The following is a 144,179-nucleotide window of genomic DNA, read 5'->3' as shown; positions in this document are numbered from 1 at the left end:
CCAGAATTTTTTGAGGCAGTCAAGATTCTTAGTCTAGGGAAGACTTACTCGGCTCTGCCTCAACCTCCCAAGTTTTAGGACTACAGGTATCCACCACCATGCCCCCTCTGTGTTTTGTTGTTGTTTTTGGTCAGTTGTAGGTCTTGAACTCTGGGCCTGGGTGCTACCCATCAGCTCTTCAGCTTAAGGCTAATGCCCTACCACTTGAGCCACAGCGCCATGTCTGATTTCTGGTGGTTTATTGGAGATAAGAGTTTCACGGACTTTCCTGCCTAGGCTGGTTTTGAACCACAATCCTCAGATATCAGCCTCCTGAGTAGCCACAATTACAAGCATGAGCCACCAGTGCCCAGCTTCTGTGTGGTTTTGTAAAACTCCTGAATATCTGTGACCAGTATATAAAAAGTGCCAAAACTAGCCAAGTACTAGTGGCTCAAGCCTATAATTCTCACTACTGAGAAGTCACACACGAGGAATTGGGGTTCAAAGCCAACCTGGGCAGCAAAAAATGTCCGTAAAACTCCATTTCCAATTAATCAGCAAAAAGCAAGAATGGAGGTGCCAACTGTGAGTGAGCAAGCTGAGCAAACATGAGGCCATGAGTTCAAGCCCCCTTGTACTGGCAAAGAAAAGTTTGAAAAATGTATTTAGGTGTTGTGATTCCTGGCTTAGATCCTTGAGTTTACTTACATTTTTTTTTTTTTTTAAATATGGAACGCTTCACGAATTTGCGTGTCATCCTTGCGCAGGGGCCATGCTAATCTTCTCTGTATCGTTCCAATTTTAGTATATGTGCTGCCGAAGCAAACACTTTACTTACATTTTTAAAGTTGATTTATCCTTTATTAGTTAGGTAATTGATGTACTAATTGTAACAGATCAATTGCTTACAGTGACAGCAGCTTACCACGATAGTTTCTATCACTTCATGGCACAACCCACTGCAAATATTGTTGCTTGCACTCACTTTCAGGGGCTCAGACTTTTTCTCTAGTAAGGGAAAAGAACAGAGGCTTACTAAGGAAAATGGTTGTAACTTCTGCCAAGAGGTAGCTTAGTGTAGATTTCTCTCCTTAGTAAGGACAGAATGTGTTCTTACAGAATCCTTTGAATCCTCCTGTGGAGCCATAGCCCCAAATCTGATGGGATTTGGAGATTGCCTGTGAGAGCTATTTTGATGTAAATGATGTCTGCCATGGCAGAGGTCTCTTGACGAACTTAGTGCCCTTATGAGAAGAAACTGCTAGAGAGCTTGCTGGCACTGTCCTGGTGTGTGTTCAAGAGGTTGTAAAAGCACACAGCAAGGAGGCTCCACCTTGAGGTTAAAAAAACTGAAATGGACCTTGACCTTGGATTTGCCAGCCTCCAGAATTGTAAGAAATAAGTCTGCTTAATCTACCCAGTCTATTGTATTTTGTTATGATAGACTAATATGTTCCTCTTTTGCTTTATTCAATATGACATGTAAGATTAATCCAAATCAACTGTTTCTCCTCTAGACTTCTCTCAGCTGGAGCCACCAGAGTTTATGCAATCTTGACTCATGGAATCTTTTCTGGCCCAGCCATTTCTCGCATCAACAATGCCTGCTTTGAAGCAGTTGTAGTCACCAACACTATACCTCAGGAGGACAAGATGAAGCATTGCTCCAAAATACAGGTGAGGATATGAATAGCAAGGCCAAGAATTTAGTAGGTTATTACATAACATTGAATTAGATAGCTGAATTCTGAAGATCCCCTTGAGAAGGGGAATCACCATTTTGATGTGCCTGAATCAAGATTTTTTCCTCCATCATTGGTAATTTGACCACTTTCCTAAGTGGTTATAGTAAAACATATTAGAAAATGTAGAGCTGGGCACCGGTGGCTCATGCCTGTAATCCTAGCTACTCGGGAGGCTGAGATCTGAGAATCATGGTTCAAAGTTAGCCTGGGCAAGGAAAGTCTGTGATACTCTTATCTCCAATTAACCACCAGAAAACCTAAGTGGTGCTGTGGCTGTGGCTCAGGTGGTAGTGCTCGCTTTGAGCTGAAGAGCTGAGGGACAGTGCCCACGCCCAGAGTTCAAGCCACCCACCCCCCAAAAAAAATTAAAAAAAAAATATAGCTGAGTGTAGGCTTTTGAGGGAGAGCACTTACTTGCCTGTTCACCAGCCCAGGCTACAGATGGGCTATTTAGCTCTGCCCCTAAGTACTACCTTTCTTATTTTTATAGGTGATCGACATCTCTATGATCCTTGCAGAAGCCATCAGGAGAACTCACAATGGAGAATCTGTTTCTTACCTGTTCAGCCATGTCCCTTTATAATAGAATAACTTCTGAGGCTTTTTAAAACTGAAGTTAACCCCACCCCTTGTTCTCCCTTGGTTTCTCTTAGTATTTGAAAAATTTAGCAGAAGACCTAGCTTGCTCCAGTGTAGCTTTCTACATCCCACATGGTATATTAGAGTTAGTGGATTCTAATTTGGGGAAAGGCAAATTGAGATGAACTGCTGAGATTTTTCTACCTGAATTATCTTATCCTGGCTTCCTTGGTCATAATTTATAACCCCTGCAGCATTACCTAGCTGCTGTAACATTTGCAGACTTTTGACCTTGTTCTGCAAAGTGGTTTAAATGTGACTGACAAAGTTTGGACCCCTTTGCATGTGAATACTATTGGTTTTTTTTCTTTGTTCCAAGTAACTAGCAACAAAGCCAGCCTATGTGAGATAGATTCTCCAAGGCCTAATACCTTAAAGCAGGTCTGAGCAACCTCAAACCTAGTCCTGGTAGTTGAGTCCCCTGTAAGACAGAAGCAAGCAGTTCAGCTTAAGCATTTGTTAGGCAAGATCTTGAAGTAAGGATGGAGGGTAGCTCAGTCTAGTAAATATGTCTTGGGAGGAAGAAGCCTGATCCATCATCATCATCTGCTTGACTGTGTATAGCTTGGATACTCCTTTGTACCTATTCCTTTCTATTTGGATTTACATTCAGCTATCTTGACCTTTTCCTGGCCAAATATCATCTTGGGCCCAACTAGTCATTGTACTGTAGTCTTTTGCCATACAATCTTGCTTCCTGCTGTGTAATTGTTAATGTTCACACTAGATAATGTAGTTTAATCTTTCAGCCTGCTACCACTGTGGTTGTAGGTTTTAGTTGATATCTTATATAGTGCCTTTTAACTAATTTAAATATTTAATTTTCATTTGTTTTCCTTGGATCCATTTGGCCTCAAGTGAACTGAGAATCTGTTATTAAAAGACTGATGTTATTGTCTGTTGTAGAGAAAACTAATAAAAGTGTTTGTGTGTGATTTGGGTCTGTATTATATCTACACGGATTTCTCTCCCAAAGGTTTGGCTTAGAAGTAATTCTTGCTTCCCAGTGGTTTTTTTTGTTTCCAAATTCTTAACTATCTTAAGACAACAGAAAATAATGCAGTGATTTTATTCACCTGCAAGACAAAGATTCTGGGGTTGCTGAGGATTAGATAAAATTAATTCTCTGCCCCATACCGGAATCATAGGAAATATAATGTCTGTTGGCTCTCTACTGCTTATTTCTGGGGACCAAATTAGATATTTACGTATACAAGGAGAATAGTTTCTGTGTTTTATTAATTTTGAACCATATTCTTTCCAAATGTGGTAGTTTATATCCACTCCTCAGTGTTTGGCATTTAATTTCAGTTATGAAAATTACCTGTAATTGGACAAAAGCCATCACCAGATTCTCCTCACGCCTAGAACCATAGATTGCCTGGACCTAGGCTGTCAGTCCCCACAGCCCTCAGCTGGGGGCTGCTACTCAGTTTTCTTTCCAGGTTGAATTTCAAATGTTTTCTACTAGAAATGTTGACTTGTTTGTGCATTGATGGCGAAGAGCCCTTAATAACCTGAGGGTTATTAGAATTAGCCTGGAATTCTAAAGAAAAAGATCATTCTTTGCTATTGGCTTACCCTCCTGTCATCTCTTACTAGCTCCTTGTAACACAAGAGGAAAGAAACCTAGACGGTAATTTGGTAATGGATGGCTCCTCACTAACCCCAGAATTACAATGCTGAGGGAAGATATCTTTGTACTATTGGCCTAGAGCCCACTATCCAGATTAGAGACTATTTATTCATGCTAAATGTTCCATGTGTAAAAAATAACCCGCCATTATCCTAGGTTGGGAAGTAAAATCCGCTCCTTTCCCTTGTAGCTCTGGTCATTAGACACATCGTTCACCTGATTAGCTTCTAGAAGCCCAGAGCCTGGTTTTATGCTCTATCATTACAGAAGATCACAATTCTTAAATCTCAGCCTCCTGAGTAGTAGTATGTGAGTGGCACCTGGCTTATTTCATTTTTTTTCACATTATTTTTGGACTAGGGATGGGACTCAAGTGGTCAAGCACTTGTGGAACAACCTTGTGCCCTTGAGCTTAGTCTCTAGTACAAATTAAAGTTTTATTTTTTTAACCTGGTGGCTCACACTGTAATCCTAGCTACTCAGGAGGCCAAGATCTTAGACGTTTGAAGCCAGCCTGGGCAGGAAAGTCCATGAAACTTACCTCCAATTAAAGCAACATAAAGCCAGAAGTAGAGCTGTGGTTCAAGTGCTAAAGCACTAGCCTTGAGCACAAAAGCTTAGGGACAGTGCCCAGGCCCTAGTTGAAACCCTAGAACTGACACATGTGTGCACACATGGACACACAACCCAGCCAAGTCTGACTAGTCCATTTCACCTGGACGTACATTAAGCAGAGGTTTTCTGCCTCTCATATATACAACCCAAAGCTTGCCAAGTTTTAGTCTCAACTTCTGTGGATCTTGAGTCTGGAAGAATACAAAAGATGAGGACATTTGTGCAGCAGCAGAGCAGAGCTGGGTAGGGCTATCCTGTAAGGGAAGCCTCCCTTGCTTTCCCCATCTCCACTGTACTCAAGTCCCTGCAGCCCCCCTCCTGGGAAGAGGCATGCAATGCTATTAGCTACCACCAGGTGGAGCTAAGCAGGGGCCAAAAGAAGGAAGGGACACCTGGGGAACAATGCCTGGGCAGCCACCTCCTGGCTCATGTGGCCTGCAGTTATGACAAGCTGCCACCAGGGGGAGATGAGCAGGACCCAAAAGAAGGAAGGGGCACCTAGAGAAAAATGGCTGGAGGCTCTACCTGTAAGTAACATGAGCGCCTGTCAACCTTCCAGGCCCCCTCTGTGTGTCCCCAGTAGCCAGGGTGACAACATTATCCAGTTCACATTCAGCAGACAGGCAAGTGCACACACCTTCAGTGTACCCCTCAGTACATTTTCACAAACCAAATTGTGTGCTGGATACTGGGAAGATAAGAGTATGACAAAGTCCTGTACCATTGGGATGGATGACTAAGATTTGGTATGGTAAGTATCTTTTTTTGGGGGGGGGGGGGTTTGGTCGTGGGGTCTGAACTCTGGGCCTGGGCACTGTCCCTCAGCTCTTCACCTCAAGGCTAGCGCTCTACCACTTGAGCCACAGCACCACTTCAGGCTTTTTCTGTTTATGTGGTGCCGAGGAATCGAACCCAGGGCCTCATGCATGCAAGGCAAGCGCTCTACCACTGAGCCACCTTCCCAGCCCTGGTAAGTATCTTGATAAGGAAGAACCAGGTGCTACTAGAGCACTGGAGAGTGCACCAAACCCAGAATTGGTCAGGAAAGAGTCCCTGGAGATAATTACTTTAACTCTTGAAGTCGAAGTTGGTCATCAGGCTCTAGTGGCTCATACCTATAATCCTAGTTACTCTGGAGATTTGAGGATTGCAGTTCAAAGCCAGCCTGGGCAGGAAAGTTAATGAGACTTATCTCCCAATTAATGAATAAGAAACTGGAATTAGAGCTGTAGCTCAGTTGGTAAAGTGCTAGCTTGGGTAAAAAAAAAAAAAAAAAAAAGCTAAGGGACAGCACCCAGGCAAATCTCAGGACCAGCACAAAAAAAGACAGAACAAAGTAACTAAAGGTATTAGAATGGTCATCATCAGGAATACAAACTACAGATACTGGCATGGATGTGGGGGAAAAGGAACTGTAATACACTGTTGGTGGGAATATAAAGTAGTTCAACCACTCTGGTAAGCAGTTTGGAGACTCCAGAAAAAAAATTCTAAGGCATTTATCCTAAAGATTACAAACCAGAATACACTAAAGCCACTTACACAACCCTGTTGTTCATTGCTGTACTATTCACCATAGCCAAGGTAAGGAAACAGGCCAGATGCTCCTCAATAGACAATTAGATCAAGAAAATGTATATAAACACAATGGAATTTTACTTATCCATTAGGAAGAATATTACATTATTTTGCAAAGAAATGGATAGAGATAGAGTTAGGAAAAATATGTTAAGTGAAATGAGTCAGGCCCAGAGAGAAAAGATGCATGTTTTCTCTCAGATTTGTAAGAATAAATTTATAGATGTACAAGTAAATGCAGGGTCATATGCAAGTGTAGACAAGTGTATTAACCAAAGTATAGTGTTTGAAGGGGAGAATTCAAACTACATAAAACGAATACCAAGAAACTAGTATTTGAAAAGTGTCAGACAAGGTGAGGGGGGTAGGTGAATAAAGAGAGGAAGAGGGGAGAATGCAGTCATAATATTCAATGCATATTCTATGGAAGTAGGATTGAGGGGAAGGGTTGGAAGGGATGCATTAAGATGCATGATGCATTAAGATGCATTGTATTCACAATGTATTGAATGGTACCTCCTTTGTACAACTACTTAAAGATAATAAAATATGCTTAAGAAAAATAAAAAGAAACTGGAGGAGGTTATGGCACCAAATAAGAAACCTTCCTCATAATCTCTCATCTCATAAGACAATCATGATGATTTTAGTGTGCTTGGGAGCCACGCTCAATTGAAACCAGAGCAGCAGCAGGTTAACTAATAATAATCTAGTCAAGGCCCAGACTTAGAAGGCACCATCAGAGACCTGAACAGGAAATAGCAAACAGGAACTCACCAAAAAACAAGGCAAAGACAAGAGAACGTCTATGTGATCTGAAAAGTTAGGCTTATAATCCTTTATATGTGTATTTATTTATTTATTTATTTTTGTCAGTCGTGGGGCCTGAATTTTGGGCCTGGGCGTTGTCCCTCAGCTCTTCAGCTCAAGGCTAGTGCTCTACCACTTGAGCCACAGCACCACTTCTGACTTTTTCTGTTTATGTGATGCTGAGGAATCAAACCCAGGGCCTCATGCATACAAGACAAGCACTTTGCCACTGAACCACCTTCCCAGCCCTAAATGTGTTTTTTAATTTGCAGTGTATAAGACTGATCCCTCAGCCTTACATGTGCTATGCTAAACACCCACCACTTTAGGAGCTTCTGAAGTACCTCTCCTACAGGTCAATATCAGACATTTCTTTCCTTGTAAACGATTGCTATTTAACATCTATTTGTGTGTGTGTGTGTGTGTGTGTGTGTGTGTGTACCATTAAGGGTAGATATTATTATAATTGTCATATTGGAGATTGAACCCAGGATCTCCTATTTACTAGATGAACCCTTTTATCACTTGACAAATGCCAACAGCCCCTTTTGCCATTGTTTTTTTGGAGGGGAGGAGAGTGCCAGTTCTGGGGCTTGAACTCAGGGCCTGGGTGCTATCCCTGAGCTTTTTTTTTTCCCTCTCAAAGCTAGTGCTCTATGGCTTGAACCACAAGTCCATTTCTAGCTTTTTTGGTGGTTAGTTGGTGATAATCTCACAGAGTTACCTGGTTGGGCTGGATTCAAACTACAACTCTCAGATCTTAGCCTCCTGAGTAGCTAGAATTACAGGTGTGAGTCACTGGCGCTTGGCTTGGTGATTTATTTTTTATTTTTTTGGTGGCCATGGGGCTTGAACTTAGGGCCTGGGTGTTGTGTCTTGAGCTCTTTTGCTCAAGGCTAGCCCTCTACCACTTGCGCCACAGCCTAGTGATTCATTGGAGTTAAGAGTCTCAAACAGCTAACACTAAGCAAAAGGAAAGAAATGTACATATCACCTGATGTGGAAGAAATAGTTGTACTGTCAAAGCTTGTAGAATTCACAAACTTTATAGACAAATGTGTTTGTAACTTTACGTATCACTATCCTATGATATTGTGAAATTTGTAAAATTTATGTAATCACTTAATAAAAATTATTAAAAAAGAATTTCACAGACTTTCCTGGCCAGGCTGACTTGAAACTTTGATCCTCAGATCTCAGCCTTCTGTATCACTACGGTTACAGGCATGAGCCACCAGTGCCTGGCTGGTTATTTTTTTTAATTTTTAATTGTTATTATAAAGGTGTTACACAGAGGGGTTACAATTGCATATGTCAGCTAAAGAATACATTTCTTTTTGGACAATGTCACCCCTTCCTTGGTTTGGTTATTGTTGAGGTAGGGTCTCTTACTTTAAGCCTAGGCTAGCCTGGACTCTGATCCTCCTACTTATGCTTCCCCATACTACTGGGGCTGACAGGGGTGTCCCCCTTGCCCTCAGCCATTGGTAGAGGTGGAGTTGTATGAAGTTTTATGCCTAGGCTGGCCTCAGACTGCAATCTCCCTTCTCTGTTTCCCAAAAAATTAGGATTATGGGGGCTGGGAAGGTGGCTCAGTGGTAGAGTGCTTGCCTTGCATACATGAGGCCCTGGGTTCAATTCCCTAGCACCACATAAACAAAAAAAGCCGGAAGTGGTGCTGTGGCTCAAGTGGTAGAGCGCTAGCGTTGAGCTGAAGAGCTGAGGGACAGTGCCCAGGCCCAGAGTTCAGGCCCCACGACCGGACCCTCCTCCCCCCCCCAAAAAAAATTAGGATTATGGACTTGAGTCACAGTACTATCTATCAAGGCTGCTGTGACTACTGACTGATATAAATTTTATAGACTACCTGATAGGGTTCTGGTATACCATCAGTGCCAGGAAATGTTAGTTCCCCTCTGACCCCCAGGGAAGAATAAAGAATCAGTACTAGTTGTGGCTTTGTTCTGTGGGTGGCGGAGGAGGAAGAGGCTTTGATGGAAGAGTGGCTATTTGGCGGTGTTCTTTTCAACGCCTCCAGGTAGCCTGCAGCTTATCCATGAACAGAGTCCACTGTCTTCCTCTCCACTCCTACTCAGAACTCAGTGAAAGCTTGGATAGAACAGAGAGAAATGCAAATTGGAAAACCAGCACCCCTCTGTAGGTTGAGTTCTGAATGGCCTCATTAGCTACAACTCTACTTCCTCCTTGGTAATGTGGAATAAAGGTCCAAAGGCTAGCCCAACTCCATGTTCCAACTCCATAGCTTGGCCTCTGTGAGTTCCTTCTTCTCTTTAACAAGTGGTATTGGCTACTTTGTTTAGAGCTGTCTCGGTGAGGCTCTAGGTGGCAACCCATACCCCAATTTGATGGTTTAGTGAGGATTTTTGTCACGAAATGTCCAAAATATAATTTGAGATAACCTTTACTGTTGAGCTATGTCACTGCACATTTCTGTGAGAGATAAGGAAAAAGTATTTTAAAATTTAACAGGGCTAAGACATTATAGATCTACGGAGTTTGGGGATGAGCTCTCTAATTATTGGATATAATTTATAAATTCCTGATCTGCATTGTTTTACTGCAGAGAAATCTGTTCCAGCTTTTAGATTTATGGACTTGCCCTTCTCTCTGCCGTCAGCAGAGGGCCTCATTAGCCCAAACTCAAAATCATTGGCAACTATATAGCAAGGGAAGTTAGCCAAGGTTCTAGAAACACAGTAAAACTTTAACAGAAATGGGCAAGAAAACTGGCTGCTCAGCTAAATTCCTTCCAAAAACATTGGATTTTATAACATATTAAGGGTTGACTACAACCTTATTGTTCTTATTTTTGTAGATGAAAATTCATCTAAAATCCACAAGTCATCTTCACTGCCTAAGCTGGTACTGTGGATTCTGGTCAGAGTTGCTAGATGTGAAAAATAAACATACAGAAAGTCAAGTTGGCATGGTGTTTCAGGCCTGAATCACAGCTATTCAGGAGGCAAGGATAAGATTATGAGTTTGAGGACAACCCAGGCAAAGGTAGCAAGTGAGACCCTAACTAGGAAACAAAATACCAGCAAAAGGGCTGGGAGGCAAGGCTCAAGTGGTAGAGTCAAGTATGAGGTCCTAGGATCACTCTCCAATACCCACACCAATAAACAAACAAAACCAAATAAGCAAATAACAACCAGAGCGTCAGATAACAACCTTTGATATAGGTCTAAGAAATAACATGGTGTTGGGATCCCAAGATTTTTTTGTTGTCTCAAATATCTTAGATTAGGTATTAGAGAAGCTGCCAGTGGACACAGACCAAAGAATTACTACCAAAGCTAGGTGCTGGAATCCTAGTTACTCAGGAGGCTAAGATCTAAAGATTGTGGTTTGAAGCCAGCCCAGACAGGAAAGTCCATGAGGCTCTTAGCTCCAATGAACTAGCAAAAAGCCAGAAGTGGAGCTATGGCTTAGTTGGTAACAGCACTATCCTTGAGCGAGGATGCTCATGGACAGCACCCAAGCTGTGACTGGCACAGTGGAAACACATGTTTGGAGGTATGCAAAGGACGGGGGGGGGGGGGAAATTGAGGGAGAAAGGGTAAACAAATGTAGTCATTATATACAATTGTACATTATGTAAAAAATGAACTATGTAACTTCAGAGTAAGAATGGGAGAGAGAAATGGAGGAGAATGAAGGGATGACATTGACTCAGAAGCATTTTGCTCATCACCTGACCATGGAATTGTACCCCTTTGGACAACTATTTACTATTATAAATAAATAAATAATAAAAATGATGCTCATAATTTGGAGAGACACTAACGTTTGAGTGTATTTGTGGCCACATAGAAGAACTTAGCTATTTGTCATCCATGTCTGAAAGTAAGGGAACAAAATGCATCTTTCCTGTTGCCAACTGGATGACACATTGGGAGCATTTTCTGATGCCTGGTGACATTGTCCTGAGACATGGTTGTGTCTGCAAAGGCTGAGTAGACCCTTGATGAAAATAATTTACATCAGGGGTTCCTAGAAACACATTTGTGGACTGAGTCAGTGAAAGTAAGTTCTCACTACTGGTTCCCAGAGGATTTAACTCTAGGGAACACCATTTTGTTTGCTTCCATGTGAGTAAGAAGCATGGGTACATTGTATGTATAGAAATGACGCAATGAACTGCCATCCTTGCTTTGTACAACTAATATATGTTAATAAAAAAGAAAATATCCACGCCAGGTGCTGGTGGCTCATGCCTGTAATCCCAGCTACTCAGGAGGCTGATATTTGAGGATCATGGTTCAAAGCCAGCCCAGGCAGGAAAGTCTGTGAGACTCTTATCTCCAATTAACCACCAGAAAACAGGAAGTGGCGCTGTGGCTCAAGTGGTAGAATGCGTGCCTTGAGCTAAAGAGCTCAGGGACAGCTCCCAGGCCCAGAGTTCAAGACCCATGACCAACAAAAAAAAAAAAGAAGAAGAAAAGAGAAGAGAAAAATAAAGAAAATAGCCACCAGGGGCTGGGAAGGTGGCTCAGTGGTAGAGTGTTTGCCTTGCATGCATGAGGCCCTGGGTTCGATTCCTCAGCACCACATAAGCAGAAAAAGCTGGAAGTGGCGCTGTGGCTCAAATGGTAAAGTGCTAGCCTTCAGCTGAAGAGCTGAGGGGCTGTGCCCAGGCCCAGAGTTCAGGCCCACGACCAACAACAACAACAAAAAAATAGCCACCAGTGGCTCATGCCTGTAATCCTAGCTGCTCAGGAAGCTGAGATTTGAGGATCATGGTGTGAAGCCAGCCCAGGCAGGAAAGTCCATGAGATTCTTCTCACCTATTAACCACCAAAAAATAAAACCTGGAAGTGGAGCTATGGCTCAAGTGATAGAGCGCTGGCCTTGAGCAAAAAGAAGCTCAGGAGGTGGGGCCACGCCCTGAGTTTCAAACCCGAAGACTGGCACCAATATTGCTGCTGCTGATGAAAATGATAATAATAATAAATGTCAAGATAAGATGATATTTTTGAAGTATAAAAAATGTGCTACCTAAGCTGGGCGCCGGTGGCTCTCGCCTGTAATCCTAGCTACTCAGGAGGCTGAGATCTGAGGATCACTGTTCAAAGCCAGCCCGGGCAGGAAAGACCCTGAGACTCCTATCTCCAATAAACCACTAGAAAACCGGAAGTGGTGCTGTGGCTCAAGTGGTAGAGCGCTCACCTTGAGCTGAAGAGCTGAGGGACAGCGCCCAGGCCCAGACAGAGTTCAAGCCCCGCGACCGACCAAAAAAAAAAAATGTGCTACCAACCCAACTCAGTGTAGATGAAGAAATAGGAAGCGGGGGTAGCTAGAAAACTTTGAGACAGCACTGTCCTACTACAGCCAAATAGCCTGAAGAAAACTGTCTCCCCACTCTTTTTAAGAAAGGACCCAGCGAGAAAGATTTCATCTGTAGCCAGGCTGGAAGGAGATGTCTTCACATTGTGCCTTACCCCAGGCTTCACAAAATCTCACTATGAAGGTGAGATTTTCCTTGTCACCAGGTAATGATGAAGTCAAGTAACCTTTGTTTACTAAAATATTCTTTGTTGTTTTCCTGACATTCAAATTTAACTGTGCAACCAGGTGCCAGTGATTCATGCCTGTAATCTGAACTATTTAGGAGGCTGAGGTTTGAGAATAGTGATTGAAAGTCTGGCCAAGCAAACAACTAGAGAAACTAGAAACTCTTATTTCCAATTAACCAACAAGAAGTAGAAAGTAGAGGAATCAAAAAACTAAACAAGAGCATGAGGCCTTGATTGAGTTTGAGCCTCAATACTACTCCAGTACATACACACACTCTTCTCTCTGTCTCTCACATATAGACACATAAACATACACACACATGTGCATGCTTGTGCAACACACACACGTACACACACACAAATTTAACCAGGCCTCCTGGTGTTTATTGGACTGAAATCTGGCAAGCTATCAAGGCTGTCTGGCTGAACACCAGTGGCCACCACTCAAAGTCCAGGCAAGGAGATCGGAGGAAATTCTAGAAGCTGAGCTGAGTGGGTAGGCTCCACCTTCTTAACTGCTTTCTTAAATTCCCCATGGTTGCCAGTGGCTCACACCTGTAATCCTAGCTACTCAGAAAGCTGAGATCTGAGGATGGTGGTTCGAAGCCAGCCCAGGAAAGAAAAGTCCCTGTGAGACTCTTATCTCCAACTAACCACTAAAAAACCAGAAGTGGAGCTGTGGCTCAAAGTGGTAGAGCTCAAAGACAAAGTGATAGAGCTCAGGAACTGCACCCAGGCCGAGTCCAAGCCCCACACCGACCTCCCCCCCACAAAAAGAAGTCCCCATAGCTGCTTGTTTTCATCTTAAATTCCACATAGCTGTTTGTTTCTCCTTTTAAAAATCAATTACGGCCAGGAGCAGATGGCTCACGCCTGTAATCCTAGCTACTCAGGAGGCTGAGATCTGAGGATCTCGGTTCAAAGCCAGCCCGGGCAGGAAAGTCCATGAGACTCTTATCTCCAATAAACCACCAGGAAACCGGAAGTGGCAAGGTGGCTTAAGTGGTAGAGCGCTAGCCTTGAGCTGAAGAGCTGAGGGACAGTGCCCAAGCCCAGAGTTCAAGCCCCACGGCAAAAAAATAAATTACAATGTATAGGAAGAAAATAAGCAGTTTAATTCATAAAACTTCTCTAAGAAAGCTGAGCTGCTTGTCTATGAGGTAGATTTATCTGGCAGTATTGTTACATGGATTAAATGCAAATGAAGCCCCTTAGCATCTAGGAATCACTGGACAAATGTTAATTTTCTCTTTTTCTTTGAGAGATCTCCCAGTCTAGCACATGGTAACCTTTAGGTTGTGATCTTCCTAATTCTGCCTCGCAAGTACTGTACTGGGATTATAGACACATGCCACCCTGCTCATCTTACTTCCTTCCTTTTTTCAATGTTGAGGATAACCTTTGGACATCTTCCGCTAACCCACTGAACACTGAAAGATAATATTGTCTCAGTAACCAATGCTTTTGTTGAAAAAAATGCCAGATTTAACAAAAACCCAGGCAATATAAAATAGTATTCGGTGTAAAGGAAGCCTCTCCTAACCTAAGCCACAATCCCCCTTCCTTTCCATAGACCACTGTTACATATTTCTTCTTCCAGAGGACTTATATACACATGCCTATACATACCCTTCCATGCGACTATTCTAGATTTGCTATTCTATACCTTCACATGCTAATTTTAGCTTCGAATTGCCTTGCTGAAGGCAGTTAATCCTGAAGGTCTGCAGGAAAAACAGCGCTGCTTTGAAACCTGTTGCTACTGGTATGGAGAGGATGTTGTGAAGGATGTTATTCATTGTATCCCACAGCATCCTCTCTGAGGACCCTGGGAGGACTTCCTGTCTGATTTTAAGTGCTGAAAACAGTTGTTCTTCTGAGTAAAGAATTTGTTTTTATCTCCTGGACATTGTGAGTTGTGTAACAGCCAAGTTTCTCCTTTCCTGTTGGCCATTAGAAAGCTGAAGGGCCAACTCTTGGCCCCACCCATGGTAGCCACCAAGGATTTCATGTCATGTATCCGCAGCCTTGTGCTTGGCTGAGCTTTGCATTCCCCTCCTGCATTTTGATTGCTCATTGTTACTTTCTCAACATATTTTGCACACAGTGATACTGTACTTAAACTCTTCTGAGAGAAGGTGAAATAATGAAGTAATAGCTTGATGGTTTACTCTTTTTTTTTTTTTTTTTGTCGGTTGTGGGGCTTGAACTCTGGGCCTGGGCGCTGTCCCTCAGCTCTTCAGCTCAAGGCGAGTGCTCTACCACTTGAGCTACAGCGCCACTTCCGGTTTTCTGGTGGTTTATTGGAGATAGGAGTCTCACGGTCTCCCCTGGTCTCCCCTGCCCGGGCTGGCCTTGAACCGCGATCCTCAGATCTCAGCCTCCTGAGTAGCTAGGATTACAGGCGTGAGCCACCAGCGCCCGGCTGATGGTTTACTCTTTATAAAATATTTTTTATTGGGATTAAGTGATTACACAAATTTCACAGTACTGTGGGCTAGTGATACTTAAAGTCACAAACACATTTTAACCTTCCCAAGGCAAATTGTCATTATCATGTTCTATAAACTTTGTGAATTCTATCAGCTTTGCTAATACAACTATTTCTTCCACATCAGGTGAGATGTACATTTCTTTCCTTTTGTTTAGTGTAAGCTGCTCCCTCTTTCCCTCCCTTGAGTTGCTTAGTTTGTTTTCATCAATGTCCAGTGCAGCTGATGGGCCCCTCTGTTGTATGTTTTCCCCTGTTTCCCTCTGATTCTGTGTCCTCCTCCTAGCTTCCCTCAGATGTGCATATATATACCATATATGTGATCAAGAACATGGAGTTATTTAGAAATGATATGACAAATTAAGTAGAGGTCCTTTGTTTCTTGAGTCCTGTTAAATTTGTCATATCTCCTTGCATTTTGAATTTAACATCCACATATCAGAGAGACCGTGTGCTATTTGTCTCTCTGCTCTTGGCTCACCTTGTTCAAAATGATTTGTTCTAGTTCTATCCATTTCCCTGTAAAATGTAATTATTTTGTCCTTTCTAATGGCTGCATAATGTCCCATACCACAATTTTTTGATCCATTCATCTGTAGTGAGGCATCTGGGTTGTTTCCACATCTTAGCTCTTGTGAACAATGCAGCAATGAACATGGAGATGCATGTATCCTTGTATCCTCATTCCTGTTGCTCAGGGTAGATGCCTAGGAGTGGTATGGCTGGATCATAGGGGAGGTCTATATTTAGCTTTCTGGGTACCTCCAGGCTGCTTTCCAAAGTGGTTGTATTAGTGTATGTTCCCACCAGCAATGCAGTAGGTTTCCTCTTTCTCCTCATCTCCACCAGCATTTGTCGTTGGCTGAATTTAGAATTTGGGCCATTCCGACTAGGGTAAGGTGGTATCTCAGGATTGTTTTTATTTGCATTTCCTTTACAGCCAGGGATGAACATTTCCTCTTGTATTTCTTTGCCATTTTTATCTCTTCTTCTGAAAAGTCTCTCTTTAGTTCCCTCGCTGATGGTTTACTCTTGACCTTCAGTCTCCCTGCACCCCTCCCAGAACTGCCATCATATCCTTCCAGCAACTTCCCCATGCTTCTCTTTGGCCTGCTTGGCAATTACTGCCCCCACAAACCTTTCATCTCAGCCAGATAGCATTGCTTTTGGACTTAGGGGAATGTTGTGCTTGTCACTGTCCCTGACCTGTCCTCACCTCCGCATGCATTGTGTACACCATTTGCATGCTTGCTTTGATCATTGTAGATGATCATTTACAATGATCAAAGTTGGGGGACTCAGGAGCTTGGCTACACATTAAGACCATTTTCAACCACTCAAGCTTGCTGACATGCCCACACTGGCTTGTGTTGGCAGCATATGCTACTGAGTATGAGCTGTTTATTTGACAAGCTGGCCAAAGCCTCAAGGGAAGACAGATGAGACAAGGACATATTCAAGAAAGGAGATGAAATTATTTGAAGGAGCTACATCTCAGAATATCCATCTCTTTTTTCCAGGTGAAGGAATTGGAAGGACTACACAGGCAGAGTAGTGTCTGAAAAAGACCATGAAGACCCCATCGAAAAATTCACTTCTAAATTCTATTCCTAGACCCTGCCACTGAGTCACTAAGCAATGTCAGACAAGTCTTGCTCATTCTTGGGCCTTGGCTTTTTAATTCAGAAAGACAGAATGGTAGGTAATCAACTGGGAGCTGGTGGCTCATGCCTGTAATCCTAGCTACTCAAGAGGCTGAGATCTGAGGATTGCAGTTTAAAGTCAGCCTGGGCAGAAAAGTCCCCAATTAGCTCCTCAAAAGCCTGAAATGGTGCTGTGGATGAAGTGGTAGAGCACAAGTCATGAGCACCAAGAGGCTCAGGGACAGCACCCAGGCCCTGAGTTCAAGCCCTTAACTGACTAAAATGGTAGATGATCTCTAAGGGTCATCCTAGCTTTGACAGCTCATGCTTAGTGCTCCCTACTATTCTTTCATGGCCTCTAGCCATCCATGGGAAGAGGTGGAGAGCCATATTTCCAGCCTCCTCCACCAGCAAGCTCAGGCTCCTGCAGTGGGGATGGGCCACTTCTCCCAAGGATACACTCTACAAGTTGGCTGCTAGTCCTTTACCCTCATAGTGTGGATCCTGCAACCCTCAATCCAACCAGCAAAGCTGCTCCTTGACCGAAATTCAAGTTTAACATTGCAAGAAGTTCCAACAGGCCCACTGCTTAGCTGATTGTAGCACTTTAGGTTTCCATTGTTATCAGTGTAGATCAGACAGAATGACTCTAAATGGGGTCACTTTACTCTTGTGCTGATAACAGTCATCAGTCCCACTGAAGCTGATAGTCCTCAGAAGTTAATAGTGGCCTTTTTTTTAAAGGGTAATTTTTTTTAAAAAAAAAGACTTTTTATTAGCACTTATTAGTTATACAAAGGGGAGTTGTTATGGTATTTATACATATGTGTTTATATATGTTTCAGTCTATCCCAATCAAATTCATCTCCTCCATCTCTTTCTCTCATCTCCATTATAATTTTGTGTATGAAGGGCTTGAACTCAAGGCCTGGGCACTGTCCCTAAGCTATTTGGTCAAGCCTATTGAGCCACAATTTCATTTCTGTTTTTCAGTGATTATTTGGACATAAAAGTCTCATGGAACTTCCTGCTTGGGCTCCCTTTGAATCATAATCCTCAAATCTCAGCCTTCTGAGTAGCTAGGATTACAGGCGTGAGCCATTGGAGCCTGGCTTCTCACATTATTTTTCCAAAGGGACTTAAACTCAGGGTCTCAGGGTCTTGCACTCTCACTTAGCTATTTCATTTGAGGGTGGCACTCTACCACTTTACCCACAGCTCCACTTCTTGCCATGTTTACTTTAGATTCTTTCTTGTTAGAAATGAAAGAGTCATTTGCCGCTATGTGGGGAGTCCTTCCTACTTATATAGTAATACCTTTACCACACAGTGTGTATCCATAAATATTATATAGTCTTTATTTCTGATTTTATCTTTTTTCTTTCTTTTTCTTTTTTCTCCTTCCTTTTTTCTTTTCTTTTCTTTCCTTCCTTCCTTTTTTTCATCAGACTTGACATCCTCCTGCCTAAGCTTCTTGAATGCTGGGATTGCAGGCATGAGAAACCACACTTAGCAGCATTTCTGGGTTTTATTTTATTTTTACATGAATGGTCTCATAATGTATCTTTTAATTTCAAATGTGAGCAATTATTTTTGTGGCTTCATTCACACAGTGAGCTTCCAGATCATAAGATACCAATAGTTAGGTCTATACACATTCACCTTTACTGTAGAGATGCCAAGGAGGCCTTACCACTTGTCTTTCATAGGCCAGCCTTATGTACTTGGGAATAGAACCAAACTAACTAGCTTCTTTTACACCATCAGCCAGGAATTTTCTCAACTTCAAATCACACTCAACACACAGCAAATTCTTTCCTTTTAAAAAATTAACATACATTAATTGTAAAAGGGGTTTTGCTTATAACCTTTCCATATATACATATGGTATATCCTGATCAAACTTACCCCCTTCCTCATGCTCCCTTACACTGTTACCTCTTTTAAAACAATTTCAAAAGTTTTTATTGTTATATTGTCATATATGCAAATAAAGTATATGGACCATATTTTTCCTCAGTAATCTTTGTTAGCCTTCCCCTTCCCACTGGTATCTACCTCTACCCCATGTGATTTACGTTCCTATTACTATTAATTTTCTATCTTTTTGCTTTTTTTCTCAAACAATCTAGGGATGTAGCCCAGGTTGGTCTTGAAACCACTATATAAGCTAAGCTAGCTTCAAACTCATGATCCTCCTGTATTGGGAATACAAGTGTGAACTACCACACCTAGACAATATTGGTATCTTCATTTATCACCTCAACCATCTTACTGCCAAGTCATGAACATCTAAAGCTTCAGTGTTTATTTATTGAAAGAATGCCTTACAAATGTAAGGCAACCAGGAGACTGATCTGTAAACACTGGAGAACAATTCTCTGCATTTAGTCCTGGACCATGATCCCAATCTCTCATGGTGCTGAATCCACACCACAACTCTGGCCTCAACTGCAGATTCAGATAGCCGACTGCTTACATGGCTTTTCCCCTTAGATGTCTCACCACATGTGGACAAAACTGAATTCAAAATTTTCTTCAAGTCAGACCTCCCCTCTCAAGAAATGACACTTAACAAATGTCCCTTAGCAGAAATCCAGACGTCATCCTTGACATCTTCAAACCCACCCCATATACCCAATTCATTCTAAGGTCCTGCCAATTCTGCTTCATAAAAAAAGCATTATTCCACTGCTTCTCAACTGCAACAGCTCTCCCTCTGCCCTGAACCCGAGTCTACACTATATTCTCCATCCTGGATCCTGATCAGCTTCTTTGCCTCCACTCTTGCCCTCCTGTAATCCATGTAGTAGTCGTGTTTGTAAACTGTGTCAATGGTAGGAAGGGGAAAGTTGGGGGAGAATGAAGAAAGGAATGATGTATCGAGATGTATTGTAGTTATAAGCTGATTCATTGAATTGAAACCCCTCTGTACAATTACATAAAAATAATAATAAATAAATTAGCCAGAAGCCAGTGGCTCATCCCTTGCTCCTCAGGAGGCTGACATTAGTGAACCACTGTTCAAAGACAGCCTAAGCAAGAAAGTCTATGAGATGCATATTCCCAATTAACCATGAAAACATCAGAAGTGTATCTGTGACTTAAGTAGTAGAGCACTATCCTTGAACAAATAAGTTCAGAGACAGTGTGAGTCCTGGGGCTTAGTTCTATTCCCAAAGACATAAAGCTGGCCTATCAATGGCAAGTAAGAAAGCCTCCTGAGACTGTGAAGGAATTGGTTCTCTGTGGTGAAGGCAAATGTGGATAGGCCTAACTGTTAACATCTTATGATTTGGAAGCTCATTGTGTGAATGAAGCCATAAAATAATTAACTAATTAATTAAAAATATGTCAGAGCTCTTATTCTTAACCTTTTATATATACACCCATTATATTATTGAGCAGGTCTGAAACTTGTATGTGGGAGAGTAGTGTACATTTGTTGAACAATAAAAGTGTAAACAATTAAAACAATAATAAACAACTTTTGATCAAAAGTAAAAATGAGGCTATTCTGTTTGGGAAGGGAAGCAGGTCCTTCAGTCCCATCTTCTGCTTAGTGTCTCCCTTGCTCCTTCTTTAACTATCCTGGCCAGCAGCTACTGCAACAGCTACACAGAGTCAGCTCTGAGAATCATTAGTGTTCTGGAAAACTCAGTTGGAAACGCTACAAAACAAACTGCAAAGTCTTACAAAACAAAGAAAACAGAAAGAAGAAAAAGGTGCTTCCATGGCTGCCCCATACCTCAGCTTCAGCTGCAGATGCCCACGTGTATCTCCCTCAGTGCTCTAAATAGTTTCAACCTTCAGCACACAAACTTCCTGTTCCCTGGGCAACTGCTCTGTCCTCTCTTCTGTCCTCTCTTAATTCTACTAATTGCCCTTTCAAGACACAACAGAAAACCAGCCTAACTCTAGGGAGTCTTTATTGACTCCTTCATCTAGAGGGATTTAGGTATGAAGGTGGGAATAGGAGTTTCAAACTCTCAGAGCCTGCAGAACTTTGCACTATGCTGGGCTTGGATACCTCCAGAGCAGCCATCTTCCTTTGCTTATCTGTAGATAGCACAGGGCCTGGTTTGTAACAGGTGTCCAATCAATGCTTGGAGAATAGCCCAGTTAACAGAAGTGATGGTCTTGACCCTATTAATAGACTGTATTAATACAATGCTTTAACCAACAGGACATACTAGATAGGGCTATCTTTACTGATAAGCATAAAATACCCTGAGCTTGGCTTCTTCTTTCCCAGTCTGGAAGACATCAACCTGCCTGGCAGGTTCCTGGGAGAAAAAGAAGTTTCTCAAAGCTAGCTGCTGTTGTCAGATTACCTGGACCATATTTGGCCTGAGTGGGAGCCCAATGCTCTACCTGGCTATGAAGCACACAATGGCTTGTAATGTTGAGGGCTACAGGAGAGAAGAGACTAAATGCTATATATTTTTGTGCCAGTCCTGTGGCTTGAACTCATGGCCAGTACCATGACCATAAGCATTTTTGCTCAAGGCTAGTACTCTATTACTTGAGTCACAGCTCCATTTCCAGCTTTTTTTGGTGGTTAGTTGGAGATAAGATTGTCACAGACTTTCCTGCCCAGGTTAGTTTGAACATCAATTCTCAGATGTCAGCCTTCTGAGTAGCTAGGAGTACAAGTGTGAATCACTGATGCCCTTTTTTGTTTGTTTTAAAAGAAAAAAAAAAGGGGTTGGGAAGGTGGCTCAATGGTAGAGCGCTTGCCTTGCATGCATGAGGCCCTGGGTTTGATTCCTCAGCACCACATAAGCAAAAAGAAAAAAGCCGGAAGTGGAGCTGTGGCTCAAGTGGTAGAGCACTAGGCTTGAGCTGAAGAGCTGAGGGACAGCGCCCAGGCCCAGAGTTCAGGCCCCACGACTGGACCCCCCCCCCCAAAAAAATTAAAAAAATAAAAGAAAAAAAATTATTGTTTCCATTTCCTGGAGTCTTGCATATATTCTTGGTATTGTTTCTTCCAGCTTAATAAAAGCATTTTACCAAAGTGTAGGGCTATTTGTTAGGCTGAAAAGACCCTCAACACAAGAAGGAGGGACAGTGGAAGTGTATGTCCATACATACTCCCTGGAAAACATACTGAGATGGTTCACATAGCCCCCTTATGTGGTTTTTGACCACATAAAAAAGAGGAGGTAGGATAATCACAAACAGCATCTCCCATTTCTTTAGAATTTACCATGCATCAGGCATTGTGCTGATGGATTTGTGGAGATCTTTAGTTCTTCATAGCCACTTGACATAGATATTACTATTATTCCCATTTTACAGATGAAGAAATGGAGGCATGATAAGGTCAAGTAGCTTGCCTAGGGTTACGCAAGGAGCCAGTTAAGATTCAAACCCAAGCCCATCTTCAATGACTATACTACCCTGCCTCTCATTTGTACAAAGGCTGTAGACCTGGACCTTGGAGAATGACTAAGAAGACCTGTCATATTCTTCAAGGGAAGAAAATATGGCTAGAAGCATACCGGCAGAAATATGTATAAAGAATGCCAGAGAAGCTCACCAGTCAGCTGATGTTAGGGAATTGGTGGAATAGGATGGGAGTAGGTTGGGGTAAAGTGACATGCATTATCTGAATGTCATGTGCATGGAGACAAAGCACAGTGTGAGCAGAAAAAGGCCAGTTTGTTCTGAGGAGAGCTAAGTCATCAGGAACCATGTACATTCCTAGGGATAGACCCCCCCCAAAAAAAGAATTGAGACCATGTGCTCAGACATAAACGTATACATTGGCATTCTTCAGAGTAGCCCAAAGGTGGAAAAAAAAACCAAATGTCCATCTGTAGATGGAAGGACAGACAAAATGGAGTATGTCTACACACTGGAATACTACTCAGTTTTTAAAATGAGGGAACACTGACATGATCAACGAGAATGAACCACGAATACTATACCAAAGGAAGTAAGCCAGCCACAAAGAACAAATGTTGTGTGATTCCACTTATATATGATACACAGAGTAGTAAAATGCACAGACAGAAAGTGGTGTCTGAGGGAGAGGGGGTACAGGGATTATTAAACAGTATGCACAGAATGTTAGTTTTGCAAGATAAAAATAATTGCAATGAGGGCTGGGAAGGTGGCTCAGTGGTAGAGTGCTTGCCTTGCAAGCCAGAGGCCCTGGGTTCGATTCCTCAGCACCACATAAGCAGAAAGAATAAAGCCGGAAGTGGCGCTGTGGCTCAAGTGGTAGAGCGCTAGCCTTGAGCTGAAGAGCTGAGGGACAGCGCCCAGGCCCAGAGTTCAGGCCCCACGACCTGACCCCCCCCCAAAAAATGCAATGATACTGGTTGAATACACAGATGTAGAGGACTGACTGCTCCGTGCCACTGAATTATATACTTAAAATTTTTTTTTCAAAAATAAGCAAAACAGCCCAGCCACATTCTGGTTTACCATACTTGCAGTCCTTGGGAATGGTGATTTTTCAGGTCTAGGTATCTAGCCTTAGATGGCAGAAATTGCCCACTTGGTCAGACATGGCAGTAAGTGAGAGCTGCCTGAAGAGGGTGCAAGAGAGCTCTGGGACAATGAGTTTTCTCATCACCTCTTTGCTCCTCCCTCTCAAGTTCTTCTTGTGCGCATGCTTGAGCGCTTCGCTGCCAGTCTACAGGGCAGGAGAGAAACCCAAAGAAAGCAGTTGGGTGTGGCCTGGCTCTCAGGGAGTCCTGGGGAATCCCTGTGACTGAGCAAAGGTTGCTCTGCTCCTACCTTTCCTAATATCTCCAGGGAGATGTTCTCCCCTCTGAGACCTGAAGCTGTCCCTTATCCAGCAACTAGTCTGCAGCATGGTCTTGGAAGGAGAAAGAGGTGATCCAGTGTAGTGAAAAGGCCATGAACCTGAGTATAGCAGACAGGCTCAAGCTCTGCTTCTCTCATTTAATAGTGCACAACCTTTGACATGGTATTGAGCATTTTTCTGCCTCATGTACCTTGTCTATAAAATGGAGTGAATAATAATACAGGGGTTTATCTCAAACCTGTGGTAAGAGGCAGGTATGGTGGTGCTCACCTGTGATCTCAGCACTTACGAAGCAGAGACAAGAGGATCATAAGTTCAAAGCCAGCCTGTGCTATGTAGAGGGACCCTTGTCCAAAAACTAAATCATTAATTAAGACCAGCATTAAATGAGATATGTAATATGCAGCCTGCAGTGATTGTGATTATCTAGGAATGGCTCACAAAGTGACAACGTTCCTGTGATAAAGATGGACAGCAAGTGACTCTATGGGTGGGGAGAGCTACTAACAAGGGCATAAATGACCTGCCAGTTGCAGAGTAGTAGCTAGAGGAAAGTGAAGACAGCTGAAGAGAGAGAGAAAGCAAAGTCATGTTTGGGGCCTTTAGGAAAAACCACGATAGCCTACTATCTCCCTTAAGCCATGGCTTTGTGGCTGAAGACCAGGTTTTAGCCCTGCTGTGGAAAGCCATTGCCACTTTCGTCCTTCACACATGGGAGCCTTTGGGGAGGGGGAAGGGAGGTACTACTCCACCTTGGCATCTCCTGGGGCCAGCTGTACAGTAGCAGGTTGTTTCAATTCCTTCCCTCTCAGTGTCTAAGCTTGTTTTTGTGGCTGGAGAGGAAAGGCATGGGCGGGGCTCTGCTGCACAGCCCCAGGAACCACAAGCCCGCCTCCAGAGTGAGGGTACAGAATGTACCCAGACTGAAAACCACACCCTTGTGGCTTGGGGAGGCCCCGGGACAGACTGGGGAACTGTCACACTACATTGTTTGAGAGCCCTGTGCTTAGCAACCAGCCTGGGATCCCATAGTACTCAGACAGTGGGATATCCCATGGGGGCGGACCTGACTTCAAGGACCTCCTACCAAAGGGTTTTCCAAGACCAAAGATTTGAAGAGATCCACAGGCCTCCGACTCTCCTGGGAGAAGACCATCTCTGGAGCTGGTCTGGCACAGCTTCCAGGCTGGGCCATCCCGAGGGAACAGATTCTGCCTTCCCCTACTTGTGTCCTCCATCTTCCACAAGGCTTAAGTGAGCTTTCCAGGGCAGTGAAGGAAAGGGACATTTAGAGACAGTGAGGACAGTGTCCTCAAGCTTGAAGTGACTTGGAAAAGAGAGACGGTTGGGAGATGACAGGGACTTCTAGTTGGATGGGTCACAGAAAGATCCTGTGAAAGATGAAATTGAGCGAGGACAAGTGCAAAGGGTTCATTAGTGACAAAGCCTAACAACATGATTTGGCTGAACACGAATAAACAAGAAAAATACCAAATAAAGGAGGGAGCTGACCACAACTAAATGTGAATCAACCTCAAAATAGAGCACAGCTCAGTGATGTGGACCACATTTTCCAAACCAACCATCAGGACACAGACTGACAATGATGAGTGTACTTATAGGGAAACAATTCTGGGTGTTGGAAATTATGACTCTTCCCAACAATTGTAGGTCCTAGGCTCACTGAGACCATGCTCTGACAGTTTAGACCTAATCTCAAAGCTATGTCCAGAATCTGGAGAAAAACAAAGTTCAGAATGAGAAAAAAAGATAAGAGAGCATCTGGGCAAAAACTCATAAAGTAGAAGCAGTGTGGTGAGAGAAAGAACTTGCTGTGCAACATTAGGAAATTGCTCAACCTTTTTGAGCTCTACTTATCTTTGAAACTGGGATGCTAATACCATCTGTAATAAAAATGATTGTGAAGATTTAAATGATTTATATAAAAAATATACCAAGCACATAGTAGATCCTCAATGAATGTATGGCTGCCTATTTGGAAAAGGAAGGAAAAAGATGCAAGAGGACTGTCAGGAAGAAGTTGCTCAGCAGTTTCTTTGCAGACAGTAGCTGGAACAGGAGGAACGGGGGAAGGAGAGGGGCAAGAATCTGGCAGCTAACAGGCTGAATCTAGCCCCCTCAAGCAGGTTGTTGGCTCCAAAAATGTTTTCCCAAAATTTGAACTAATTGCCCATCTTTAAATAAGTATATTTCTGAGCTGGGTGTGGTGGCTCACATCTGCAATCGTAGCTATTCAGGAGGCTGACATCTGAAGATCTTGGCTCAGAGCCAGCGTGGGCAGGAAAGTCTGTGAGACTCTTACCTCCAATTAACCACCAAAAAAAACCCCACTGGAAGTGGGTGGTAGAGTTCTCATGTGGTAGAGTTCTAGGCTTGAGAAAAAATGCCCAGGTCCTGAGTTTAAGCCCAGGACTGGCACAGAAAAAAAAAAGATTTATCAGAAAAGTCCAGACTTTTGGTTTTTTTTGGTCAGAACATCTAGCAATTCTGGACCATTGTGTCTACCTGACAGTGATTGTAAGAGGGAGGAGATGGCATCTCCCATTGGCCTTGCTAAATTGTAATGCACAGATGCAAGTATATCTGAGGGGGCAAATGTTACAGTATGTGAATATGTTAATAGAGGTGTTATTTTAAAAATTCAAGTGCTGGGCTGGGAAGGTGGCTCAGTGGTAGAACACTTGCTTTGCATGCCTGAGGCCCTGGGTTCGATTCCTCAGCACCACATAAGCAGAAAAAAAAGTTGGAGTGGTGCTGTGGCTCAAGTGGTAGAGCGCTAGCCTTGAGCTGAAGAGCTGAGGGACAGCACCTAGGCCCAGAGTTCAGGCCCCACGACTGGACCCCCCCCCCAAAAAAAAATGCAAGTGCTGGTTCAGCAGATGCTTCTTCCTTCCTTTCATGCCAGGGATCGAGTCCAGAAGCTGAGGCTCCCAAGATCCTGCATTTGGGGAGAACCGGGATGCAGAGAAGAATGTGCCAATCCTAGGACTTGAACTCAGGTCCTAGGTACTGTCCCTGAGGATTTTTGCTCAAGGCTAGTGCTCTACTACTTGAGTCACAGCTCTACTTCTGGATGTTTGGTAGTTAATTGGAGATAAGAATCTCAAAGAGTTTCCTTTCCAGGCTGGCTTTGAACCAAAGGTCCTCAGATCTCAGCCTCTTTTGTAGCTGGGATTATAGGTGTGAGCCACTGAGGCCTGGCTAACATCGTACATTTTTCACAAGCTCACAAGTATGAATAAGCTCCAGCCTTGGCACGAAGTTCTTTCTGTTTTCTTTGTCTTTGGTACTTAGGTTTGAATTCAGGACCTCTAGCTTGCTAGGGAGGGGCTCTACAACTTGTGCCACACCTCCAAGATCTAAGTTTGCTGGACTGGTTTCGAACTCATAATGATCTTGACTGTATGTACCTGGAATTACAGTCATGGGCTGCCATGCTCCGTGTAGCAAGTTGTTTTTTATACAGCGGGTTTGCCGGAAGTTTGAAAAACTTCTCTTGCCTAGGTTAGGTCCCATCCCTCGGGATTGATTCTTCATCTCCAGCCATGCTGTCAGTACTGAACATTGGTGTTCGGTGAGGTCTGGGCACTGGAACTGGAGAAGCCCCCAGCATGATTTCCCCTTTCACCTTGCCTGCCTGGGAGCCCAAGGGATCTGACTTTAGCCCTGTTGTAACTGGCTCAGCTTGGCTCCCAGGCTCCGCTGGCTTCATCCCACTCTAGTTCTGGCATTCTGAGGCCAAATACTTCCTCCCCCTTCTTCTCCCCAAGTCCCTTGTTAGTGGAGTTTGTTTTGTTTTGTTGGGCAGCATTTAAGTGAGGACATGTGTACAGGCGTTTAGAAAAATCTGAAGCACTCCCATGCTCCCTGTTGCCTCTTGTTCCCACTCCAGTCACCCAGAACTGGCCAGGAGCCGCAAGCGGGGTGCAGTGCCCCGCCCTAGCCGCCCCGCCCTGTCTGGAGACCGCATGGACACCCACATGCCTTCCGCCTGCCGACTGGCCGCAACACCGCGTGGGGAGCCATGTGCTGCCGGTCCAGTCACCAGGGAGGGGGAGCCAGAGGCTAGCGATGCTGCTGCACACAGGCTTGGAAAGCTGCTGAGCACCCATCACAGGGAATTTTCCCGTGGGCTAAGGATAGAGGGGAAAGAAAGGAGGCAGGGACTGGGCAGGCCTGGGGAGGAGCAAAGAAGGGGGTGGGGAGCCCGCCCCAGGCTGCCTGGGCAATTTCTTATTGCGTGACAGTGACTTATAGCAGCAGCCCTGATAGTGGCCCAGACCTGGGCACGTCCTTCCAAAGGAAAGGTTATAAACCACAAAAGAACATTTCGTTCTAACCAAGTGGGAGGGACAAAGCCTGGGTTAGGCTCTTGGAAAGGATCCTCCAGCCAGCCATGCTTTTTTTTGTTTTGTTTTTGTTTGGCCAATCGTGGGACTTGAATTCAGGTGGTGGGTGTGGGGCTTTTTCACTTAAGGCTAGTGCTCTACCACTTGAGCCACAGTGCCACTTAACATTTTCTTGTGGTTAATTGGAGAAAAGTGGACTTCCCTGTCCAATCTAGCTTTGAATCGCGATCCTCAGATCTCAGCCTCCTGAGTAGCTAGGATTCCTTCCCAGATGTTTAAAATCTAACCTCTGTTTTTCTGCCGCCACCACATACCCGTTTTCTCTGTGAAGTGGGCTTGACGGCAATTGTGTCTCATTGCTTTTCCTAGTGATTGGAGTTAATGACATCCCACCTAGAAGGTGCAGGAAAAGCTGAAAAAAGAAGCTAGTGTGAAATGAAAGGCTTGCTGGCTAAGGCCTTGCTAATTGATTTTGCACCTGAGACTTCATCACACTTGCTCTCAGTAACTCCAGTCAAGTGCAGCTGTAAATAGGAGAGCTGCTATAAAGTCTGCAGAGCAAACCAGTGCCTCCACCCCAAAATCCCTTCTCTTCTCAAGACTCCTTTTGGCCTGGAGGTTTTCAGTATGATGTGAGTGGGGGTACATGGCAGTCTGAAAGGCAGCAGTGGATGGGTGCATGCTTTGGGCAAAACTGAGGGAGCTGCTTAGAAATCTAAGTGGGAGGTAATCTTTTGAGTTTTTTAACCTTCTTTCTTTTTCTTTTTTTTTGTGGGTTGTGGGTCTTGAACTCAGGGTCTGGGTGCTGTTGCTTAGTTCCATTTGCTCAAGGCTAGTGTTCTACTACTTGAGCTACAGCGTCACTTCTGGTTTTTTCTAAGTAGTTAACTAGAGATGAGTCTCATGGTCTTTCCTGCCTGGACTGGCTTTGAACGGTGATCCTCAGATCTCAGCCTCCTGAGTAGCTAGGATTAGAGATATGAGCCACCAGCACCTAGCTTCTTTAAGCTTCTTGTTCCTTCATTCCACCCAGAATACCAGAGGAGGGGGATACTGCACCTGGAAAAACCCATCTTTGAACAAAATGAGGTTGAATATTTTCAGAAACTTCTAGTCCCTCCTCAGAGCCTCCCTGCACAGACAAAGCACTGACAGAATAGACTGGCCATCTCTCTTGCCCCACCTACCCTTACCAGCAAGCTCCCTACCCCTGCCCTTTGTTCTCAAGTTTGGCTCCTTTAACAGCTGCACCAGACAAGGCAGAAGGCAGAGGTATAAAGGGCGCTCAGCTCAATTGGAATGAGAAGCCTCTGGCAAGTCACCATCTATGGAGCAAACACTGAGAGCTTGCGAGAATTCTTAGGTAGGGCTGAAGTTCAGTAGGATATGGCCCTGAGCTGGGACCTGGAGAAAAAGAATCCAGTAAAAGACACTCAAAAGTGGATTATTTTTTGTAAGACAGGGCCTCAGTATGTAGTCCAGACTGGTCTCAAATTCATAACCTTCCTGCTTTGGATTCCTGAGTGCTGGGATTATACTCACACACCACCACACCCAACACTAAGGAGAGATAATAGCTACCATTTATGGAATGCTCACTAAGTACCAGAGACAAGGCCAAATTTTTTGCATAGATGATCTTATTTAATCCTTTCAAAGTACCATGATTTATCATCATTTTCAACTTCGGTAGTAGAAATTCAGATTCAGAGAGATTAAGTAACACATGTAAAGTATAAACCTAGGAAAAGGAAAGCGAGGCCTAGAACTTGGATCCATCTGTGTTCAGAGCCACCGTCTTTAACCCCTGGTCAGTACAGTGTCCCCATTGACTGTGTCATGGCTTCAGAGGTTATCAAGGAAGGTGCAGACAACTTCAATCATAGGCCAAGAGCTGATGGATTCTACCTCCCACAGATCCTTTAACAAAGACAGTGGGGATCTTAGGAGGATTCTTTTCCTGACCGCTGCAGCCCAAGGAGAGAGCGCCTTTTCCTGCTGTCATCCTCTGTCCCTACTCAAATTCAGATCCATCAGTAGCCCAAGGGGTCACAGGCTGGAGTGGGTTAGAGTGAAGCTAATCAATTCCCAGAAGCAGACTCTGCCTTGACTTCCAAACAGTGCCAAGGCTTGAGCTAGGAGAATGTTCTAGATACTCCCTACCAGCATGACTGGGATGGGATGTCGCTTTCATCAGCTGGGCTAAAAGCTGCTCCAGAAAAGGCCAGCACTGTTTTGACACCTGTTGTTTTCCCCTGTTGTGAACCTTTCTGTTTGGGTTAGCACAGGAGGCCCCGTGGCAATGTTCTTTGGGATTGTCTAGTCTCTGCCTTGGTCCTTCTGGCCAGAGACAGTGATTCAGCCTGCCCAGAGTGCTCACATCTGCTCAGGAGAACACTGTGTGCTCTGGACTGGTGCCGCAGCCCGAGGGAAAAGGGAAGTGTGCAGGACTGCTAGGCCAGGGAACACAGGGCTGGGCAGGGCAGGGGAGAAGTCTGTGAGGGCTTCAGCTGTGGCAGATGGCTCCTACACTTTCACCTAAGCCTCGCCTCCTCCTCTCTGGCAGCAGAGTTGTAGGGGGAACTGTCTTTGGAGGGTCTTCCTCCCACAGGCCTCCTCCAAGCCTCTGGCCTCCAGCATGAGCTGCACAATAAGGTAGGCTCATCTGATTTGAGCTACATTACCCCCAACACCCCTCAATCCTTTACTCACTGCCTTTGTCCCAGAACTGGGTTCACAGCCTCCAGCCTTACTCTCCATAGTTCTCTATTCTCCGTGATATTACCAGAGCAATCTGTCTACAAGTGAAAAATTCAGTGGCTTATTGCCCATCCTTAGGTCCCAGGGTGGCTTTAAAACTTTCACAGTTCAGGGCTGGGAAGGTGGCTCAGTGGTAGAGCGCTTGCCTTGCATGCCTGAGGCCTTGGGTTCGATTCCTCAACACCACATAAGCAAAAAGAAAAAAGCTGGAAGTGGTGCTGTGGCTCAAGTGGTAGAGCGCTAGCCTCGAGCTGAAGAGCTGAGGGACAGCGCCCAGGCCCAGAGCTCAGGCCCACAACCGGACCCAAAAAGAAACCAAAAAACTTTCACAGTTCAGACTAAGCTTGTTCTCTACCAGGGTGGGGATGCCGGGCACGATGCAAGTCCTTGGGTACATGTGTGTTCCTGGAGTTTCACTATATCCCCTTGCACTGGGTCCTGTATGGATAGATGCTAAATGTAGAAACATTAATTGCTACACCTCCCATCATTTTCTACTGAGAACTTTATGCTCAGACCCTTAATATTTTGGTCTTGGCTGAACTCATCAACTTCCAAACTCACTTCTTGCCCTTTACATTCTGCCTTCTAAACCATCCAATTTACTGCCCTAAGATGTAGCTCAGGCCATTTTCACTCCAGTCCAGATCCTCCCTGTGCTTCCCACCCTTCTCCAGATACTTTCCCCCAGGCAGAACGCCTGGTATCTGATTGTGTAACCTTTTGCTCCGCAGACTACTGTCTGCATGTACTTGACTACAGTATAAGCTCCAAGAGGGCAGGTGTCAAGCCTTTCCCTGCTGTCCCCACCACACAACAGGTCTTCTATTTCCCCCCTCACAGGCTGTGAGCTCCTCCAGGGCACTTTTGGGATTAAGTCATATGTAGTCTGTTGGGTTTAATAGCTCCTGGGGCCAGGCACTAGTGACTTGTGCCTGTAATCCTAGCTACTCAAGATGCTGAGATTTGAGGATCTCAGTTCAAACCAAGCACAGGCAAGAAAGTCTGTGAGACTCTAATCTCCAATAAACCACCAGAAAACTGGAAGAGCACTGCGGCTCAAATTGATAGAGAACTTGGCTTGAACAAAAAGAGCTCAGGGACAATACCCAGACCGGGAGTTCAAGCACCATGTCTGACAAAAATAAATAAATTAATTAAAGAAATAAACAGCTCCTGAGCTAGGATGTGTTGCAGGGGCAGATTGTAGGAAGGGAAAGTGTTTCCTTGGGGAAGTCATGAGCTAGCTAGGAAAGCAATGCAAGCGGCAGCTTTAAACACGCTTAGGTGTGCGATAGGTAGAGCATACACAAGGGCAAGAAGCTTGCAGAGATGAAGGCGGCGAAGAGAATTTGGGATGTTGCATATAGAAGACAGCACAAAGTGATGGCTCAGTACAAGAAGGGGATAAGCAAGGTAGGAAAGGAAACCCCAGGCCAAAGCCATGGAGGCAAGGAAGAATCTCAGGGAAGTTCAAGGTTAGAATCGGTAGTGACCTTGAATAGTTATGTAAAGTGGATATGGATGGTGAATAATGGCAGCCATTCAAAGGCAGCTTAGTGGTTACCTAAGGCTGTGAGGGAATGTAGGGGGACTTCTAGTGCTGTGAGAACCTTTACAAAATGATTTTTATTTGTAGGGCTAGTGGACTGAACCAATGAAGTTCTTGTTTACATCAGTCACCTGTTACCATAGAAACCAAGTGCTCTCTTTATTTACTATTATAAGTTTTGTGGTATGGCTTGAAGTCAGGGCCTCATGCTTACTAGGCAGGCACTCCACAACTGACTCACACCCACTGTCCCTTTTTTGATTTAGTTTTCATGGAAGATAGCTCATATCTTTGCCTAGGGCCAGTCGCAAACCTCAATGCCCCTATCTATGTCTCTGATGTAGCTGGGATTAAAGTCATGATCCACAACACCTGGCTTGTTTGGTTAGGCAGGCTCTTGGTAAAACTCTCAATAAAGCCACTCTTTAGACTACTTGCCTCTAAATCATGTAGAGGAAAGATTTATTAAACACGAAGAAGGTGGATCTCATACCTGACCCTCTAAATGAGAATTCACAGTGCTGTGGAGGTGGAAGGCATGGCTACTGTCTGTTTCAAAGGTTCCCTTGATGGCACTAATACCCAGTGATGCCAGTACTCATCTGGTGGAGCATAAATATGTATTATGGGCATTGTGGTTCTCCCACCCCAGCACACAATCCCTGGTGGCCACTGTGTAGACAGGAAGCCCATCCTGAAATGCCCCCTTCCCATCACGGGTATCTCTCCCTGAAGCTCATCTTTCCACCAGGAAATGCACCCCTGCTCCACCACTAATCAGATTACCCTCTTGCACAATCTACCACCCGGCCTTCTTCCCCCATTACATTTCCACAGGACAATCAGTCCTCAATTGCTCTTTCCTCAGATGGGAATTGCTTGTTTACATGTGAGCACTTGAGATGCTCAGACTATGTCTGGGAGTCTAAAGCCTTTAGCTTGGATGACAAGGCCAGGCACACCATGGCTGTGCAGCGGCTATTTGAGGAACTGAATCACTCATGAGATGGGCATGGGGCCTGAGTGCCATAAACAAAGTGTTTTGCATGCACTTGGCTTTAGGAGTGACTGAAGCCTGAGTTTCTTCCAAGGACAGATCTGCCTGTCTAGTTTGTTTGACAGAGAGATCAGGTGGGGAACACTATTGCTTTATGGCTTCAAGGAGGTGGCAATGCAGTGGCCTCCACAACCGTAACAGAAACTGTGGGGCTGGCCCTGTGGGCTTCCTGAGCATCATTCATTCATTCCACCCATTTTAGTGAATACCTCCTCTGTGCTTCACATTACATAGAGTACCAAAGATGCACAAATAAGCAAGACCAATGAAGTTCCTGCCCTAACAGAACTTCCAGAGTCTAGCCACGGAGACTGGTGAAAGGAATGGCAGAAAGGACTGTGGTTGTGATGTGTTCCGTGAAGGGAAGGGAAAGGCCATTGTCCTTGAACCTGTGTAAAACAGAGGGATCTAGCCTAGCAGGGGGTGAGGTGGTGGTGGTGGTAGTGTGGAGCTCAAGGAAGTGACCACAGTCGTAACCTTGAAGTTGAAGAGTGAAACAGGCTAAAAAAATCCCAAAACAACAACAACAAAACATGGGCAGAGAGGATCCCAGACAGAGATGTGAGGACCCAAGACAGTTGCAAGCTTGACACATGTATGGAACATGTGAGAAGGGTGGTATAGCCAAACAAAGGAGGGAGAAACAGGGGGTGAGACAAGGCAGCCTAGGGGTCAGACCTTGGGTCAAACCTCATAGGGCCTGGTACATGGTGCCAAAGAACTTGGATTTTTCCAGATATGGGATGTGCAAGTTTTACTGTGGGTAAGGCTGTATAATCTCTCTCTTTCCCTCTCTCTCTCCATCTGTCTCTGTCTGACTCTCTCCTCTCCTCCTCTCCCTCTTGTTGGCACCAGTTGTGTGGTTTGAACTCAGAGCCTCGGTTCTGTCCCTGAGCTTTTTTGCTTATAAAAGCTTTTTTGCACTCTACCACTTGAAGCACAGCTCCACTTCTAGCTTTTGATAGTTAATTGGAGAAAAGAGTCTCATGTTCTTTGCTGCCCAGAGTTGGCTTTGAACCTCCTGAGTAGGATTACATGTGTTAACCTTGAACACTTGGCTAATATGTGTTTTAGAGAGTCTTTGGCTGCTGTGACAAGCACAGAAGTGGACATATCAGTAAAGATGTTATGACGATGACCTGGCCTAACTAAGCTGGTGGTTGTGGGGACCTCATGACAGTTTAGCCCACTTAGTTCCCAGATGAGGAAACTGAGGCCCAGAGATGAGAAATCACACTCCCCCTTAATTTTCTCCCATTAAGAGAAAAAAAAATTGCAGAGAACTGAGAAGAGAAGGCTAAGCAGATTCTGGCAGGATAAATTAATTGACCATTAGGGCAAAGTTACAGTTCTCACAACAGAAGGAAAAGTGAGTCTGGTATCTGTTATTCGAAGTACTAGGGCTTTCCACTGCCTGAGGGTACAGTAAGGCCAGTATCAGCCCTCAGTTCCACATCCTAGCTCTGTTTAGTCTGGCCATTGCTCAGACAGGAGCTAAGTACTTACAGGCGAGCCAGTTCCTTCCTGCCTGAAGAATATAACGAAGTGCTGAGCTGGGCAGAACTCCCAGTGCTCACTGGGTCTCCCAGCAAGCAAACAGAAACCTCATGAAGGGCCACGTGAGGTCAGGAGGGCGGAGCTGAAATGCCTGAGCTGGGATGAGATTGGCTACTCCTTGACACACCACTTTGATGGAGGACCAATCACAAGAGCCACAGTTGCCTTGGGCTGTCTTCCTCCTCCTCCACCTCCTCCTCCCACTTCTCCTCTCTTTACTTGTCCTTGCAAAAGCCACAGAGGTTCCCACCACAAAGTGAGCTGGGAAGAGAAGTTCCTTCCCTCTTCCAGCCACACCCGGTGCAAAAGGCCTTGCAAAGTGCCTGCTCACAGCCAAAGGAGGAAAGCGGCTCAGAGCTTGGGAGAAGCCTTTGTTCTTTGGAAAGAACTAGGTTGAGTGCAGATTAGGGAGAAAAGATTTTCAAGCAAGGCCTTGCTGAGACTGACTTGTGTGTACATAACCAGGAAAAGAATCCTAGACAGGAAAAGTACTCATCTCATAAGACCACAGCTGCTTTGTGAGTGCAGTTCTTTGCACTCTCTGTGGTAGATTGCAAAGGCTTAAGAAACCTTTCACTAATCCCCATCTAGACAATGAGGGTCAGAGTACATATTCTCCGAGCTTCTAGCAGTGAGCCTCTAGCTGTGAGTCACTGACCCAACTACTTCTCATACACTAGATACCAGGCAAAGCTGTTTACATTTTTTAAATCTCCTTCAATCCCCACAACAGCTCCTTTGAGCTACATACTATTATGTTCCTTTCACCTCGTACACTTTAAAGATGAGGAACCAGGATTCAGAGAAGTTAAGTGACTTACTCAAGGACACACAGCTTCCTAAGGGCAGAGCTTGAGTCTGTATTCTATTCAGCCTGCTACTAATCTCACACCCTAGTTTATAACTGCTTTCCTAAGCAGCAACTTTTCAGGCTGTGTGCCGTCCAAATTGTTCTTAGAGTCCCCACAGGGTGGGTCAGACTAATGACTCTGCTTCCTGTTTTACACTTTGGGTGTTAACCTGACATGTTTGTGGAAGCAGGGGGGGGGGACACTTTGGTGCTATGAGCTGAATTGTTAAAGAGGTCCCCTGGTAGTGCTTGGCAACCAGGTAGCAGGGAATGGGTTTTTGTGTAAGAAAGAAGGGGAAGAGAAGAAAAAAAAAAATATATATATATATATACATACGTACAACTACTCATTTGTGCAGAAATAAAAACAGAAGGAGAAAGTAGAAACTAAGAAAATGGTCACCAGCTGGAGTGGGCGATACCCCTAGTAGGTTCTAGAATGTCTGCTGAATTCAGGATGGGTTTTCTGTTCTCTAATGATACTAATGAGGGCAGAGGAGTCTAGTGAACATTTAATAGACAAGTATAAAAAGTTTCACAGACTCTGTCTGCCCAAGATCTTTTGAAGGTCCACACAAAGCCGCAAGGGTTGCTTGGAACTCTCTGTCCAAGGAAATCATTAACCTTCCTCATTTCTGGACAACGATGCAATCTGTTTTTTAAGGCCTAAATTAAAGGGAGAGGATACTGTACACTTTGGGGGTTTTCCACCATAATTCATCCTAGGCTCTTGGTCAGGGAAATTTGAGCCTGGGGCCGACTTGGCTTCCTGACCACTTCCTGCTCTCAGCCTTTCTCCAACCCTATGCCTCTAATAAGCCCAGGTTGTTTCAAGTTCAGCTCTATTTAACCCTTTGAAGTATGGGCAGAGAGATGGCAGCTGAAATACATGAACCATTCATGCACATCACAGATCGGCCAAGGATCAAATAAGATAATATAAATGGTGACCGTGTGGGGTGGCCCTTCTGCACAATAAATTATTTTTATTATTACTTTTGTCAATACGTCAGCTTATTTATTTATTTATTTTTTGGGGGGGTCTGGTTGTGGGGCCTGAACTCGGCCTGGGCGCTGTCCCTCAGCTCTTCAGCTCAAGGCTAGCGCTCTACCACTTGAGCCACAGCGCCACTTTCCGGCTTTTTTTCTTTTTTGCTTATATGGTGCTGAGGAATTGAACCCAGGGCCTCAGGCTTGCAAGGCAAGCGCTCTACCACTGAGCCACCTTCCCAGCCCCCAGCTTATTTATTTATAAGATGGATGACACACCAAATTGGTATTTGTTGAGCTAGAAAAAGTCTTAAACTTTTCTTGCACATTTTGTGTGTCTCAAGCTAATTGATTCAGGTTCCAGTACCTTCTGACTGCATGTATTTTGTTTGTTTCTCATAAAAGGTGTAAACAAATTTCTAGAACTGTAAGGCTTGTTTTTTTTCCATTACTCTCAAGAGCAATAAGTGTCCAAATGATGGGTTTTGTGTAAGCACCTGAGGAGCTGTGTGTGTGTGTGTGTGTGTGTGTGTGTGTGTGTGTATACACCAGTTCTGAGGCTTGTATTGGGGATTGAACACATGGCCTCATACACTTGCTTAGCTTTTCTGGTCAAGGCTGGCACTCTACCCCAGAGCCACACTCCTCCAGTTCTGACTTTCTGGTGGTTAATTGGAGATAAGGGTCTCACAGACTTTCCTGTCTGGGCTGGTGTTGAGCTGTGATCCTCCTATCTCAGCCTCTTGAGTAGCTAGGATTACAGGCATGAGCCACCAGCACCTGTCTAGATAGACCTTAGTTGTACAGAAAGAAAGAAATGAATAGAGTTGGTTATCTATGGGAGCAGGAGAAACAAGCCAGATCAGGTGTTTAGAGGCATTTCTCAGTGAGGAATTAGAAGGCATGGAGAGAACAGTTGATTCTACTTGAGAGTATGTGGTCAGCACGTCAGGTGATTTGGGGCAGAGGCAAGCTATGAGCAAATGCTTGCCCAGCATGGAGAAGAGCCTGCATATGGAGTCATGGGCAGCTATGGTAAGGAGGCTGGAGAGGTCAGGCAGGAACCAAAATGTGGGCTTACTTTTCTGCAATGGGATGGAGTTTGGATTTTATTGTACGTGAGCTCAGAAGCCACATTGACATTATGAACAGAGGAAAGATACCAGCAAGTTTATGTTTGTAGGTATTCCTCAGGGTGAAGTGTGGGGTATGGATTGGAGGGGGGAGAGAAAGGAAATTTCCTTTGAAGGCTACTGCTACCTCCCAGGTGAGACAGGATTGTAGCTTGAACCTTGAATATAAGTGCAGGTGTTTAGATTAACTGTGTATTTCAAAATAGCTAGTAAGGAGAATTTGCATGCATTGAAAAATGTGTGATCTGACGTTTACATGTTATATGCATGCAGTAAAATGCCATACTTACATAGGTAAGGAAATAAGTATATTTGTTTTTAATCATTGTTACTCCATCCCTCTTTATCTCCCATTTACCCCTCCCTTCCCCCCCAAGTTGTAATGTTCATATCCTTTTCAATATATACATACATACATACATACATACATAAACAGAACTCTACCATGGTACTTATGAAAGCCATCTACCTTAATGGTGGCTTTAAAAAAATGGTGTTACTTTATGTCCTTCTAGAGATGTGACTAAATAAATCCTTTCACAACTTCAGAACTGGCTTCTGGCTGACTTTCCCCTTCTTAAAAAATGTCATACTTGGAAGTGGCGCTGTAGCTCAAGTGGTAGAGCGCTAGCCTTGAGCTGAAGAGCTGAGGGACAGCGCCCAGGCCCAGAGTTCAAGCCCCACGACCAACAACAACAACAAAAAAAGTCATACATTATCATATATATATAATTATTTGCAATTAAATATATATTTTTTTCTTTTTTGCCAGTCCTGGGGCTTGAACTCAGGGCCTGGGCACTGTCCCTGAAGTTCTTTTGCTCAAAGCTAGCACTCTACCACTTGAACCACTTCTACCCTTTTCTGTTTATGTGGTACTGAGGAATTGAACCCAGGGCTTTATGCATGTTAGGCAAGAACTCTACCAGTAAGCCATATTCCCAGCCCCTAAATGTATTTTTTAAGTTAGGCATGATGTAATCCTGGTGCTTGGGAAGTGGAGATAGGAGGATCATGAATTTACTATAGCTTGTGTAATATAATGAAGCCATGTCTCAGAAAAACTAATATATAAGTCTGGGCATGATGATTAATACCTGTAAACCTAACACTCAGGAAGCTGAGGCAGGAGGACTGTGAGTTCAGAGTCAGCTTGAACTACATAGTAAGACTCTATCTCAAAACAAAAACAAAAACAAAACAATGCCTCCCATTCCCTCTCCTCCCACAAGTAAAACCCAAGCCGCCCGTGTGTGTGTGTGTGTGTGTGTGTGTGTGTGTGTGTGTGTGTGTGTGTGTGTGTGTGTGGCTGTCCATGTTCTGGATATGTAGATATAGTCTGAAAGTACAGTTCTTAGCATTGGGTATGGTGGAGGGTGAAGGAGAAATGAAATGTGGGATAATTCCCAGGTTTGTGCCTTAAATGATTGAATGGCTAATAGAGTGATGAGCAACAGGAAAGAGCCAAGTTTGCTTGGAGAGGTGATTAATGTATTCTAGTATATAATAAGTGTGACACTTGAGTAGCAGTGGGAGTGGCAAATAGGGAGCTCAAAGGAAGGGACTCTGGGGTCATGACTTGAACTATACATGTGGAGATGTACTAGTTAAAAAAAAACAAAACACTAGATTGGTGGTATGGCTCAAGTGGGAGTGCTAGCTTTGAGTGAAAAAGCTAAGGACAATGTCCAGGCACTTGAGTTGCAGTGCTAGGAAGGGCACAGTCAATCAATAAGAAAATATAACACTGAGTGAGGCCAAAATTGGGAGTGTGTGAACCGAGAGAGACAGAAAGTCTAATGACAGAGTCCTGAGGACCACACATTGTAAGATGAGGGAGTGGGTGATCTCTCAAGGTATTTGTGATGTTGGGAGAGAGTTAAGAAGCCCATTTAAGGCTTAGGGGTAAGAGTTTCAAGGGCACATGTTCGGTGCTGCCTCAGCCATACAGGGGGACATGTTGAGAAGTGGCAATTGGGTCTGGTGTTTACTTTGGGGGGGGGGAGAGTACTGAGTATTGAACCCAAAAAGGCTTCATGCATGCTAGACTAGTGCTCTACCACCTAGCTCTACCCCTAGCCCAGCTTCGAATTGTTTTCAATGAAAATGAAACAATGGACATCAAATTGTCAATTATGAATTGGGGCTCTTAGCCAACTTGGATTATGCAGACAGTCTGATGGCCATCTTCATGGTTTCCTTCTAATAGATTCATGGGCCTTGTCTATGGACATGTAGGTTCTTTACAACAAAGAAATAGTATCTAATGAACACATTTACAGACTGTTCTCTCCTGCTCTGGATTTGGGCCAGGAGCAAAAGAGCTGAGAACAGAATGATGAGAAATGCTTCAGGTGCTTTTTTCTGGTTTTTTACATCTAACACCTAATGAGAAGGCCTTGAGCTAAAAGACATTCTGTCCCTTTACAAATAATACAGCCTGTGAGCCACTTGATACTGAATGAAACCAAGGGGTTGACACCTGACACCTTATGTAGCAGCATAGGTGTACTGAACCCAGAAGCCAGGTGCCTGCTTTCATTGGCTGCTCTATCTGCACTTGCTTTGTGACTTCAAGCAAATGTCTTCCATTTGCTGAACTTTCACTGTTGCATGTGCCAAATGAGTGGGCTGGACAGATGATCTCTTAGGGACCCACGACCCCAACATTTTTCTACATTTAAAAAAACATATTGAACTCAGATAAGTACCAATGGCTCATGCTTGCAATCCTAGCTACTCAGGAGGCTGAGATCTGAGGATCACAGTTTGAAGCCAGCCTGGGCAGGAAAGTGTAAAGGACTCTTATTTCCAATTAACTCCCAGAAAACCAAAAATGGAGTTGCAGCTCAAGTGGTAGAGCATAGCCCTTGAACAAAAATCTCAGGGACCCTGCCCAGGCCCTGATTACAAGCCCCAGGACTGGCACAAAACAAAACAAAACAAAAAAAAACCCTCTATTTTTGTTCCCAGCCAAGATGAGCAGAAACTATAGAGTTGTCATATGCCCTCTGTCCCTACACATGTTCAGGCTCCTTCCCCATCAGTACCTTGGTCAGGAAGTATGATGGTACATGGGTGACAGCTGATGATCCTACACCATTCTAATGCAAAGTCTCCTGCTTACCTTAGGGTTCACTCAGTGTGTACATTCTGTGGTTTGGGATGAATGTAACAATATGTGTCCCCCACTGCCATATTATAGAGCATCATTTCACTGCCCTAAAAGTCCATCTGTACTTTGCCTGTTTACCCTCCCTCCTCTCTTGCTCCCCACAAGCCCTGCCTTTTTCACTGTCTCTGGTTTTTCCTTTTCCAGAATGTCATAGAGTTGGAACCATACAGTTTTGTAGCTTTTTCACATTGGCTCCTTTCACTTAGTAATTTGCATTGGCATCTCCTCCATGTCTTTTCATGGCTTGGCAACTCATTTCTTGTTAAGCACTGACTACTACTCCATTATCTGGAAGTGTCACAGTGCGCTTATCCCTTCACCTACTGAGAGACATCTTCGTCATTTCTAGGTTTTGAAATTAGGAAAAAAAGTTGCTTTAAACATCCATGAGTGGATTTTTGTGCTGACATGTTTTCAGATCATTGGGTAAATCCAAAATAGTGCAAGTGCTGGATCTGATGGTAAGGGTATGTTTTAGTTGTCTAGGAAACTGCCAAACTGTCTTCCAAAGTGGCTGCAGGGTTTTCCATTCCCGCCCGCAATGAATGAGAGTTCCTGTTGTTCCATGTCCTTGCCAGATTTGGGTGTGTTGCAAGTATTCTGAATTTAGGTCATTTAAATAGGTGTCTTGGGTTGGTTTGTTTAATTTTAATTTTGCAATTCTCTAATAACCTGATATTCAGCATTTTTCATATGATTATTTTATATGTCTTTTGAAGGTTTATTTAATTATTTGCTATACTGAGGATTGAATTCAAGGCCTTGTGCTTACTAGGCAGGTACAGTTCTTCTGAGCTATGCCTCCTGCTCAAGTTTTTTTCTGCTTTTGTTTGTTTGAAAGAGTTTCACTAGGTAGCCAAAGCCAATCTCCAATTTAAGATTCTTCAGCGGGGCTGGGAAGATGGCTCAGTGGTAGAGTGCTTGCCTTGCATGCATGAAGCCCTGGGTTAGATTCCCTAGCACCACATAAGCAAAAAGAAAAAAAGCCGGAAGTGGCATTGTGGCTCAAGTGGTAGAGCGCTAGCCTTGAGCTGAAGAGCTGAGGGACAGTGCCCAGGCCCAGAGTTCAGGCCCCACGACCGGACCCCCCCCCCCAAAAAAAAAAAGATTCTTCAGCATCAGCTTCCCAATTTCTGTGATTATAGATCTACACACCTAGAAGTTATTAACTTAAAGTTTAGTTTCTCAATTATTTATTTTGTAGATCATGCATTTGATCTATGTGAAAAGTCACCGTATCTGAGATCACCTAAATGTTCTCCTATGTTAACTTAACAGCCTTGAGCTATCAATCGGTTTTCCCTCAAGCCTAGTTCTCTACCAAGTAAGCCTCCACTCTGGTGTTTTGCAGATTTATTGGTGAAAAAGACTCATGGATTTGCCTGCCTGGGCTGGCATTGAGCCTTGATCCCCAGATCTCAGCCTCCTGAGTAGCTAGGATTACAGGCTTGAGCCACTGGTCCTTAGCTTTCTTCTTTTGATGTAAGTAGTTTTCTTCTATTTTCTTTTTCTAGTAGGAATCTTATTGAGTTTATTGATCATCTCAAAAAAACAGCTTTTTGGTTTTGTTGACTTTTGAAATTGATTTTTTGTTTGCAACTTCATTAACATGCTTTTTCATTCTTCTTTCCTGCTCAGTTTGGACATAATTTCCTCCTTCCTGTTTCCTGAGAAGGAGCATCACATTGCTGAATTTTAGATTTTTTTCTTTTCTATTAGATATGCTGGATGCTATATACTTCCCTCTAAACAATCCTTTTCTCAGGGTGCACAAATTTTGATAACCTGTATTACCATTTATACTTAGTTTGAAATCTTTTAATTACTTACAAAATTTCTTCTTTGACCATATTTAATGTATAAGTATTTAGAGGTTTCCTACTACCTTCTTCTGTTGATGTCTAGCTTAATTTCATTGTGGTCTGAGAGCAAACATTGTAGGATTGTCAGTGTGGTGTGTTTCACAGCTAGTGCTCTACTACTGGAGCCACAGCTCCACTTCCTCCCTTTTGCTGTTAATTGGAGATCAGAGTCTCCAGGCTTTCCTATTTAAGGTGGCTTTGAACCTTAGTCCTCAGATCTGAGGCTCTTGAGTAGGTAGGCTTACTGGCGTGAGCCACTGGTGCCTGGCATGATTATTATTTTGAACCAATTATTTTATCTGCTAGATAATAATTAAGAATAAGAAAAATATAATTTTTAACCTTCATGTCAATGATATACTGGATACAAGAAACTGCTGGGCCAGGGCCAGTAAGCTCTGGGGGAAGAGAAGCATTTTATGGTCTTCTGATTAGGTGTGTGACTACCTCCAGTGTTTGTTAGTCCTCCATCCCCCCTTAGGTGGGGGTAGTGTCTGGAGGGGGCTTTCCCATATTGGGGACAGGAGTCCTGTGTGTCCATCCCCTAAGTCACTTATTGCATTATAGTAAAATGATTTTTCCTGAGGCCTTTTGAATAAGAACAGAATGCTCTGGATTGTGTCAAAGTGTTTTCTTTTCCCCTTCCTATGCCAGAAACAGGAGTGGATTTTTAAATAATCACTGTGAGGACCTGCTTGAGCTCCTGGAGGTAAAACTCACAGAAGTGCCTTCCCCCCTGTCCAGTTGTCCCTGGAATTTGAAGCTCTAAGCCTTGGCCATATTGAGTCTTCAGCAACTGGTCAACTACAGTTCAGGTCTTGCTTCCCTGGCACTGGTACTTGCAGAAGTTAGTTTGGTTTTTGTTTGTTTCTGGAAAGTTATGGTGAATTTCTGCATGGCCCCTCCCTCCATTTTGGAGAAATAGTCGTTTGCCTTGCAGCCCCAGTTCTCTGATGGTCTTAGGAAAGTTATTCGCTTTTTCCCCCATTTTTTCCACTTTTGTGTTTGTCATTAAGACAGTGTGGCAACTTCTCACTTCCTTATAATCACCCCAGAAACCTGAAGTCTCTATGGCTTTTCTGTCTGTCTCCTTGACTGAGTGAGAAGCTTGGCAAGAATAGAAGGTTTCTGTATCATAGTCATCTTCTGTACTCAAGGCCTAGTGCTGAACCTGGCACATGACAGCTGGACTGAGGGGTGTTGGACATGTGTTCTCTTTCAGCCTCAGTGCCCTTGTCTCTTTTTTTTTGGGGGGGGGGGGTCCGGTCGTGGGGCCTGAACTCTGGGCCTAGGCGCTGTCCCTCAGCTCTTCAGCTCAAGGCTAGCGCTCTACCAATTGAGCCACAGCGCCACTTCTGGCTTTTTTCTTTTTTCTTATGTGGTGCTGAGGAATCGAACCCAGGACCTCAGGCATGCAAGGCAAGCACTCTACCACTGAGCCACCTTCCCAGCCCCGCCCTTGACTCTTAATATTGTTCTTATTTCTCTCTTGTCTGTCTTTCTCCCTCCCTCCACTACAATGGAAGCTGATAAGATCAGAAACCTAATCTGTTACTATCAAATATACAAAAGATTCTGTCTAACAGCCTGTCTACTCTGGAGCTTGAACTCAGGGCCTGAGTTCTGTCCCTGAGTTTATTGCTCAAGGTTGGTGTTCTACATTTGAGCCACAGCTCCACTTTTGGATTTTTGGTAGTTAACTGGAGATAAGAGTCTCATTAACTTGTGCAGGGTTGACTTTGAGCCCTGATCTAATCTCAGCCTCCTAAGGAATTAGGATTACAGGTGTAAGCCTCCAGTGCCTGACTAAAAGAGGTTCCCGAGAAGTGTTGGTGAACCAAATCTCTGAATCTACAAAAGAAGGGATTTGATCTTGGTAATTTCATGGCAGAGACTTCTGGTAAATTTCCTCTTTCCATACCACAATAAGGTGCCTGTCTAGGCTCATTTGAAGTACTCCTAGGAGAGTGTAATGCCCTTCAAGAAGAACTCAAGTGGGTCAAAGGGGTTAAATTGTTCAGAAGTGTATGGAAAAACAACTTAGCAAACTTTGGAGCTCAGCAGCTAAGCTCCAACATGTGTGTAGGACAATTTGGAAGCTTGGTGTTCAGCCCTTCAAAACCACATGGACTTATGTAACACAACCCAGTTCCTTGGTTTTGCAAAGAAGGGGTGTGTGGCTGGGAGAAGAGAATGTGGTTATTTACCAGTTTTTTCCTAAGGGCAAAAAACAGAATGTTCAGCATTCGTGGGAGGGGCGGGAGTTGTGTTCTGCCTGAGTAAGTCTTGCTCATTGCTAGGGCAGGGTCAGGTGACAAACTTCTATAACTTGGCCTGGCACCAGATCTTCCATAGCTGGCCCTTCCCAGAGACAGGAAAAATATTCTCTTCAAGTCCTTGTTCTTCCAGTGCTTTGTGACAATGCTCTGTTGTCTCATTTCCCAGGCTTGGTGAGGGCAGTTGGGGATAATGCTGTAGGATCTTCAAGGGGAACTACAGATAAAATAGTTCAATTGTGAATCTTTAAAATAAAAATTCTAAAGTGCCCTTTGTTGTGGTGTGCTCTCTCTCTCTCTCTCTCTCTCTCTCTCTCTCTCTCTCTCTCTGTAGTAGCTGGGAACTGAACCTAGAGCCCCATGCATGCTAACCAAGTAACTTTATTCCTTGGGCTTTGCCCCAAGTCCTTTTGACATTATTTTTTTGGAAACACAATACTGCTACCATTGCTCAGGCTATCCTCAAACTCATTATCTTACTGCCTCTACCCTCTGATTAGCTGAGATTTTAAGCATATGCCATTGTACCCGATTCACTTGCATTTTTCAAAGGGGAAGAAATCCCTCAAACAAGAACATGCCTTGTCTCTCTGCTGGCTAGAAGCTGGTAAGATAATGTTGACATCCTTTGGAGGGAGAAGGAAAAGAGAATTGCAAGGAGCCATTTGGCCCTTGGTGACATCAGATGTCTTTGTCATTCTTGTAAGGTTAGTGACTGCTCTTCGGCATGAATGATGACTGCTGAAACTGATCCTGTACTAGCTTTGGGGAACTGAATATTATTGGGTAATTTTACTGCCAAGAATTCCTTTAGCCTTACAAAAAGCTATATTCCTGAGGGGTGTGGTGCTGTACTGCTATGCTTCCAACATTCAGGAGGCTAGGGCAAGAGGACTGCAAGTTTAAGGTCAGCCTGGGCTACAGAGTGAGACTGTCTCATAAACAACAAACCAAAGCTATATTACCAGAAAAAATGTTCAGGAATAAATATCCCCACACAGCCCATCTTTTCTGAATAAGAAGTTGCAGAGTAATTTGAAAGTTCTATGCTGATCATCTTTTTCCCACCACTAAAATTAAAGAGGATTTGTTCTGGAACTTTCACACAGATTTTTTAACCTCTGTTTGAAGGATCAGTAGCTCTTTTGCCTCCATAAAGACATGTAAGAGTATAGTTTGAGCTTCTTGTTTCGGGAATTTCTCTCATAAGAGTCTTTTTGAATTGCCTCCCATGACCCCCTTGTTAGGGGACCCCCATTGTGCAGTAGCAGAAACACCCCTCCCCCCAAGAATCTGCTTTGCTCTCTCTGTTCCTAAGGCATCTGACCATGCCTCCAAACAGTTCTGCCCACTGGGGCAGACATATCTACTTTATGGAAGTTGGTGGTCACAGGCCTTTTTATGAAGCTCTTTTCGATAACTATCCTCATACACCCTGTCCCGTCTCTCAATATAAATAAGCCTATAATCTAATCAGTTGCTCCACTGTCTGTTCCTTTCTCTTTCACTAACAGAAACTTGAATTTGTTTGACAGTAAGAATGTACTCAGTTAAACTAAGGAAGCCTCTCTTTTCATTAGTTTTGGCCAATGAGATGTAAACAAGCATGCTGTGCACTATTTCTAGGAAGCTTTCTCAAAACCAAGGAACTCTCCTCCTTCCCCTTCCTCCTTTCTCCTGCCGAAATTCTGGATACAGTGGCTAGAGGTTAAACAGCCATTTTGAACAGTGAGACATTAGTTTAAATACGGTAGCAGCAATATGGAGGAAGATTGAATCTAATCACTTTATGTAACTCTGGGCTTCCGACCTTCTGGCTTCTTTTATGAAAGAGAATATAAACTATCTTTTAAAAGCAACTACTATTTTTTTCTGTTATTACAGCCAGAGTTAATTATAACCAATACTATATTCTTACCCTAAAATGAGACTGGCTTAATGTGTAGCATCAGAAAATGGGCTGGGGTTTTATGGGTCAAAATATGCCTATGGGGGGAAAGTTAGAGATTTAGAATATCTTTTTGTCTGGACTTTTTTTTTATTAGCATACACTAATTTACAAGAGGGGTTCATTTGACATTCTATGCATGTATATAATGTAACCTATTAACCTCACCCCCTTTTTCACTCTCCCTTTTGCCATCCTCCTCCTTAAAACAGTTTTAAAACATGGTGGCACTTGGACTATCTTAAGGGATGACAGCAGGGGCTTCCCTAGAACAAAGTCTTAGAAATACTAGTAAGCTTTAGGCGTTTCTTTCATTAAGTCCAAATTTTGTCCCTGAGATATATCACATGATCCCTAGTGTGAAGCTTAGTGTTGACATGGACATATAAACCAATCTGATTAAAAACTGTTGCCAACCAGGGATGTGACCAAAAGGGAATGCTCCTATATGTTGGTGGGAATTTAAACTTGTTCAACCGCTCTAAAAAGCAGTATGGAAGTTTCTCAAAAGATTAAACATACAGCTTCCCTATGACCCAGCAATCCCACTCCTGGGCATTTGTACAAATGACCACAAACCAGCCTACACTAAAGCCACAAGCACAACCATGTTCACTGAAGCATTATTTACCAGAGCTAAGATATGGAATCAACCCAGATGCCTCTTAGTGAGCAAGAAAATATGGGATATATACACAGTGGAATTCTATGCTTCCATCAGAAAGAATGGCTTTGCCCATTCATAAGGAAATGGAAAGACATGGAAAAAAATTATTATATTAAGCAAAGTAAGTCAGACCCAAAGAAACATAGACTGCATGGTTTCCCTCATTTGTAATAACTAGAATATGTCTATAAATCTACAAGTTAATCCAATGGGTAGTATAAGATAAATAATTACACTTGGACATGATAAACTACACTCTAAGCATTCTCACATTGAGAAGAAAGGAGAATATTCTTAGGAGCCGATCACAGTGGCTCAATAGCTATGTGTGTGTAACCATATAAAATGATTCTTATCGAAATGAGCTCCAAGAAATGGAAATAAGAGCTTTTATTGTTTTGCTTTTTTTTGGTGTTTTTTGTTTTTGTTTTTGTTTTTTTTTGCCAGTCCTGGGGCTTGAACTGAGGACCTGGGTTTTTCTGGGTAGTTTATTGGAAATAAGATTCTCATGGACTTTACTGCCCTGGCTGGCTTCAAACCATGATCCTTAGATCTCAGCTTCTTGAGTAACTAGACTTACAGGTGTGAAATACCAGCACTTGGCAACAAGAGAATTTTTATTGTACTGTTTTCAGTTATTTTCTTTCTTTCTTCCTTTTTCCTTTGGTTTATTCCCTGTTGTCACTGTTTTTTTCTGTACCCTTTGTCTTGTATATAAATTTATCTGATTTGGGGAAGGGAAGGGGAAATCACAGAAATGGTGGGACAAAGGGTGAGCCAATTCAACAATGATATTAACTAGACACTATGTTGGAAATGAAATTGAGGAGGGCGGGTCACAAGGGGAAAAGTCTGAGAAGATGAGGGAGGGGGTAACAGTTTTCAAAAAGAAATGTACTCCTTACCTAACTTATGTAACTATAACTCCTCTGTACATCACCTTTATAATAAAATTTAATTTAAAAAATGTTGCCAGTATCAGGAGGAAGGCGGGCTAATGGAGAGGACAAATGTGGTCATAATACTTTATATGCATGTACAGAAATAGAGCAATAAAACCTGTTGACATTGTTTGAAGAGAGGAAGTGAGTTTGATTCAGAGAGATGGAGGAGGTGAGTTTGATTCAGGGTACACTATATGCATGTATGGAAATGCCATAAGAAAATTCCTCCTGTAACAAATAATGTTTGCAAATGAAAATACGAAAAGGTATGTTGCTGTGTATTGTGGCACGTGTCTGTATTTCCATACTTAGGAGGCTAAAACAAGAGAAGTGCCAGTTGGAGGCCAGTCTGGTAGACATAGCAAAACCCTCTCTCACAAAACAAAAAATCATTGACAGGAAAAGCAGTACATTGCATTCGTGACTGAGATGATGACAGGTCAGTTTCCTTGCATGATTTGAAAGGCTTTGAGACTGCCCAAATCATCTCAACTCACCAACACCCGCTAAAGCATCTATGTCTCAGACATTTATTTACTAATAGGTAACTGTGTAAAGTTCTGAGAATCGGTGGTCCTGACCTGGGGAATCTTCCAGAGCAGGCAGGCAGGTAGAAACCAGACAACAAAAACCCCCCAGCAGCTGGGGGCTGGTGGCTCAGACCTGGAATCATAGCTATTTAGGAGGCTGAGAACTGAGGATCATGGTTCAAAGCCAACCCAGCCAGGAAAGTCCCTGAAACTCTTACCTCCAATTAATCACTATGAAAGCCAGAAATGGAGCTGAGGCATAGGTGGTAGAGTGTTAGCATTGAGGAAAAAGGAGTTCAGAGACAGTGTTCAGGCCTACAGTTTGAGCCCCAGGACCAGTAAAATAAAAAAACAACAGAACACACACACACACACACACCCAAGTGAATAATTATGATCGCTGATAAGTGCAACGAAAAAATTGTAAAGGAGACATTTCTTTGGAGGGAGTGGTGGACAAAGTTCACTAAGGTCAAGGGAGAGTGAGGGAGAGGAATAAACAGACTGGAAAAGAACAGGGCCGATTGTGCTGGTAGCTACTGGCCAAGGAGCACATGTGCTCTGAGGAACAAGGGTGCTGAGCAGGCTGAAGTTTGGTCAGAACTGGGGGTGGAGATGGTGACCTGCAGAAAATCTAGAGTATCGGCTGGTGCCAGATCACAGAAGCATTTGTGGGCCGTAAGAAGGAGTTTGGACTTTAGTCTAAGCACAGTGATAAGCCATTGATAAGCTTAAATCAAGGGAACGGCATGATCAGATTTTGCATTAAGGTCACTCTGACTGTGGTGCAGGATTGGACAGGGTCCAGTGGGGAAAGCAGGGAGAGACCAGTATGTGAATTGTGGTCTTCGTGGGAGACAGAATGGCTTAACAGTTCATGGAGATGACCGGGAACCCAGGCTATGAGCTCCAAGTTGAGTGAGCCAAAATGGGCAGCCTGGCTATGAGAACAGAAGGGAGAGAGGATCCCCTCTTTCTTTCTTTCTTTCTTTCTTTCTTTCTTTCTTTCTTTCTTTCTTTCTTTCTTTCTTTCTTTCTTTCTTTCTTTCTTTCTTTCTTTCTTTCTTTCTTTCTTTCTTTCTTTCTTTCTTTCTTTCTTTTCTGCCAGTTGAACTCAGGGCCTAGGCACTGTCCCTGAACTTCTTTTGCTCAAAGCTAGCACTCTACCATTTGAGCCCCAGTGCCACTTCTAGCATTTTCTGTTTATGTGGTAGTGAGGAACTGAATGCAGGTCTTCATGCATGCTAGGCAAGCACTCTACCACTAAGCCACATTCCCAGCCAAACCCTGGTTTCTGGCTTGAGCAGCTGTGTAGCTAAGGTGCCACATGAAAAGGTGGCATCCAATAGGGAGCTGGGAGTCAGGACTTTGAATTTGGTTTAATGTCTGAATATTTGTGAAGGAAGGAGACAGTTTTTTTTTTCTTTTTTTTTTGGGTCCGGTTGTGGGGCCTGAACTCTGGGCCTGGGCGCTGCCCCTCAGCTCTTCAGCTCAAGGCTAGCGCTCTACTACTTGAGACACAGCGCCACTTCCGGCTTTTTTTTTTTTTTTTTGCTTATGTGGTGCTGAGGAATCGAACCCAGGGCCCCCAGCATGCAAGGCAAGCGCTTTACCACTGAGCCACCTTCCCAGCCCGGAAGGAGAGAGTTGTGTATTTGAATTTTGAGCTCAAGAAACTGCCAAGTCCTGGAGATACACAGTTCTTTTCTTCTTTTTTTGTACCAGTCCTGGGGCTTGAAGTTGGGGCCTAGGGGCCTAGGTGCTGTCTGAGGTTTTTTGCTGAAGACTAGCGTCCTATCACAGTCACTCCACTTCTAGCTTTTTCCCTTAAAATTATTATTATTATTGTGTTGTAGAGAGGGGTTATCATTTCCTGTCCGGTAATGAATACATTTCTTCTTCTTCTTTTTTTTTTTTTTTAACAACATCACCCCTTCACTTCTGGCTTTTTGCTGGTTAGTTGGAGATAAGAGTCTCACAGACTTCCCTGAAAGGGCTGACTTAGAATCATGATGCTCAGATCTCACTTTCCTGAGTAGCTAGGATTTCTACAGGCATGAACCACCATCACCTTGCTTTTTCTTTTCTTTTCTCCCTTCTCTTTTTTCTCTTTTCTCTTCCTTGTGTCTTTTCTCATCCTTCTCATCATTCTCTTTGCAACAATCACAAGTCTCTCAGGGCAAGCCATTCATTCCCCCAGCCTATGTTGGACAGCCTCTGTAGAGTATTCTACTCTTTCATTCTGGTTTTGCAAACCAGAGCTCCAAAGGGTGTTGTCACAATACAGCTACTAGGAGTGGCACGTGAAATGAAAAGTCTGAAAAAATAAAGCCATGGCTAATTCCTTCCTCTACAAACTTATATGGAGTCTGTGGAGACTAAGCTGTGAATTGGCCTTTACAAGCACCTATTGATCCTGACTGCTCCAAAACATACCTTTTTTTTCCAGTTCATTGCAACCCAGGACCTAGTCATTAACATAACTACCATGCAGAGACATCAGCAATGAGCACAAGCCATGGCCTGATGAGTTGTCAGACAGGAGCAGAAAATCCACTGATGCACCATAAGGGCTGCTTTAGAAACCATCCTTTCTGTTTTCCCCAGCTGTTCCTTCCCAGGGCAATTTACTAAGAACAAGATATGATGATGAATAGAATTTGAGCACCAGAAAGGAAATTGAAGGTTACAACAAAGAGGTAATGTGTGCTAGTCTCACAACCAGAAAGCTCTTTGTGGCTGTGACTCTGTCTGACTTAGAAATGGTCCCATAGCTGGGAAGGTGGCTCAGTGGTAGAGCACTTGCCTTGCATGCTGGAGGCCCTGGGTTCGATTCCTCAGCACCACATAAGCAGAAAAGGCCAGAAGTGGCGCTGTGGCTCTAATGGTAGAGCGCTAGCCTTGAGCTGAAGAGCTGAAGGACAGCGCCCAGGCCCAGAATTCAGGCCCCATGACCAGACCCAAAAAAAAAAAAAAAAAAAAAAAAAAAAGAAATGGTCCCATATAGCCACTTGCTCTTGGGAAAAAATGAGGTTTTGAGATGCCAGTGACTTACCCAAGGTCATATAGTCTTCTAGCTAACAACCCAGGACTCCTCACCATCTTTTTCTATCATTCCAGCCATCCAAAATGACCTTTAGGGACCAGTTTAATGTTATAGGATTGCAGGGCGTGAGGTAAGTCCTTGGAAGAAGAAACATCTGAAAGAATAGGTCAAAAGATAAAAATCAGAAGAGGATCAGCAAACCTCAGTAATTGTTCTTTCTTCACAGCCTGACTGTCCTCCTTGGTTCTTAGTCTTCTGCTACCACATGTCTGGGGACTTAAGTCTAATGACATCATTTCAGCTCCTGTGATGTTCAGACACGTGCATATCTCCCATGCCAACCCTCTACTTCATTTCTCTTTCCACATATGTAAATATGTAGATATCTCCATATGTAAATATACTTAGCTCAGCCAGAAAATTGTGATAATTTTCTTCTGAAAAGCTCTCCTAATCTACCAAATTCAATACTCCCAATGAACCAAAACAGGTTGGTGTTTCCTGTGTATCCAGTTTGGGATAATGACAAAGTTCTTGAGATAGGCAGTGATAGTTGCATAACAAAATGAATATTGGTGAATATTGATTGTGTGTGTGTGTGTGTGTGTGTGTGTGTGTGTGTGTGTACGTGTGCTCAAGGCTAGTGCTCTACCACTTTGAGCCACAGCATCATTTCTGGCTTTTTGGTAAGTTAATTGGAGATAAGATCCTTACAGACTTTCCAGCTCAGGCTGGCTTTGAACCATAATTTCAGCCTCTTGAGTTACTAGGATTACAGGCATGAGCTACCAATGACTGGCTAAAGGTGAATATTCTTTTTGTAATTTTTAAAATTGTCAAAAGGGGCTGGGAAGGTGGCTCAGTGGTTGAGCGCTTGCCTTGCATGCATGAGGCCCTGGGTTCGATTCCTCAGCACCACATAAGCAAAAAGAAAAAAACCGGAAGTGGCACTGTGGCTCAAGTGGTAGAGTGCTAGCCTTGAGCTGAAGAGCTGAGGGACAGCGCCCAGGCCCAGAGTTCAGGCCCCATGACCGGACCCCCCCCCCAAAAAAATATATAAAATTGTCATAAAGGTGATATATAGAGGGGTTACCATTTCATAAGTCAGGTAATGAGTACATTTCTTTTTGGATACTGTCACCCTTTCCTTTGTTCTCTCCCAGTTTCCCACTCCTGTCCCTACCCACAAATTGCATAGTTCATATTCAACATAGTTTCTGTTGAGAACCACTGTTACATTTGTTTACTCTTTGTCATGTCTTTGCTTATGTTTTTGTCATGCTCTCCCTTACCACCACACCCCCAAGATGGATAAAGAAACAAGACAAAAAAAGAAAATTAAAAAACCTCTTGTTTCTATTTCCTGGAACTCATTTTGATAAATTTTATTTTATATGATGAGGTACACAGAAGCATTGTACCATTGTGTTTCTCCCCTAAGAGTGTCCTTCTTCGGTCTCTCTGTGTGCAAATACCTAGAGTTAAAGGTGAATATTCTTAATGACACTGGACTGTACAGTCAAAATTGATTAAAATGAGGTAGCACTAGTGCTGCTTACTTATAACCCCAACTACTTGGGAGACTGACATGGAAGCTTGAGCGCAGGAATTTGAGATTGGTCTGGGCAACATAGGGAGACCCTAACAGAAAAGTTTAGGCTCTGCACTAGTGGCTCACACCCATAGTTCTAGCCACTCAGGAAGCTGGAGGATCTGAGGATTTTGGTTTGAAGGCAAGAAAGATAAAAAAAAAGGTAAGAAAGTCCATGAGACTCTTTTTTTTTTTTTTTTTTTGTCGGTCGTGGGGCTTGAACTCTGGGCCTGGACGCTGTCCCTCAGCTCTTCAGCTCAAGGCGAGCGCTCTACCACTTGAGCTACAGCGCCACTTCCGTCCATGAGACTCTTATTTCCAATTAAACACCAAAAAAGGCTGGAAGTCGAGCTGTGGCTCAAGTTATAGAGTGCTAGCTTTGAGCACAAAAGCTTAGGGACAGTTCCCAAGCACTAAGTTCAAGCCCCAGAACTGACAAGAAAGAAAGAAAGAAAGAAAGAAAGAAAGAAAGAAAGAAAGAAAGAAAGAAAGAAAGAAAGAAAGAAAGAAAGAAAGAAAGAAAGAAAGAAAGAGAGAAAGAAAAGAAAGAAAGAAAGAAAGAAAGAAAGAATAGTTAAAATGCAAATCAAAACCACTGAGACTTCATCCCATTCCAGTCAGAATAGCTATCATCAAGAAATCAATAACAAGCAAGGATTCAGGGGAAAAAAATCATATACTGCAAATTAGTATAGCCATCTTCAAAATCATTGCGGAGGTTGCTCAAAGCTAAAAATATGGTTCAGCAAAACCACTCCAGGACATATGACCAAAAGTATGTACCTCATCATATAAGAGAGACACCTGCAAATCCATGTTTATAACAGCAGTATTTAAGCTAGCGAAGCTATGGAATCAGTCTAGGTATCCATCAATTGATGAGCAGATGATGAAAATATGGTATATGTAGGCTATGGAGTATTATTGTATGATAAGCAAAAATAAATTATGTCATTTTCAGGAAAATGGATGGAGGGCTGGGAAGGTGGCTCAGTGGTAGAGCGCTTGCCTTGCATGCATGAGGCCCTGGGTTCGATTCCTCAGCACCGCATAAACAAGAAGAAAAAAGCCGGAAGTGGTGCTGTGGCTCAAGTGGTAGAGTGCTAGCCTTGAGCTGAAGAGCTGAGGGACAGCGCCCAGGCCCAGAGTTCAGGCCCCACGACCGGACCAAAAAAAAAAAAAAAAAGAAAATGGATGGAACTGAAATCATTGTATTAAGCAAAATAAGCCAGACTTGCAAATATCTTGTTTTCCTTTATATACGGAATCTAGATCTAAAGAACATTATTGTAAAAGAAGGGTTCCTTGGGAGGTATAGCAAGAGGTGGAAAGTTAAAGGAGAGAGTGATGGGTTGTATATTATTGAATTACATTATCTGCATATATGAAAACAGAATGAAGCTCATTAAATTATTATATTTTTGGGGGGGGGGGTCCGGTCATGGGGCCTGAACTCTGGGTCTGGGCGCTGTCCCTCAGCTCTTCAGCTCAAGGCTAGCACTCTACCGCTTGAGCCACAGCACCACTTCTGGCTTTTTTCTTTTTGCTTATGTGGTGCTGAGGAATCGAACCCAGGGCCTCAGGCATGCAAGGCAAGCACTCTACCACTGAGCCACCTTCCCAGCCCTCATTAAATTATTTTAAGAAGAGAGAATGGAGCCAGATGCCAATGACTCATGTCTGTAATCCTGGCCACTCAGGAGGTTGAGATCTGAGGATCCCTGTTTGAAGCCAGCAAGAGCATAAAAGTACATAAGACTCTTGTCTCTACTTAACCATAAAAAAAGGCAGGCTAGAAGTGGTGGCTCAAGTGTTAAAGCCCCAGCCTTGAGTGGAAAAACTAGGGAACAGTGCCCAGGCCCTGAGATCAAGCCCAAGCCCTAGTACACACACACACACACACACACACACACACACACACACACACCCTGACAAGAGGGAGTAAGAGAGAGGAGTGGTGAATTAGATCAAAGCACATGACATGTATAGATATAGCACAAAGAAACCTCTTTTCACAAGTAATATGTGCTAATAAAAGAAATCATTAAATAAACAGTTAAAATGGTAAATTCTATTATTTATGTGAAAACCACAAACTAAAAAAGTTGTGCCATTCTTAACTTAAGGCTCGTTCATTCTTTCCTCCATGTCCGACTCATTTGCCACTGGTCTGGCTGATGTTTTGCCTAGTGGAGGCTCCTCACTTTCCCACACTCAAGCAGCACCTGTGACTTGTGAAAATTGTTGCTTCTTGAGCTCTGACATTGCTCCCCCCACAGTCTAGGGGCAGGGCTGGTATCTACATTTTAAAATTCCCAAGGAACCTGCTGTGGGTGGACTTTAGACCACCCTTGAAGAAATATTGCCTTACCGTGTCTTTGGACCGTGTCTTTTCCTTTCCTCTTTTCCATGACCCCTATTCTTATCCCGGCTGGCCCTCATCAACTCACACCTAGATTACAGCCACAGCTGGCCATTGCTAGCCTTTCCTTGGTCCAGCCTCTCCAGCTGCTGCAACCCATCCTGTAAAATCCTTTTGCATCACATAATTTCCCCACTCAGAAGCCTATCATGGCTCTCTGAGACCTATCAGATACTATTTAAAGTCATTTGGCTGGAGGCCAACCAAGCAGGCTTCCATCCTATCTTTTCTTCCTCCATTACACAGCCACCTCTCTTGCTCTTATTTGTCTACTTTTTCCCTTCTGTTAGTCTCTCAGTTGGCCTACACCACACAGGGAACACTTGTTTATACAGGAGAAATTATGTATATATATGTATATATATATATATATATATATAGCTACATATCTATATCCTGTTTGAATTCTCCATCCTGTTTCTCAATACACCCATCTTGCGTCCCCCTCATCCAGGTCCTGTGACTCACTGGTTGCTTAAACCTCTCTGTGCCTTAGTGTTTCACTTTCTCATCGTAAACTGGGAGGATTTTTTCGTCCTTCTGGTTTGCAGTACTGGGGATGAAAATCAGGGCCTTGAGCCTGCCAGACAGGTGTTCTACCACGGAGTTACACTCGCAGCTGCTATAAAGGTACACCTTACTAGGACATAGTTCATGTGTTTGTGGGGGAATTAAGACTTAATAAATGTACAAGGGATTAGAATGATGTGTGGCCTAAAGCAAGAGTCATGCAAATGATAGCTGTTTTTTTTTTTTTATTAAGTGCTGTGATTATTGGAAATTTTCTGCTTGGATTTTGCTGACTGGCAGAGTTCTCTTCTAAGCCTTGCCTGATGTAGTGGAGCAAGTTAAATATTCAGTATTTGGGTTCCAATGAGCTTCTCTACATGACACAAATGAAGGAAACTGGGCTGTTTACAAATCTGTAACTGGTCCATCAAACCCTAACCAACTAGAAGAAGTGATATTTGAAAACGAGATTTTTCTGAATAAGTAAGATGATGTTAGGATAACTTCAAAATACCATAAGGAGCAGCAGGCTGTGCATCTAAAGTTGTGTGTATTTCTTCTGTACAATATGTTTGGAAATATATATTTATATATAGTGGAATCACTGCTTCTCACAAATTAGCATATGTATTATCGTTCTAGTTTTCAAATCCACATTTATGGCTTTTGTGGCAAATATAATCAATTCTTTTTAAACCCTCACTGCATTTTACTCACCATTATTGTGTTCTCTTTTTCTCCCTCCTCCCCCCTCTCTTTCCTGAACTTTCAAATACCAAAGTGTTTGTGGGGGAGGGTCTAAGATATGTTTTTGACATTGCAAAGGTGATCACTGTCCATGGGAGCAATACTGAGCTCTCTGGCTCTCAGTTTTCTTGTCTGTCAAATGGAGGTAAGTCATCACTACCTCTTCAGGGCAGGAAACACAATGTTTTCCCTTCAGGAGAAGGCCTGTGAAATAGGGCTTTTGTGATCCTTGTGCCTATGACAGGAAAGCTGCCTGGAGGAGAGAGGAGACGCTAGATAGGAGGTCACACAGTAAGGTGGCATGCCTAGGCTGAGAAAAAAATCACTGCTACAGATCTCAGCTGAGCCCAGAACCTCAGAGGCCACAGAAGTCTAGGAACAATATGTTTCTCAGCTTTTCCCCACCCTTGTTGGTTTTCTGTGGGACAATAACAACAAAGAACTGCTCTTCTATGTGAATAACAAACCTCCCCAGTTCCTCTTATCTGGGCTAGTAACCACTGTGGCCTCAGAAGTTGCAGTGTTTGTCTCTGTTTAGGCGGGGTTGCCTAGGAAACAAAGTTGTTCTCTGTTTACCACTGTGGCTGTGGGACAAGATTTTCCCCTCCTTGTACAGAAAGGACTTGATGACCAGAGAGGTTTGGGTGTTGCTGAGCTATTCTTTGGGTCTTCTCTCATTTTTCTTATTGTGATAGTGAGAATTGAACCCTCATTTATTTTCATCTATTTGTTTTTGTTCAGCTGGCAATAGAGGGTGTGAGATGTGCAAATGAGTACTTAGTCTAAAAACCCTTGGGCTTGTTTTGGAAGGGGGGGCAGTATTGAGAGTAAGTGGGGATTGAGAGCCTGGTCCAGTGGGGGCTCAGCTGCCTGGAGACTAACAATGCGCTAACCCAATTTGTATTTGTGCCAGTGGCTGTGCAATCTTTGGGCCATGAGTACATTGGGCCATGTACTCAAGTACATGGGCAAGTAGACAATAAACATGGCGCCATGAATAACAAGGTTAGGGATGGGTGGAGATATTGAAGCTTTAGAAGTCAGCAAGCAGGAGTTTTGCAACATTCTGAAAAATGGTCTTGGTGACTGGAGGACAAGCCAGTATGTATGGCCTTCACAGAAAAGGCCATATACCATGTTTATGTTTTTGCCAGTCCTGGGGCTTGAACTCAGGGCCTGAGCACTTTCTCCGAGTTTCTTTTTGTTTAAGGCTGGCACTCTACCGCTTGAGCCACAGCATCACTTCTGGCTTTTCCTGTTATGAGGTACTGAGGAATTGAACCTAGACAATCACTCTTGCACTAAGCCCCATTCCAAGCCCATATATCATGTTTTGTTACTTGGAACGGATATTGGTACAAAGGAGGGAACCAAGAAAAGGGATCATCTTGGCCAAAGAATTCTGTTCAAATGGCCAAAGGATAGGCATATATGCTACAGGATGCAGAGCTTGATTGAAGTCACCACAATACTGGTGATTGTCTTCCTTGGGAACCAAACAGAAAGCTTAGAACATGGTTCAGGCCAGGTAGGTCCAGGTGAGGGCATAATAGACTAAATGCTGACCAATACTGTATCAGAGAAACAGTAGGAAATGGCAGAAAAACGGGGCTATAGAGGTAGGTGACAATAACCCCAAGGGAGCCAGAAGAGGGGAGCAGGAAGCCGTAGCCTATGTCTAACAGGCCTGCCCGCAGGCTGGCAGGATTGGTGATGGACAGTTAGCAACAGTGACAGTCGAGAAACCGGGCCTGAAGACATCCTTTTTTGAGCAGGGTGAGGGGAGAATAATTGAAGTAGCACTGTCACCTCATACACCCTCCCTCCTTTGCACTCTAAGCTTCTTTGCCAAGGTTAAGGGTTGCGAGCAGATTGGCACAGAAGAGAAGTCATATGATTTGATAAGACTTACTTGTGTTGATGGGGCTCCTCTCTTGCTCCACATGTATACCTTTTAGGAGGCTCTCTTGGGAGTGTCCCTAGGCATTCTCAAATCACCCCATAAGCAGAATTTTGGTGTTAACAATCTTACCTCACTGGTCACTCTGCAGCTGTTGTACAAAAGCAAGAGCAGAACAGAAAGGGAAGACCGGCAGCCTAAGAGCTCTGTGACTTCGGCTAGTGAGGGTCCAGGGCATGTTGTTTATGCAGGGATGGCATGGATGGCCCGCAGTTACACAGGGGACACATGTTTAGCACTCATAGGGCACTCAATAAATACCTAGTGGGTTGGCAAAACAGCCTCCTCCACTGGCTAAGGGGCCTCTCCCCACACCAGTCCAGTTACACTAAGTCACACACTAAGTTCATTCTTAGAAAAAAAGAACAAAGTTTATTGAAATTTCAAGCTTACATTTGAACAAAAAAAACATCAAAGTCCAAATCCTGGAGACATTCAACAGGATAAGGTGTCAGAAAGTGGAAAAGTGTTCAGTTACAGAACCCCTTAGAGACAAGCTCCTGGGCACAGTCCCCATGCCCCATGGGATCAAAGCCATTTATTCCCTAATCTATCCCTTGTCCACAGCAGGATGCTATCCTTCTATTTGCCCTCAAGTTTTCCATTAAAAAAAAGTTCTCAACTGACAATGTGAAATCCAAACCGATCTTCTCTCAACCCCATTCTATGTAGTCAGCACCAGTGAATGGTGGGTTTGGCTTTTGAAGGAGGATTTCACAGGTCTTTATAGGACAAATGGGGAAAGGGCTACAGCAGCAAGGCATCTCTGGCCGCATTCTGAGGCTGGTCCCCTTTCTCTGCCTTTCCTCTTGAATCTTATGTAACCTAAAGCACAAACTCCATCAAACTGGTAAATGAACAGTCGAAGAATTAGCTTTAAGAGGTGAGGGACCATTCAAGACTCCCAAAGCTGGTTAGGCCTTCAACATGTAGGTGTATGTGGCTATGTATACATCTCTACACTAAGATACAGATCTAGCCCTATAGGTATATATACACATTTATGGCTATATAGAAAAACTATGCCAATATGAACCAAACAGAACTTTGTAAGCGCTCATCCCAAAGCTGTAATCCCACACTGGGCTGTGCACAAAGCCATGCATTATACCATATTAACCAACAGAAGGCGGACTTGGCTCAATCTCTCCCATCTGTACCCCTTCCTTAGCAAGGCAGGGGAGAAAAGAGAGGTTGCCTCTGCTTAAAACACAAGTGGCTTCTTCATAGGAACAGTCGTTGCCAGGTGAAGCTGTTGAAGATGTCCACGGAAATGAGAAACAGACCCCTTATGCTTTCTAAAGCAAAACTGGTATCACATCACAAACTACTTTTCTCCTGTGCCAGCTGTAGCTAAGTTGCTCAGGCCCTGGGAGCCCCCAGGGCACGATGACATTAGAGGCTCACTGGTTTGGGGTTACTAAGCCCCATGCAACTCAGCTTCCAGAGACCTGCTCTTTGTCAGGGGTCTGTCACTGGAGTGGACCCAGGTGGCCATGTCCTTGGGACATCTCTTGGCACCAGCTATATTAGGTGTAAAGTTCTCCACGTGAGATGACGCTTGGGGAGCCAAAAACAAACTGGAAAGAACTAGGTAGAACAAGTTTAGTGGCTCTGCCCACCCTGAGGACAGAGCCACTTACACTGCAGAGCCACCAGAGGCTTCCGGTGCTTGTGGGGATTCAGGAGCTGGCTCCTCAGGGCTCAGACTGGATTTGAACTTCTCCAGCTGCTCAGGACTCGCCAGGGTCTTCAGGAGGGTGTTCTCACGTTCCAGCTGTGAGTTCTTTTCTACCAGCTCACGAATCTGCTCCTTCAGGATCTCCACCTCCTCTCTCACAGCATACATCAGATGGTTCTTCACCAGATCCTGTCATGGAGCAAATCAGAAAGAAGCCATTTGTTAGCCATCTGGGGGCAGCTTCACATTGCTGTCAATCTACTAAGTGTCCGAGCCTTCATGTCACTGGTCCTATAGTTCTATTCCTTGTGTTCCCCTCTAAAACACTTAAAACCCTCAGACAGCTGCAGGATTTGGGGCTATGCTAAGGTGAGGGGCTCAGCTTTGAACAACAGAGGTTCCCCTTTAAGTTGCTAATGACTTTCAAGTCTGGCTTTTAGTAACCTTTGGGTTCCTGGCTGATCTTTGGCCCTGCTGCTGGCCTAAATCCTGGTGGGAGGCAGGGAGGGAACTTGCAATGTGCCCTATCCTGTCATCTGCTTTCTAAACCTTCACCACGAATATAAAATGTATTGTTTTTGCCTTTTCTCCCATCTACATGACAATATATGAAGTTGTAGTTGTCTTGCAGCCTGGGGAGATGGGACACAGGGACACTTGCTTTGGGAGGGGGGGCAGATGCAGATATGGCTGCATACTGGCTGAAGTTGATGACTTCACAGAGGCAGGGAACTGTGACATCAGACTCCAGGGTACAGTTAAGGGACGTCTACCTGCAGGAAGCCCTGGGCTTCTTCAGCCATTTTGGCTGCTTGGTGGTGTATGACCTATACCTGATAAGGAGCAGGCAGAGGGTGGGGTGTTTTGCTCTGTGTTTCCTCCCAGCTCCTGCCCCCAGCCCAGGCTCTGCAGAGGCACTGCAGAGCAGTTGCATCCAATGAGCTCAAGCCTCTGCCAAGTGCAGGAGACGGACCATTGCAAGTCTTAGATCCCTGCTCTGTGGGTTGGGGAGGAAGCCAGAGGCTGCCGCAAAGCCCTAGGAAGCAGGAAGGGTCAGCAAGGAGGTCATCTGGCAAGGGCAGACTGGAAATGCTCTGAGGAGTGTCACTCTGAGCAGGCTGTAGGGAGAACAGGAAGCAGGGAGTTGGCCTCCTGGAGCTTTTGGCTAAGGCTTTCCCTGCCCGTTTCCTGCCCTCCTCCCCCCCCCCCCCCACTGCCCCCAGTTACATAATCAGCAGCTAAGTGTGGGGATGGAAATAATGCAGTGATGCTAATGTCACTCACTCACCATGGCCTGTTCAATCTTGTTGTCAATTGCCACCACACTGGCTCCAGAGGCACTGCAAAGACAAAAAGAAAAATGACCCGTTACTCATTCGGTTCTGTTCTGAATACAACACAGCTGCAGCCCCAGTCCTCCATGTGCCAGGCCCTTCCTTTCTCTTGTCTCCTTGGCGGTTTGTCCTCAGATCCTTCTCTGGTTCCTGAGGGGAAACTGCACATCCATACCCAGGCTAGCTCTGTCCAGCCACCGCCCAGAGTTCCAACTGAGTAAAGCCACACACAGTCCCGAGGCGCACAAGCCAACGTGGCCTGCTCTTGGGCGACTTGCAAACAATGGGGCACACAGCCCAGAGAGGCTTCCCTCCTTCCAGCCCAGAAGGTCCCCGGCAAACCTACCAGTAGCTGAACCTAGCTAAGAATGCCTTTCCCAAGTCAGGCGCTTCTGGCCTCCTTGGCAGTGTGCAGCCAGACTCCTGCCCGGCTCTGCCCAGCCAGCTACACCTCGGTCTCCGGCTGCCTCTGCGGCTGCAGCAGCTGTTCTCACGGCGCAGCAGCCGCAGGGACACTCCAACAGCCGATCCCAGCGCAGCGGTGACCCCCCCACCCCGCTCGCGTCCCTTACCCCCGCCCCTTCCCAGGATGCTGCACCGCAGGGAACCGGGACCGAGGGCACAAGGCTCGGCTCTGAGATAGCACTAGCAGCCCAGCCCCAGCCGGCATCCCCCATCACCCCGCTCAGCTATGGAGCTGGGGCCATGGTTACCTGTTATCCAGCTTAACGGAAACCACATCCCCTCCAAGCAGGGAAGAGAAGAAAGAAATGGAGAAATTGTGCAGCTGGTAGACCGCCACCTCCATGGGGGTCTGATACATTTCGGTGTTCATGGTTTAGGTGGCCGAGGGCTGTGGCTGGGCTGGGCAGGCTGGGCGGCTGCTGGCTGCTGGCGCTCTGCAACGACCGGGGGTCTGGCCTGAGCTAGGTGGGCACGAGGATTGCCGAATGGACTCAAAGCCAGGCAGGCACTCAGCAGTAGTTGAAGGGAAGTGACTCGAGGGGTGTCACTTGGTATGTCACAAAGTCCACAGCCGCCAGTCCAACCCAGACTCGGAGATATTTCAGCTTCTGCTTCTTTATATAGGAGGAGCCGGCTGCGTCACATGGCGTCAGGGGCCATGCAAATGAGTCTTGTACTGAGCTTTGTGGCCCAGTTAAACCACATCCCCTCCCTGAACCTTAGGCTGGGACTGTAAACAGTTCAGCATTTTCCTGTGCCAACTGGCATCGCCAAAGAGGGCTCTGGAGATTGGTTAAAAAAAAAAAAAAAGCAAACTGGAGCTGATTTCTAGAGAAATTGGAAGAAAGGCTCTAACGGCAGTGGAAAGCATTCAGTAGAGGGCGGTGCTGCTTTGAAAAGCTGCTCTTCAGGTGTAAGCCAGTACACTCCCAAGGTTCCTCAATGCTCTTAGACCACACTCTCTGCATTCAACTCCCCCCCCCCCAAAAAAAAATCAGGAGCCTCGCTGTCTCTTGCCTTCTCAATCTCTCCCCTGCACACATACTTTATCACCAGCATATTCAGTCTCTCAGAATGCACTTCTCCTCTGGCTCAGCTGGTAGCTCTTCAGCCTGCCCCAAACTCCAGAACCTTCCACTCCTCTCTTCCTTAGAGATGTGATCAAAGGTATGCATGTTCAGGTCTTTACTATCTGCATATGCTCATGTGAAGAGAGGGTGTTAAGCACTAGGGTGAGTGGATCCATAAATAGCAGCTAGGAGCTAGGTGGGTAAATAGAGTAGGTAGATAGACACTGTGTGAGAGTGGGCATTGGTCTCTACACCCTGCACTGCAAACAATACATTCAACATTAAACAGATCTCATGCCTCCCCCCACTTTATGAGACAGAGTGTTGCTGTGTAGCCCAAGGTACCTCCTGCTTCCTCTGCTTCCTTAGTCCTGCGTATTATAGGTGCATGCCACCACACATGGCTAGCTCTAATTTTTAAAATTTTTTTTATTATTTTCCTATAAACAGCATACAATAGGAAAACTACAAACCAAGAACACACACATACACTACCCTCAGAAAAACATCTGCTCTGTGATGAGTTCAGTAATACATATACAATTAGAAATTTGGGAAGGTGGCTCAGTAGTAGAGAGCTTGCCTTGCATACACGAGGCCCTGGGTTTAATTCCTCAGCACCACATAAGCAGAAAAAAGCTGGAAGTGACACTGTGGTTCAAGTGGTAGAGCGCTCCTTGAGCTGAAGAGCTGAGGGACAGCACCCAGGCCCAGAGTTCAGGCCCTACAACCGACAAAGAAGTTTGGGGGTTTTATGAAAAACTAAACTGCAGGATACAAGGAAAATGAGTTGGTTATTGCCTAATAGCTACATATGGGCCAGGATAGTGGTATATATTTGTAATCCCAGCACATGGGAGGTGGAGGCAGGAGACTTTTGAGTTTGAGGCCAGCATGCTTGACATGGGAAGATTCTGCCTCAAAGACAAGTTACACACGTTTTCATCAAAACATAATTTCATTCTTTTTCAGTCTCAAGATATATATATATATATATATATATAATATATATATATATATATATATATATGAAGAACCTTGAGATTTTTTTTCTTGTCCTCCTTAAGTGAGGCCACCTAGTGGACAAAAGAAAAAATGCAACTAGGAGGAGTAACCTAGGCTTAGAAAGGGACAGGTGATGATGCAACAATCAACATTATTTACACCAACCCAGAACAGAGGAACACTGGGTTCCACACATATACAATAGTTTGGAGGAAGTTAAAGCCAGCACCCATGAATCAGTGCACCATAGGATGTGGTCCAAACAAATATTCTAATGCAATGGTGCTATTGGAAAAGTACTGAGACCTCTTATCAGCAAAGAAGGTAATTATTATTTGCTTGAGGATATTTCTTTTAACAGGTACCTAGCACTGACACCCTGGAGAAGGCTGCAGCTAAGCCCAGTCTGAAGGCCTTAACTTCCTTTGGGCTTCTAGTGTAGTTTTATCATTAAAAAGCCACCATGTCAATGAGAAACACACAAATAGTGATCACTGTATTTGTCAAGGGTTGACTCAGTAAACTACCCAAACAAACCTGCTCACTAGCCCATTTTGTCCCATTTTAAGTGGGAGATAATGTCAATCTCAGAACATTATTAATTTCAGGCTCCCTAAACCCTGTATTTACACTAGGCTGTGTGTAGTAGATAGAACAAAGTGCAGATAATATTTATAGGCCATCAAGTATGTTATCTGAGAAAAACTCCCTTAAATCAAGAGCTTAAAGACTGTTGGAATTTCTTGGCTTATTAATCTTCCTTCTATGCCATCCAGAACGTTCTTAGTCCAGGAAGGATCACTGAATTGCCTTGTTAATTTTTTTCTAAACTATTGCTACCCACTCCAAAATACAAAGAAGATGAAAGAGGAGACAGCAATAATCTGGGTTGGCAGGGACAAAACATCACCAGGTAAAAAAGGTACAGGACAGAAAGTAAAACAGCTCTTTGCTGTGGACTTTCTATGTGATGACAGAGGCAGAGAAATCCCGGCAGTTTGGGAAGGGAAAAGAGATTAGGTTTGCTATGTAAGTGGCACTAGAATGGTGTGCTAATTATAATTCAATTAAAAAAACAAGCTGAGTTTGAGATTCACTGACCATAATAGCTACCATTACAGGAGTACCAGCTATGGGCAGACACTACTGGTTGTGCTGTAGACCCTGCCGTGTAGGCACTGTCACTATTGTTCACAGAGGAAAAAACTTGAAGGTCTGAGAATCTCCCTAACCCAAAGTGTTAGAGCTAAAGAAATGCAGAGCTGGGACTCCAGCCTATATCCTTCCCACCAAAAAAAAATTTGTTTCTACTTTACTTACTCAAGTGGGGAGTAGGTTTGTTAAAAGAGCTGAGTGGAGGGAGGTTCATGTGAATGAGTGGAGGCAGTTGGGAGAATGGGTTGGAGGTCACAGAAGGTCCAGGAGGCAATAAAGGTGAAGGGCACAGGAAAGTCTTCCAGCGATGCCTACAGTACTGCTGGAGAGGTCTGGAGGCCAACTTTGAGCCCTGCAAGCACAGCCAGCTTTTTTGACTTTGGGGTTTGGGAAGATTATCTGAACTATCCTGGTGAGTTTTAAATGAGTGAGTTCAAAATGCAGCCAAGAAGTCCTAAGGACAGTTTCATCTGTCAAGAAAATGGGAACTATGAATCTAGCCTAATGGCTTCCAGAATGGACTATATAAGTCCTTTGGTACACAATGTTCCAAATAAGGTATGCAGTCTCAGAATAGCAATCACAGTCCAGTCAAACCCCCAATTCCAGATGGCCCACTCATTGCCACCCTTTTAGGCAATTAGGCCCCCCTCACCCTTTTCATAGGCTTGATGTGCTTGGCTTTTTAGAATGAAGGCAATAAGAAAATATTTTTATTTTTAAAAGAAATAATTATTCAAATATGTTCCTGGTTTAGCCAACACTTAGACTAAATTGCTCATCCCCAGTATACCTCTCATTCTGGTGTGGGAGAAAGGATTGTCGTCTATTGCCAAAGCATAACCGGATCTCAGGGTCTGATAAAAGGAGACAGACAATGGACTTAATGTCTACAAAAGTTTTTCTAAGGAGGACAAGGCAGACAGGTGGGTAGAAGGGGGCAGAAGAGAAGGAGGAAGAGAAATTCAAAGGAGTTTTCTGCTTAATCATTGGTAACTAGAAAATTCCTCTCCCCAGAACAGTTGTGCCAAAACTTGCAGGTGGGAGTCTGTATTGTACATGAGACCCATTACCTGATCTAATATTTCAGAGTAATATGCTGATCTGAGGCTAACAGTGTCCTTGTGTCTAGGGGAGGTAGACCCCACACAGGCAACAGTGGAGCCAAGAGAGTCAATCACCCAATTAACTCCAATATTTAATGTCTCCAAACTCTCCCACAACTTAAAATCTAAACCACACAGTCTGATAAGCAAGAGACCTTCAGTACCTTTCATGTCTAGCCCTAGTGCCATGAGACTTTTTTAACAAAATAGATCTAGCTGACTCTACAACTTCCCACCTTCTAGTGGTAATGGCATGGGAATGGGGGCCACTGTCCCCATTTCAGGAGGACCCAGGAAACCAGTTTATTTCCTTTGAGCTGGAAGAGAGTGTCTCAACATTCCTACAGATCTATTCTACTTCAAAAAGGCAGACCCCTCCAGGAAAGGAGCCCTTGTCACTTCAGGTTCCCACAGGACAGTGGATGAGTGAGTGACAGAGGCTTCAAGCAGGATCTCTGCATGCTGCTGATGGGTGGGTAACAGGCTGGGGTGGATGCAGTGGGTTGGGGGAGGTGCTGAGGGGGAACATCTCACTTCCCTTTTTGCCACACTTGAAGCATTGTGTATGTACCACACAGCCAGAAGGAAACTATTTATAGGAAAGTCTTCCTTATTTTCTACAGGGAATGTTCCACCCAAGGATTCAGCAATGTTGCCAGAAAAACACAGGGTCCTGTGTAAGGAGAAGCGGAAAAAGACAGGATTGGAGAGGTGCGAGATCAGCCACAAAGCAAACACTGGGTTAGGAGCTGGAAAATGAAATACAAAAAGGATATTGAGGGTTACAGTGTTAGTATGGCATTAATGGGAACTTCTGAAAAACATCCCTCCCCACCTACTCCTTTATTGAAGCCCCCATCCATCTCCATCAGAGGCTCTGTCCAGTTCTAATTACTTACTTGTCCCTTTTTCTGAAGAGGCTGGGGGAATAAGGAGGCTGAAATGCCATGGCTTAATTTGTCTTTGCTCCTCTCTTATCTTCTCTCTTCCCCTCTGGTTCCACTCCAATGTGGAAGGCTAAAGACAGGAAAGCCAGTGCCACTTACATAGTTACTTTGGCTTCGTGGAAAATCCCCAAAGTCCAGAAGGAGGGAATCAAGAAGAAAGACTGTGACAGAGAAAGTGCCTTGTTCTCTGTGGATCATGTGAACTGCCCTGTATGGCCAAGGCCCAGAGAACCCTGACTTTGGGGGTGGGCAGGAAAATGGGGAGGAGGATGAAGATGCAGAAAATGATGGAAAAGGATAGGAGAGAGCCCAAGGAAAATCCTGGTGGTCAGACAGATACTGTCTTGGAGAAGCAGCCCAGCACCCCTGACACTGGATGATGGCAAAAGCAATGAATTGTGCCTTTCAGCTTCCTCCTGGACAGGGTCCCATGTGAGCTTCACAAACAATCTCTGAGTGACACTAGGGATGACAAGCAAGACCGAACCTCATTTTAATGAGGCATTCTCTCCCAACTGCCCTTATTTAGAGAATAAAACCTGCTCTTGTCGAATCACCTTCATCCCAACTTTTTTTGTGCCAGTCTTGGGGCTTGCACTCAGGGCCTGGACATTGTAGTGGAGAATTTTTTCTCAAGGCTAGAGCTCTACCTCTTGAGCTATAGCTCCCCTTCCAGCTTTTTGGTGGTTAACAGGAGATAAGTCTCACAGACTTTCCTGCCGAGGCTGGCTTTGAACCACAATCTTCAGATCTCAGCCTCCAGAGTAGCTAGAATTATAGGAGTGAGTCCACTCCAGTGGCTTATTATGGGAGGAGGCGTTGTCTTGGTATCTAAGGACTGGAAGTACTGGTGATTTATCCAGGAATACAGTTTAAACTAAGAAGATCTGAAATTGCATGAACCTTGTGTCAATATTTATGCCAGTTTCCCTTTCCCTTGTGCCTCACAGCTGGGAAAATTTACCTCCCTAATTGTTCCAATCTCTCTTCTCATTTTCTATCCCCTTCAACATCCATTTAAAAGGATAACATGGATATTTCTGAAGAAGACATTGGTAACATTAACCTTGGTAAACGGAATCACCATCTTCCTTCCACTTTCCCACACTTCTTGCCATTAACATTCAATTTAATTCAAATCAATTCAATTCAAAGTGATTAAATGCTTATTCAAAGCCTACAGTCCAAGTCATGGAAATTTAAGCATATTGGTAATAGAAGTAAAAAACTGTGCATCTATCCAAAATATCCTGGCTTATGACATGTTCAGAAGATCCCTCTACTGGTTAGACGTTAGTGAAAGCTTTGTTACAGGAAAATCCTAGGGCTTAGGGGTGCACAGATGGGTATTTTGGAGTTCAGAGGAACCATACTACTCCTATCCCTGGACATTACTTCATTCCATAGGAAAGGCTGGGCTTTTCTTCATCCCAGTATGCCATTTGACTGATGGCCACCCAAAGCTGGGGTTTCTGTAAGCCCCATGGCTCCTCTCACACCAGGGACAGGGAGGGTTCCTCAACCAATGATTCCCTGTGCTTGCTAGGCGAATACTCTGCTGCTGAAGCCACACCCCCAGTCCTAACCCTAGAAGTTTATAAAGCTTCAAGACAAGGCTAGTCCTTTACTTCTCAAAATGGGATCTTTTTAGCCAGGGACTTACCTCCCCCTGCTAACCTCTTCACTTTCCTCTGGCCAGCTATCAGCCTCACTCTTGTTCTAGCTGCCTTAGAAGCAGGTGTGAAAGTTCCTTGCCCTCCCCCTGCAGACCCACAAGCATCTTCAGGAGGTGAACAGGACCCTGCTCCGCACAACCTACACTCTGGAAATTGTGGTACCCTGAAGCTTTCCAGGTGCTGGGATAAATAACAAGAACATGGCCAGTGCCAGCCCTGTTTTTCTGCATAAGCCCTTTACCAGCCTACTGGGGGGACAAGGAGACACTGATATAGGGCATCTCCACATCTCTTGTGCTCTATAGAGCTATCCCAAGAACCAAAGATCAAGGCAGTTTTCCTGGCAGTTGCCAGTGTTACTTTGAGTGGCATGTTAAGGACTTGGAACTCCTGGCAATGCTTGGAAGATGAGAAGCAGGGCACCTTCTCAGATGCAGAGCCAGCAGACAAGGGGCTGTGAAGTGGGTAGGGGCTCTGGGATGGAGTACCTGGCTCTACTGCAGGCCCCACCATAGAATGGGGGGCCTTTAAAGTGGTACAGGTTCCCTCAGGAACAAAGGATCAGTTAATAATGTCAGCCTCTTCAAGGCCTCCGGCTCCTCAGTCATGATGGGTAAGTATTATTAACCTCCTTTAGCCCTTGCATTGTGTTTCTGAGGTCTCCTATACCTTACAGTGGAGCAATCCAACACAGGCTCATTTGAGGGGGCTCCCTGATCCTCTTTTGTGAGGCTCTATGACTTTTGAAGAGAGGCATTTCTGATTGCAAAGGGACTCAGCTCTGTAGTCACCCTACTGCCCCATCCCAGCTTCCTGGATGGAGAAGAGACAGCACAGTTGGGGTGGGGAGCAGTGGTAGGGGTACAAGGGGTACTCCTGGAAGAGAAAGAAGAAAGAAAGGAAACAAACATGGCAAGTTACTCCCTAGACAGTAAAACCTCCCCCTCCCACTGAACTATGGGAACAATGTTGGGAAACTCAAAAGAGAGCTGGGAGAGGCTAAGGAGTAGATTCTACCCATTTAAGAATTGCTAATAAGGAATACATACACCTTATCAGGAAGAAAGAAGCACAAAGCACACAAATATTCATGCCAATGTTTTCTCTGGCCTTTCACAGTTTTATTCTGTCTCTCTTCCTTCTGTATTTCTCTGTCTGTCTGTCTGTCTGTCTGTCTCTGTCGATCTCTGTCTCTGTCTCTGTCTCTCTCTCTCACACACACAGACACACACACACACACACACACACACACACACACACACACACATTCTCATGGCCCCAAAGGGATAGTAAGAATCAAGATTTAAGACACAGCAAGATGACAAGGTAGAGCACTCTAGTTCAAGCCAGTGTCAAAAGCCACAGCCTCTACCTCCTCTGACATCCAGAGCTGGTTGCAAAGAACATAGGTGACAGAGTCATAGAGGAAGCTTGGAGTAGCATTTAAGTGAGCACAGGAGGAACCAGCTTGAAGCATCACACTGCACATTTGGAATAGGAAGTCCCAACACTGCCAGGACTACAGTTTTCAAAGACATTAATCATATATGATAATAGAATCTAATGAAGAAAGAAAGATGAGCAGCATTTGGGCACAATCAATCATATGGCTGCCCAAGACATGACTCCCATAGGCTCTTCCTGAGCTATCCCGATGCAGGCAACCTCTGTGACTGGTTCTTTCAGAATGTGATCTGAAGGGCAGACATGAAAATTTCTATCTTTTCCAGACCTTGACTGTGTAACTGTAAAGATCACAGTTATATCTCTGAGTTCCAATAAACTCTTTACACTTTGAGGAATCAGATAAGTTCCTTTTTTGATGTAAAAAGCCTGGAGAAGGTGCCACATGTGTCAATTAACAGTCCAGGTGCTTCCATAAGAATAGGGTAGTCAGTGACTCGGAAGGAAAACAATGAGTCTGGACAAGATATCTAATATCAGGCTAACCAGAAAAGCTGCCCTGGCCTCCAGCCCCAACAATTATAGTGGCATGGGTCTAGAGGTATGCAAGGGTATTTTTTAGATGATTCAGGTATAGCTCTTTTATAACATTCCATGGAACTGCTGTTAAGAATTACTACCAAGGAACAAAGTAGGGGGTAACAATGCTCAATAGGAAATTTATTTATTACCTAATTTATGTAATTGTAACCCCTCTGTACAGTATCTTTACAATTAAAAAAATCTAAAAAAAAAGAATTACTGACAAGGTAGCTGGGTGCTAGGTGCTCACACCTGCAATCCTAGCTACCCAAAAGACTGAGATCCGAGGACTGCAGTTTGAAGCCAGCTTGGCAGCAAAGTCCGTGGGACTCTTATCTCAAATTATCTACCAAAAAGTCAAAACTGTAACTGTGGCTCAAGTGGTAGAGTACCAACCATGACCAAAAAGGCTTAGGGACAGCACCTGGGCCTAGAGTTCAAGCCCCAGAACTGGCATACACACACACACACACACACACACACACACACACACACACACACACACACGAACTACTGACAAAGAATACACACACATTATCAGGAAGAAAGAGAAGCACAAAGCACATACATGTTTATGCCAACACCATTTCCAGCCTTTCACACAGTCTGATTCCCAGAAACAGGCAGGCAGGAGAGGGCCTCATTCCTTTCTTCCTGCAAGATGGTAGGGCAAAATACTGTAGTTCAAGTCAGAGTGTCAAAAGCCATGGCTTAACTGTGAGAGTCAAGATAGGTTCTACCCAAGAAGCAACCATGGTACCATGGGCACTAAGACCTACTTTGTGTGACATACTCTGCTGTGGTTTTACATATTTTAGGCTGATTATCCATTCTGCCATCTCTTTTTTTTCATTCCTGGAAGCTTGGTCAGACCAGGAGCATTGTGACCTACTATTAGAGGAATAAACAGTAACCTACTCTGATTTGCATCTAGATCACTGGAAAATTTTGTTGTCCTGTTACAAGGAACAGCCTCCTTCTCAGCTGTTCACAACTATTTGTGGGAACTCTCATCCTGAGAAGTCAGCTTCATGGAGGTGGGCATTACAGTGGGGAAGAAAGATGAACTAGAGAACAGGAAAGGGCTAGCAAAACACAGTTTGATCAGTGAATCAACCCATACTCCCTTCTATAGAAGCCAGCTGTCCTTATAGCCCTATGGCTGTCACCACCCTATCAACTTGGGTTGATTCCCAGGTTAGCTGGGGAGTGTGACTCACTCCCCCTCAGGAACCTGCTGGGACTGACTACAAAGACTTGTCAGGATCACACAAACATGCCCATCCCCACCCTGATCCAAGGCTGGAACTTACCTACCTCTACCACTGTCAGCCCATCTCATGACTGTAAGTCTATCCCTGGCCACAAGGCTGCGGCCACTGTTCTCCCCCTCTTTTTTATTTTTATGTTTAATTTACACTGCCAGCTAGGTTTTAGGCTTATATATAAACAAAGGCTAGGCTTTCCCCCTCTCTCTAAGGCCTGGACTTCCTGGCTGACTGCCTGCAACAGAGTGACTCCTTTAACCTTTTCTCTTGCTCCCTGAGACAGTGTTGGGGGTGCAGTTGGAAAAGAGAGATATTTTGGGCCAAAAGCCTAGAAATTCTTAGTGCCAGCCTAAAATGCCAGTGTAATGGTTTGAATATGCAAAGTCCCCCTCCAAGTTCATGGGTTGAACTCTTGGCCCTAGCTGGCAGCAGTAGTTTGGGGAGGTTTTAGAAACTTTGAAATGGAGTCTTAGTTACAGGAACTAGGTCACTACAGATGTGACTTTGAAGGCTACACCTGGACCTTTCTTCATACTTTCTTGAAGTTTCCTGTCTACCATGAGGAGAGGAATCTTTGCCACAAACTCTCCATGGAACCAGAATTTTAGGTCCCAGGCCTCAGATTGTGGGGCTCCACATATCAGGTCTGGCCACTATACCCTGAATAGGGACTATAACGGTGAAGGGCAGAAAAAGGAAATTTATTATATGACACAGGCAGTCATGGGAAGAGTCAAAATGAGTACTTCAGTTCATCTTCAGCTACCTTTGAGGTAAAGACATGAAGTTTAGGTTTAAATAGACAAAGAACTGGGGGCAAAGGGAGAGAGCTATGCATAATTATTAAACAGTACAGGTCAAAGTATGGTTTAGTTGATCATTATGGAGGAATTCTGATTCCAGAGACATTGTCAATGTCATCACTTCAGGGGAGCAGGATAAATAAAAGTCATTGGTGGTCTGTCCTGAAGAGGAATTCTGCTGTTCCTTTCTTTGGAAGCAGTGCCTTCCATTCCTCCTTATAAAGATGTTATTGATAAAGCTGGGCACAGGAGGCTCACACCTATAATCTTAGCTACTCAGAAGGCTGAGATCTGAGGATAGCAGTTCAAAGCCAGACCAGGCACAAAGGAGACTCTTATCTCCTATAAAGCACTCAAAAAACCGGAAGTGGTGCTGTGGCTCAAGTGGTAGAGTGCTTGCATTGAGTTGAAGAGCTAAGGGACAGCTCCCAGACCCAGAGTTCAAGCCTCATGACCAACCAAAAACAAACAAACAAAAAACCCGGATGTTATTGATAATTCCTGTCCTTCCTGGATTCCAGGGAGATTGTAAATAGGCTGGAAAGAATACGTTTTAGAGCAAAGACAAATACAAATTGGAGGCAGAGATACTAAACTTTTCTCCTGCATTTAGTTAATTTGTGGTCCCAAGTAAAAAGTTAGTGCTTTACAGCAAAAGCATCTTCCCATCATGATGATGTCCTCCCTCACCGCCAGCCAGGAATCAATGAAGCTAAGAGCTAAAGAACATCAACTGAAACTTCTGAAACTGTGAACCAAAATACATCCTTTCTCCTTTTCAGTTATTCTCTGGAGCATTTTTTTATTGTGAAAATACTGTACATAGGGTTACAATTACATGGGCAAGATCTGGAGTATTTTGTTAGTGACGAAAAATCTGACACAATCAGTTCCCAGCCTTTCCTGAAAAAGTGAATGTGAAGCACTGAAGTCACAGCCACCTTTACCAAGTATAGATTTATTTGAAAGGCCATAGCAAGACTGTTAGGATAAAGCACAAAAATGGAAAATTCAAAACATCACCATTGATTAAAAATCTACTTACAGTTGTCTTTGTGCCACCAAGCAAAGACAGAAGCCTTCAGATCATTGTAGGTGGTGGCTTTATGAGTTCAAGAAGCCATTAAGACATATGGACAACACAGCATGGTAGGCATGACCAGGAAATACTTCTCACCAATACTTACACACTTTAAAAATAAAAGAAAGTCTAGCCCCTTTGTCCTGGAATAGAGCTCTAACAGCGACTAATGAATCCTGGTCAAAAGTTCTGACATCCTGTTATTTGCTAAAACTAATAATACTGTGGAGTTTGTTTACAGAGTTGCAGAAGAGCTAAGGTAAATATGGAAACTGAGGAACAGCCAAGTATAGACTGTTTCTAGCTCTGCAGTGGAAAAGAAGGGATTTCATAAAAATGTCTTGGAAGTGCTGGAGAACTACAGCCTAAGTACCATGGAGAGATAACCCAGGATGTATCTGTCATGTCTCCTGGCATTCCTTTCCAACAATAGGCTACAGGAATGATGGGTTTGGCCTGTGAATTGGTACTGTACACTCAAGATGGACAGTAATGATAAAGAGGCTAAAAAGAGACTCCTCTGATATATTCCACTGGGAAGATTCTAGAACCCATCTTAAATGGCCTTGGTCATTCTGAATAAAATGATGTCAGGAGGCCAGAGTTCTTCTTGACAACTAGCTAGGTGGAGGTCACATAGGCTTCTTGAATGCCTTATACTGCTAGATCTTCATCCCTCCCCCATATAATATATAATTCTACAATGTATACATGTTTATGGGCGTTCTAAGATCTGAAAACATAGATAATGCCATTTTATTACAGATTTAAAGATGTTCTTTTTTTGTGGGTCATGGGGCTTGAACTCAGGACCTGGGTGCTGTCCCTGAGCTCTTTTGCTCAAGGCTAGCACTCTACCACTTTGAGCCACAGCACCACTTCCGGTTTTCTGAGTGGTTTATTAGAGGTAAGAGTCTCACAGACTTTCCTGCCCAGGCTGGCTTTGAACCATGATCCTCAGATCTCAGCCTCCTTAGTGGCAAGTATTATAGGCGTGAGTCACCAGCGCCTGGCTAAAGATGTTCTTTATGACACTGTATATATTTGCTTTTCTTTTCTAGATTTTATGTATGCCCTGTAAGGGATATTCTGGAAGTCTTTGGGCAGTGAAAAAGGCCATAAAATATGTGATACTCCCTGATAAGTAAGGGCCCATGTCCCCCAAAAAACACTGTTGACAAAATTACCTCCCAGCAAAATGTGCAGTCCTTTCAATGTTGTTCCAAAATCTACCATTTCTAACCTTGCATCCAGTTTCAATTTTTATCTCATGAGTTCCTAAATTATTCAAACTGTTTATAGTGAAGGGGTAGTTTAGAGGATTGATATGAAAATGGAATTCATACTACACTTCTGAAGGTCCCAGCAATCTTTTCTTGCATGTAGGACTTCTAACTTGCAGATACTTTAGAACTTGACATCCTCTTCAATAGTGTAACAAGTCATCAGCAGGAACTCTTTTTTCAAGCAGGACAGAAGGCATGGCCAGAGAGGACTGTAACTGAAAATGTGCAATGCAAGGTCTCAAATGGGCATGAGTTGTTCTCCTAGGCTAGAATGTACATTCTTTGAGAGTAGAAGCTAGTCTTATTTGCTACTGAACACCCAGGGCCTGGACCAGTATCAGACAGACAGGGTGAGTTTAGTAAATTTGTGCAAAGAAAGGAATGGGGGAGGGAGGGAGGAAGGGGGGAAGGAAAGAAGGAAGGGAAGGAGGAAAGGAAGGAAGGAAGGAAGGAAAGAAGGAAGGAAGGAAGGACGGACTAGTTAAGTGTCAGAACTTTGCTAATGGCCAGTGAGGAAGAACTTAAGGCAAATTCATATTAACCTTTTGTTAACACTTGCATTTGGGAATATTGTCTCTGAAAGAAATTCTGCAGTTAAAACAAAAAAGATCTTTGAAAATCATACATACTTGGGAAACCCAAACACAGTTTAATCGAGTTAGTGGCCACTAATGACCTGGAAGTAATGCCCAACCCTTAAATAAGAGGGATAATTCACCTGGGTGTGTGTTCATGGTTCTCTCTGAGACTTTGGTAAGTTTCCATCTTTAGCTAAAGAGGCTGGGTCAGTTGGGAACAGGTCACCCACAGGGAGCAGTAGAGGGTAATAAAGCCAAGGAGCAAGATAGCCAAGTCTCAGCTGGCATCAATATCAAAGAGGGATTTAGGGATAGCAGGCTGGATTCTCTGAGTGACATTCCATACAACTGGAATGATGGAGTAGGGGTGCGTGTGTAGGAGACAAAATCATCCAGATAAAAATATCCTAACACTCACCTAGATAAAGGAACTTTTCACCATTAATGTCACCAATGGGCTTCAAATTTTGAGTTACCTCACTAAAATGAAATGTCTTTCTCAGAGGAGGGAGCTATTTAGTTTTTCTCATGGCAGAAACACAGTGATCTACCCAGCTTGTCCTAAATAGATGAGGACTTAGCGGGCATCCATAAGAGATATTGGTTTTTGGTAGCCTTGGGCTTTCAGGGGATATACCAATGTGCCTAAGTATTCAAGACTGGGTATCAATAGACCAGACATATGATGGGTTGCTCATGATGGGTTGCTCTGAGAGTAAGAAAGTAAAATCTCAGTGTCCTGACAAGTCTCTTCTGGATATGGCCCCTGGGTACAATTGGGAGATAATCCAGAAGGCACTAGTCAGGTCACTGGTATTTCTCTATAATAGGTCACTTCAGTGGTGCTTTAGGCCCAATGAGTGGTACTGATCCCTTGGACAGATAGTAATAATAGGGAGAATTGAAAAGAGAAGTCCTTCTTGCATATGTAGAGAGAGGTAGACCCTGGGAACTAGAATCACTCTAGCATCCATTCTAAATGAACTTGATCATGCTGGAAGAAAATGATGTCAAGAGGCCACAGTTATATCACCTCATCCTTCTGTTTTTAAACACCATACACTGTTAGATCCTCATCCCTAAAATGTGCATTATGCCCTGCCCTTGTCGTATAATGTACAAACCATGCAAAAGAACTGTTTTTTCTCCTCTCCTTGATAAATAAAAGCAATCTGTTGTGGCACAGAAAGGCTGCCTTGGCCGTACTGGGGATATTTATCTTCAGTGCTGCCTGTCTCAAAGATCAAATCTGCTTGCTCACCGCAACCTTCTCCCTGGATAAGGTCTCTTCCTCAAGCTCTATGCCTCATTTGTAAGGTAACACAACTGAAAAATTGACCCCAGGAAGAGCCTGTGGCCGAAAGAGAGGTTGCTGAATTCTTCCCTGTGGTGATTTTTTTCACTAAGAGCCTCCTGTTAGCCCAAAGGAATGAGTCTGGTGAGGGAAACTCCAAGCAGAAGGACAAGTCTCTGGGGGGAGCTTTCTTTGTCCATTTTCTGCCACTTTGTTGTCAATTGCCTCTTCTGCCTGTGCACTGAAGCCCTGGTGGCAGACACAATATTCACACAAGAGCAGGCCAGGTTAGCTCTTGTTCCTCAACATTCATCCTTCTTGTCCTTGGTAAAACTCTGGAAAAACCTCGGTCCTGGGACTCCCTTTAACTTGACCAGGTGATGGCTAAATGCCTAACACCAAGTCAAGCTAGGTCTGGACAAGGAGGAAGGCAGGGGAGGGGTGTTGGGCATTCCCCCAATCCTGTGGCCCTGTTGTGAGGTGCTGACAGCTGAGAGAGGACCTGAAACCAGTTAGCCTGGTGCTCCCAGCCAGCAATGTATTTTCATCTTGTTTTGACTGGGACTGTCCTCCTCTGTGTAAACACATTCACATCAGGGGGAGAAAATGTAGAAGAGCTTAAAATAGGTGGGTAGAATGCTTGTACCCCTGAATCACCAGTGTGGGAAATGCCTTGCAGGTGGGCCTTGCTTTAAGCAAAAGGGATATAGGAAATCTCCATTTAGCAAGAAGGCAGGGTAAAGAGCTGTGAGGTCTTGGCCTACTGCTGAGAGATCTCAAAGCCTCATCTGGTCCAAATAACTGCAGTAGCTCCTAGGTCCTGACTGCCCAGAGGCCGCTGTGCTAAGAACAATACATACCTTAGTCTTTTGAACCTTGTCAGCTGTCTTGGAAGTTGGGGATTATATTATCACTAAGTCCCTTGTATGCATGAGGCTCTGGGATATTCAATCATTAAATGACTTGTCTAGGATTGCACAGCTAGCAAGTGGCAAAGGCCAGATAAGACTCCTTGGTTTGTGATTTTAAAGCACTGGGCTGTTTCCAACTGGGCATTGCAGTTTGATTGTTGTTGTTTGTTTGGGTGCTAGGAATGGAAGCAAGGACCTCCTGTTCTACTGCAGAACTACATGTTAACCCCTTGCACCTTGCTTTGAAGAGAGTTGTCAGTTATGAAGAAAACTTGCACCTACATGTCTTTGCATTGAACCTCCTTCACCACAGCTACAGGTGAATGGGAAAAGCCTTTATCATGGCTAAGGTGGGGAAGACCTTGGGGGAGTCTGGCCCTTTCCACTAACTAAAATGAATCCCAAGTCAATGAATTCCCTGGATGAGTGAGCCTCACTGAACTGCTAGGATGGGATGGAGTTGGATTTCAATACAGGTACTGGCAGACTGTTTAATTACAGATGCTTGGCCATTTTTAGAGATGGTCCCTCAGTAATGGCATTTATCCAGATGCCAGGCTAGAGAAAGGACAAACAGGCTCAGCATAATCCAGTTTAAGGAAAAACCAAATGTAAACATGTACTCTGAAACAAAGTGTTACCCATCCTGGTGTCTGTGCAAGGCTGGTCTCCAGGCTAAACTGTGAAGTAGGAGCCCATCTTCAGAAACTTCCTGCTTCCTTTCTGGGCATCTTCCTCTTCCCTATCCCCCTCAGGGAACCTGTACCCTCCTGCTGCCTGGAAGTTTCAGGAGAGTTGGTGTGGGGGGAAGGGGGGAGCGGAGTTGGCATTCTAGCAATGCCTTCTTTCAGGGCTTCTCAGTCTCCCTTCCACAAACCTAAGGACCAATCAAAGAAATGGAATGAGGAAGTGGTGCTGTAGCTCAAGTGGTAGAGCACTCTCCTTGAGCTGAAGCGCCCAGGGACAGCGCTCAAGCCCAGAGTTCAAGCCCCACGACTGACCAAAAATAAAAAAAAGAAGAAGAAAAGAAATGGAATGAGGTTTTCCTCAGTCAAGTCACAGTTCTTTAATCCAAAGACTTCAGCCAATGGTAGTTGTAGTCATAGGTTGAGAGGTGGCAATGGGAGGATAGTGTATCAACAATTTTTGAATCTTTGCTCTGACTATAGGTAAGACTAACTCTATGAGTTGAGAGAAATGCCTCACTCTTATACTTGTTCTTTATTCTTTCCAGAAAATAGTAGAAAGAACACTGGAATAGTAATCAGGAAAGGTTAAGTTCTGATCAACCAGGGCAACTCTGAATGACCCCAAATCACTTTGAGCCACAGTTCCACCACCAGGTTACGATGAGAGGGCTGGGACTGCAAATTTCCATTCATTTGGGTGCTTCTTTCAAGAGTGATACTTCTATTTAGACAGAGAGCTCCATGAAGCTAGATGCTAGCTGTATCTCTAGTACTTATCTGCCACATAGTAGTGTGCACCAAAGGAGTAGCTGAATCAATGATTAGCAAGTGACTTTCAAGGTTGATATCAGCTTAGATACCCTCCACCATGATCTCTTCACATGCAGCTATTTATAGCTAACCTTCTAAATCAATAGGCTTGGGGAAGAGGCTGAGTGGGACTTTCAGGCCCTAGGCCACAGAAACTAGGATGTGCCTGCACCATCAGGCATAGACAGCCTGCACTAGGGAAGAGCAGATCTGGGACCAAAGGCAGCAAGCAAGAGCTTCAGTGGGGCCCAGGTGGTTGCAGGATGCTGGGTTGGGCAGAGCATGACTTAGGAGCTATAGGAAGGGTAGGGTTCATCAGAAGGAGCTGGAGAGTAATGTTTACACTGTTTCTGTAAAGCCAAGATAACATAGACCTGGTGGGTGTTTGAGTTGAGGTAGGAAAAGTGCCAAGTTACATGGTGACTCAAGGTTAGGAGCTGGAATGGGGCCCAGATCTTGGAAGCCTCCGCTTACCCCCTTGGGACTGGCCCCTGGCTCCAGGCCAGCTCCCTGAATAGCTCCCCCTACCCCCACCTGTCCCTCCACAATCCCAGCTTCTTAGGCCAACTTGCTTCTTTCTCCAGCCCCTGTCACCACCCCTACCTCACTATCTGGAAGTTGTCCTCCCCCAACCACCCTTCAAAGACTGGCTGATGCTCTCACCCTCTAGGGCTGTCCAAGGACAGTCCTGCTCCTGGGGCAGGCTTGTCTCCTCACAGTGTTGCCCCCATTCATATGAGTACTTCCCTCCTTATGGAAGGGAAGGCTGCCATCTAGCATGAACAGACTTGTCTCTCCTTTCCTATTCTACCACATCCATCACTCAGACCAACTCCTAGGGAGATACCTAGATGGCATTGTGAGGCACTGAGGCAGTCTCCCCTGCATTCCTCATTTTTGGCGTTTGGTAGTACCCTTGTGCATTGTAATTGGCCATAATTTCTATTTTAAAAACACCATAATCTCTAAAAGTGAAATTTCAGATATTAGTGATGGGTTGCAGGGGGTGGTAGAGTATTGAGATTTATGGGATGTTTCCCTTAATTCTTGAAATAACACTATGGAGGAGGTAACCTAGTCTGTACTCTTAATTAAGCCCATTCTAGCCTTCACTGACCAGAATTCTTTCCACCTTTTGCCATTAACAGTCTGTGTGACATTGGGTAAACCACCTAAATCTTTATGTGTTTTCTCTTTGTCAAATGGAGGTAATACCTTTGTCCTACTCACCCTGGCAGAGCTATAATGAAAATAAGAGATTCTCAATACAAATGTGCATGCATTTGTGTGTATACACTTATGTGCATGTATAGACATAGCCAACATGCTTTCTAAATGTCAAAGTTCTTGACTAGGATCAGAGATGGCTCTCTCTCTCCACTTGTTCTGCTGTGCTCAAAGGTCCATGGTAGAGGCCTTGGAAAAAACTGCCCAAATGCCCTAGAACTGCCCCCTTTCCTCTCTCTTATTCTTTGTCCTCAATGGCTTGGCCCTTAGCCACTTGTCTTCTGTGTACCTCCACCCTGCTTTAAGAAAATCTCCTTCCCCATACTATACCTCTAACCGCCCATTCTGCTATCCTCAGGCCTTCCTCCATCATTCAAGGTTCTCCTGCCCTGTTCTCTCCCTTCTTCCAGCTTGACTATGACCCCACTTTCCCAGCTCTAATCTCAGGCTTTCCTCATCAATGTATCAAAAAAGAAGGGTTGGGTAGGCAATGGCACTTGGCTACAAATGCTGAGTACAGTACAAAACAATCAGCATGTGCTCAAGAAACAAACTATTGTTTAGTTACAGGTGCTGGGGGAAATCTTTGGGGTGGAGACTGCATTGGAGACCCTGTCATTTAGCTAGATCGACAACTGTCTGCTCCACCTATAGGTTCAGCAGGCTCTGCTTATCTGTGCTTCCCACCCACCTTTCCCTTCACCTCTCAAGCCAGAGAATGGGCTGGGCCATTTCACCTTTAGGTCCTGCACTGTACAATGTGATTTCAGTGCTCCCTGGACTAATGCCACAGAGTTTCTTTGCTATCCCCACCCTACCCCCAGGGAGAGGCTGGGGAGCTGTTTGGGGCACCCTCTGAATTTCCCAGCACAGGCGATCAGCAGTCTCTGCAGGGGCACACCCAGGAATCTTTCTCATTTAAAGCAGCTTGGCTTCAGCGCTCAGAGCTGGGTTAGGGCGTAGGGAATAAGGTCCACCTTAGGACAACATGGATCAGACACTTCTGCCACTATCCAAGGTGACAGCATCTTTTTAAAAACTGGTCCTGGTGTTTAAACTCAGGGCCTGGGCACTGTCCCTGAGCCTCTTTGTGCTCAAGCCTAGTGTACTACCACTTGAGCCACAGCACCACTTCCAGCTTTTTTGAGTAGTTTGTTGGAGATAAGAGTCTCTGGGGACTTTTCTGCCTAGGATGGCTTCAAACTGTGATTCTCAGATCTCAGCCTTCTGAATAGTTAGGATTACGGGCATGCACCAACAGCACCCAGTTTCCAGCATCTTTCTTATATGGTTTAGAAAATACAAAAGAAAGACACTTTCCCACTTTTTGGGGCAAAGCCCTTGCTTTCATCTAAGTGCTCTCTCTGGGCTGCATTTCAACCTTCCTCTCTTCAAAGGAGGAAATTAGAAGCAAAAGGTGACCTTGCTAGGCCTTGCCAAGAAACTAGTGACAGGGTGGCAATTCATGCCCTCATTTTGTTGGCCCCTACCTCCTGTCTCCCCTCTTCTGTCTGCTGCTGAGCCCCAGATGGGTGGGCAGGTTAGGATACTCTGGTAGGCCATCTGGGGAGGCTGGTCTCATAATGGAACTAAGGAAGGTTGTCCTGGGGATACAGGACTCAGCAGCTGAACTGTGACCAAGGACTCTGAAGGGAGTGAGGTAACAGGGGGTGGGAGGTTGGCAAGTTAAGATGGTAAATTGTCACATTTGTTACCAGCAATAGTAACAGGAATATAACAAAAATACCAATAGATATTTTCATTCAAAATTTGTTATTTAGCAGGCATTGTGCCATATATATATATATATATATATATACACACACACACACATACACAGAGAGAGAGAGTTTCATTTATTCTTCACAATAATCCAATGGGGGAAAAAAATCACAGATAAGGAAACAGAAACTCAAGGAGGTTGTGAACTTGCCTAAGGTCACAAGGCTGGAGCTAAGATCTGAAGATCCAGTAGGCTCTATACTCATACACTTCCACTTTACCCAGTCCTCACTGTCTGTATCTTAAGCCAAAGGGCCTTTCAGGCACCAGCCTGCACTGTTCAGTCCCCCAAGGGCTTATTATAGACCAGTTACCTGTGATTGTTTCTTTTTCCTTGCTCTTATTTTCCCCTAAAAGTGTAATACGGTACTCCAATTAAGGATTTAAGAGTATTCAGAGGATGAAGCCTAGGGAAATACAAGTGTACTCAGCTCTAAAGCAAGAGATAGACAACTTTTGTATACTATGACCTCAGGTTGAATTGACATCTGCACTGACTCTATCTATGGTCCTGGGCTAGAATCAGCAAAGTATAAAATCCAAGGGTGCCAAACACTTTAATGATGAGCCCTTGACCACACATGCCCCAATGGAAAAGTACTCCAGCTCCTCATTTGGGGTTTGTTAGGTGAGTATGCTGTAGTATTTACCACCCTCCCCTACAACTGACTCTGGGACCCATTTCAGTCTTCCATGACAGCTTATGACATCTTACCAGCATGCCCTTCAGCCAAGCCAACTCTCACCAAACACTCAGTAGTGTCTTTTCCAGTCATTCCTTTAAGATGATCTTGCCTTGCCTTTTCCTTCTCCTTTTCCACCATGCACCCTGACTACTGCTGCTCTGAGAATACCATCCTTCTTTTTTTTTTTTTTTGGGTCCGGTCGTGGGGCCTGAGCACTGTCCCTCAGCTCTTCAGCTCAAGGCTAGCGCTCTACCACTTGAGCCACAGCGCCACTTCTGGCTTTTTTCTTTTTGCTTATGTGGTGCTGGGAATCGAACCCAGGGCCTCAGGCTTGCAAGGCAAGCGCTTTACCACTGAGCCACCTTCCCAGCCTCACCATCCTTCTTTACTCCTATCATAAATGTCTAATCTGTGTTGGCTGTTTCTTTCCCTGAACATACAATTCTCCCCTTTGGCTTACTTGGCCTCTTCTAGCTTCTTTTTATTATGTTTTGTTTTCTCACATATTCAGAGAGATGAAAGGAAACTTGACGGCCAACTCCTTCAATTCCTTCCTTTTATGGCTGAGGAAATTGAAATTTGAGTACAGACAATGACTGGCTCAAGGTTGTACAGCTAGACAAGTATAGAAGCTCTTCTTCCTTTAAGTGTAACTGCAAACCATCTGTTCTTTTCCTCAGTGCCCTTGCCCTGCCAGCCACCATCACCTCCCCATTTTGTCCATGTCACAGCACTGGGCTCTAAGTATTACGTAATTATTTGCCAACAAAATAACCTGGGAGGCAGGGGCTTATAACTCATTCCACCTATTTGAATGAAATACAAAGGTGGGAAGTGACCTTCTTACTTTTATATAGCTCATTGGTAATAGAATAGGAAACAGAATCAAGGTCACCAGGTCCTATTCCATCAAGATGCCACACACCTCTCCCAATTCCCCCTTCCTATACTCCCCTGGAAATGTTTCATCCTTGTCCCCTCCACTTTTCTTTATAGTATTCCCTTTTCTCATGTCTGCTATTTTCACAAGACTGTTGTATTTTACAGCTGGAAGGAACCTTTTGCCTATCATTTAACAGATTTTAAAAATGGAGACCAGGAGGGAAAACTGATAGTCCGAACTCAGACAGCTCATTTTGTGGCACAATGGACAACCAAACCCATTACCAAGTCATAGTTCAGTGCCTTTTCAACCATTCATTTCTTGCCTGAGCTTTATTCATGCTTGAAAAATTCACCTTCCACAGACAACTGGGTCCTGGAAGATCGGCAAGTGGTTGGATCTGGGTCATACAATATCCTCAGGGAAAGGTAGAAGGAGCTAAGAGCTCTGGAACCACCCACATCCTCCCATTTCTCACTCTGGGAGGCCCATATTGACCTTGCAGAGTAGTGACTATGAAATATGTTGAGATAAAGCCATGGCCTCTCAGATTTTCAGTTCATGGCCTAGACATTGGCGTCAAAGCCCAAGCCAGCTGCAAACGAGGTCAGTTCAGTGTCCTCCCAATGGAAAAATCTTGTAAAATCAATAGCACTTATAACGTCAACAGACTCAGGACCTTTCCTCTGTTTGTTTTTTCCTCCTGGATTGCTGTTTCTCACCCATCCTGCTGAGAAGACATAGACAAGACAGGGATCCAGCAAGGAAAGCTACAAAGGCCAGACCATGCTCTCAATCCCTGGATCAATAGTGATCAGGAGGTATGTTGAGGTGTGAGTGACTTGTGAGGACCCTATCAAAGTCCTTCTGGTTCTCTCCGGCAATGTTATTTATGTCTATGGCAATGTTAATGTTGTCTAAGACATTCCCTGACAACTGATACCAGGTTAGGAAAAAACAGGAGGTTCCAATAGAGATTCTGGAGCTTTGTTACTGGGCCTTCCTTCACTCAGTAAGAGAACAACCCAAAAGTCAATTAGGCACCACCATGGGGCCTTCCTGTGCTGGGAAGTGTCTGAGGCTCTCAGACTGCAGTGGATCTTGGCCATTTGCCCAGACACACACCCCACCAAACCATGGGTGTGGGTTTATCCTACCTTCCCTTCATACATACAGAGAGGGTGGGCTCCCTCCATGCTGTTTCTCTATGGTCTCAAATGAGCTACTTCTTCCTGCCCCCTCCCTAACTATTCCTCCCATAGAAGTCCTGTCAGGAATTTGTACTATTCACATGTAGTCCTTTATATGAGCATTATGAGTATATTCCAGCCTGGATTCGTTTAATAAATATAAAATGCATGCTGAGTACCTACTGAATGTCAGACACCAGTAGTGCCTATCAACTTTGTTTTGTGCAATTGAATACTACTCCCACTGAGCACACAGGACCAGATAAACAGCAGATTTGTTACTACCGGGCAGAGGAAGCTCAGGGATGAGACATGAAGTGGGTCCCAAGAGTAGGAATGTGCCATGGTGTGGATCCTTAGACACGAGTGTTGACAGATGTCCCTTCTCTATGTAAGATTCCAGGACCAAGGACAAACCTAACATCCCATAGAAGTTGCCTTGGGTGACTACAAGAGGTAGAAGTAGGGACAATTCCAGCTTAGTAGCCTCCCCAGACAAGTGAAAGGACAGGCATTTTAGAAGAAACCACCTTCTTTTTTTGTCTTTTTTTTTATTGTAAGGGTGATGTTACATAAGTAAGGTAACGAGTACATTTCTTTTTAAACAATGTTACCCTCTCCCTCATTTTCTCTCATAAACCACCCTCTCTTTTCTGATCTATCCTCTGAGCACTTGAACTTGGATCAATGGTTGGGCAAAATGCACCCAAGACATCCAAAGGCAAAGAAGTAGCTGTTCAGTGGAAACTTTTCCGGGTTAAACAATCCACCCCCTCCTAAATGTATGAACAGGATTTTGCAGCTCATCTTCTCCTAGGCAAGGTTTTGGCCCCGTGCCTGCTCCCCCAACCCTGCCCTCTGGGTGATCTTGCTCAAGGATGCCAAGGGAGTTGGTAGCAGGGGCTGGGAGCAGAGCCCAGGTTTCCTGGATCCTGGCCTGACACTCCTGCCACCAGACCCTGCTGCAGCTCCCTCCCTTCTCTTACCCTTTGTGCTCAGTCTGCACCCCCTGGAGACGTCTGTCCCACACCCCACTGGCTTTCATTGGGAGAGATGTTTTTCTCCAACACCAGTCAGCAGGCCAGCCATATGGAGCATAGGGAGTCTGTCTGGCTGCTGTCTGTGGGGCCATGCATGAGGCTGGAGGGGGAAGGCAGGCCACTTTGGTGGTCTCAGACCAGTATATCTGGATCCCTAAGGCAGACAGTGATATCAGGGGCCCTAAGTGAGACCCCTGGGCTTGGCTTCCCAGAGCTATGTTCAGGTTACAGTGGGGCTCCCACCCCCAGCCTTGTTGCTATGACACATGGCTCTACAAGTGCTGAGCGGCATTGTCGGGGCCGGATGCAAACAGCACGCAGCAGGGTCTAGCTGTGAGCCAGTTGGCCAGCTGACATTTCAGGGTCCAAAGAGCTTGTGTGTACTGGACAAGCTGTTTATTGTGGTGTTGGCACTGCCCAGTCCTTCAGACAGCAACAAATGCTCCCAAACTGGGAAAGGAGAGGAAATAAGGAATCAGTCGTAGCCAAAGAAAACCTGAAATCTCTTCCCTCTTGCCATTTGCTCCCTGCAGCTGACATGCTGCTGGTGCCAACCATCGGAAGTACCCGGGAAGGAACCGGAGGGAGCAAGCCCCACAAACCTTCATTCGTGAGGACCTAGATCACAAATCATGTCAGTACTCACGTCAGCCTCCTGACTGCTCAGTGCTCAGAGGCTGATGCTGATAGCACATTGAGCAATCCATATTTTGGACATTTTAGTGACAAAAGGTTTAACATACCTCTCCTCCCACCTCACAGGAGATAGTCATAAACAAATCGTGACAGAAACAGTCCTTTGAAGTCTTGACCCAGTCCTTTTAGATATGCTCAAGGTTGGTTACGTGCTGGAGAAAATGTGGCAACAGTATGTTTTAGACCATAGGGTGAGATGGAGACGTGAGACAAAGACCCCAGTGAGTAAAGTCAGAAAGTCAAAAAAACAGAGTGCAGATAAGTTGTGGGGGAGATAGAACATCCCAGAAGACATCTGGCCCGTGTCCAGGAGCTATGCTATGGCCTGAAGGGAAGCTCTACCTGGAGGGAAATAATCAGGAACAAGAGGTTAAGCTGTACCTCAGGCTCTTGCCTTTTGTACCTTGTTCCACCAAGGATGGTAGTTGCTATGGTTGAATAAACAGAACTGCCACAAGGTCTTCACAGTGTCCTGGTCAGGGTCCCTGGCCTATGATTTATCATGAAGTCAGTCTTAGCAGCACAGCTGTGTGTGATAAACACATTCAATCATCACGCATATACAGGGCAATAGTGATGAACATCAGCAGTAGACAGTTCCCAAGTATCTACTTTGTGCCAGGCAGTGTTTAAAACACTTTATATGCAATATATGTGTGATTACAATTAGCACTTCTCAAATTCAAGGGGTTAGAATAGTCTGTGCTACTCCTAGTTTTTACAGAGGGAAATCTGAGGCCCCTGATGTGACTTAAAGTCACATCAGAAATAGGAAGTGACTGATTATGGACTCAAACTGAAGTCTGTCTGTCTCCAAAGCCTGTACTTCAGAGTCATTTGTAACCAAGCATATAAGAGTGTCCATTTGTATAAGAAGCCTCAAAGAAAGAAGGAAGAGAGAAGTAAGAGGAAAAATCTAAGAGTGTGGCTGGAGAAGGAAGGTCACAATGGCAGGAGACTGGGTATGAAAAAGAGAGGGGATGAAAAGTAGAATGTCCACCAGATGCCAGAAGCCAAGATAACTTGTTTTCAGCCTCATCCCTCCTGATAACCCCCTACAATGACTGGTGTGGTGCCTGTCATCTCACCAGTAATCAGTAAAACTTCTAAAGAATGAATTAGCTCAACCAGCAACCTTAGGGATACATATAAACCAAGCTATTGCATCCCCACTCGGTCAGATCCAAGCTTTAAAGTGAGTTTCTCCAGAGTCTACTTCATCAGATATTACTTAAGCTACCAATGCATGGCAGTCATTGGAGGGTGGGTATAGAACAGAACAGAACAGGGATTCTGTCCTCTTGACATGTTGCCAGGCTCTTAGAGATGTCAGGTTTGCCAGAGATCAACTGAGGCAAGGGATAGAGGTCATGTGGTCAGAGAACAGAATCCTTCCCCAAGGATGGTTCTGAGGCCTTCAGCTCCCAGAGCCCAACACAGTCACTCACTGAATTACAGCCCCCACTAATCCGTGTCCACTGTGTTGCTTCTACAAACACAGATCAGTGTGTAGCCTTTCTAAGTTGACCTGGCTAGTTTAGTAGATAAACTAGGAGTCTACGGTGGATATGAGTAAAGTCACTGGGAGTCCCCTTGGTGTCTAACAGTGGACCTACCACCTCCAGAAAGGGTGCAACACCTTTCTTCAGAATTCTCCTCTGCCCCAACATTGTCTCCTTGCCCTGCTGGGAAGCCCAAGGTTTAGAGAAATGAATCCAAGTAATTAACTAATTAATGAATATGGATGGTAAAGTTGCTGAGGTTGCCACAAAACACCCTGTTGCTGCCAATACAGACAGCCTGGCCAGAGACTCACCTCCTACCATGGGTGACAAGGAGGCTCAGGAGGGACTACTCGAGTGTATTTCCCTAAATCTCCAGCTGTAGCAAAAACTCCTGTAATAAGCACCATTTGCTCAGAGCTGAAGACCAGCTTCTGGGCAATACACTCCCACCCAGCTGGAGTTGTGATCTGCTTAGTTACTCAGCATGAATGTACTCTCTATGGTCCAAGGTAGTCTGTCTGTGGGCTCTCCCAATGCAAAGTGCAAGGCTGTAGAGATGAATGGATGGAGATAGAAGAAGGGGAGAGAAAAGGAGAAGGAGAGACCAAGAGGCACACACAGCTGGCAAGGGCCCATCTCCAGCTGTTGGGCGGGCTGTTTCCTTTGATAAAGCACTTGGCAGTACTCCCAGTTCTGTAGTTTCTGGCCTGCGAAAGCACACCCGGAGCACGAGCCTGCCTGTGGGAGGACTTCAGCCGTGCTTTGTTGTTGTTGTTTTTTTCTTCCTTTTTTTTTCTTTTTCGGGCTTTAGATAATGCCCGCCCCCCCTTCCAAGTGACCTGTCCCTCTCCTAAACCCAAGCAGTGTTGTCCAGCAAGTGAGAGGGACTGGGCTACTGGCATCTTCACAGAAAGCCAGTGCTATTGAACCACATTTCAGGGTCTGTGACTGGTGTGCAGTGAGGCTTCTGCATCTACTTTTGGGTCTGTGTATATAAGTGTGGGTGCATGCATGTAGATGTGTAAAGAAGGGCAGACTGTTCATGATTGTGTGTTTGAGAGGCTGTACTTGTTTGCTGTAGTTGACACTGCCTTCTGTGTGACACATCATCCCTCTTCTCCCCACCTGGGATCTTTCCAATTTGCTAATGCTTCCCTGGGAAGGACTAGGAAATAGGTGGAGTTTCATTGTCACATGATCACATAAGACAAGTCCTCATTCCTTCTAACCTCTGGTCCCTTAGTTCTATGGAGACCTGTATCCCCTCCTCCCCATAGCCTCCAGAAAATGAAGAACCAGATTTGAAGACCTCCAAGGTCCCTTGGAAGGAACAGAATGTATAAATGTCACAGGGCCTTTTGCCCATTCTTGTTTGCTGTCTAATAGCACCCTCCAACCCACAGTCTGAGTGGCCCCCACAGGACCTCCATGAGAGTTTCCCAGATTGCTGCAGGGAACCTGATCTCACTCTGGGATCCCCATGGGCTCTTCTCATCATCCCCAAGAAATCTCCACTTCATAAGAAGTCCCCAAACAGAAACCATTCCCACACAAAGCCAGCCCTACAGTCCTGCCTGACTGCCCACCAGAGGCTCCCGGTGACACCTCAGGGTAAGAGGTTCTCGGAGACATGCCAAGCAGAAACAACAGTATCCCCTGCCAGTCTAGATGCCAAGGGTGGCTCTGAGCCACTGATCTGGTGGACTTTCTGCCCTACCACGCCCAACTGTCACCCAGACTTGCACAGCCTGTGACCCTTAGAGATGGGAGAAGTTGGTAGGAAGATGCAAACAGGACACAAAAGCAAACCCAGCCTGAGAACTTTGCCCCAGCTTTCAAACTGGAAGCCCTCAAATGTCCCTTGTCTCTCCCCACCCAAATATTTACCTCATGAAAAGGGAGGGCATGTAGACTCACAGGATAGACATCAGAGCCAGAAGAGAAAATCTAGCCCATTCCTCTCATCCTACATGTGGTAAAACAGAGGCCCACAGTAGAGAAGAGACTTCTGCTGTCTGGCACAGAACCCGCACAGTGGAAGAAGAAAAGCAGGAACTTCAGGACCCGGAAGCAGTAGACCAAGAAGCTCCAAAGTTGAGGTGGACCATGCAGTCTGGCAAGCTGAGGCTGGCTAGGATGGCAATGCGGTACTGGGGGCATTCTAGACCACTACTTATCCACAGTTATGGCTGTTGGCACTGTTGGGCCAGGTGGGTGACATACTTGAGGCTCAATATCAAGCCTGAGTGCAATTAGGGACCTTTGCTCTTTTCTTCACCCTTTCTAAACTATTATTCCTATTCAAGGCTCAGTCTTGAATAGGGATAGGTAAAACACAGTCCTAGTTTCTGTGCTGGCTGGGGAGAGATAATGTGGGGCAAACACAGGTGTGTACCACTCTTTTGGGATTAGAAACCACCTGTTCCTTCCATACCCAGACATAATATTCCAGTTGAGGTAAGCTTTTGTATGAAGCCTGCAAGGAGCATAGGAGAGAAAGTAAGTGGACAGAATGCCTAGCAGTTTGAAAAAGGTGATGAGCTGTAGAGAACTTTCTAAACTTTGAACCAGCTCCAGGGACAGATTATAGGCAGATGGCAAGGTCCACAAGGCTGACCCTGGTATGCCCAGGCCAAAATTAAACCACTCATGTTTGCACTCAAGCCATGGGATGCAGCTGAAGCCCAGGTCCTTGGCACTGTTATCCTGTCCTCTCTGACATGCCAATCTTTTGCTATTGCAAACTACCAGACCTTTACTCTGAGCAGTGGAGAAAAAAAAGCACACTGTGTTCTGAGATATGGTGACCTGGATGTCTGGGAAAATGTCCATTAAAATAAAGAATTCATGGGCAGGGACTGCGGCTTAGTGGTAGAGTGCTTGCCTAGTATGCATGAAGCCCTAGGTTCGATTCCTCAGTACCACATAAAGAGATGGCTCTAGTGATAGAGCGCTATTCGAGTACAGAGAAGCTCTGGGACAGAGCCCAGGCCATTAGCTTAAGCCCCAGGACTGGCAAAAATAAATAAACAAACAAATAAACAAATAAATAAAGAGTAAAAAATAAAGAAGTCAGCATGGAAGACAATCGTGTCTACTACTTTCAATGTTTAAACACATGCTGAAGAACCTGCCCTAGCTATTTCCATTGTCTTTGCTCTTGCTAGGGACTATAGTACATGTGCAACAGTTAGAACAGGAGTTCTTCTTGACTTGTGAAGCTCTGCTACTTAATGCCAGAGTCTAACATTTTGGTTTGTACTGTTCTGCTTTTGTGGATTTTTATTTCTAAACTCTTCCTGGGTGATTTTTCTGCATGTACTCTATTTCCCAACTTAACTCAAAGCTTCTGAAATATGTGGCCTACAGTATTTCTCTCCTCTCCTCCCTCCTCCTGTGACACCACATACAGTGGTATGGGTATAAAGATGATCTCACTAAGGCTTGTTCAACTCAGTGACAACAATCAGAGACACCAGCATAATTTCTGAATTCATCTGTAAGTGTGTCCAGTGACGACAGAAATCTGCAGCTGGATGTATCCGCTGCAGCAAAGAAAGAGCTATTCTTAAAAGGAAGCCACCCAAAGCCAGCCTGTCAGTTGACTTAACCATCTTCCCCTCCCCCCCCCAATCCCATCTTTATGAAATAACAAATAAGCAGTTGGGACAGAGCTGGAGTACCTCACAGCAAGCAGACATTAAGTCCCAGGAGTTAGATGAAGGATTCTATTCCCCAGCATCCTCTACTCTGCATTCATTTCTTGGGCAACAGAATTTTAGGTTGCTTTCTAGGTTTCTTTCCAAAAGTAAGTCTCTTCTGAATTCAGCCATGTGACTACATCCAATCCAAAGTGAGTTTTTGATAGGAAATCATTTGAAATTGGGTATTATGATTATTCACTAATGTGTATTAACATATACCTTGTTAGTGACTTTATAAGACTGGTTTATCCCCATTACTAAGTTTGCACTTGAATTTTTTTGTGCCAGTCCTGGGGCTTGAATTCAAGGCCTCAGTATTGTCCCTGAGCTTCTTTTGCTCAAGGCTAGGGTTCTACCACTTGAGCTACAACACTTTCATTTCTAGCTATTTGGTAGTTTATTGGAGATGAAAGTCTCATATACTTTCCTACCTGGGCTAGCTTTAAATTGTGTTCCTTATATCTCAGCCTCCTAAGTAACCAAGATTATAGGTGTGAGCCACTGGTACCCGCTGCACTCCATTTTTTTTTTTTTGGCTAGGCCTGGGGCTTGAACTAAAGGCCTGGGCACTATCCCCAAGTTTCTTTTGCTCAAGGCTGGTACTCTACCACTGGAGACACAGCACCACTTCTGGCTTTTCTGTTTATGTGGTACTGCAGAAACAAACCCAGGTCTTCATGCATGCTAGACAAGCACTCTACCACTAAGCCACATTCCTAGCCCTTCACTTGAATTTTTTAAAAAATATTTTTTAGTATTAGTTGCACAAGGGAAGTTCCATTGTAACATTTCCACACATTAATATATCCCTATCAATTACATTTGTCTGTCACTCTCTTTTATCCTAATTTTCCCTTCTCAAAAAATTTCAACAAGTTTCATTATTCTATTTTCATATACTACAAACTGCTTTGATAATATTCACCTTCTCATTAGAAACTGCTTGTGTATGGATAGGAACCCCGAGCATTTAGGGATACTTTTCCTAATATTCTTTACACCAGAGCTGTCTCTGGGTTTTACTTCTCTCTTACTTCCCAAGCTGCTCGCAGACAGAATGGCTAAAAATTTCTAATTCCTAACAGGATGAATTCAATAGTAGCCTAGAGACCCATGTTATAGCTAAAGACAGAATTTAGCTAATATCTCAAAAGAATGAACTACTTTCTACTAACCAAGTCATTAATTAGGGTCATGTTTGCACTTCAATTGTCAGCTCCAAGCATCTGTTTGTTTAAACCGAGGTCACTCTGGTTTATTACAGTTATAGCCACTGGCGAGATAATCTGCTTAGATTTCACAAGCATGTGTAAATTGCCTACCTCAGCCCGTATTTTCACAGAATAAGAGTTCTCTTCAAGACACAGGGTCAGACTAAAGATAATAAATGATTTTCCTTTTCAATAGAACTAAAAACAAGGTTTCAACTAATTCCCCCAAATTCAAGGATTGAATAGCTATATTACATTTCTCGACAGTGTTAATCTGTCCAAGGGTGACCCACAGGATTTCCATTGATCCAAGAACAATCTTTAAGCAGACATTTCACTGGCCTGGAGAATGTTTCCCAATCATTGAGTGCTGCCTTTCTCATTGGAGGAGTCACCTCTATTTTGTTGGAAGACTGCAGGTGGCCGGGGAGGGGGGAGCAGGGGGATGATAATGATCATGAAACACAGAAAGGGGAGTCTTGGGTAAAAAATATCTCCTTAAGAAGGAGGAAGTAGAGCCAGAGAACTTAAGGAGGTGTGGGAATGGAAAAAGGGGAAGAGGAGCCAAAATAGTTCTCCCAGGCAGGTCTATGGCTTGAGGAGAGTTCAGACGACATACCTTCATTAGACAAAGACAGAAAGACAGACAGACACACACACACACACACACACCTTTGCCACCTTCTCAAGTGCCAAATATAGGAATAGACACAGATAAGAGTTAGAAACATATGTCTCAAACACACCCTTGCCAGATGCTTTTCTCCTAGCTGACCCTTCACATACACACAAATACATGTGCCCTCCATAAATACATTTACCATACATTTTCTAGATCTTTCTTTTTTTTGGGGGGGGCCTGGTGGTGGGGCCTGAACTCTGGGCCTGGGCGCTGTCCCTTAGCTCTTCAGCTCAAGGCTAGTGCTCTACCACTTGAGCCTCAGCACCACTTCCGGCTTTTTTCTTTTTGCTTATGTGGTGCTGAGGAATCGAACCCAGGGCCTCAGGCATGCAAAGCAAGCACTCTACCACTGAGCCACCTTCCCAGTCCCCTAGATCTTTCTTGTATAGAATGTAAACAGATTTTTTTAATTTATATATATACTTTACTTTCAAAGTCCTCACATACATGAGTAGTTACAGGCACCTTCACACATATCCTGCTCCTTCCTAACAAAAGAGCCTACAGCAGATCAGATCTGTATGAGTGACTGGATAGCTGGTGAATTGAAGAAGTCCTTTTCCTAATGGCTTTTAGCATGGTGGAAAAGTCCATCAAGGACATTTTAAATCCCTCAGAGTTCACTCCCTTGGCCTATAGACAAGACACCAGCGGTAACCTTTAGTGACTGCCAAAAGTGTCTAAGATTCTCTTAGTCTTGCTATGCCAGCTGACCTTTGCAAGGAATCCTGGGTATTTTGAACTAGGAACATTTAGTATAAGAAACAGAACACAACAAAAACAAAAATCTCTCCCTGACATTTAAGAACAATATGAAAGTGCCTGTCCAAATTAACCTGGCAGGCCTGGCCTAGCATAAAGAAGAAGGTAAAGAAGGAAGAGTTGATTTTAAAGCTTGTTGGCCCTGTATGTCTACTTGGGGCTTGCTCACTTCTCCCTCATCATACATGTCCTGAGACCGCGTCTTGTCCTCTGCCAAGCATACTGTGTTCTGGCAAAAAGAAATCTAGAACTGGGAAAAAGGCTTTTGGATTTGACTAGAAGCTCAGAGGGAACAGTGAGTTTATGCGACCCAAACAGAATGTAATGTGACATCTAAGTGGTGGGCACTGTGACCTACACAGCATAGTTTGCATAGGAAATCTAGCCTCCAGTGAGTTTTTCTCCAAGTCCAGCCAGCCTGCCCATTAAAAAGTTCAAATGTGCCTCAGCTGAAAAGCAATCAGATCTGTTATTGACACTGTTTCATTCTGAATAGCACAGAGGACTAAAGGCTTTCTTTACTTAGCTCATTAGTTAGCTAACAAGCATTTTTCAAGCACCTACTGTGCATGGAGCACTGTCCCAGACACTCGGCTGTTGCCGTTGCTGCTCCTGCTATTGAATTTCTGAATACAGACTGTTGCCAGACATCCAATTTTCTGAGTGCTTGCTCTGACAGGGAACAATGACTAATGAACCAAACATCAGGGAGGGCCCTCTGATCTCTAGCACAGAACATGCCCATAAAGGCAGAGTCTAATTTGTTCAGCAAGCAGCTGCCAATTCTTTTGGGATCTTAATTACCTGGAGCGGTTTATATGGGTGAATCCCCTTGGGAGAGAAACCCTGAACCCTTTCTTTCTCACACCCTATCATACCCTAGGCCCTATAAATGGCTTTAACCCCTAGCCATTGCGTATAGGTACAAGGTCCAGACCTCAGTAGTTCACTAGACAGACATTCTGGGCACTGCATACAGGCCTTCTTCACACCCTTCCACATGCAAGGGTGTGTTTGCATCTATATGCATGCACATGCATGGACATACATGTGCATGCACATATAGCAGTGTGTTACCACAGAAAACTCTTGCAAATTGGGAAAGGGGTGATTTCAATTCAGCTCTACCTTTGCTTCTATGTGTGAACCTGGGCAAGTTTTTCTCTCTAGGTTTCTGTTTGGAAAATGAGGTTCTGAACTAAAAAAAAAAATCCCTGTAGGACGTTTCAGTTATGGGACTGAAAACTTTTGTCCAGAAACTGCTAGAGAGCTTTGTGAAGAATATTAGCTTCGTGAGCCAGCTGCTGGTGGCTCACATCTGTAATCCTAGCTACTCAGGAGGCTGAGATCTGAGGATTGCGGTTCAAAGCCAGCCCGGGGAAGGAACATCCATAAGACTCTTATCTCCAATAAACCACTAGAAAACCGGAAGTGGAGCTGTGGCTCAAGCGGTAGAGCGCAAGGACAGCACCTAAGCCCAGAGCTCAAGCCCGACGACTGACCAAAAAAAAAAAAAAAAAAGAATATTAGCTTTGTGGAGTTGGGAGGAGACATGGTGGAACTGTGGCCCATTCACCACAGTAGCCACCACCATGAGGGGAAATCTTTGCCTCGCTGGTGGCTGATCCCAAAGTTCCATTGCACTTCTGAAGTTATTTCCAAACTGGGCTGGTGGATCTAGGGCTCTATAGGCTCTTCCCTTCTGTCTCATCTCCTGGCTGTCATTTCTTTTATAACACTTGTTCCAACTGTTGTTCCTTTTAACCAGCCCTTTAGCTCACTCTGACTAGTTCCCTTTAGCAAGTTCTTCAGAGAGTCTCCCACAGTCCATAAAATGTAAATAACAGCCTCTGCTCTGGTGGCCTTTGCAGGCTTTCCCGAGGATCAAATAAGATGCAGTCTGTGAAAGCTTTCTGGAAATTGTCAAGTGCTATGCAAATTTGAGGGATTATTACTAATGATGGGCAGAGCCCACCACATGATGTGAGAAGCAGAGGGCTGACCTGCCTGCTCTCTTCACCATCATAACTGGCCAAAGGCATCAGCATTGCCAGCCATCCTAGAAGCAGCAAATACAACAGTAGGAGTCATTATTTGACTAGCAACATCCCCATTATCTGGTGACAGAGTTAAAGCTGGAGGGAAGACAAGGTGCAGATTAACTTTGATATTTAGAAAGAAAGGCCTAGAATATTTTTTTTTAAAAGTGGACCCCTTCTTTCAAGCAGGACCTCACATAAAATCCCCAATTTATAAGACAGAGGAAAGCAGGGCTACTTTGGAGTTGGGGGAAGAGACATAGGATCCCACTAGGGCTTTCCACTTGCCCTTGAGATCACTCCAGTGGGTCCCTATGCTTAACTTAAGGCTTCAAAGGAGCATACACCTACCAATCATCCGTGTAGAACAGGAACCCTTGCCTGACATTTGATGTTCCTTGGTGTCCAGAGAGCAGCCTGGGAAATAACAGGAGCAAGAAGATTGGGAAGAGAGAGAGAGGCAATAGAATACTATAGAAAGTCAGAGCTGGTTGGTGCTGAGATCTGAGGAACAGGATTTAAAGCCAGACTGGGTGAGAAAATTCGAGAGATTCTTATCTCCAAGTAATCACCAAACAGCCAGAAGTGGAGCTGTGGCTCAAGTGATAGATCACTAGTCTTGAGCAAAATAGCTAAAGGACAGTGTCCAGGCCCCACGTTTGAGCCATAGTAATGTGCGCAGTGTGTGCGCATGTGCATGTACACACGCGCGCGCACACACACACATGTCAGAGGTGGGTAGAATTCTGTCCACCCAGCAGCTTTGTCTAAGTGTCCCAGGCCTGCATTCTCAGTTCCTCTAGGATGGGAGTGCAGCTTTGGTAATCTGAATTGGAAGTCTATCAGAAATATGGACCCAGGCTGGGCATGATGGTGTGCACTTGCATTCCCAGAAAAAGAAGGCTGACGTGGGAGGACTGTGTGTTGAAGACCATCTTATGGTCTTAATGAGACTTTGCTTCAAAAATCCAATGAAACAAAAAGAAATATGGATTCTGAAATATTTTTTAAGCCATAACCTAAATGAAACATGGTGAGTCTGCCAATAAAGCATCTTCCAACCCATGGATAGCTCCACCACAGATGATCACCCCTGACATGGGGAGGAAGAAAAGACTAGAGGAATTGGTCAGACATACTTAAGTGGACTCAGTGTTCAGGTAGGCAGAAACCTGCCACCAGCCTATGGGATGAGCCAACAAGGAGCAATGTGTAGGATGACAGAGTAAGTATGGCGAGCAAGATTACAGAGCCAGAGTTACAGGCAAGTGTAATTGAGCCTGAACAGGATGGAGTCTCCCAAAGTAGCAGAAGCAGAACAAAGAGAGAGAGAGAAAGAGAGAGAGAGAAAGAGAGAGAGAGACAGACAGACAGACAGAGACACAGACAGACAGAGACAGACACAGACAGAGACAGACACAGAGATGTGGAGTGGTAGAGATGGGAAAACTAGGAATAATTCTCTCCTGGAGCACTTGCCTCATTTTCCCATCCTCCCCACCCAAACAGGCTCAGCAACAGGGCACATATGACTGACTAGGTAGAAACTGATCAGATACTGCAGGGAAAAGTAAGAGGCTGAAAGACAGATAGGGTACGTGTGCCCCAGCCTTTTGCACAGCTAGATGGGTGGTAGCTGACTCCTTGAGTTAGATGGTGCAGTGTCAAGAGATTTAGTTAGTCATGGAATCTGGGAGGATATAATAATCATTCAAAAAATCACCTTAGAGTAAATTATGCTGGTATCCTAGAAACATCCGGTGCTGGTATTTCTATATTATTAAGGCATATACAAAGCCCGGCATCTTTCTCTAAGAGATTCTTATTCCACATGTGTCTTCCCCTGATTCCTTTTCCACATGTGGTGGCCTAAAGCTGTTTCTCAAATTACCCTGAGGTAGCTTCTACACAGACACATTTGCTGTGCCAGGGCTGAGCAGGAAATGGGTAACTCAGAGCAGAGGATCTACAGCAAAACCCATTTGTGCTCGAAGGAAACGAGAGCATTTTGGAATTCTGATATGCTTGAGCAGAGGGAAGGGAACAGGTCTTATGTCATCCCAGACAGTCTTTGTCCTGCTCTTCTGGAAGGAGCAGTGGGACTCTCAGAAAATGTGTTGGATGAGAGAATCACTTGGCTTGGAGTTACTTCCTGTGTGTAAGCTATGTGAACACAGACATTCGGAAGGAGGAGGAGAAAGAAGATCCTGGGGGGCCTAGAAGGGAACAGAACTCAAGAGAAAAGAGAGCAAATAAGCTAAAAAATGTTTTTGAAGCAGACCCTTCCAAAGGACTAACATTTGCTCTGTACATGGTCAGAGTTCCTCCTTTTGAGTAAGATTGGTTTTGCTATTATTATAAGTAATCAACTCATTCTTGCATTCTCAGATGTTTAAAAAGTCAGCTGAGTCAGGTACAAAGGAGTGAGAACTTCCAAGGTTCTCCCTTGCATCTTTCTTAAATGCCTGCTTGGCTGGCCAGGGGAGGCACCAGAAACCAAGGCAGAACTCAGCTATTCACTTTGCAAGCTAACCTGGAAATGTTGCCTAGTCAGACTTAGCTCAGCTCCTTCAGCTCAAGTCAACTACTATGTCTTTGTGTAAGCCTGTCTCCAGGAATGATATGATTTGAGAGGGTACATGTCCCAGAGACAATACCCCAAAAACTCAGTTGACTTGCCTTTTTTCTAAGCTTCAACTTAACTTTCCTTACTTCTTCTGAAGGTCCTGGCTTACACAGAATTGTGACTTGGGAGGGATAGCACACTCACCTACTACCAGCTGTTTAGACCTTATCTGGCTTCACTGTGTCACATTGGTAAATTATGGCCTAGAAGGAATTGGATGGGTAAGAGGTCTGATGATCAGGGAATTTCTGTAACAGAAGCTATGACCTTATATTCAAGAGCCCTATATGAGCTCCATCATTGCCAAGCACAGTTCTGAGAAGAGAGAATCTTCCCCAAGACAATTGGATGCAGCTTTTTTTTTTTTTGGTCGGTCATGGGGCTTGAACTCTGGGCTTGGGTGCTGTCCTTGTGCTCTTCAGCTCAAGGCGAGCACTCTGCTGCTTGAGCCACAGTGCCACTTCTGGTTTTCTAGTGGTTTATTGGAGATAAGAGTCTCACAGACTTTCCTGCCCAGGCTGGCTTTGAACCGCGATCCTCAGATCTCAGACTCCTGAATAGCTAGGATTACAGGTGTGAGCCACCAGCGTCCGGCTTGGATGCAGCTTTTTATTTAAGGTTCTTCTGCACTGGAGATGTTGCTAACAATCAGGAAGAGGGAAAACCCTAAAGGTGAATGCTGCTGTCCAACTTAAGAATTCTCATAGACACTCCTAAAGGTTTAATTAGGTTTCCAAGGGATCCAGTCTGACAGCCTAACAGCAAGGGAAGGGATATGGAGCACACTCAGTCCCAGGATCAGCATTGGTCCCAAAGCCATGAAAATGCATTGTAGGTAAATAGGCAGAAGCAATTCACAAGGACAAGAAGAATTAATAAGAGATTACCAGGTAAGTATAACTCAAGTAACAGAATACCTGCCTAATGAGCAAAAGTTCCTGAGTTCAAAGAACTCCAGTACCACTAAAAAATAAAAATGACTAGAGATCCCCAATGAGTGAACTGCATGGTCTCAGGGATTCGGAGGGACTCTATCCACCTAGGTTGCCCTTCGCGCCAGCCATGGTGACATGGCATCGGCTGCAAGCCTGCTGTGGCTGGCTCAAAGGCCCGAGGTCTGTTTCTGCAGCCTCTAATTGCTAGACAGAAAGCAGCCCGCAGCTGCTATCCTTCCTTCTACTGCTTGGCCGCTGGCAGGGTGCACCTGGCCAGATGTGCTGTTTTCTTAAGTATATCTGAGCCAGCGAGCAGAGAAGAGGGGAAGAGAGAGAGCAAGAAGGACTCAAGGAAGGGAGGAATGAATACACCACTGACTGCAGCTAAAGGTAACAGGGATGTTTCCTCCAATTCTAGCACTTCTGGGAGTAATTTCTCAGTTCACACTTCCCTCCAGTGACAGATACATAAATCCGTGGCTGAAGAGGCTGCCATGCCCCTTCCTGTCTCCAATGTGATTTTCCCAAATGAATTGTACCACCTTTTGCAGACTCACACAGGTCAGATGATTAGGACAGGCATAGTAAGGCAGTCTTTGGACTATGGTAAAGCCAATGATGGGAGCTATCAACTTCCTGGGAACTGTCTTCCCAAGTCAAACTAAGTCCCAGTAGACAGACCTTAGACTTTCCTAGACAAATTCATGGGGTAAACAACCATATGCCACATTCCAAAGCCACACAAATGACTTATGTGTGCTGGAAAAATCAACTCCCAAGTGTTTCTGGGTGGCTTTTCTACTTGATGGAATATTGGTGCCAATGCTTAGTCTCAGTTTAGCTTCTTCCTATGGTCCTGGTTCTCCTCTTGCTTTCTGTATACTTTAGTGATACAAACTCATTTCCTATCAGCCAAAATAAGTGGAAAGGAAGAAAACAATGAATTCAGTACAATTTTGAAGTTAGCTGCATATAATTTTCCTCCTTATTAATCTCATATTTAAGAGTATCAATGCCAAATATCCTATATTAATGGTGCCTAGTCACCTGAAATTTAATCACACTTGGGTTTGGAATCCATGTATGAGTGGTAATTAATTTTTGAAAGATTGTTTTTCTGCCAGTACAGAGGCCTGAACTCATGGCCTGGGGTCCTGTCCCTGAACTTCTTTTGCTCAAGGATAATGCTCTACCACTTGAGTCACAGCTCCACTTCTGGCTTTCTGATGGTTAGTTGGAGATAAAAACTGGTTGGGGGCGGTGTATAAGGATAACTTGAATCTAGATATAAGAATGAGATCATGCACGTAGGTAGCTAAAGGCAGGGGCTACAATGAGTTGTTAGCATACTGTTTAGAATCATTAAGAAATGAGGATCCTGGATGCTCTAAATATTCCATCGTCATCAGCCATTAATAAAATCCTACACAGCTCTAGTTTCCTAGAGGACTGCTGGCTGAAGAGTGTTAGGCTAGATAACTGGGTCTTCGGCAGTCCTTTTGCTCCTAGAAAATGTATGTTACTAATCAGAGGTGGGATTGGGATGACCAGCTGGAAATAAATGTGTTCATGCTATAATCATGGCTTTTATAGAACATGGAATTACCTCTGTTGGAGAATGTCTTAAAGGATGGAGAAATAAAGCTCATACAAAGTTTGCATTTTAAAATCAGTTTTAGCAAATTGGAAAAAGAAGGCTAATAAAAGACATGACTACTATTTAAGCATATTAAGCAGTACACATGGGAGCTGGAAGACTGTGGAATTAGGAAGAATAATATTGGAGAGCACAGGATGTTAACCATAGGAATGTATAACCAAAGGACATTGTGATGTCTCAGTTTTGGAGGTGTTTAAAGATCAGCTGTTTGCTTCAGCCTAAAACAGTTCAAGGGGCTGGACCACACAGGAAAAACACAGGATGTTTCTGAGTAATACTCAGTCAGAAGGCAGGCAGGAGACTAGACCCATGACCTTCATCACCTTGCAGCTTCCCTTCAGGGCTTACCCTCATAATCTGTAAGGTAAGCTCCAGGGAGGAAGCAGGACTAAGAATCATGTTCTCTGTCACAGGGCAATAGAAGGAGGAAGTGGCCCAAACTTATTTACACAGATCCTATCATAAACTTCCAGCTTGGAAGCCTCTTATACAGGTTAGATTTTTAAGCACATTTCTCACCAAAAAAAAAAATCTTTTCCCAATCTGTCTGGAAATCAGTACAAGTCCACTTACATGGCAGCAATGACATATTTCTTGTTTTCTTCCTATGGCTTTGTTCATTCAGAGAAAAGTTGTAACCTCTTGCCTTGCTTCCCGGATACATGTCCTTAGATTTGAGTTGAATATGCCCATGACCAGTGCTGTGCTTGTTGGTATGGGGTGGGAGAGGTAGTGGGGCTAGCCCAACTAACTCTCCAGCACCTATATCCCCTGTTACAGGAGTGTGGTAGAGACAGTGCCCTCGATGAAGAGAAAGGCCTGCTGTTAATCTGGGGTGTTGAGTGTCATGGGGCAAAGCAGGACACTAAGGATATAAATATAGTAAGTTGTTCTTACACTTGGAATCAAGCTGTGAGAATGGGACTTTAAGCTAGGCGTGCATGGCAAAGCCTATTTCAAACTATACTGTGTGACTCCTGTGGATTATTTAATTCCAACCCCTCATGTTCCACCTATAGTAAAATAGTATCATGCCATTGACTCCAATTAGTTTACCTACTACTGTCAAGGTATTTTTTCCTAAATTAACTTTAAGCAGATTCAACTTTTGAAAATGCTTCCTCATCATCAGGAATAATACTTCTGAAATCATAGGGTATATGTGTTGGCCACATTTCCTCCCTAATACATGTTAAATAAACAAATAGGTATAAAAATAGAAAAACAAAGTCCACATAGTGCCTAAAATCATCTTGTACACCACTAGTGTGTGCTTACCACACTTCTATGAAACAGTGCTCTCTATAGTGTGCAAAGATGGTTTCCACCACCAACAAGTACGGCTTCATTTCCTTCTCCAATGTAAAGCCAGTAGGGCTTTAGACTGCCTCAAATGGCCAGGATACCCTCCTGTTCCCAGATCCCTCCCTCCATGCTCTCATAGCCAGGCCGTAGCTGTTATTACTTTTCTCCTTTCAGGTGACAGCCCTAGCCAAGGCTGGAGTTTGCAACCGAACACAGGATCCTTATTCCTGATCAAGTGTTCCTTCCCTATGAGCTGTTTCCATTACCCAGAATTCCACACTAGACTTCACTTAACTCAGCCAGTGCCCTCTGCTGAATAGATTTCCTCCACCTTGGCCCCAGGGGCTACATCAGCTGGAGTGCCCCAAGCCCACATCAGTAGCCTGCCTGTCTGCCTGCTGTAGCTTGGTGCTCACACAGGGCCCATGGAGCACATGGGAACACTGCCTTCCCCTTTCCTAGTGCCTCCTCCTTCTCCAGATTCACCATGAGCCTTCTCCCAGGGTGGTCAAGAGACAAAAAAAGGCAAGCAACCAATAGCTGAGGAGGGGCCAAACCATTCTGCAGGCAAGAAAAAAGTATGCTAAAATGATCTGGATTAAACAGATGGACAGCTTAACAATCTAGACAAGAGAACAGGCTCCTGCAGATACCTTCAAGTTCACACCCTGAGGTTGCTTTAGAAGAGATGTGTGTATATATGTGTTAAGTGTTTGAACCATGGTTCTCAGGCTTTCTAGACAGGTGTTTTTACCAGTTGAGCCATTCTTCTTTGCTTATTATTTTTGAGATAGGGTCTTACTTGATGCCCCATGGGCATGATCCACCTATGTTTGACTTCCCAGTAACTAGGATAACAGGCTCTTGCCATACATCTAGTTCTTCTATGTATGGGGGGGATCCTCAAGAATTTTTGTCTAGGCTGGCCTAGAACTGTGATTTCAACAATCCCAGTTTCCCAAGTAGCTTGGAATATAGGCATAAGCCCCTGGCATCCAGCTAGAAGACTGTTGTTTGGTTGGGAGTTTAAGGTCCATCAGTGCTTTCAACTTACTTTGATGTCATTCAACTCTGGTCACATTTTATTCCTTCACTATGCCACTAATCTAATCTAAAACCTCCCTGGGTATACAAATGCAATGTCCTTATAGGAGAGAAAATGCTCCGGGAAAAGCTGGGAGCTCTGGCCCCCTAGCTTTTTGAACCTTCTAATATGTACCACCCACATGGGAGACACTGGTTAGTGGAGCACAGCTTGGGAACCCTCTGGTAAAGAAAACTAAGCCAGTTAATAAATGGCCTATGAACTTTAAAAAGATTCATGTTGCCTTGTGCCAGTAGCTCATGCCTATAATCCTAGCTACCCAGGAGGCTGAGATCTGAGGATCTTGGTTTGAAGTCAAGTCAGGGCAGGAAAGTCCCCACTGGACTCATCTCCATTAACTACTCAAAACAAATGGAAGTTGCAGAGTGGCTCGAGTGGCAGACTGAGTCTCGAGCTAAAAGAGCTCAGAGACCATGGCCAAGCCCCAAATTCAAACCACACTACCAACAAAACAAAAAGGTAAATGTTGATGCATTTATGACCTTGTTTCAAGGGTACTCCTTGATTTGGTGAGGGTGGTAGTATTATTTCTCCTCTTTCCTGTTCTTCCAAAGCTCTCCCTTCTTTCCTCCCTAAGAGTTACTTTTAGAAAAATGTTATTAGCATATGCTCCACCCTCTTACTACCTTGTCCTGGTTGCCCCCAATACATTTCTGCTCTGATCTTTTCTCCCCTACACCAAACTTCCTTCCCTTTTTCTTTTCTTTCTTTTATGTTGTTGGTCAAAGGGCTTCAACTAAGGGCCTGGGTGCTGCCCCTGAGCTTTTTGCTTAAGTGGTAGTGCTCTTCCACTTTGCAGGACAGCTCCACTTCCAGTTTTTTGGTAGTTAGTTAGAGATAAGTCTCACAGACTTTCCTGCCCAGACTGGCTTTGAACCATGATTCTCAGATCTCAACCACCTGAGCAGCTAGTATTACAGCTATGAGCCAGTGGATACTGGTTTAACACTCCAGGTCTTGTTACTAACTAACGCACTCTAAGCTTATTATCATCCTTGAGTTTTGATAACCAAAGTCAATATGCATTTCAGCCTAGACCCCTTTTTGGGGTCATGACTTACATAGTTAGCACCTTTTGCTCTTGTTTTGTTCATGCCAACTACCTCTGCCCCTATACAGTCATTCTGACTTTCCATGTAAGGTTCCTCCACACAGAGATTTTAGAGGCATATCTCACATTGGAAGAGGCTAGCTCATCTCCCCACCCCCATTTTGTAAGGAGGGAAAGCAGCCCACAAAAGGGCAGGAAGTTACTTACTCAAGTTCAAGCATCAGACTGGTGGCAAAGTCTGTATTTGAACCCACATCTTCTGGATCCAAATCTGACTCACTCTCTACCATCTCAAGATGGAAGTCATCCAGGGACTGCACCTCCTCCACCACCTCCTCCTCCTCCTCCACTTCCTCCTCCTCCTCCTCCTCCTCCACCACCACCAGCTCTGGTTCTTCCTCGAGTTGGGGCTCCTCCATAAACTGGGGCACATTCATCTCACCACTGCACAGGGAAACCTTGACTGCTTGACTGATGTTGGTTTCTTCCCTTCCTCGCTCACACTGGGAAGAGATTCTGTGTATCTGTCGCTGTCCCGCAGTAACTGCTGGGTTAGGGCGGGAGCATTTGGAAAGTTTTTAGCAGGCTCCAAAGAAAAAGTGCTCAGGGGGCCTTGGGGCCAGCCTGGGCTGGCTCTGCTGTGGAGGCGGAGGAAGTTCCCCCGCCCTGAATGCCTTGGGGGGTCCCAGCCTCCCAGGGAAGGATAAAGCTCCTGGGGGCAAGAACTGCCCTCAAGATCTTCTGCTGCCGGCTAAGGGAGGCCAGGGCCAGTTTCCTAAACTAACTCAGACTGAAGGGGAGGGCCGGATCCTCCCAGGGAGCCCAGACGGTGGCTCTGCCAGCCAGCCCCTGTGGTTGGAACTTTCAAAAAGACCAATGTTTCAGCAACTGATTTCTTTTCCAACCCGAACAGCAGGCCTTTCTGTCCCCTTTGCATGACTGTGGCTGTGGCATGCAGCCCCAGCCTGAGCAGAAGCAGGGATTCCAAGGCCAGCGCTCCATAACACCCAAACCACTGGTCAATTCCATTAAATAAAATCAAATTTTAAAAAACACCATTTTGGCATCAAATAGGCTTGAAGCTGGTCTCCTGGCATGGAGATCTTGTGTACCTACTGGGATGGGATGTACATAGCCAGCTAGAGGCCTGAAATCAGAAGACCATTGGATCAGAGAATCAGGAGATAATGGTTCCTCTATCCAACCACTCACTAATTGGCTGTTCTGTTTGGAGCGGATCTCCATCTCACTTTGGGCCTCAGTTTCCTTGCAGATCAGATGACTGAGAAAGCTACTACCAGTTCTGAGCCTCTGTGTTTCTGGCCAAGGTGCACATGGAAGGAAAAGGTGACATTGGCCAATCTTGGGAAGAGAGAAGTTCAGGTCTCAACGTGGCCACCCCTAGCTCCACTGCCCTCTAAACTCCTTCACATTTGCCAGCAATGAACCCCTGTGTGTAGGCAGTTTTGATCTCTAGTAAAAAAAAAAAAATCAACGCTCTTGCGGTCTTCCCTGACCCCAGCAGGAGGGCAAACAGAAGTATCCCCTGTCATTTATACCTAAATGTGAATGAAAAACTTAGAGCTAGAGGCATGGTTCCGTGGTACTGTACCAACCTAGTAAGTAGGAGGCTCTGAGTTCAAACCCTAGCATGACCCATAAAAATAAAAATTATGGCCTGGTAATAGTGGCTCACACCTCTAATCCTAGCTTCTCAGAAGTCTGAAATGTGAGATTCATGGTTTGAAACCAGCTTAGGCAGATGAATCAGAGAGGCTTTTACCTCCAATTAACCAGCAAAGAGTCTGAACTGAATGAAGTACGACTCAGGTGGTAGAGCATCAACCGCAAATTAAAAAGCCAGTGTGAGATGCTCTGAGTTCAAGCCCCAGTACTGATGAGAGGAGGGGAGAGAAGTAAAGAGAGAGACAGACAGACAGACAGACAGACAGACAGATAGACAGAGACACAGAGAGAGACAGAGAGAGACAGAGACAGAGAGACAGAGAGAGAGAATATGAATGAATATGAGTAAGTCTTGTCTGGGAGAAAGCTTACCAGATTGGGTTTCAAGGGCTGGCTCTGGGTGGAAGAGGATATGCAACTGACAGCAGAATGGGAGGGTCATTGAGAGGACTCAAAGAGAAAAAAGGCAAGACAGGTTAAGATTTTGTTCTAGTACCACATATGACCTACGTAATGATAACATAGATATACTGCATGATTTCTAGGAGCCTGCTCTCACTTCACCAACCACATTGCCATCAATTTCTAGATGAAGAAACTGAGGCCCAGAGAGTTTGTCACTGGGCAAGGTCACAGTCTATCAGTGACTATTCATCAGATTTGAAGCCCCTGAGCTTCATGGCCACACAGTAGTGAGTGCCTTTGAATTGTTTGATGGCCCTCACCCCAGCTTCCCACAATGGCTAAGAGCCTTTACCTCTCTGAGAGAGGGATACAGGAAAACAAAGTGAGACCTTTCCTCTCTAGAGTCCTAGATCCCTAGGATCAGCCCCCTGATCCACAGCATTGGAAACACATAGCCTGTAGATAAAAATAGATCTTACCAACATTTCCCACATTTAAAGAGACTGGAGACACAGCACTCTGAAAATACGGCCATTTTGGGGAGAGCGGCATTTTTCAAGTGTAAATTTTAGAGTATAATTTCTCTATTTTTTTTCCATTGATCTCCATCCTATTCCTCTGGCAGGTGATGAGCTCTTCAAAGCCTTCCAGATCCAGATTTTTAACTAAAAGACCATTAGGACCTACAGAGAATCCATTGCTTAATTCAAGGCTGCCTGATCTTGGCATTGGAGATTTGATACTATTCTGACAGAGCTTCAGTGAACAGTGGGTTCAGCATTCACATCTGAGGACAGTAACATTAGTGACAAGTGGGTTCCTTTTGCACTTTTACTTTTTATTTTTATTTATTTTTGTCAGTCGTGGGTTTTGAACTCTTAGGCCTGGGCGCTGTCCCTCAACTCTTTAGCTCAAGGCTAGCACTCTACCACTTGGGCCACAGCACCACTTCTGTTTTCTGGTAGTTAATTGGAGACAAGAGTCTCATGGACATTCTTGCCCAGCCTGGCTTTGAACTGTGATCCCAGCCTCCTGAGTAGCTAGGAGTACAAGTGTGAGCCACAATGAAAATCCATAGCTCAGTAGGAAGTCAACAAAAGGGCACCCAGCTGCCCTTTTATTTTTAATACCAGTATCAGGGCTTGAAGTCAGGGGCCTCAAGTTCCAGCTTGGCTTTCTTACTTACAGCTAGCACTCTACCACTTGAGCCACAGTTTTTTCTGGTTAAGGAGATGGAGTCTCTCTGACTTTCCTGCTTAGGCCAACTTCAAACCACAGACCTCAGACCTCGGTCCCGAGTAGCTAGGACTACAGGCATGAGCCACAAGTGCCAGGCTCATTTTACCTTTTCTTGCTACTGAGTTTGGGCAAGCTTTACCTCAAGTGGCCACAGGCAGTGCCCAAAGTCTTAACAAGGTGCATTTTCTTTTTGGGGGTTTTAAATCCTGAGTAAAGCTCCCTTAGCCTGTGTTCCCCTAGATTCTTGCACTTTTGTAATTATTTGGTAATTATTATTTGAGATCAGTCCTGCATGGCTAAATTCAATTTCCTCTAGCAGAGATCTTACACAGTTTTTGTTTGCAACCCCCCTGTCTAAGCTTTGTTGTGTATGTGTGAAGGACAATCATTGTCACCAGAAGCACCTGGGATGGACAGGCACTTTTCTATCACTGGCCCCAGCATAGGTATGCTCCCCAAAACTATGACAGCACGTAGGCTCGAGTGCCCAATTGAGGCTAATTGAGCCAAGAGTTGAGGAGACAGAAAGATGCCTCTAGGAACTGGCAAATCCGTCCATTCTTCCTTACAACTGAGTCACATGAAGGTGCATGCTAGTTTAATAACTTGCTTCCAGTGGAAATTTCACTGACATGAAAGTATTTTTATGAAATACTTTCATCTTTCATACATGTACTTTCCTTTTCCTTGTAAGTACTTTTCCCTGACCTCCTTTGCTTTCCTTAACTGCCTGTCCCCTTCTGTCCCTGGTCCTTATAAAGCCAACACTCTTCACTCTTTTATGCAGTTTTTTGTTGTTACTACCACCATGCCTTTGCTGTATTTTAAAATTACTTATAATATCCCTTGGTAATTGGATCTACTTTCTCTGAAAGCTTGTAGTCAGGAAGTTCTTTCTGTTATCTAATCTCAATTCTTCATGCTACAGTGTTTCCTCTTGTTCTGTTCCTAGTATGGCTGGGAAACAACTAGTCACTGTGTGTGTGTGTGTGTGTGTGTGTTTTACTGGGGTTTCAATTCTAGTTGTGGCACTTGCTAGGCTTGTACTCTACTTGAGCCACACGTCCAGCCTTAGGATCTTAGGCCTTTGGCCAGACCAATTTGGACCTCGATCCTCCTACCAATCTCACCCAGGTAGTTAGGATTACAAGCATTAACCCCCCACATTCAGCTTATTTATTGAGATTGTGTTCTAAATTTTTGCCCAGGATGATTTCTAATCATGATTCTCTTGATACCTGCCTCCCAAGTAGCTGGGATTGCAAGTATGTGCCAATATATACAACTTATGATTTCTGTTACATTTGAAAGTCAAACTCTCTTCTCTCACTTTATTATCTTCCACTGCCTGTGTTTAAACTTCTTTTAGATCAATAATCTTGGATCTTTTAGCTTTACCCAACAGGTGCCTGCTCCCCTAATCCTGACCCTTCACAATCTGATTGCTTTGGATCATGTTGAGCTCAGGTGTCACAAGCCTTGCCACATTGGTGGGGCCAATTCTCTCAACAGAAAGCTCCTTGGAGTCAAAGGACTCAATTTATTTGCCCTTCTTTAGAGCTGCGATCTCCCCTTCCCTTCTGCATTCATGATGTTTTCAGCCTGACCTTTGTAACCCAGAGAACTACCACCTTGGGCTCTGAAAGCCTTACATCCTGAAGCTCAGTACAATGAAAATCCGTAGCTCAGTAGGAAGTCAACAAAGGCGAAAAATCTCCATTTGACTGCCCACACCTTCTTTTTCTCTACACAGTAAATAATTCACAAAAAGAAACAAAAATAAATTTTCCTCCCCTTAGGCTATATCCCCACTTTATCACTGGTCCCTCAACGCTGGCTTTGCACATTTCCATATTGTCATGGACTATTTTTAACAATGAATGACATTAAATACTAGTTGCCCCACAGACTTCAAACTTATCTCTTTCACTTGTCAAAATGTTATTAGTCCTCTCTCTTTGGATTTGTAGGGTACTCGTGGCCTAGAAGTATTTCTAGGGGTGTGAGAACTACCTACTTGAAGGATTTCCTAGAAAGTTGTCTGTTGGGGGGACAATGGCAGAGGACAAATAATCTCAAAATCCATGGAATCTATGTATAAAGATGGTGTAAGGAAATTTTACTTAAAGCTGCTGAACAATAAGGGAGAATGAGGGAGCCTTAGATGAGGTTAGTCTGACTAAATTATAATATATGCTCGTGAATTACCAGGATGAAACTTCTTTGTACACTTAATATACAAAGAAAAAAGTGAATATCAGGAAAGTGAAACATGCTGTTGGGGAGCAGAGAGAGGGGAAGAAGGCTAACAGAGGATAAGTGATGATAAATATGGTCAAATTACTTTTATTTTCTAGTGTGAAACCAAAACAATGAAACCTGTTCGGGGGGGGGGGGGGGGAAGATGTAGGAGGTTGAGGTCAATGGACTACAACATATACATATGTAAAAATGACAAAGAAACCCCCTTGAATTACTAACGTCTGCTCATGGAAATCCCAGTTAATGTCTCCACTGGCCAGGATCTGATGGTTAGAATTTCAGCACTAGATTCATTTCTTAGGTTAGATATCTCTTCCTCAGGAAGTTTCTTTGTTATACTCTGACAGAGACTATTCTTTTTACCCTCTTGTCAATTAGCTCATAATTTATACACTAATTAGTGTGATTTATTTGGTTAATGTCTGTCTCCCCAGTCCATTGACTATTCCATAACAGCTGAGACCATGCCTTTTTGATGCTTCCTCCATGTCCCAGCATGGCACATGGGAGATGTGCAATGAATATTTCTCATTGACTAATTTCTGCTCATGAACTTGAGTTTAAATTCTCCAGACAAATTGGAAGAAGTGATCATAAGCACAGGTGTCCAATCCACTAATTGAGAGAAAAGTACTAAAAGGGAGGAAACACCTTCCTTTTCCCCAGCTTAGCTTAGGCTGCTTGCTTTTGCTAGCCCAGCTCTCTCCTTTCCTCCCACTTCGTTCAGCCCTCCCCTGAGAGCTTCATAAAGAGATCATCTGGGAAAGAAGGGCTTGACCAAGTAGCCAACAAGGGTAAAGTGACACTATAGGGCTGCCAGTGCCCTGCATTCTTATGGCAGCACCTTGACATTACTCTTACTTCTACTCATATCCAAAGCAGCCTTGGATTCGGAGGCCAGAGAGCCACAGATGTGAAGCCACATCACCAAGCTCTTTTGGTGCCCACTATCCACAGCTCCCCCAAGACTAACCCTCCTGGTTCCAGTGAGCTTGCACCAGGCATAAGGGAGAGATACTTCCCTGCTCCCAGGCCCTGGAGATCTCTACTTATCCAGGGAGCATCCATGTTCTAGAGAAGAGGGCACCAAGGGGCAGAGAGGAGATAGAGGAGTGATAAAGGAGAGGGGCACAATGAGCCTTTTTGTTTTTTTTCCCCCTTGAAGCTTGGTGAGTCTGGTTCCAACTGAGGAAGAATGAAGAGTTCTCACCCAGGCCAGATCCTTCTCAGCAGGAGCTCTGCTGGCCTGACTGGTCAAGTTATCCTCCCCTTTCCCCATCAGAAAGCCTTGAAACCAGCCAGCCGCTTCCCACCTGCCAAAGCCAACCCATTCTTTAAGGCTCTGCTGGAAGCCGCCGCCATAAAGAAACTCCTTTCCTCGTTTGCTTTGGCACAGCCCTAACTCTACTAAGCTTAAGGCCTTCTGCTTTGCTCCTGCTCAGAGCAGAAGCTCCATCTCAGCTTTGAAACCTGCGGCGTCCCAGTGCTTTGTTTTCCACAGGCTGCAGGTGCAGCTGTGCCCTTCAACCCAGCTATACCCTCAGTTCCCCATAACCAAGACCTAGCCTCTGATGTCCTCTGTGTCCTCTACAATGCTTAGCAGGGGAGGTAGGCAATTCAATAAATCTGCAGTCGTGTGTTCAATAAATAGCAGGCCCTTGGTCAATAAATGATGGATTAATTGAAGTGCTTGCTCACTCAGTACAAGGTTGAATACCGTCACTCGTTTCTCTATACACCTGGGCAGGCAGATTAAATTGCCTTAACACTGAGCAGTGCTTTTTCTTTGTCCTTTTTTCTTCTTTTCTTTTCCTGTGTTTCTTTTTGTTCGAAGTATGAAAAGGGAACAGACAGAAGTGAGGTGCTAGAAGCCTTGGAGGAGTTCCCCTAAAACGGAAATTCGGCACCTTCTCAGGCCTTACAACTTTCATTTATTCTGGTTGTGGCTGGGGACCTTGGGATGCCCAGCTCTTTTGCTGGGAATTTGTCAGAAGTCTGAACTCTAGATATGAACTCTGCCTGATAGTAATTCCTAAGCCACTTTTAAGGAAAATAAACTTTGTTTTCCTGTTTTTCCCCTCTTTTTCATGGACTAGAGAGCCATATCCCTACCTCCCCCTCATTCTGTAAGCCACTTGCCTGGTGGCAACACAGTGGGACAGGCTGGGGCAAAGGCAAGAAAGGAGGAGAGGAAAAGTTATTGGCTTAGTCACAAACTCTGAGCCCATGAAATATTAGGTTGATGGGGAATTAGTATGTTGTAGATAGATTAAATAGAGAAGAATGTCATAGAGACCTAAAATCTTGACTTTGCTTGGCCTCAGTTATACCAACATGGTTATGTAATTTTCTGAATAGGTTTGGAAGATAACTAAGAAGCATTGTGAATTCAAGGCAGCCTAGAACATAGAGGCTTCATGGAGAAAGCACTGGAAATGGGCTCTTGAAAGATCTCCTTCAAACAGCACCTACAACTTCTTGCACATCATTCCACCTAATGTCAGATATGCTGGGGTCTCCAGAATAGTTCTTAAGCCAATAGATACAAAAGGAAGAGTGACTTCTAAGACCTTCTCTGGGGGCCTCTTCAGATATTAGGTCATCTCCTACAAGTATAGTTAGGTGAAAGCAGGGTCCCCTTCAAAAAGCCAAACTCATGCCACTCCAACTCCCTCTTTGCTGCTAAATATGAGGGTCAAGGGGGATTCCTTTAAAGCCTGGCACTTAACCCTGAGTGAAGACTGCCTTACACAGGGTAGAGTAGGCTTTTCCTTAAAAAAATGAGCTCCACTTAGACCCTCAGCAAGCTTCCAAATGCCTTGCCCCAGGGAAGCCCGCCACAGAGCAAGCAGAAGCTTGATGCCTCAGTAACCTGGCACTGTTACATAAGGTACTACATGAGAGGTGAGTCAGGGCCCTCGGGGTGGCCTAGGCCCAGCCTTGTCTGCAAAGTGAGGCTGAATGTCAGTGCTGAAGAAGGGGTGTCTAGGTGTGGTGAAAGGGTAAGCCAAAAAGGAGTCACTGGATCCACTTCCTTTCTTTCCTCTTACTTCTCACTCCCCTTTTCCTCAAGAATATCTGGAGCTAACAAAGGCCCACAGAGCTTGGGCAGTGGGAAACCTGGCCAGACCCTTAAGCTGTGAACACCTGTTCTCCATCTCCCTTGAAGAGAAGACAAAAGGGAGTAAGTTGAAAATGCAAGGCTATTTTTGTGAGTAAATTGTTCCTTGGAGAAAGGATAAGATGCTCTATCTATATGCAGGGGCCTAATTTCAGGCTGGACCTTTCTGAGAAGCATGGATCCCAAGTAGTGTGCCTAGGTCATCACTGACCAAGACTGATTCCAATTCACTTTTCCTTGAGCTAGTATATATCTACACAATGGGAAGCTTCTCATTCAGTCTCCTGTTCTGGCTGAGATCTTACACTGATTAGACTATCTCCAGAAAGCTACAGCTACTTTGGGGTAGTGACTTCTATCTAGAAGGTTTGAACTCACATTATCTGCAAGTAAGATTCCCTTCTTTCTGGATAGCATGTGGAAAAGTTTTGCTCTTGGTTCCTATTTTATCCCCACTCCATCTCCAATATGAGCTACTTTTCAGTGTGGAAGACACTAACTTTCGGGAGCCATTTTTCCTGAGTTGACTCTTCATTAAACTGAGGTTGCCAAGACTGGAATCTAGCCTTCTAGTTCTCACTGGGCTCCCATTAGCAAATAGAGTTCCATGAAGTACCTTGTCTGCCAAAGCTGGGGCATTACAGGCTAGTCCTTAACCCTTGTCCCATTATGGCAGGCATTAAGACAGTACAATATGTCCTAAGCCATATTTTTCTCTTCATCTAAAAGAGAAAATTCTATTCATCTTCCTGACCCCTGTGGTCATGGGATGCTCTCCCTTGAGTACACTGAGCACAACAAGTGCCCCTCCAAATGAGCCCAATATTTAGTTTCTCCAGGGCTCAAGAGGCTATTTCGCGACACCAACCAATTTGTTATGTAAACCCAGCTAGCCATGGCAGATTAGAGCTTTGCTGTTATCCTGAGGGATGCCTTATGTAAGAGGAGAAAGGTCAAGTAGGAGCAGAATCATGACAAGCAAACAGTACAATGGCGACCCTCAGTGCAGACATGGCTGACCTCATTCCTCCCAACCAATCTGTTGATAGGGGCAAGTACTATGATGGGCTCCATCATTCAGGGAGCTGAAAGACCCCATTTACCCACAATCCTGGCCTTCAGGACCAGGTATGGAAAGAAGCCAACATGCTACCTGGAATGGAGCTTGTCAGTTTATCTAGAAGTACAAATATAAGTAGGAGTGTTAACCTTCTCTTCAGGCAATGAGGGAAAATAAGGTCACCCTGAAAGTAGTTGTATTCTAAGGTATGGGCTCACATGGTTCCACTCAGGGTTAAACTAAGGAGTAGATGAAATTTATGCTCTGTTCTAATCTCCCTTCTTTAAGAGCTGAAGCTTGGAAGCAGACCTCTTTTGAGTTCTCATGCTGTTCATGCAGTAGCCCACACAACCTGGGCCTTTTATGGGAGTAGGTCCTGTCTCACTCCTCTTCTCTACACCTAGTCTTCTCATATCCTTTTTCTATAGATCCTTACTCTTATTAAGGTATTACCTTGGCTGAAGGTCTAAGAAACAAATTCACACAAAGCAGTGAATGACCAATAGTTCATATTTTACTCACTCAAAAAAATATATAAGGGTAGCTCACATTTTTAATCTACCTTCTCAGGAGGCTGAGATCTGGAGGATTATAGTGTGAAGTCAGCCAGGGTCAAAAAGTTGGAGAGACTCCATGTCCAATAAACCAGCAATAAGTCTGGACAGTAGCATGACTCAAGTGATAGAGTGGTAGCTGAGCAAGCAAGCCTAGCAGGTGCAATCCCCAGTAAAAAGCAAAGCAAAGTATTGAAAGGAGAGGGTAACGGGGGGTAAACAGAATTAAAGAGAAGGTAATGGGGATGAACAGGACCAAAGTATATTGTATCTGTGTAATAGCATATTGGAACCAATTAAAACTGGTTAAAAGGGAGGAGAGTATAGAGGGGGTTAAAGAAGAGTACTATAGAAGGGGTGAGCAAAGTAAATTGTATGCATATATGTAAACATCCCGTGAAACTTTTAATTTATGTTAATAACTTTTTAAAAAAATGTCTACTAGATTCTGGCCATTGGTGAGATAACCATTATAATTTTTGCTAGACTTCAACTCATGAAAAAAAGCATAATATATCCCCATCTGGCACCATCACTTGTAAAATTTCTTACATTTCTTGCCATTGTTAACATTAGCACCAGCAGCTGAAGGGGGCAGCATTCTCCTTAAAGAAATACATATGTCTTCATTTCATGAGTGTTACCACAAATTATTTTGAAAAATAGAGGGTTGGGTAATGCCACTCCCAAGTATATACTTAGAAGGTTTGAAAACAGTGACTGGAGCAGATATTTGTACATCAGTTCTCTTATCAACATCCTTCACACAGAATAGAAGGTAGAGGGGAAGGGAAGGGATAGTGGGAGAAAAACAAAGGAGTGGGTAATGATGCTCAACAAGAAATGTACTCATTACCTTACTTATGTAACTGTAATCCCTCTGTACAGTATCTTTACAATAAAATTCTAAAAAGACATTACAAAGGGCCAAAAAAAGAATAAAAGGTAGAAACAATTCATATATATACTGATGAATGGATAGAAAAAAAATGTGAATCTGTGTGTGTGTGTGTGTGTGTGTGTGTGTGTGTGTGTGTGTGTGTACTGAGGCTAATACTTAGGGTCTGGATGCTATCTCAGCTTTTTTTGTTCGGAAGTTGGCGTTCTACCATTTGAGACACAGATCCACGTCAGTCTTTCTTGTGGTTAATTGGGAGATAAGAGTCCTGCCTAGGCTGGCTTTGAACTGAGATCCTCAGATCCCATCCTCCTGAATAGCTAGGATTGCAGGCTGTGAGACACAAGTACACAGCCAAACTGTATTGTTTACACATAATGAAGTATTATTCAGTCATAAAAGAGTAAAGCACAGTTACATGCTATAAAACACAGATGAAAAACATTATTCTGAGTGACAGAAGCTATTTACTAAATGATTCTACTTATATGCAACATCTAGAATAGACAAATCCATAAAACAAAGTTTTAGGGACTGGGGAGAGGAAGACAAGATGTTATTGTTTAATCATTATACAGTTTCTTTGGGGGATGATGACAGAATTAAGAAAATAATAGTGTTCGTACAACCTATTGTGAATGTACCTAATGACACTGAATTGCACTGAAATGATAAACTTAGCCAGGGGCTGGTGGCTCACACCTGTAATCCTAGCTACTTCAGAGGCTGAAATCTGAGGATTGTGGTTCAAAACAATTCCAGGCAAGAAAGTCCATGAGACTCATCTCCAATTAACTACCAAAAAAGCTAGAAGTGGAGCTATGGTTCTAGTGGTAGAGTGCTAGCCTTGAACAACAAAGCTCAGAGACAACACCTAGGCCTAGAGTGCAAGTCCCAGTAGCAGTATAAAAAATGCTAAACTTTACATGACATACATTTGACCACTATTTCTATATTGTATACATATTCTATATTTATACATATCTTAATATGTAACATACATATACATACCCATAGTAGGCACTAGGAAGACACAAGGCTCACATCATCTGGTAGTGGACTGGTTTCCATATGCTAGCCTCCTAGCATATGTGATTTACATCTGTGCCTCAACAAAATGACCATTTCTTATATGTTGAGGTTCTCATGAGATATCCAAATCATGAATGTTGTTTGCACACGCATTTGTGCTTTCAACAGAAACTACCCCTTAATTTAAGAGTGCTTATTTTTTGTCAAGACTTCTAGACACTGAGGCTATAGTTATTTTAAATTATGTTGGGCTAAGGAAGGATTTTTGAAGCTGGATACCAAAGCAAAACACACAAAGGCAAAGAATAACAAGCTTACTATAGAAACTCAAAATATTTCTACAGCAAAGAATTTCATCCTCGAAATAAAATGGTAAATTAGTTGACAAAGGGTTGCAATCTCTAATTCAAGTTTTCTCACAGTGTAATCCACTTCCCACTGGTGCTATGAGAGAGGGGTTTAAGATTCTAAATAGTATGAATTTAACAGGCTACCCGTGGATCTCTCCATGCAGTAGCAATCTCTTCTCTGAAGAGGTAGGTTCAATATCCAAGAACACAAATTACAAATTTATAAATATAAATTTTATGACAACACTTGTGCTAGAACTCAGTTGAAGAACATATAATTTTTTTCTTTGAAGACTCAATTTCTAAATTTATATCCTTTCCCTATGCTACTTTATATCAGCTTGATATACAATATTAAATGAATTAGCTCACATAAAGCAATCAAAATTGTTTGCTATTATTTACTGAGCACCTGTATGTGAGAACTAGTTGATGCCAATCAGAAGCTTAAGAGCAGAGTCCTGGAGGGGGTGGGAGGGAGGAGTCAAGGAGGGAGGAAGGGAGGGGATAGTAGGGGAAAAACAAAGAAGAGGGTAACAATGCTTGATAGGATATATATTCATTACCTTACTCATGTAACTGTAACCCCTCTGTACAGTATCTTTACAATAATAAAATAAAATAAATCAAAAAGTAGAGTCCTAAGAAATTTGGAGCTGAAAGGAATTCAGATTCAGAGTATTTCAGGCCACTGGGAAGGTATGTGTTGAGGCCAAAGGTACAATAGAGTTGATTTAAAAGTTTTTGAGCTCGTCAGGCACCAGTGGCTCATTCCTGTAATCCTAACTACTCAGGAGGCTGATCTCAGGATCTCCACTCAAATGCAGCCCAGGCAGGAAAGTCTGTTAGGCTCCTATTTCCAATAAACTCCTCAAAAACTAGAAGTGGAGCTGTGGCTCAAATGGTACAGCATTAGCCTTGAGTCAGGGATAGCACCCAGGCCCTGAGTTCAAGCCCCAGGACCGGCACCAAAGAAGATGTTTTTGGACTAGGCACCTGTATTTCATGCCTATAATTCTAGCTACTCAGGAGGTGGCTCAGACCAAAGGATTGTGTTTTGAAGCTAGAGTGGGCAGAAAAGTCTATGAGATTATCTCCAATTAATCAGAAAAAAATCTAGAAGTGGAGGTATGGCTCAAATGATAGAGTGCCAGCCTAAAAGATAAAACCAGGTGCAATGGCTCAAATCTGTAATCTCAGCTGCTTGGAAGGCTTGAAGTTTGAAGCCAGCCTGGGCAAAATGTTCACAAAAACCCCATCTCAACCAATAATAGATAGGTATACTGGTTTATGTCTCTCATCTCAGCTATGCAGAAAGTATAACTAGGAGAACTGTGGTCCAGGCCAGCATAAACTCCATATCTAATTTTAAAAATAGCTAAAACAAAAAGATTTAGGGGGGTATGACTTAAGTGGAAGCATGACTGCTTCACAAGGTCAAGACTCTGTGTTCAAGCCCCTTACCAACATTCCCCCCTGCAAAAAAAAAAAAAAAAAAGGAATTGGTTTAAAAAAAGAAAAAAAAATAAAGAAAAAGGAAGAAAATAAGAAAAAATATTTGGGGACAATCTTAGAAATACATAAATTTGAGATTATGACAGCCACACTCACAAGACTGGAATATTGCCAAAGCTGCTATCTCCTCCACTTGCTACAGAGTATTAAATGGCTTCTGATTTCAGTTTAACAAGTTTAAGCATTTTACACTTGAATTGGAAACTTCAGCTGCCTGTCCAGCACATTCTATCTCCCATCTAAATATTCCAGTATTAGAAGCAAATTGAAAGTACAAAGGAGGATCCACTAATAAGAGGGTGACCACCCCAGTTTTCCTAGGACCATCCCAATTTGATCACTGAAAGTCCTGTGTCACAAGACCAGGATGGTTGGTCTCCCTACCTAATAAGGACATTTAGAAAGGTTTTAGGCTCACATTTTCCTCTCTCATTTTCTAATAATTTCCTTATTGTTATAGTTCTTTAGTGTTAACAATTTTTTCTTTACAAATATTCAATATACCCGAGAATCCATAATCTCTGATCTTTCACTGTGAGAACTAAGAATTTACTTATTTTTTCCAAGCCCCAATTTCTTTCTTTATAAAATGAAAAATGGTGATGATAGTATCCATTTCATTGGTTTGTGTAAATACTAAATGAAAATATGCAAATATAATGTTTAGTATCATTATAAATGTTCAATAAATATTAGCTATTAACCTATAGCTGTTATATAACATAAAATTGAAGGGAGGGTGTTTAAAATCCATCTCTCAGAAAATATAACTAATTGAGTGAATTACATATGTCTCCACTCCAAAAATCTCTTTTAAGATATAAAACCACTTTTAGGTTTTAAAAAAATTGATAAAATTACCTTTTGCAGATGATGTGTCATGGTGGTGTGAAATATGCTAATTGTATAATTTTACTATTGTGCCAAGATAATAAAACTCTTTCTCAAAAAAAAAAAAAAAAAGCCAGGTGCCCATGCTTAGCTACTGTGATGACGTTTCAAGCCAGCCCAGGCAGGAAAAATCCATGAGACTCTTATCTCCAATTAATCAGCAAAAGGCCAGAACTAGAGGTGTGGCTCAAGTGGCAGAGTGAGAAGAAAAGCTCAGGGACAACACCCTGGCCCTGAGTTCAAGTCCCAGAACCTGCACAAAATAAATAAAATACACTTGTCCCCATAATAGTTTAGAGGCAGCCTGTACATATAAGCAGGCTGCATGCCCATCACCACTGATTCCCATGTGTACATAGCACTGTCCAATAGAACTACATATACTTAAAACTGAAAAATTTAAAAAAAACACATTTAAACTTTAATAAAGATTTTCCAGGATAAGATTAAAGTTGTAAAAATCTTTACATGGGACCACTACAACATCATAGCAAAAGAAAAAAAACTTTATGGAATAGTGATTTTCTAAAAAGCCAAGGGAAACCAAGCAAGTGAACACACAGTTCTACCCTCAAACTGCTTATACTCTTGCGCTCCAAGGAAACAGAGAGCTAAGCTGGAAGCCAGGGAGAGGTCAAAGTAGACAAACTCGATATAAATCAAGAATGTGCCCTGCCCTCTTCCAAAAATACGGGAGCCCTCACAGTAGGGAGGATGGGGGACAGGAGGAGGGATGGGTAGGATAGATTCTCGAGGCAGCCTTGAAAGTCAACAAAGGAAAAAAGACTCCCAAACAGGAATCTGAAAATTCTACTCATGAAATGAACTAGGAATAAAAATGATGGCTGAAGTATGAAGATAGAAACCCAGGAAATTAAATGAAGCAATGGAAAACAAAGTTCACTTAGAAGACTGTTCATCCCAGACCCTGAAGAAGCCCCTTGACCAGAAGTAATTGTTTCCTAGTTTGCTAAGGAGCATGTCATTCTGTGTAAAGCTAAAACTGAATTCAGAATCTCCAATCCCAGTTGTCAAGGAAAGTAAGGGAATTATTTATCCCACTAGAACTATAAGTTTATTACCCTGTAGGACCTTGCCACTGTCTCCTTAGCCCCAGGGAATCTGGGCAGCATACCTGCTTGCTTCACAGGAACAGTTTAGGACAAGAGATTGCTCTCATCCCAGGAGGCAGGATGTCCAACAGTGTACCCCCTCCCTCTACCAGTGCCTCAACATCCTCCCTACACATACAATGCAGCAGTTCCAGGCTTTGCCCCAAACTGAGCATCAACAAACCTCTATCAGTGGAGTGGATGAAAAAGGAAGTCTTCCCATTCAAGAAACTCAAACAGGCAGGATGCTCCTGAGGTGTGGCACAAGTGAATACTTACATCACCAGCTCATAGCCTTATACCTAACTCACTAAGGCTTGATCTTCCTAGTTTCAGAAGTAGGAAGAAAACCTAAAAGAAAAATTACACCAAAACCATGGTAGGGTAGTTTCTCTCCCAGTTGGACGCAAACGCTACAGTTCCAGGTTTCTTCCTGCTCAGCTCCCAACAGAGCCCAGCAAGTTTCCAGATCGTTAGGAACCTGTTACAAATTTTGCTCTGCGGGGTTTCAGCATCTGTGGGCTGAATGCACTTGTAGTAATCTTTTACTCGAAATGTAGATCTCTCGAAACCTGTTCTGTCCACGGCCTAGTTTATTTTAGATAATAATTTGACAACTAAAGTAGAGTAATAGATTGGAAAGCACTTCAATGGTATTGAAAATGACTGAAAAAATACAACTTGTTATAAGGACATTAATGAAGTCTGCAACCTTGCTTGTCTCTGCCTGGAACCACTGGAGTGAGGGGGAGGTGATGATGTAGAGAGAAGGAAGGCAGACCTTATCTTAGCAGGTAGTGAGGGCAGGCGCCTTCATTTTTGTACTGTTTAAAAATTTTCCTATTAGAGTCCCATAGCCACCAGCTAATTTACAACTATTTTACAAGTACTTCAGAATATCTTATCACTTTGGACTAACCACTTGCTCATGACCTAGAATTTGAGCTAGAAGAAGGCTTAGAAAGACCACAAAGTTCAGGTGACTTAGAAAAAAGTAAAGCCATACTTTTCCTACCACCTAGGCCTCCAGAAGCACAGCAGGGATGTCTTACTTACATAACCTATGCCATTGAGCAAGAGTAAATCCACCCTTGTGTACATATGTACACACACAAACACACCAAACCTATGATGCCTCGATTCTTGTAAACTGTTCACACTAGAGTGGCTCAGGCTGGAGGACAGCAACCGTCCTTGGGCATTCCCATTGTGTTTTTTCCCCCTCCACTCTCACTTTTTTTTAAAATTAATTTATTTTTGGGGGCGGTCCGGTCGTGGGGCCTGAACTCTTCAGCTCAAGGTTAGCGCTCTACCACTTGAGCCACAGCGCCACTTCTGATTTTTTCTTTTTGCTTATGTGGTGCTGAGGAATCAAACCCAGGGCCTCAGGCATGCAAGGCAGGCATTCTACCACTGAGCCACCTTTCCAGCCCCTCCACTCTCACTTTCTTACCTCCCCAGCAGGCCTTCTAGAAAGTTGGATTTGCATACAAACACATGCCTGCATTAGCAGGGATTTATCTACTCCCCATACTCCTGTCACACAATGTTCTTTAGGCACTTGGGAGATGTGTCCTAAGATGCTCTCTGGGGCTGCTTTTTACCTACAATGATTCAAAGACTGTCATCTATAAAGAATGTGGTATCTGTCCAGAAAACTGGAAGTGGTGCTGTGGCTCAAGTGGTAGAGAACTTGCCTTGAGCTAAAGATATCAGGGACAGCGCCAGGCCCAGAATTCAAACCTCATGATCAACAAAACAAACAAACAAACAAAAATCGTAAGCTTGACGCAGATGGCTCACGCCTGTAATCGTAGCTACTCAGGAGGCTGAGATCTGAGAATCACTGTTCAAAGCATGGGCAGGAAAGTCCTTGACTCTTATCTCCAATTAACCACCTGAAAACCAGAAGTGGTGCTGTGGCTCAAGTGGTAGAGTGCTAGCCTTGAGCTGAAGAGGTCAACGAAGTGCCCAGGTCCAGAGTTCAAGCCCCACGACCAAAAAAAAAGTAAGTAGTGTCTGAAATTCTCACCAGTCTGTGACATTTTCCCCTTTTCACAACCCTCCTCCTCCTCCTGCAAGCAGCCTACTTTATCTTGACATTTTGTTTGTCTTCACGGCCAGTTATAGCTACTCCGTAATTTCAAAGCTTTTACACTTTCAATTGGAGTTTGCACATTTAGAAAGAGGCTTGTGGGGGGAGGGGGCAGGGTCTGGGATTCATAGAAGTCCTCATAACAGAATCTCCTTAAAGGCTGTGGAAATGTATGCATTTGAGAAGGGGATACTGTCCATGTCCTTCAAACCCATAGTTAAGTCTGTCCACCCTCTGCGTCCTCGTGTTCCCTTGAAGACTTTGCAGGCACTCTTCAAAATAGGTTTGCACCTGCCAGGCCTCCCCTGAGCTCTGCAGCACTCCAGCTGGCCTCAAGTTCCAGTCATGGCAGCTTGTGAGCCAGACCTTCCCAGTGCCCCCTCGTGAACTTCCTGGCTGCCCCTTTTTAGCAGAGGTGGGGATCCAGCCGAGGCTAGTGTGAGCAGAGAAGTCTCCCATCCACCCCGTGTGTGCAGCCACCCACCTGTGGAAGAAGAGCAGGATGGAGAGCATGGTCTGGTCGATGTTGCGATTGCAGATGCCCTCATTGATTAGGTAGCAGGGGTCCCGCAGCACAGGCTCCAGCGAATCCTGCCGCATTATGTTGTTGAGCTTGTCCGTGTTGAGATTCTCAAAGACCAGCTTCTCCTGCAGCTGCCGAAAGTTGCTCACGGTGGGGCTGGAGTTGTTGTTCCCACTGCTGTCTCCCTGGAGCCCACTTCGGTGGGCCAGGTCCAGACAGCAGTTGCAGCAGTCGAGGCCGACAGGTGAGCGGCAGTCGACTTTAGACTGAGCCATCTTTTCAGTCTTGGGGGCCCCCTGGTCTGCGTGTTCAGGGGTGGTTGGCAGGTGCGCGCCTGCCGGGCTGTCCTCACCGGACTCCAGGGTGCCTAGAAAAGACAAGCTGGACGAAGAAGAGTTGGAAATTAGCGCCTAAAGCCAGCCACCCCTCGGCTCGGCCCCCTTCTGGTTGCACAGCTCAGGGTGCGAATAGAAACAGCTGGACAAACAGCTCTGAGCGGATCCTTCGGGCTCACTTCCTCCTCCTCCTCCTCGCCCTCGTCCTCCTCCTCCTCCTCCTCCCTCTTCTCTTGTGACTGAGGCCTTCTCTCCCCCTCGCCCCCCAACACGAGGTGCCACCCGCAGCCCTAGTTCAATCCCAAGTTTCTCAAGTGTGGGGAAAGCTCCAGGCGGACCTGTGGCGGCAGGAAGGGCAGGCAGCAGGGCAGACGGAGAAACGGGCGAGCCTTTGCTCCCTCCCTCCTTGGCTTCCTCCCTCACTCCCTGATTGCAGGCGTTAAGGGCTCCCTAGGGCTCCGCCAGCAGTGAGGTGACTGGATCTGAGAGAGTGGAGCGAATAGGGGGCGTGAGAGTGGCCCGCCTTGCCCAGGAGTCTGCTCTCCGCTATGACAGCATGTAAATGACTCCCGGGGGCCGGTGAAGGCCAGCCCTCCGCCGCTTCTCGGGCGGCCGCGGACCAGGTCTTCGCCCCGCCCCGCCCGCCTCCTGCCCGCTGGCACCCAACGCCCGCACAGTCTCGTGCACCCTCGCCGCCCAGCTCCTACCAAGCCTCTCCGGAGACTCCTGCGGTCGGCGCCCCAGTGCCCACAGCGCATCTTCCGCCACAAATGTGCGGATAGTCTGGCGGCAGCACCGCGCCTCCCTAGGGCGCCCGGCCCAGTGTGTTTGAATCTCCGCTGCCGGGCAAATGGTGCTAGTCCCACTGCCAAGCAGCCCCCTGCAGGAGGAACGTACAGCCCCACCGCCGGGGAGGGGGGCGCGCCTCGTTTCTCAGGCGGTGTCGACAAAAAGCAGTCGGAGGGTATCGAGTTTTACGTCAGAAGTTCCCAAGAATCGTCTTACTCAAAAGTCCCAGAAGCACGCTCCACGTCTACCCCCGTCTCCTCCCTTCCAGAGCAAAGCTGTTCTCACCACCACCACCACCACTTGTTCGCTCTTCACTTTCCTGAACCCACAGTGTCCCTCCGCGTCCTCAGTTCACCCCCTTCTCGGTCTCACCCGCTCCGTCTTTCTCTCCCCTTTCTCTCACTTGGCCACAATTTCCGTCATTTTTCTGTCCTCCCCTCCCCCCCCCATGTTTTCCTTAAATTAAAAAAAAAAACGTACTTTGCACATCCCCTCTAATTCCCCCCTCATATCCTCCTCCCCCTTTATTAATTTCTTTTCTTCACCTTTCCTTGACTTAATTATTCCTTTTCACCCCTAAACCCCCCTCCCTTGTTCGTCTCCCTTCACTCTGCTCATTTATTTTCCTCTTACTTCTACCGGGCAGTATTCCCACTCTTCTACTTGATTTATCTTCTGTTTTTCTAAACTTGCTCTGCTCCCTTTTTTCTGATAACTTCAGGTGATGTCAGGCCTCCTTACCCTTCCTAGAGAAAACAGTTGTGGAGTGTCTGTTCCCGCCTAAGCAACAGCAGAAAACGAGTACCTGCTCGAGAGACCCTCCGCGTAGGGGAGGGACTTGCGTGACAAAATGCGGGGTTAAAAGGGAAGTGAAGTGGCAGACATGTTGGGGGAGCTGTCTAGTGCCCTAAGTTATATCCCAACCTGAGAGGTTATGGTGGGGGAGGAAGAGTTGCAGAGTGGACAAATGACAGATTTTTAAAACGTGTTTTAAAACAGTGTTTTAAAACGTAGGTATTTTGAATGGGAACGCATGATATTTGAACGTTGTTGCTTTCTGGAAAAAAAGTCAAAATATCTATTAATTCGTTTTCATATTAAACTCGGGATTTCAATTCATTCCTTTTCCCCACCCCCTCTCCCCTCCTTTACTTTAGTCACAAGCCCACAGTAGTTGAAAAAGCAGTATATACTGCCATCTACTGGTGTTAAGTTGACATAAGCGATCACTGTTTCACAGCGTGCCAAGGCGCTTGGGAGACACCAGACAGGCCTCCTGGTGGAGCCCACAGTGCATGGATTCTGACCATAAAAGAGGGGACAGCAGAGGAGTGGAGGCAAAACTCTAACAGAGGCCCATTGCTGAGGTCTGGCTTCGAGCTGCTCTATGTTTTAATGCAGCTTCATTTGTCTATATCCATGAAGAATGCACTTTCATTTCATTTTCCTTCAGACTCCAGTGATGACTTAGAGAAAAGGGGAGGAGGGGGCTAACAAATTCTTGTTTCCAAAGCCTTGTGAATGCTGTATGGAACCCCCAAATCGTGAGTGAAATGGGGAAAACCGTACACTCTCTGTTAAGAGTAACCAGAAAAAAAAAAACCCAAAAAGGAAAACCAAGCAGCATCCTTGGCTCCTGACAAGGTCCCAACGTAAGCGTCACAAATGGCTATCATGGTGATTGGGAGGGAACAGGTAAGAGAATGACCCCCGTTTTCTCACAGAGTGCTGAAACTATGTTTCTTTTCTCAAAAGCCAATCATTTCCAGTCAGGCCTCATTGGCTCAATCCTAGAATCCCTGGAGGATGGGGGAGGGGTTCCGGAAAAAGCCTGACAGCATACCGGAAGAAGGGGAGTAGGATAGGGGGCTCAAAGCGAGACCGGAAAAAGGTCAACACCCCACGGGAAGTAGGGTGGAGGGAAGAAACTCAAGGACAGACGGAAACAAGGCAAAGTCCCCTCCGGAAGTAGGAAGGTGGGGTAGGGGGCTCATACACCAGACCAGAAATAGCTTGACACCCTATTGGAAGTAGAGTAGAGGGAGGAGACTTGAGGCCAGACCGGGAAAGGCCTGGTATCCAAATGGAAGTTAGGTAGAAAGAGGAGGTTCGAAGTCAGATGGAAAAAAGCCTAAGACCCCCGGACGTAGGAGGGGGAGGGAGTGTAAGGCTTTGTTTGAAATGAAGCTTAAAAAAAGGGGAAACAGAGCCGGCACCGGTGGCTCATGCCTGTAATCCTAGCTATTCAGGAGGCTGAGATCTGAGGATGACGGTTCAAAGCCAGCCCTGACAGAAAAGTCCGTGAGACCATTATCTCCAATAAACTACTAAGAAAAAACCAAAGTGGTGCCATAGCTTAAGTGGTAGAGCGCTAGCTTTGAGCCCATGGAGGCACACAGGGCCCATACCCCGAGTCCAAGTCCAAGACTTCCTCCGCCTTCCCTCCTCCCACCCCCCCAAAAAAGAGGATCTGGTAGTATAACACACGCGATAGAGGTCTTACCTAACAAAGTTTGGGTTCCTAAGTTCATCTCCAGTACTAGGGGATAAAAGAGCCAATTCTGTATGTGTGTTATTTTTCCTTTTCTTCTTCCTTATTTAGAAATGTTCCAGGGGAAAAGCCATCGAGAATGTAAAATATGAAAATTCATCTGCGTTGTGTAGACTTATAGCCTGCTGAATTGTTTTTTAATTACATTGTTTTCCCCCTCGTTTACAATTATTTTAGGTTAAATGTTATAGTGCAATGTATTAGATCCATAAATGTTTGCTTAAGTGGTGTTTTGAGAACTGCTAGGCCTTTTGCTCCAATATTTATTTAAGTCCTCTTATCTTTGTGCATAACCTTGGGATGAGGTCCTGGTGGAAGTCTTTTCTTCTTGGCATTTGGGACCATTAAATTCAAGATTTTGTCCCCTTGACATTTTCCTTGTAGTCCTTGCTCTCAAGCAATGTTGTTAATAATTCAATACTGCTTTGCATTCCATGTCCAGGCTGATCAAGAGCAAATATAATTGAGATACAGAAAAATCTAGATAGTTAAGAAAAAGAGTTCAGAGAGCTGCCATATGTTTACACACAGGTCCAACTTGTATTGACATACTGCATAACATCTGTGTCTGACTGGTCAGGGCCACCTTGGCTCTCTACTGTGAAGCCTTGCTGTGCTCCTATATATTGTATTGGATGTAGAGACACCAAGCAGCAAAATGTCCCTGCATAAACCCAGAGAGTAGATGGGAGGGCTCACTTCCAAAAAGAGCTGGTGGTGGCTTTTTAGGTAGAAGAAATGTAGGACAGAAAGAGCACCTTCTCAGATGAATTTATTCACTGGTCACTTATGGTGCAGTGCCTGGTGTAGTATTAGTGAGATTTTGAGGTAAGGCTGACATAGCTCAAGCCCCCAAAGAACACATGGCCTAACTAGAAAAACAAATACATAGACTATACATGGTACGTGATGATAAAGGTTTGGTGGCATGGCAAGAGCATGTGCTATGAGACTGTGAAAGAGGGCTTTACTCTTAAAAGATTGATAGAACAACCTATAGTAGATGCTCCTTGATTGATGTACAATCATTCCAGTGAGCCCACTGTAGGTTGAAAATACCATGTCAGAAATGCATTCACAAGCCGAGTACCAGTGGCTCACGCCTGTAATCCTAGCTACTCAGGAGGCTGAGATCTGATGATCGTGAGTCAAAGCCAGCCTGGGCAGGAATGTCTGTGAGACTCTTTTCTCCAATTAACCACCAGAAAACCAGAAGTGGTGCTGTGGCTCAAATGGTAGAGCACTAGCCTTGCTGAAGAGCTCAGGGACAGTGGCTAGGCCCAGAGTTCAACTCCCTTGACCTACCCCAAAAATGCATTCACTGTGTCTAACCTACTGAACACCACCATTTAGCAACATAGTATCCCATAGAGTACCAGTCTTTTACCCTCCTACTCATGGCTTACTGGAGCTGCCCAGTATTGTAAGAGGGTATAGAGCCTAAGACAAGATTCAAATTCAAATTTGAATTAGTTTTAAGTGAATGCATATTGCTTTTGCACTATCATGAAGGTGAGTCATCATAAGTCAAGGGCTATTTGTAGATAGACTAGTGGGCAGGAGTCTTGGGGTGAGAATAGTGTATGTGTTTGGGGCCAGTGTGGATTCATGTTTGTGTTTTTGAAGACTCAAATGTGAGAGCTGAAATATTCACAGTTGAGGCTGGAAAGGGACTTGGGGACCGTGGCTCAGGGGACCCAGTATAAAACATTAAAAACTCTCAATATGATCGAGGTACTTTATATGCATGTATAAAAATATAATGAAACCCATTTAAATTGTTAAAAGAAAGAAGAAAGGGGATATGAAAGAGTAATGGAGGAGGTGAATGTGATCAAAGTGTATTATATGTGTGTAGGGAAATATCACAATGAAACCCATTTGAATAATTAATATACACGAATAAAAAGGATTTTTGCAAAATTTTAAATTGTTATTATAAAAGTAATGTACAGCAGGGTTAGAGTTACATAAGTTAAGAGTACATTTCTTTTTGGATATTGTCACCCCTTCCCTGGCTCTCTCCCAGTGTCTCCCATCCCTACCTACAAGTTGTATAGTTCATTTTCAGCATAGTGTCTAGTGAGTACCATTGCTGCATTTGTTCACCCTTTGATCTTCCATTTCTGTGAAGGAATTAAAAGTAAAAAGAAAGAAAATTTCTCCTATGCCAGGAATGGAGGTGCACACCAGACTATGCTGTGAAAATGTGGAGGAGGGCTCTTGCAGTGAAAGTAGGAGAATCACAAGGTCAGGGTCACTTGTGGACTGTATAGTAAAACCTTATTTAGAATAAAGAAAAGTGAGGGAGAGAATAAAAGAAAAGAAAAGAAATCTCCCAGTTTGACAAGTCTCCCTTCCATTTGGTAATTATTAAGGAAAAGAATTCGAAGGCACTGGTGCCTCATGCCTTTCATCTTAGCTATTCAGGAGACTAGATCTGATGATCGTGTTTCAAAGCTAGCCCAAGAGGAAAGTACTCGAGACTCATACCTTCAATTAACCAGCAATAACCTGAAGTGGAGCTGTGGCTCAAGTGGTAGACAGACAGCCTTGAGCAAAAAAAACTAAAGGACAGCACCCAGGCCCTCAGTTTAAGTCCCAGTACACACACACACACACACACACACACACACACACACACACACCAAGCTTGGTAATGCACTAATAAGTCCCAGTACACACACACACACACACACACACACACACACACACACACACACACACACACACACACACACACACACACACACCAAGCTTGGTAATGCACTAAGCTACTTGGAAGGTATAGGAAGGCGAGTCTAGAGTTGGAAGCCAGCATAGGCAATGTTTGTGATAGCTTAATCTCAAAAACAAAATACAAAACACAAAATATTTTGTGTTATCTATGGACATTATTCTGAGAAGGTAAGAATTCTGTAGGTTATACTCTCAAAAATGTCTATGACACTGGGATGTGGTTCAAGTGGTAAAGGTACTTGTTTAGCATATGCAAAGCCCTAGGTTCAGTCCCCAGTACTGCAACAAAAAGAAACCCAACCATTCATTGAGTCTTCACTTTATATAACATAATCACACACACACACACACACACACATACATATTATCTCATTTTTTTTTACTGAGAACAGCCACACAAAATAGGTCTGACTTTAGTGATGTTACAGCCTTGGGAAAGTTAAAGAAGTTTTTGACTCATGTAAGTTGTCAATGGTGGAGTCTAGATTTGAACGTACAACTTTCCAAATTTAGAACTTGTGCTGTCACTAGGTACCTTTTAAAGTGATTAGTTGATTAAGTTCCAGCACTGGCGAACAGGAGGAGATGCATCACTTATGGATTCTAGTGAGAAACTCTTATAGTGAAGTACAGTTTTTTGGGGGGGGGTCCAGTCGTGGGGCTTGAACTCTGGGCCTGGGCGCTGTCCCTCAGCTCTTGAGCTCAAGGCTAGCGCTCTATCACTTGAGCCACAGTGGCACTTCTGGCTTTTTCTTTTTGCTTATGTGGTGCTGAGGAATTGAACCCAGGGCCTCAGGTATGCAAGGCAAGCGCTCTACCACTGAGCCACCTTCCCAGCCCCTGAAGTACAGTTTTTAAAATAGAAAAATATGGTGTACTTACATAGTGCTTATTAATGTAGTAAATAACAAGATCAAGATGCAGCTTTTTTAACCATGGTAACTTCAAAATAGTGCATAAATATATATAAAGGCACCTGTAATAAGGTAACATGATGTAAGACTATTAGTGATGTCTACTGATGACGAAATTCCAGGTACAGCAAACACTAATGCAGTCTGTTTTCTTCATTCGTAATGAAAGGAAACACAATTTTAAATTTCAAGCTGGTGAAAATGAGATGGAATATTTTTCCATTTTAGTCCAGTTATTTACTGAATTCTTAGCACTCCCTGTTCTAGACCAACCTTTTATAATAGTAATAGTAACAGCTCACATGAATAAACCTTTGCTATGCTAAGTACTGTGCTGTAGGCTTTCAGAGCTTTTTTTCCATTTACATCTTCTACTAAGCCCTGGAGGCAGTCTCGTTTTATAGCTCTGATAGATAGGGACTATTCTCCAAGTTATATAGCTGGCAAGCGGAAGAGATAGAGATGGGACTTGCCCCTAAGTCAATGTGATTGTAAGCCCCACCCTTGCTCTCAACCAAACTCTAGGCCTTTGGGTTGGCAGGATAGCTACATTAGAAGCTTATTTTGAGAACCCAGGAATTTGGGAGCCTGTGTTACTGTTCTAGGGCTACCACAATAAACTCCGGCAGACAGAGTGAGTGAAGCAAGAGAAATTTTTCTCACAGTTCTTTAGAGGTTAAAAGTCCAAAATCAAGGTGTCTACAGTATATGTTTCTTTTGAGGCCTGTCTTTGGATTGGAGACTTAAAAAAACTTCAAATAGTCATACACAAGAGTTTCAATTTAACATATATACAATTTGTCTTCATCGGTATCATTCCTTCTATCACTCTCTGCCCCAACATTTGTGTGTGTGCGTGTGTGTGTGTACCCACGCGTGTGCGTGTGCACACGCGTGCGAGCACCAATACTGGGGTTTGAACTCAGGGCCTAGATGCTGTCCATTAGCTTTTTCACTCAAGGGTGGCACTCTACCACTTGAACCATGGCTCCACTTCTGGCTTTTTGGTAGTTAATTGGAGATAAATGTGTCACAGACTTTCTTGCTTGGGCTAGTTTCAAACCATGATTCTCAGATCTCAGCATACTGAGTATCTGGAATTAATGTCATTCAGCTTCCTCCCTAACCTCTTGGTTGTCTTTTTGAGTTTTCACATAGTCTTCCTTTGTATGTGTCTGTGTCCATTTCCCTTCTTAAAAGTACATTGGCCATTAAGGATTTACCATAATGCCCTTATTTTAACTGAATTACTTCTTCAAAGACTATCTTTTGAGTTCCAGGTATATTTTAGATATGAGACCCTTGTCCGTTGTATGGCTAGTGAAGATCTCCCAATCTGTGGGCTTTCTATTGATCTTGCTAGCCATGTCCTTTGCCATGCAGAAGCGCTGCAACTTCATGCAATCCCATTTGTCCAAACTTTCTTTGATTTGTTGTGTTTCTGGGTCTCTATTAAGAAAATTTCGGCCTGTGCCAAGGAGACCTAGGGTTCCTCCTGTTCCATCCTGTAATGTTTTCAGGGACTCAAATGGTTTTACTTTATTGCTATTGTTTTTAACATATTTATAAGATGATTTCTTTGTTGCTTTGTATGTCCCTCCCCCACGGTATAACCCCTGTTTTCACTGTATTGATGTTGGTTTAACTTTGGAGGGGAAGGGAAAAAACAAATTGTTTAAATAGAGATACTGGTGGACCCATTGCAACAATGAGATGTACAAGATGTTATGTCGAAAAATGAACTTTACAACTTTGGGGGGGGGGAGGATGGGAGGGCATGGATGGTAAGGGGAAACAAAGGAGGAAGCAACAATGCTTGATAAGAAATGTACTCATTACCTTGCACATGTAATTGTAACACCTCTGTACGGTATTTTCACAATAAAAAACTTATTAATAATTAAAAAAAAGACTATCTTTAAGTTGGGTGCCTCACACCTGTAATCCTAGCTACTCAGATAGCTGAGATGTGAGAATTCTGGTTCAAAGCCAGTCTGGGCAGGAAAGGCCGTGAGACTCATCTCCAATTAACCACCAGAAAACCAGAAGTGGTGCTGTGGCTCAAGTAGTAGAGCACTCACCTTGAGCTGAAGAGCTGAGGGACAGTGCCCAGGCCCAAAGTTCAAGCTCTGCAACCAACAGAAGAAAATAAAAGGCTCTTACACAACCACATTCTGAGGTCTGGGGGCTTAAGACTTCCAATAGGAATTTGGGGGTAAGAGACACAAAATTTAGTTCATAAAAGACCCAGCCACAGGATTCAGTGTGTGTTTCAGGTGGGAACCAAGGGATTGAATTTAAAAAAAAATTCTCCCTGGTGATGCTTCCAAATTGCCAGACTGTGAGCTATAATGTCCCCAGCCACAAGCTTGTGAGTTTTTTGAAAGTATTGAGATTTGAACACAAGATCATGCTCTTGCTAGGCAGATACTCTACCATTTGAACCATACCTCTGGCCTTTTCTGTTCTGGTTATTTTTGTAATAGTGCCAGCCTGGATTTCAACCCCCTATTTATGTTACCACATGGCTGGGTTGCCACCATACTCAACTTTTTCTATTGAGATAGTCTCTTGAACATTTTTATATAGAATGACCTAGAGGGCGGGGAAGGTGGGTCAGTGGTAGAGTGCTTGCCTTGCATGCCTGAGGCCCTGGGTTCGATTCCTCAGCACCACATAAGCAAAAAGAAAAAAGCCGGAAGTGGCGCTGTGACTTAAGTGGTAGAGCGCTAGCCTTGAGCTGAAAGCTGAGGGACAGCGCCCAGGTCCAGAGTTCAGGCCCCACGACCAGACCAAAAAAAAAAAAAAAATAGAATGACCTAGAATGCAATCTTTCTGATCCTACCCTCCCTGGTAGCAGGGATGATAGGTACACCCCCATACCCCCATCACATCCAGTTATTGGTTGAGATGGATGTTTAGAGAACTTTTTGCTTGGACTAGGCTCTAACTAATCTCTACCTCCCAAGCTGAGATCTGAGAATCACAGTTTTAAGCCAGCCTACAAAAGAATGTCCATGAGACTGTTATCTCCAATTAACCACCAAAAAACTAGAAGTAGTGCTGTGACTCAAGTGGTAGAGTCACACCTTGTGCAAAAAGCTAAGAGAGAGCACCCTAGCCCTGAGTTCAAGCCTCAGTGCTCATACAAACAAAAGCAAAAACAAGGGTGATACATATATAACTGGATGTGGAGGTGCATGCCTTTAATTCTAGCACTCAGGAGGCAGATGCAGGAAGATTTCCAGTTTGAGACCAGCATGAGTACATAGTAAGTTCCATGGCAGTTTGGGCTTGGGCTACATGGTGAAACCCTGTGTCAAAAAGAAAGCAGAGTAGATGAGGGAGGGGACAGGGAGAGAAACAGAGAGAGGAGAGAAGGCAAATGATAGATATGCTGTCACTTTTCTATGATAACAATTACATATCATATAGATATGTCAAAACATCATTTTGCAAAATAAAACATCACTTAGTACATCATTTTGCAAAATAAAACATCACTTAGTACATTCCATATGCAACTTTACATCTTTTATACCAAAAGAAAGCTAGGGATTAACCAACAAATAAATAAATTTATAAGTGGAGAAATAAGAAAAGCAAAAAATATTAAAATTTTAAAAAGGAAAGAAAATACTGATTTATGCCTTAGGTAGCTTCTGGGCATACAGGCTCTGAGTCCACAGGGAACCCAGAGGTCTCAAGGTTCCAGGTGTGGGTTGCTTCCTTAGACAGCTAGCTGAGTCTGAGATTCCAATCTTGTACTCCTGTAGTCTCTATCATGAAAGAGGTGTGCATAGTCCTAGGAATCCACCCTGTACTTAAAGAAGCAGATGTGCCAGGCACCGGTGGCTCACACCTGTAATCCTAGCTACTAAGGAGGCTGAGATCTGAGGATAGCAGTTCCAAGCCAGCCCCAGGCAGGAAACTCCATGAGACTCTTTTTTTTTTTTTTTGGTCGGTCGTGGGGCTTGAACTCTGGGCCTGGGCGCTGTCCTTCAGCTCTTCAGCTCAAGGTGAGCGCTCTACCACTTGAGCTACAGCGCCACTTCCGGTTTTCTGGTGGTTTATTGGAGATAGGAGTCTCACGGTCTCTCCTGCCCGGGCTGGCTTTGAACCGCGATCCTCAGATCTCAGCCTCCTGAGTAGCTAGGATTACAGGTGTGAGCCACCAGCGCCCGGCTCCATGAGACTCTTATCTCCAATTAACCACCAGAAAACCAGAAGTGGAATTGTGGCTCAAGTGGTAGACTGCTTGCCTTGAGCTGAAGAGCTGAGGGACAGGGTCCAGGCCCAGAGTTCAAACCCCATGACTGGCCAAAAGAAGAAGAAGAAGAAGAAGAAGAGAAGAAAAGAAAAGGCAGATGTTTTGTGGTCTCATGGAGCAGTCTCATGTGGTGGAGTTAAAGGTAAGAGATGATCTGAGTGTTCTCACCTACTGATAGAACATTGGCCCAGACACTTTGTCACAAAAGGATTCACTGCTATGTGGTCTATAGAGAAAGGCAAAAGAGATGAAAGTAGAGGAGGGAGGATGTCTGCAACACTACCTGAATGTTATTCATGCTCTTATACTTGGAACATAAACATCCGTATAGAAAAGAAGGAAACTAAGATAAAACTTGGTCTTGGAATAAAACTTGGCCACTTGGGTGGCTGAACTGTGGGTGAATTGTAAGTCTTCATCATACCACTCTGCACCATCAATTTTCTAAAATCAGTTTGTATTACTTTTCTAATGAAAAAATGTCTTTTATACAGGTAAAACATACTACTGTTTGGCAAATGAGAAAACTGCAAAGTCTCCCTCCTTCACTCCTTGCCTCCAACACTAACTCCTCCTTAGAGGTAAACACATTCAACACTTTTAGTTGGAATTCTTCCACTGGAGGATCTAAGCAACAGAAATATGTGTGAATTCTGAGTAGAGCAAATCTCAGTTGTGACAGAAGGATGAAAAGCCAACTATGACAAAATAAATTGATGTTTAAAGAAGATTGAGGCTTACTAGTGATGTGGAGGTAGGCCTCTCTGAGAGGTGTAACTTTTCCAAAGTCTTTTCTCTTCTGACAAAGGTGGAGAGGGAGGGGAAGAAGGGAGGGAAAGAGGAAGAAGAAGGAAGAAGAGAAGGAGGAAATAAGAGGAGAAGGAAGGGATGGTAGGGGAAACACAAAGGAAAAGGCAACAATGATTGATAAGAAATGTACTCATTACCTTGCTCATGTAACTATAACCCCTCTGTACAGTATTTTCACAATAAAAAACTTATTTAAAAAAAAGAAGAGGAGTCTGGGAAAGTGGCTCAGTGGTAGAGCACTTGCCTTGCATGCCTGAGGCCCTGGGTTCGATTCCCCAGCACCACATATGCAAAAAGAAAAAAAAGCCACTTGAACCACAGCACCACTTCTAGCTTTTTTAAGTAGTTTACTGGAGAGAAGAGTCTCACTCACTGACTTTCCTTCCTGAGCTGGCTTTGAATCGTGATCCTCAGATCTCAGCCTCCTAAGTATCGAGGATTCTATGGGTGAGCCATGGGCACCTGACTTCTACTTTTATTTTTTAAAATATCATAATAGCAACTATTTATGGAGTTCTATGATGAGTCAAGAAAATACCCTCAATAGAGATTAAGAAATCTGATGCAAGTGCATAGTCACACTTTTTCATATATTCCTCTTGCATGAACACACAACCATACTTAAACACTATCTTCAGCAAACATAATACCTACACACAGACAAAGCTACACACAGAAATTGCTTAACTCTATTCCTTTAAAATTGGATCCTAATTTATGTACTTGTAACACTTGTGTGGGAGTTTGTGCCCCGTTATTTTTGTCAAATTATTATTTTTGTGTAGTACAAGAGATAGAACCCAAGGCATGCTCTCTACCACTTGAGCTAAGCCCCAAATGGGACTTTGTTACTTGTGTACATAAAAAACTAGGAAAAGCTCTGAAAATATGAAGGGTTGGACATTGAGATCATCTGGTCCATCTATCTACCACAGATATCTGTCTTATTTGAAATCTCCAAATTGTCTATCTTCTATTTTTCTTTATTATTATTACTATTATTATTATTATTTAGCTGTACAAAGAAGTTTCATATTCATGTCCGGTTATGAGTACAATGCATTTGATCAATGTCATCCTTTCCATCATTCTCCCCCTATTTTTTTTCTCTTTGTCCCTTCTTCCCTTCCTCCCTTCCTCTCCTTCTCTCTTCTTTTACTCTCTATTTCTTTGTCTCTCTCTCTCTCTTCTCTCTCTTTCCTTCCTTCTTCCCTCTCTTTCTCTCTGTCTCGGTCTATCTGTCTGTCTTTGTCTGTCTGTCTGTCTGTCTGTCTGTCTGTCTGTCTGTCTGTCTGTCTCTCTCTCACTCATAGCAGTACTGGGGCATAAACTCACTGTTTCCCTTAGCTTTTTTCACTCAGGTTTGGCACTCTAACACACTTCCATTTTTGGATTTTTGTTGGTTAATTTGAGATAAGAGTCTCTTAGATTTATCTGCCTAGGCTGGCTTTGAACTTCAATCGTCAGATCTCAGCCTCCTGAGTGACTAGGATTACAGGTGTGAGCCACTGGCACCCAACCTGTCTACCTATTTGATGGTTCCAAGGACAACTTAAAAATCCCCATTGCAAATCTCCATAGTTTATTTCCCTTGTGTCAATAAACCAACAAGTATTTATTGACAATTTACCATGCCTAAGCACTGTGCTAAAAAGGTATATGTCCACGGATGAACAAATTGAAATTGTGGTCTCTTCTTTGTATGTGTGTGTATTATTTGGCCTTAAGGAGGAAATGTTGTCATTTGTAATACTGTGGATAATCTTGGAGGACATTAGGCTAAGTGAAATAAACCAGGTATCAAAGGGGAAACAAAGAAGAGGCAACAATGCTTGATAAGAAATGTACTCATTATCTTGCCCATGTAATTGTAACCCCCCTGTCCGTTATTCTCACAATAAAAAAAAAAAAACCAGGCACCACAAGAAGAAAAGTGTGTGATCTCATTTAATATGGAATCAAAAAAGGCAAGCTCATAGAAACAAAGGGTAATATGGTGCTTGCCAGGAGAGTAAAGGATAGAGAAAATATAGAGGTGTAAGCAAAAGGGTACAAAGCTTCAGTTTTGCAAAATAAGCACATTCTAGAGATCTAATGCATAGCATGGCGATTATAGTAATTAATACGGCATGATATAGTTGATTCATGCTAATAGGTTATAGCTTGTGTGTTCTCAAAACACACACTTAAAACACACACTCATACATACATGTACAGAGAAAACAAAAATGATGCATGTGTTAACAAGTATGACTGGAGTCTGTGTATATGTATATCAAAATGTCATACTCCACACCTTAAATATACAGTTTAAAGAAATAAATTTAATATTTTATTAGCTAAAATTACTTGTACAAGGGAAGTGTTAATTGTAACATTTCCTTACATGTATACAGTGTATCCTAGCAACCTTACCCTCTCTATCACTCCAAAGTAAAGGAATTTTAAACTGATTGCCAGTGGCTCACACCACTTAGGAACTACTTGAGGCTAAGAATGGGACAATTATGGTTTAAAGCTAGCCTGGGCACGAAAGTTCTAAAAAACACTTCTCAACCCATACCTGATCTCAGTGGTATGGGAGGCTGAGATTGGGAGAATTGAGGTCCTAAGATAGCCCTGGAAGAAAAGTTGATCAGATCCCATCTCAACAAAGGGAAGTTGGATACAGTGGTGCATACCCATCATCCCAGCAACTATGGGAAGCTTAAAATAGGTAGATCATAATCCAGGTGCATGGCCAGGCAGAAATTGAGACTGTCGTAAAAATAAATAGCAAATCCAGGCACTGGTGGCCTATGCCTATAATCCTAGCTACTCAAGTGGCTGAGATCTGAAGATTACATTTTGAAGCCAGTCCCATCTCCAATTAACATAAAATAGTTGAAAGTGGAGCTGTGGCTCAAGTGATAGAGCATTAGCCTTGAGAGAAAAAAAAAAAAGCTCAGGGACAGCACCTAGGCCCTGAGTTCAAGCCCCAGGCCAAGAACAAAAATAATAAAAATAAAAATAAATAGCAAAACATAATGAATACCTGTTGGAACATGTGCTGTGAGGGAGGAAGTCAAGGTAGAGGGAGGTGAATGGAGAGAAGAAGGGGAGGTAAATGGAGAGGAAGGGGTGGTGAATACAGTCACAATGTTTAATGCACATATGTGAAAATGCAACTTGCTTAATTGAAGGCATGGGTGAAATTGAGAGAGATGGGAGAGAATGATGAAAGGGATGACATTGATTGATCAAGATGTATTGTACTCACAAACTGACATACTGAATTGAAATCCTTTTGTACAACTACTTAAGGATAATGAAAACAAAATTAAAATAAACAGTAAAAACAAAGCTAGAGGTGTGGCACAGTGGTAGAGTGCTTGCTTAGCAGGTACAAGGCTTTGAATCCAAAATACTGCCAAAAAAAAGAAAAAGAAAAAAACCTCAAACTCACAATTTTCCTGCCTCAGCATCCTGAGTAGCTGTAAGTACAGGTATGAACCACCACACTTGGCTTTCCAGACCATTTTCAAATGGGATTTACTTACTGAGATGGTGGATTTTGACACTAAGTACCTGGCACATAGTTAGTGTCCAATAAATGGAGAGATGTCATAATTACCTGACCTTTCCAAACAATTTTCAATGACAAATTCTATTTGCCATGAGGAATAAATGAAATAATGCATGGTATGTAAAGTATTTAATATAGTGCTTGGCATATGGCAATCCAATAGCAAATGGTGACAATCAGTAGTGTTGTTGACAGTGTAATTATTATTTTTAGGTTCTGGTGTCTTGAGATGGAATTTTCTGTCTCTGATGTCCTGAGTCATCTGACTCTGCAGTTTGTCAAATTACATTATTTCAGATATGATGTCTTAAAGCATGTTTATGTTTAGAGCCTTTCCTGATAACAACCTTTGGCCCCAGCCACCACTACCACCATTACCAGACATATGACATGTTCAAATTATAATCTCTGGAAGCATATAGAAAATAAAAAAGCTGGGCTGGATTTGCAATAACTAGTCAAACAGAAAAGTCTGAGTCAAACAGAAAAGGTCAGATAAGTTGATGTTAGGGGAATGAACCTCAAGATAAGTATTCAAAATTTGTTTTTGTTTTTTTTTCTTTCATGCGATTGTTTCTAACATATTTATAAGATGATTTCTTTGTTGCTTTGTATGTCCCTCCCCCACAGTATAACCCATGCTTTCACTGTATTTGATGTTGGTATAATTTGTGGAGGGGAAGAGAAAAAACAAATCGTTTAACTAGGGATACAGGTGGACCCATTGCAACAATGAGATGTACAAGTCGTTATGTCAAAAAAACGAACTTTACAACTTTGGTGGGGGGTGGGGGGAGGATAGAGTGGGGGGAGGGGGGAGTATGGGAAGGAATGGGAAGGGGAAACAAAGAGGAGGCAACAATGCTTGATAAGAAATGTACTCGTTATCTTGCCCATGTAATTGTAACCCCTCTGTATGGTATTCTCACAATAATAAAAACAAAAAAAGCTGGGCTGGGAAGGTGGCTCAGTGGTAGAATGCTTGCCTTGCATGTATGAGGACCTGGGTTTGATTCCACAGCACCACATAAGCAGGAAAGGCTGGAAGTGGCGCTGTGGTTCAAGTGGTAGAGCGCTAGCCTTGAGCTGAAGAGCTGAGGGACAGTGCCCAGGCCCAGAGTTCAGGCCCTACAACCAACCTCCCCCCCCCCAAAAAGAAAAAGAAAATAGAAAAGCTGATGATGGAAGGATTGGAGCAGAACTCTGATTTTCTCCAAGAATATTTTCTATGTAAATAAATATGTGACTCTGGTTTTCTTATCGTTACAAAGCTGAAAATAGCTGGAATAAATGAATTGTACCAAAAGATTTCTCCATTTTGCTTGAGCACTCCCACTATTCTATTTTTTGCTTATGTGGTGCTGAGGAATTGAACCGAGGGCCTCATGCATGCAAGGCAAGCGCTCTACCACTGAGATGCCTTCCCAGCCCCACTCCCACTATTCTAAATTGAGAGTACATTTGAGTCGAGTAGAGTAGAAGTTGTAAGTATCCTCTTCAGTCAAACTCCATCTCCCCAAAATAGCTTGCAGAATTTCCTTCCCCACTAGTAATGGGTGGTCATTCCCCACCCTTCCCTGCAATTTCCTAAACTAATAAAAAAAAATTTAGTGTTTTTGCAGAACTTCCTGGATATTTTATTGGGAATTCATAAATGGTGGTTTTTCAGACAGTGCTACCCAGAGTTCCCTTGGCCCGGAAGTCCTGCATGTTTTTTATGGTCCTTTTAGCTTTCTACCTTTATCCATCCTGAGGAATCTTCTTTGACCAGCCATCTGATTTTATCCAAAACAAGACTCTTCCTTTTGGTGTGGAAAAACTGTTAGACTTTCCTGACATCATGATCTCTTTAGGAAGAGGGAGGTCAATATCAGAGTAAGTTGGTTGAACCTGAGGGTTGAGTATGGGGATGTGGGGCTATCTTCCTCCCTGCACTGAGAATCCAGGTAAACTGCAGAAAGTAGAGCATGAGGAGGGTGATCATCTTGGAGAGTTAATTTGGAAGGCTTGTGGTATTGTTTGTAGATCCCAAGCTACTGATTAGGGGACCCTGACATAATGTAGTAGAAAAATGGTTTGTGTTGTCATTGTTGCTCTTTTTAATATCCTTCCCAAGGCATTTCTCTCTTCCTGTATGAGCTTTCTAAAGCTTGATACTGTGCACAGAGATTGATCTATTTTCCCGACTTTCTACTTGTATAATTCCTTATTTACTTCTCAGTCACCTCTGAAATTGTGGACTTGGCTTATCTAGCCTTTTGTAGCCACTCCATATGTTGACTGACAGGCAGTCTCCACCTTAAAGGCAGACTTAGTTCTCAAAGTTCATTCTCAAGTCAATTATTTGGAAGGTAATATGCATTTTTCCATAGGGGGAAAAATGTTATAAATGGAATTACATTTCCAAGCCAACCCACAGAAGAATTTTTTAGCTGTAATGTACTAGAAGTATGCACCATTTGTAATGAAAAAAAATAGGAAATCTTGGTAATTCAGCAAAAATAGAAGACAAACCAATGGAATAAGAAATACTTTAACTTGACTGCTGGCACTACACTCCAAGTCAAGAATTGGAAGAGATAAACAGTGCTTTCTGGAAGTCCTGGAAGCCTCTCTAGAAGACAAGGATTTTGAAAGGCTATAGAGGGTCATTCATAGTTCTTTAAAATTTTTAATTTCATGTCAAAATTGTGTGTGTGTGTGCGGGGGGGGCACTGGGGTTTGAACAAGATCTTTCATTCTCTCTCAGCTTGGCTTTTCCATTTCACAATTGACACTCTAACACTTGAGCTATGCCTCCACCACTGTTCTTTTGCTTGTTAATT

The 144,179-nt window shown here is 43.9% G+C and overlaps 2 protein-coding genes and 1 non-coding gene across 6 annotated transcripts in view; 1 reads left to right on the top strand and 2 right to left on the bottom strand.

The window, feature by feature from the left end:
* Prps1 (phosphoribosyl pyrophosphate synthetase 1) overlaps positions 1-3,301 on the top strand; it is a 25,727-nt gene extending 22,426 nt beyond the window's left edge. The window contains exons 6-7 of the mRNA XM_042690074.1: positions 1,500-1,659; positions 2,218-3,301. Coding sequence (XP_042546008.1) covers positions 1,500-1,659; positions 2,218-2,310 — 253 coding nt within the window. The 3' untranslated portion in view covers positions 2,311-3,301. The remainder of the gene's footprint in view (positions 1-1,499; positions 1,660-2,217) is intronic.
* LOC122116420 lies at positions 705-811 on the bottom strand. Its single transcript, XR_006148963.1, has one exon. It is a non-coding gene; the product is annotated as a U6 spliceosomal RNA (small nuclear RNA).
* Positions 3,302-59,756: 56,455 nt separating the features above from the next.
* On the bottom strand, positions 59,757-126,200 carry Tsc22d3 (TSC22 domain family member 3). 4 transcript variants are annotated; one of them, XM_042690030.1, is made up of 4 exons: positions 126,055-126,200; positions 125,343-125,762; positions 62,374-62,425; positions 59,757-61,274 (listed from the first exon to the last, which is right to left on the bottom strand). In XM_042690030.1, the coding sequence occupies exons 2-4, from the start codon at positions 125,654-125,656 to the stop codon at positions 61,044-61,046; spliced, it is 597 nt and encodes a 198-aa protein (XP_042545964.1). In that variant the 5' UTR covers positions 125,657-125,762; positions 126,055-126,200; the 3' UTR covers positions 59,757-61,043. The 4 variants fall into 4 exon arrangements, with proteins under 4 accessions (XP_042545964.1, XP_042545966.1, XP_042545965.1 ...); XM_042690032.1 differs by lacking the exons at positions 125,343-125,762; positions 126,055-126,200 and adding an exon at positions 68,120-68,212; XM_042690031.1 differs by lacking the exons at positions 125,343-125,762; positions 126,055-126,200 and adding an exon at positions 63,133-63,492.
* Positions 126,201-144,179: the final 17,979 nt, after the last annotated feature.

This window comes from Dipodomys spectabilis, unplaced genomic scaffold (assembly GCF_019054845.1).
Source record: "Dipodomys spectabilis isolate Male_0828 unplaced genomic scaffold, ASM1905484v1 ptg000132l, whole genome shotgun sequence".
In the NCBI taxonomy this organism is placed as follows: Eukaryota; Metazoa; Chordata; class Mammalia; order Rodentia; family Heteromyidae; genus Dipodomys; species Dipodomys spectabilis.
The sequence above is the reverse complement of the archived record's forward strand: the minus strand, read 5'-3'. Positions and strand labels throughout refer to the sequence as shown.

What these genes read in the sequence shown, in the direction of transcription:
- Tsc22d3 (XM_042690030.1), bottom strand. Translation starts at nt 125,656, where the DNA reads ATGGCTCAGTCTAAAGTCGACTGCCGCTCACCTGTCGGCCTCGACTGC. An exon ending in ATCCTGCTCTTCTTCCACAG is followed by an intron (nt 62,426 to 125,342) that starts GTGGGTGGCTGC and finishes TTGTCTTTGCAG; the next exon opens with TGCCTCTGGAGCCAGTGTGG. An exon ending in ACAAGATTGAACAGGCCATG is followed by an intron (nt 61,275 to 62,373) that starts GTGAGTGAGTGA and finishes GCTCCATGACAG; the next exon opens with GATCTGGTGAAGAACCATCT.